This window comes from Megalops cyprinoides, chromosome 12 (genome assembly GCF_013368585.1).
Source record: "Megalops cyprinoides isolate fMegCyp1 chromosome 12, fMegCyp1.pri, whole genome shotgun sequence".
NCBI lineage: Eukaryota > Metazoa > Chordata > Actinopteri > Elopiformes > Megalopidae > Megalops > Megalops cyprinoides.
In genome coordinates, this window is record NC_050594.1 from 15,511,119 (window position 1) to 15,612,372 (window position 101,254).

The 101,254-nt window shown below is 42.2% G+C and overlaps 5 protein-coding genes across 6 annotated transcripts; 2 read left to right on the forward strand and 3 right to left on the reverse strand.

Annotated features, from left to right (window-relative positions):
• The first annotated feature begins 24,557 nt into the window (after positions 1-24,557).
• On the forward strand, positions 24,558-27,681 carry LOC118787095 (MARCKS-related protein 1-B-like). The gene is made up of 2 exons (XM_036542523.1): positions 24,558-24,852; positions 26,304-27,681. Exons 1-2 carry the CDS (start codon positions 24,766-24,768, stop codon positions 26,865-26,867), a joined length of 651 nt encoding a protein of 216 aa, XP_036398416.1. The 5' UTR covers positions 24,558-24,765; the 3' UTR covers positions 26,868-27,681.
• An 8,177-nt stretch (positions 27,682-35,858) lies between these two features.
• On the reverse strand, positions 35,859-47,768 carry LOC118787236 (probable histone deacetylase 1-B). Of its 2 annotated transcripts, none has more exons than XM_036542724.1 (14): positions 47,696-47,768; positions 45,731-45,843; positions 43,594-43,711; positions 42,610-42,684; positions 42,363-42,501; positions 41,639-41,780; positions 41,229-41,321; positions 40,616-40,724; positions 40,096-40,236; positions 39,589-39,697; positions 38,845-38,975; positions 38,094-38,240; positions 37,835-37,886; positions 35,859-37,469 (listed from the first exon to the last, which is right to left on the reverse strand). In XM_036542724.1, the coding sequence occupies exons 1-14, from the start codon at positions 47,745-47,747 to the stop codon at positions 37,442-37,444; spliced, it is 1,449 nt and encodes a 482-aa protein (XP_036398617.1). In that variant the 5' UTR covers positions 47,748-47,768; the 3' UTR covers positions 35,859-37,441. The 2 variants fall into 2 exon arrangements, with proteins under 2 accessions (XP_036398617.1, XP_036398616.1); XM_036542723.1 differs by having other exon boundaries at positions 37,835-37,889.
• A 3,163-nt stretch (positions 47,769-50,931) lies between these two features.
• On the reverse strand, positions 50,932-75,848 carry lck (LCK proto-oncogene, Src family tyrosine kinase). The gene is made up of 13 exons (XM_036541632.1): positions 75,664-75,848; positions 69,734-69,846; positions 67,171-67,231; positions 66,569-66,659; positions 66,214-66,315; positions 65,887-65,990; positions 65,249-65,398; positions 63,941-64,093; positions 61,797-61,976; positions 58,939-59,015; positions 55,252-55,405; positions 51,980-52,111; positions 50,932-51,534 (listed from the first exon to the last, which is right to left on the reverse strand). Exons 2-13 carry the CDS (start codon positions 69,839-69,841, stop codon positions 51,329-51,331), a joined length of 1,518 nt encoding a protein of 505 aa, XP_036397525.1. The 5' UTR covers positions 69,842-69,846; positions 75,664-75,848; the 3' UTR covers positions 50,932-51,328.
• Positions 75,849-83,322: 7,474 nt separating this feature from the next.
• On the reverse strand, positions 83,323-87,815 carry fam167b (family with sequence similarity 167 member B). The gene is made up of 2 exons (XM_036542503.1): positions 87,385-87,815; positions 83,323-85,130 (listed from the first exon to the last, which is right to left on the reverse strand). The coding sequence occupies exons 1-2, from the start codon at positions 87,709-87,711 to the stop codon at positions 84,867-84,869; spliced, it is 591 nt and encodes a 196-aa protein (XP_036398396.1). The 5' UTR covers positions 87,712-87,815; the 3' UTR covers positions 83,323-84,866.
• Positions 87,816-89,426: 1,611 nt separating this feature from the next.
• On the forward strand, positions 89,427-100,472 carry zgc:154055 (uncharacterized protein LOC556036 homolog). Its single transcript, XM_036542768.1, has 11 exons — positions 89,427-89,888; positions 91,135-91,194; positions 91,881-91,989; positions 92,321-92,446; positions 95,084-95,257; positions 96,883-97,100; positions 97,665-97,826; positions 98,462-98,603; positions 98,949-99,169; positions 99,718-99,869; positions 100,262-100,472. Exons 1-11 carry the CDS (start codon positions 89,704-89,706, stop codon positions 100,420-100,422), a joined length of 1,710 nt encoding a protein of 569 aa, XP_036398661.1. The 5' UTR covers positions 89,427-89,703; the 3' UTR covers positions 100,423-100,472.
• The last annotated feature ends 782 nt before the right edge of the window (positions 100,473-101,254 follow it).

Below are 101,254 nucleotides of genomic sequence, written 5' to 3' on the forward strand. Positions count from 1 at the left end.
AAGGGTTCCTGGTCACTATCATCCCTGAACTTCCCAGTGGTATTAGTTGCAGCTGTGATGGTAGTATTTACTGCTGGCAGTACATTTTTAGAGAGGCTCTACTAGGATTGCTAGAATGTTGAGGGTTTGTTGTTGTAAACTTAAATCAATGCCATCTGGACTTTGGGCAATCTTTTTTTTTTCTTCCTCTTCCTTGTGTTAATCCATAACCACAAGACAGATTTTTTTTATGATCACTTTTTTTGTGTGGGATAAAGGGCAATGCATTACCTTGTTATTAGATACCGTCCACCGTAAAAAGTGGAGTGTCTTGCTGCTCACCACTCAAACTAGTCATAAAGGTTCCTTTGTTCAGAGATACTGTTGTATATGGAGCAGGGGTGTGTCAGCGCTTTGTCACCGTCCCATTGATTTTGTGTGAGCACTGCTAAAACGGCAACCGATAAACCGTTCAAATTAGCATGGGTTTCTCGTCCAGAGCGTCTCTCGTTTGAGAGAGCATACTTGTAAAAAAAACTTTGTGACTTCCTTAGCAACTGCTTTGACGACCACACTTCTGTTCTACTGACTGCCTCTGGGTTTCTCCTTTCATTTCCTCTGTATACTGCTTAATATAATATATATTATAGAGAAAGCACACGACACAGCAGTGGCAGAGGAAGTTAAAGTGTGCTGGTGTAACAGGTTCAGGTGTTAAAGCCTTATCTACACTGAAGAAGAGGACCTGCTCATGGCCTTCAGATCCTCATCCTAGATCCCCTCTCTTCTTAACTGTTTGCATGTCCAACAGGCAGCCCCTCTGGGCCTTACATGACCTTTTAGCTGTCCATCATGTCCTGTACCTGACAGATGAATGCTGCATGATACTTGAGCAAGTGAGAATTAGACTACAGGACCTGCATTGCAGGGACGCTACAGAATTTTTATAGCTCATCTGGAATTCCTCAGTCATTTTCAGATGTGAGGGACAAATGGGGTACCAGCGTTGTGCATATTTGGTACCATTCAAATTTAAGCCTGAAACTTCCAAACCAGAACAGAGCTGTTGTTAGTCCTGCAAGCAAGGTCTTCTTCAGGTCCTTTGACTCTGGTTTGTGAATTTGGTTTGTGAAAAAGACCTTTGGATAAACAATAAGGAAGAGTAATAAAGAACAACAAGGAAGAGTCATTGGACTTAGCAGGAAATGAACACAGACAACACACGTAGAAGTAAATGCCCCACAAATCATTTACAGCAATATGTCTGAGAGGAATGGCTCAAAGCCAGGCCCAGTGTTATGGGGGTGCTTAGGGGACAGACCTCAGTGCACCCCCAGTTGTCTCCATATATTCCGATGTCTACGTAGTATTTATGACTTTTTGTTCGCCCCCCATGGATTGCAGTTGCACCCCTCAGTGGGCCTGGTGAAATCTCACCTCTGGCCTCAGTGTGTGGGCAGAGGCCTGGCCTGGCCTGCTGTAATTGCTGCCTGCTGGTTTCCCGTCTAAACTACCTGGAGGGGATTCCCCCTTATCTCTGTCTGGTTCCTTAGAACCAGCTGCCATGGTCACCATTTGTGATACAAAAAAATAAATGAATAAATGTAGACCAAAAGAGTAATTAAAAATTGACTAATGCTAGTAGTGTTTTTTTCAGAGGAGCTTGCATCAGAAAGGTTTATCTTATAGGTTCAGGGCTGTAAAAGAGACGATTAGCGCTACTGTAACCATGGTGGCAACAAAATAGACAACAGCTTCTGAGGTTTCGTTACTTATGCATTTTCCGACTGACAACCACAGGGGGGCTGCTTGCTGCTCATTTGTCGCTCAGATAAGAGCTGGAATCAGATGGCTAAAATTACATTTCAAAGAGCCCAAGGTTGTCATCATGGTTAGTCATTGAAAATAAAAAAGGCGCACTATGAACTGGCAGGGGCAGATAATGACAGAGTCAACAACAAGGGCCAGGAGAGAGAGATAGAGAGCAGGCAGCAATGTGAGAAGGCCACGCTCTGCTCCGAACGCAGTCAACAGCTGGTCTGAATCTGGTCTTCATGGGGTTGCGTGCCAACCAACAACTGACGTTCTCTCAACGTAACGGCAATGATGCAGAAGCGTAGTACACCAGCTTGCACGAGTAGCTAGCAGCATATAGGATACAGGGAGACCAAGTGAGCAGTTGAATTGGTTGGTAATGAAATAACCATAGCAACCAAGGTTTCCTTTAAAGTAGTAACCTGCTGTGTTTGGGATGTTTTATTTATTAATTTATTTTTTGTAAAGCTGCCTGTCTATTGGGTGGATAGAGAGATGTAGAAGATGAGCTTTTGGCTAATGCCTTCAGGATGTGATTATAGGGTAAAGGCTGCTGCAAAGAAAGTTGTATTTCTCCATTACACTGCCAGGGCAGAGCAATTGGGCTACAGTCAGTTAGGTTAAAATAACAAGCAGTCATAGACCATGGAAAAGCTCCAGCCAATGGACCAGCAGAGTGTTTTAACAGATGGTGATTGTGGAAAAAATGATAATTTCTCTGGATGTGCGCCAGCCAAACAGGTTATATGTGATAATCATTGTGTCAAATCAAACTCGCCTACAAAATTTGTTCCACCTTTTGGTTAAACCTACAGTTAACAAGTAATTTGTGTCTGGATTGCAGCTCTGTCACTGTTATTGAAGACATTCCACTGCAAATGCTCTAGGATGAATACTTCCATGTCAATCAACTAAGCAAGCAAATGAACAATTTTAATAATGCCACAACCTCTGGATCTCTCTTGTTCAGTTTCATTATAATCACTTAGATGTATATATGTTTGTAGGACAGGCCATCATTTGCTGGTTTGTGGAGGGGCCCATTACTGCAGTTATGGCAACCAACTATGCTGTCTCTTACCTCTTCCAGTGCCGCTATGGTCTGTTTCCTGTCAAAAAGATAACAATAAACATACTTTCTGTGCAATGATAAATATATACCCTGAGGAAATGGAAATCTCACACAGGTTACAAGTTCACAACTTTCCGGCCTTGACCACTGTCCTCTGCTCTATCACCTGGAAGAAAGATAGAGCATCATGTATGTAGTATGCTACTTACATAGTAAGTGTGTCAGTTGTGTGTGTTCTTGTTGTTCATGTGAGTTATGTTTAACTTACCATTTCAGATCTTGTACCGTAAGTGGCTCTGAACAAGAGTGTCTTATAAATAAATAAATATCAATATCAATAATTTCTCTGACATTGCAGCTTTGAGGTAGATTTCCATTTCCGCCACATTCACACCAAATCATTAGAACATGAGAGTTGTTACATAATTTGGACTATGATGAGAGTAAATAAAACACTTTTTTTTGACACGCCAATTGTCTGATTACCATGGTACATGTGTATGCTTTGTATCTTCACAAGGAGGTTAAAATGTGTATCATATTTGCTGTAGTGTCAGAGGAAAAAGATACGTGTTTTGATATATTTTTGAGATACAGGTTGTACACATGCATTCTTTGTCCTATTGTGGTATTCTAAGACTTTTCTAAAGCAATTTGTAGAGCAATTACTCATCTGTCTGTGATCTCTCAAATACCATAATTGTGGTGTGGTCAAGATTTACTACTACTGCCTATTTCTGACAGTATTGCTGCAGTACCTGCATTGTGAAGGATAGGAGGACCAGGGCCCATATGCGTCTCAGAGGTACTGAGTACTGAGACTGACATTATTTTGGTCTACATAGAAATGGTCTTACTCCCAGCTGAGAATAAGGGTAGGAAGATTCATAAATAACTCCCATCGTCTTTCCTGAGGTGGGACTTTCTTTTACTCCTAAAACTACTTTTAGCTGGACTCTTCAGATGTGACTCTTTCAGATGCGTGATGACTAGGAGTCCAAATGTATGTCCTTCTCTCCCATCCTTTCTCCCACTTTTCGTCCTTCCTCTACCCTTCTCTTCCTCTGTCCCTCCCTGCATCTTAACATCAAATTCAGATTATGCTTCATTAGCATCACATTATAAATTATTGCGATGCCCAAACAGACATACAAGTGGGAAATGTGTGATAGAGTAATATCTGCAACAACAAGAGCTCCCTTGGCAGTGGTCCTATGAGTCAGAAAAACAAATCATTTCATTCATCTTGTTCTCATATTGTTATGTATTTTGGATTCTGTGTTCTACTGTACTTGGCTTCCGTTGGCCAGTCAGGTTGTACAAGTTAACTTGTGGTAGGGCTTGAATGGTGTGATGCTCACACTCACTGGTCTGTGAGTGGTGTTAGCCTGGTCTGACACTGTTGCTCATCTAAATTGAATGGATACACTTATGTTCTATTGCAATGGAAGTTGCTCTGGATAAGAGTGTCTGCTAAATGCATGTAATGTAATCTTCAAGCAATCCTTTCACCAGGATTAAGCCAAATCCGCTGATGACTTTTGCAGTTATCCTATTCACATTTGTGTGTGAGATTGACCCCAGCCACTCCTCCAGGGCAGAGTTCTAGGTTTGCGAAAGAGAGGTCAGAGCAGTGGGCCTCAGACTGCAGATTTTAAGTTGAAACTCAGGGAGGACACTGCTGTCCTGTTTTACAGACTAGATGTTGAATAAGAAATGTAGCCAATGCATGTCTGTTTAATAAAAGTTTTCTGCTCTTAATAGCACATTCTGCTTTTGAATGAATAACTGGTTCACTTTCTGCAGGCTTCAGCTTACAGATGTGAGTCTTCTGTGTCTGCAGGTGTGTGTGTGAGTGCCTCTGTGTGTGTTTGTATTCTTGTGTGTATTTCTGAATGCGTGCACACATGTTTGTGTGTTCATGTGTGTTGTTGTGTACGAGTGTATGTATGCATGCACTTTTGTGTGTGCATATGTGTGTGTTTGCGCATGAATGTTTGTATGTGCACGTTTTCATGTATGTGTGCAAGAATGTCTGTGTTTTTGTATGTGCTACCTTTACCCAGCAGGCAGTTGGTCTGTTCTGTGGTAGCATATAATAACAGACAGGCAGTTGCACTGCAGGCAAATTCACAGATCTGGTTCTGCAGCTCTTGCTATACAGCAATAGCACTGCCATGGGCTATGGTTCGAGAAGGCACCACATGGCCCATTCTAACCACGCGAAATGCTCAAAAACAAGTAGCGCTGCAACCTGTAGCACCTCAGCCCTCCCTGCTTGCTCAGAAATGATTCTATTACATCCCCACCTTCGGCAAAGAGAGTGTGGTTCTATCACTCTCATTGCAGGGTGTTAAACCACAAACCAGTTGAGCTGTACATCTGTATGCAAACACAGGCGGACTGAGGAAAATTGGCCTAGAACATTAACATCAACCATTAACATTACCATCCCCAGTGGCAAAAATGCTTTCACAATTATTTAGAGATATGTGAGTGTAGTCATTTCCATCAATCATGGCCCTTAACAAGTTTCAAGGATGAATCATGATGAGCCAATCATGCATATTTGTGTGTGTGCGCATATATATATATATATACATATGCACACACACACAATCTTTTTTTTTCCATCTTAGAAATGATTGAAGTCTGATTGATTGAAGTCATAATAATTAATTGAAGTCATAGGCCACCAGCAGTATTATTTACCTGCAAATTTTATTTCTTCATCAATGATATCACTGTAACCTTTCAATTTGTAAACATGAACATTAGTCAGTCATTATTTGCTTATATAGAGAAAAATCTGTTCTCTTTTCTATATAAAAAAAATTACTGAAGTAGAGGGGGAGATAGAGAACATCTCCTGACCCAGGAGTAGGAGAAGTTTTTTTTTTCTCCAGATTGCCATATGGCTGAATATTTTCACTCTCTCCTGCTCTATATTTAGTGGCCCTGGGATTCCCCGTCTGTTGTGGCTGTGTGTCTGTTCAACTGTGACAGCCAGCATCCTTTCATCTTTTACTACCATCCGTCTCTTTCAGACTGTAGCCAATACAGCTTACTGTTCAGGCGTTCACTTTCTCTCTCTCTCTCTCTCTCTCTCTCTCGCTCTCAGTCCCTCTCTGTCCCTCTCTCTTTCTGTCTATGATGAAAGGAAAATATTTAAAGATTTCATCCTCTGCAACCACACGCCTATTTCTGACAATAGCCAGTACAGCTCACAGTACAGGCTGCCTTCTTTAACACACACACAAGGAAGTCATTGAAAAGCAGATGGCAATTAAGCTGTGTAAATTAGATAAAGAAATAAATCAAGCGCATCCATCTGAGTGCAGAAAAGGAAAGGTTTAAATGTGAAGGATTTAAGCAGTTCCATTAAGCCTCAGAGTTGTAATGCCATTTGCAGAGATTGGCGCACAATTAAACCACGCATAGCGGCTTCCTGTCCTTGCTCCTCTCCCTCATTTGTCTTCAGAAGGCCCCAGTGACCAGTACTGACAACATACTGCAACCCCCATGATTTGAGATCATCATACTTGCACCCTTTCTTATTAACTCCACCAAAAAGCGCAGAACAGAGGTGGGAAACACAGATAGACATTAGTCCCTCTAATATCTGCAGAGCTGGCTGGTGGTGTTTGGGAGAATGCAGCTAAAGAGAGAGTAGTACTTTTTTAGTAGTTTCTTTTCAATTGTGTGCATGGCTGATGCATAACTGCTTATCTGACCATTTATTTATTTCAGTGGATATTATTTATGATAATATAGTTGGTTTTTATTAAAAGATTGGAATGCATATGTAAATTTAGGATCACTAATAACAGGTGTGGAAGAAGGAGTTTTTTTGCCTAAACTCTGCATTCATCATGATTTTAAGTAAGTAGTACTTCTGCCGTACCTTGTCAAATTTTGATGTGCAGTTGCCATTTAATCATGTGGTATATACATTCTGGTGTAGACAATTGCTTCTCATGGTAAAACCAGGGTAAAAACCAGCTTGTTTATTAGTTACTGTCCTAAGTTAATTGCTGCTGAAAATTTCCAGAGAGGAGGTACACACATTTTTAAGGTAAAATGAATGAATGAATAAATGAGTGAGTGAATTAAAGAATGAGCATCTGTGAAAGGGTGTCCTTTGCTGGCCAGGGTTCAGGCCATTTTTTTTGTTTTTATTTGCAAATTTTGACCTGAATACTGCTCTTAGATGGCTTCTAGATCAAAAACCTGCCATTCAAATTTGTCTCTGATTTGATCCAAATTGATTGATTAGAAATTATTTACTGTTTAAAAAATATAGACAGAATGTTCACTCGCTTATAAAGAAGAGCACAGCATTGTCAGGCATTTCTGCTCTCTGCAGAAGTCATCTGAAATAGATGCATCAAAAAGTGTTACACGGTCTAGCTGGTTCTCTGCAGGAATGCGTATGTGTCTGTGTGTGTGTGTGTGTGTGTGTGTGGGAGAGGGGCAGTACAGTAGAACAGAGCATGCCCACTGGCAGAACAGCTGCGGCATTAGTGGGTCAGTGTACCATCGTTCCATTCATCAGCACAGCCATGCTTCTCCTCTCTCTCCTTCTGTCAAGCACATGCTCCATCATCCCTCTCTCCCACACATGCTCCACCATAGCTTGCCCAAAAACACAACGCCGACTGCCTCCTTCACTGGCAGTGAAAGAGGGAGAGAGTTATTATTATTGTTGGTAGTACATTGTCATTCATTCGTTTGTTTCTTTACCCTCGATACTAAATGGGCTGCTTTCATTATTTATGTGCTTTGGCAATACAGTGTCTTGCATTTTGCATTCCAGTGCAGCTAACTTCAATTTGAATTTGAACTTAAAAGGGAGATGGTGAAAGAAAAAGAAAGAATGGGAGAGAGAAAGAGGTATGACATAGCATTGCTTTTCTTTTAAAATTTCCTCCTTGATGATCGCTAAGTGTCTTACTCTGAACAATTCAGCAAATCAAAAAGGGTGTTTTGGCCTAGAACTCCAAAAGCCTCATCCTTTCTCATTCTCTCCCTTTCTCTCCCTTTCTCTGGTCCTGCTTTTCTATTGTTGAGCAGAGCAGTAGAGACACAGTGTAAATGGATTCTGACATGTGGCGGCACCACTGACCTCATTATGATGACAACAGATGGAAATGAGAGGGAATAATTCCGATTTCCATACAGTGTCCCTCACCCTGATATACGGAAAGCGGCTGTTCTTTAAGCTGGAGGAGAGGCAAAGAGAGAACCAAGGACAGCCTATCTGGTACAGGAATGCACAGTGTGAGTAAACACGATATGAAGAGGAAGTAAGTGTATGTGTATGTGTGTGTGTGTGTGTGTGTGTATATATATGTGTGTGCATGTGTGTCCTCACCACAGAGACATAACAGTCTAAATGACACAGTAGTACTAATGATAAGGTCATGCAGTGAGTCTGCATAGTGCCTCTCTGTTGCTCTCCAATGATATCTGTACAGGTGGAGAGCAGGGAAACAGCTCAAACCTCTCCCACTCTACATCCTTGCTCCTCCATGCTTCCCTTTCAGACAGAAAAAGGAAGGGACAGAGAGGGAGAGGGAAAGAGAGAGAGAGAGAGAGAGAAAGAGAGAGAGACCTGATGAGTGAAGAAAAAGGAGAACTTTGGGGGGAGATGGCACCCTGCGGAGGATCTCACTTCCTCTCCAGTCACATGACATTGTGAGTGGGCACATTGATTGGTCACATTAAGAGAAGGGCCTGCCCACACATGGAGTAAAAATAACCTTTTTTCTCCATTCGCACAGACAGCAGCACCCTTTGTGCCACCATCCTTTCTCACAACAGAATGTAGGTGGGGGTGACAGACAACTGAAATATGCCCCCACATGCCCATCAGATACAGTGATGAGCATCTGTCATGTGGCATCCATTAACCCCAGCGTATCAATGCTGTCATAAAAGAAACAGCTTTTATAGCTCTACAAATAAAACACTCGCCTCACCTGTTATATTATTCATGTGTCACCCAGGCCCTGCACATGCTGCCTTTTTATATCAATGGCAAAGAGACACATTAGTGTGTATCACCAGGTAGCTGCAAGGCTGACAATACATATTTATTTGATTATTTGGGTACATATTCATCACACTTACCCAGGTGAGCCAGGGTCTATAATTTCTGAAAATTGATTTATATATGAATAAGAGCAGAAGCTGTGTCTTTATACATACACACATATATAGCTGCTTCTGCTCATAAAGTAGCATGTCCTCTTCAGTCCGTGATTGCAAGTTGTGGAATACATGACATTATGCTCTATTTACCGTGCATGCAAAGGCCAGCAGAAGTTTAGAGGTTTCTTTTTTATTTCCGAATGATCTCACCTGCTCCAATAAGAATGTCTGTTCCTTGTTTCATCAGAATAACTTGTGAATTGCCAGACAGGACATGTTCTTTTTTTACAACAGCATGGGGAAAGGGTCACATCTCATCACATGCTCTCATTCATATATTAAACCCCTCATTGTGGCAATATGGTAGGTTCAATGCATCCAGCTCTCATTTTGTATTCTGCACCATTTCTTTTAATTATTTCAGATTTTTCAGGACAGAACAAAAAAACAGGAGGAAATGTGTCATGAAACAAAGGCTATTCAACGTTGTGATAATGTAATGTTATTAAACTAAGGAGGTTAGTTCTCATTAAAAAAAATAAACAGGATTATTTTGTAGAGAAGATTAGCTCCCAAAACATTAGATCATTTCATTATTCCAGGGAAACACATGACCACTCTGGACTTCTTCTTTTTGCATTTACTATATGTATGTATTTCTATTTGCATTTGTCTGAGTGTAAGAATGTGTGTGTGTGTTTGTATGTGTGTCTGTCTAAGCTACAGTCTGCTTAACATAGTCTTGATTACCCCCGTAACCCCCAGGATTTTTCAGCCAGTAACCACGGAGAGAGACTGCCGTTGCCGCAGCAACTGGAATGCCACAGAGCAGGCAAAGAAGAGGGTTCAGCAGAGTCTCTCCTCTTCAGTCCAGTCATGTCTCCATGGCAGCCCCGCTCCAGGCTCCCTCTTCCCAGCATAACCGTACCCCGACTATGAGTGCGTGTGTGGAGTGAATTTCAGTCCCAGTCAAACAGTACTATGCCCTGACTATGCATGTGTTGTTGCATGCATGTGTGTGTGTGTGTGTGTGTGTGTGCGTGTGCGTGCGTGTGTGGGCTCTGACAGATAGTTCTGCTTATTCTATCCAATCCTTTAAATATTTTCCGCCTTTCTGTCCTTCTGTCCTTCTTTCTCACTTTCTTATTGGACTTCAAATGAAGCCTGTGGACAGCCATTTCTGCACCATTACAGCACAGCTTGCTGTCCTTTTCACCTGTCTCTGTGGAGGTTCCGTCACCACAGGGCATCCGCAGAGCTGCACGAAGCGCCCAGCCCTAAAGAAACATTTCCATGTAATAAAAATAGACATTCCTTATCCTTATTGGTTTATACACAGCCCAGTTTTAAACTGATGACCCTGACATTCCACGCTCTGAAACACCACTGGCTGTGACGGGAAATGGGGCGGTTGACGGCCAGGGGAATCGGTTAGCGACGGATACAAGGGCCCTTTTGTTGGGCCAATACTGGAGGTTGCAAAACGACGGGTCAGGACCAAAGGTCTCGTCAGAATGAGGAGAATGGATGGAATCTTAAGTGCATCAGCTGATATAATCAAATTCATACTGTTGATTTCCTCACAGTAAACAGGGCCATTTTACTGTTCGCGCAATAATCGAATGGTTGTTGCTGATGACAGGGGATTGAGATCACAGCCTGCCTGCAGTGATCATGTGGAAAAGGCAGGGGGGTTGTTGAGGGAGGTCAGGTGGGTCTACTGGACTCTGGACCTCAGGGAATTCAGATGCTTGAACATATAGGAGAATGAGCTTTACCTGAAGCGCCCTGGCAGAAACACAATGCACTATAGATGAGTATTTAAATCTCATGTCAAATCTGAATCCCGCTATGTGAGAGGAATCGTTTGTCAAACAAAACCTAAAATCAGAGATGGCCCTCACTTCCCTGCCCTCATACAGCCCGTGGACAGCCAGACGGGTTCCATGGAATTCCTCTTTACGTTTGTGTTTGAGGTTAATATCCAGCCCCACAGAGAAAAAAGCACAATCCTTCCTCTCACAATAAAACACACAGAGAAGGAGGAGACGAAAACACAAACCTACAAATATCGTTTTTTTTCCCCTCCGTATTGTTTCTTTCAAGTTCAACAACCCTTTTTTCTCTTGTAATGGGCCTTCAGATAGATGCAGCAGCTGTCTCCATGGCAACCAACAGCAGCGCATCTGTCTTTGACAGGAGGGGTGGAAGGGTGAATCATGGAAGTAAAAGATTTTGCATAGAGAGAGAGACAAGATGACCTAGCTGGTTTACTGTTTTTTCACAGTTGTACCCTGGGGGTACCTTGAGCAGGTGAAATTTTGTGTACCAACAAAATGGGGTGGGACTGCCAGGTGCTCAGTGTTATTGGATCAAAGTCTTAAATCACCAACATGATAGTTCTTCCCCTGTAATCAAGACAGAGACCATTAATCACGGAAACCGTGCACTTAACGTTCTGTCCTGGTTTGGCTGAGGAGTTATGGTCTCCATCGCAGTTGTTGGGGAATTATGGATTTCTGATGCAGAAGAGCTCCAGATGGAATTAATATTAGAATATATAAACGTATACAGAGATTGATGTCTTTACACCACAGAGAAACTTTGCCATCACTAGGTCTTAATGTTCAGATTCTCTGCGCCATTCAGTGAGTCATTATTGTTTTTTCACCTTCCTCCTTTATACAAAAACTTGTATCTCTGCAAGCTATGAAGTTCAACTCAGTCTGTTTCAGTGTGCCTCCAAATTAGGGAAGCGAAAACCTTTTGTCAATTCCCAGTCTGTTTATTCGTCAGAACAAACAGCATTATGACAGGGAGCTGCTGTGCATTGCCTGTGACACTTCATGGTATATTGTAACATGGATGACTTAATAAGAGCATAACTGTTTTCTCATCAGATGAATGGGAATTTTGCACATAAATGAATCAGATGGTAATAAAAAGCAGCTGGTAAAAGCATATAGAGTCTTGTTTCTCTCTTGCTGTGGTCTCAATGTCCACTTCAAATGGGGACAATATCCCTCACCTCTCATCCAAGCTGGTAACATTTGAGAAGCTTTGCTCATTATCCTTGATCACATTGGCCAAGGCTCATAATCCGAAACCACACAGATCTGAACGCCTGTGCAGCATGGGTAGGTAAAAAGAGGTCAAACTGGTGACAAAAACAGCACAAAAACCAAACCGGAAAATGTCAAAATCCATCAGTCAGGCTGGCCTCCTTTGCATATTGAAGAGAGACCTTTTCACACCCTCGCTTGTTTGGCATGTGATCTGAGATTCAGTCGCAGAAGGCCAGCCATGTTGTTGTTTTTGTTTTCGTGTGAATGGCTGGCTGACCATATGTACAACCCTGAGACAAATTCCACATTCATTTGACAGCTATGCTGTAGCAATCCTTTCAAGGTGATATTATTCATCCTCTGTGCTTCTCCCCTAGGTTTTCCTCCATGGAGAGAGCTAGCTACCCCCATTTTTATTCACTATTACGACAGAAGGGAGCTGCAGCTGAATCACTCAGAACGTTAGCATTGTGGTCTCCTTGGCAACCGCGCCAGTCAGCACCAGTACGGGCCATTATGCATTTATGGTGATTGTGATCTCATTGGCTCTCTGTCTTCGTTGGGTGTCTTTGGTGTTCCAGAACATGTCACGTTGTGACGACTGCGGAAATATTAAAGTCCTTGTGCAGTCAAATAAACGATTTCACACTGTTCTGCAATGAGGGATGTACAGATCACAATACATAATTTGCTTAGCAGATGCATCCAGGACAACTTGCAAAGTTTACATATTTTTATATTTCATCTATTTATACAGCCGGTTACCTACTGAATAATTTCATGTCATGAGCTCAAGAAAACTGGAACAGTGCCATACTCTATCAGACAGCGACCTTCTAGTCCCAAGTTCACACCCCTACCCATTGTACTCCACTCCTGCACACAACCATGTTATCTTTCCAGTTAAATATATAAACACCTGTCAAACGCATGTTTGAAAAACCACTGGAAAAAATGTGTAAGGTGTCAGACATGTAGGATGTGCGCACCCCTCCATGACTGGGGCTTGATTTGAGCTCGTTTCAAACACTGTTGCGGCACTGTGCCCAGATGCCCAAATGTGTAATGTCATTTCCACCACCTTTAGCTGGCTGATTAGCTTTAACTAAAATTTTGTGTATAGCTGTAACAACAACACGCCGCAGTGGTGTTCAAACTTGTAGTGGCAGCATTATCCTTTAGTGTCAATTACTTTCCATTCTGTGAGTGGTAGTTGACCCCTAACGTTGCTGAAAGTGATCCAGAATTAGGTGTACCTGTGGATATTAAACAAAAAAAAACAGAAATAAGCGTTCTGAATGGCTGCAAGCGGTCTCAGCATGGGCCAAGTGCACTTGACTGTGGCTAGTGAGAGCACAGCGTTAGAGCACGATGTTACTATGATAAAGATAAAACATGCAAGTGCAACTGCAGTTCTCACAAAACCCTGCTTACTTCAACCAGAAGACATGTTTTTATCACTGAATAAATCAAACATTTTCAGACTGGCTTAATGTCAGTTTATATTTCAACATTTTCTATTACTTTTTATTAAATGATATATTTTTCAGTGTCATTATATGTATTTTTGTTATGTACTGACAAAGGCTGCAAGACCAGAATGTTGGGGATTTATAAATAAAACGATACTTTGCAAGAAGCAGGGTGTGGAAGTTGTTTGATCAGTGACATTACTTCAATATGTTAAAAAAACTACTTAATCAGATATGCAAATATTTTATGCATCCAAGGTATGAATTGATCAGTAAAAATGATACAGATGGGTTAGTTCAAGCTGAAACAACAACACAACACACTCCCCCATTAGCTCGCCAGTGCACACATTAAGTACAACACTCATTGATGGGCGTGTGATTGATCCTAAACAATCAAAGTACTCTTTTTATCTGCTTCATACCTAAATTCCTTTTATTTACTCTGTCTGGTTCTGTGTCCAATGTAGCGATCAGCTTGAATGGTTAAGTTTGGATGCAATGTTTTCTGAATTTAACAGTGTGATGTAAATGATGTTTTTTTTAGTCTCTTCTTCTCCTTATTTTTGTGTGCCCAAAAAGAGGGTCATGAACTGAGGGTGTCTGTGGGATCATGTAAAGGTTTATGTCCTTGTATTTGCATTTTACACTAGTGATAGCTCTATCTGCCCTGCTATACAAACCTCATACTGGTCATAGATTTAGTAGTGGTGCATGAAGTTTGATCGCTTACAGATCTGTCAGGATGGGTTTAACCAAACAAAAGTTATAAAAAAAAAGGTCTGCAAGATGTCTTTTTTATGGTATGGTCATTTTGTTGTATGTTTACTTCACTGTTGGTATTTCATGTTGACAGCTGCAATTTATCTTGCCAACCTTATTCCCAGTCAGAGACAGTCTATGAAAAACAACCCAAATTTTAATTAATGATCAAATTATGGTTTACACATACTAATAATCTGTCTCTTCGTTTATGTTTTCCCTGGTTTAGACAGGTGTTGGAGAAGAAGAGGAAGTCATTTAGGAATGGTATCTGGTATCGCTCAACTGTTATGAAAACATCATGTCCCTGCAGTGAGAGAAGTGTCCCTTGTTTAGTCTGTATGTAGATGTACATATTGAGAGAAAATTCGGAATGATGCATTTATGTCTTGTGCTAAGATCCTTGTTTTTCTCTTAGCTTAATGTCAGTGCATCATGGATGCAAGTTCCACATGGAGGTATGGCTTGCCATTTTAGTCAATCCAGTGAAAAAAAAATCTGTTTCATTCAAAGAATAAAATCAGTGATAGCCTTTGTTGGAAAAATGACTGACACATAAAAAGTTTTTGATTTGATCCCTTGAAGAACTATTCACTTATAGCTCCATCCCTCAGCCTTTGACAACACAATGGTATTTACCTAGTCCCTGTTCTTACAGCCATGTTCACCCAGGTTTTCTGCACGGTATAAAAGCCCGCCAGGGATGCCAAACATTGATAAGGTTGGGTAAAAAAGGAGCGCTTGCGTGACGGTGGCTGTCAGCTCACACGATGTGTCTCCTTCAGCAGCAGTCATTACATTAAAGGGGTCTGACAGAAGATGGGAACCGGGCGGTCAAAACTCCTCCGGAAATCCCAGGAAAGTTTCTGCCCTGGAATTCACCCTCTTTCAGATTTGTTTGTTCTTTCACTTTCATTTCTTTCTCTTCTGCCCCCCCCCCCCCCCCACACACACACACACACACACACACAGAAGCTCTCCTGGCCACAGCAGTGTTAGTCTATTAGGGAATTTCCAATGAAAAATGGAAGGAAAATGCTAGCTTTTCAGAAAGAGATGGTGGCCTGCGCCTTTCTGTGGGTGATGAATGCTGCACGTGTGTGTTCATAGCACTCACTCACCCTCTGTATGGTACACGGCACTTACTCATCTTCTGTGCAGCACATAGGACTGTAGCTCCTCTTCTTTTCCTAATGAAGTCCCAGACCCAAACAGCCATGTCTCTCAGCATGAGAGGAGAGGAAGGAGTCCCGATGTGTGCAGTGACTGTGTCCTCGACCTGCCATACTCAACATGTGTGTGCTTTTGTGTATGTGTGTCTGTGCGTGTGTGTGTGTGTGTATGTGTGTGTGTGTGTGTGGCTGCCATTTATGGGTACATTTGGGCACTGCAGCTACCTTTTGAGGCTATGTGTATATCATGAAAGCAGTGGGTCTGCCATTTGAGGGTGCGTGTGTTTGAGGCAGACAGTGCAACTGCAATTTGAGGATGTATGTGTTGTAGGGACAGTGCTGACTGTTAACTAAGGTATTCATACAGGCCTGACTTCAGTGTGATCAATTGTTATGTCATCCATGTGACCCCCATGCACAAATTAATCTACCCACTACGGAATGGTGGGAATACGGAATACGTTAAGTGGCGAATTTAATCAAATATTACAGCTTTTTGATCATTCTTACAAGGAATTGAGTTCGTTTCAGTGATGGCCAAACACATGATGATGAAATGTAATGAAAGAGAGGACAGGAAAATAAAAGACAAGATATGAAAGGCTTGTTTATTCATTAGGGGCAAGTTCCTGTTTAGAATTACACACATTAAAAGAATTCCCTTCTCACTTTGGATTTGTGGGATGTGTCCAAAAAGGAACCTGGGAAAAAATTTTTTAATACTAAGGAATTTTTTTTTAAAAATGTATTAGCTGCTGATCGCAATAGACTGAATCCTTGACTAAATGTATTCTTCAAGCTGACGTTTAAAAGGCTGAGAAGTGAATGAGCATCTTCTGGTGCAGTAGCAGGGGGCAGCTCAGAATGCTGACTTAAAGCCTTTCATGCACTGGTTTATTCAGACTGCAGTATGTGATGGGAGCCATGTATGAATTTGAAGTATTAAAAAGCTTCATTCAAATAGTGTGTGAAGCAAAATGATGTAAGTATATGATGGTTTTATTTTGCCAGTCATCCTACTTTTTCCTGTCTCTCATTTTTCTCTGATAAATTCAAATGAATTTTTATTAGTTTTCAAAAAAAAATAAACTAATAAATGAAATGCATTTTGACAGAGACTGTTGACACAAAAAATCTAATTGAATTTAATACAAGTGGATGAATGAGAAGCTGATACAGAGCTAAAAATTTAGAACCAAGACAAGAGGAAAAAATGTAAAAATGCACTAAGAACTCTCTATCCCCACCTCTGTCTTGCCCCGTCTCTCTCCTTTTCTCTCTCGGTCTCTCTCTCTCTCACGGCTTGTGATGCTCATTAGTTGGCTGGCTGAAAAGAGAACAATGAAGCCTTTTTCAGGGCAGAAATCTCATCCTGTGTTGAGGCATGAAATCTGGGCAGCCAAACAAAAAGAGCCATTGACTCCACGCAGAAAAAAACCAGGAAGAATAGAGGAAGGCCCATGTTGAACGCCACCGAAGTGAGTCTGCCGGTCACGGCCAGAGGGAGTTTAAAACGCCCTGGCAGCATGAGCGTTTCTCACATACCCGACCCAGGCCCTCATCCAGGGACCCCCCCCCCCCCCCGGCACCTGTCCATTCGCAACAGTCTCCGATGCAACAGTCTCACAATGCTGCAGCAACATTGTAGCAATGCAAAAGCTATACTGTCAGCCGCTGCAAGGACAAGATGGAAAATGTTGCACAGCGGTTAAGGAGCAGGACTTGTAACTGAAAGGTTGCCAGTTTGATTCCACACTGGGGAACTGCTACTGTACCCATGGGCAAGGTATTTAATGCACAATTGCCTCAGTAAATATCCAGCTGTATAAATGGAAAACTGTAAAAGATGTAAGTCACTCTGGATAAGAGCATCTGCTAAATTCCAATAATGTAATGTAATATACATTTCTGCACACCGTAGCAGTGCTTTGAGAACATGTTTCACCCCTTCTGAAGTTCACTGTGTATTATGGCAAAGGATTGTAGTGGTGCTCATGGTGATTTTGGGTCTGTAGAGGACATCAATTTCACTTTTCCCTCTCTGTGTTTCACTGTGTGTGAAAAAAGACAGCAAAAACTAAATGGAGACACTTGGACAGACAGTGCTCTGTAGGGCAGGTCTCCAATGAGACCACTGGATTCTTGGGTTTCCAATTGCACATGACTGTATATACCTCCTGTTAGGAGCCACCCTTACACAGTCAATGGAGCAGCCATCTTTATTTTCATACAAGGACAACAACACACTTTTTAGATCTGGTGGAAAAGAATAGAATCGTCCTTATTTATTATGAGTAGGGTAATAAAATTCAAGTTAATGTTGCTTTTAAAGATCAGTGTGGAAGAATAATACAATAACAATGTCTCTGAGTACTGGCACAGGACCAGGAAAAACTGGCGGTTGAGGGTTCACATTTTAATAGTAGTTTGGAGTGCACACAGAAGTCCAGCTAGCAGTTTGAATTGTTCTGTTGCAGCATGGGATGCCATTCAAATTTCACATGGTTTTTCTCTGCCAAGACACTACCACAGACCACAGCAGAAAAGTCCTGCTTCATTATAAATGTGTAGCACATACTTCCATTCCAAGGTATTTTACATTGAGTGTGGTATCTGCTAAGCACATCAGTGTGATGTAAAATACAGTGCTTAAACATATGCTGAGTAGTACTCTTTCAAGCTACACAACTCCTGTAACATCCATCTGCTTCTGTGAACTTTTTTTTTAAATGTCTAACAATGAATCAGTTTAGCATCACGTTACCACATTCTGGCAAGACCTCTGCATTTCTGGAATAGCAATGAATCATCTTTTGACTTAATTTACTTTTATTTCCTCTTCAGGATTTTGATCTGATTCCCAATATGCGTCCTGGAATGCTGCTGCATCTCCTCCAGTAAACTAGAAAATCGCCCCCATCCCCATCCCCATCCCCCCTCCACCACAACTCACAGCTCCACCCCTATCACTGTGGTCCAGATGGTTGAAGGGGTTGGGGGTGGGGGGGGGTCCTTGGGGGATGCGCTGATGTTTGATAGCAAGCCATCACCACCCCACTCCTTAAATCACCATCCCATTAGCACATCCATGCACACTCAAATCACACCAGCACCCCATTCCATCCTTATCTGTTTCCAGATACCCTCTGTCTTTGTTGTCCCTGTCAGACAGAAACAACGTATTCAGGATACTTTAAAATGAATGGAAATGTGACTTTTTTTCTTGAGGGGGGGGGGGGGGGGGGTCAGGGGGGGAGGTGATGGTGGGGTGATATATGTGGTGTGGGATTCCACATCGAGCGATCATCCCCATAACAAAGACAGCCTGTCTTTACCTTTGATCTGTGAGGCTTGGTGAGAATGCATTACATTCTAGCAAGAAGCTTCGTTACAAATGAACCACATCAGAAAAGTACAGAAGAATTCCACAGGGGAGGGTGCTGTGTGTGTGCATATAAATTGTGTGTGTGTGTGTGTGTGTGTGTGTGGGGTGGAGTGGGGGTGTTGGGGGGGGGGGGGGGGGGGGGGTGTGACAGAAGACGACCAAGGCCATTTCTGCCCCTCTTTTAGGCTCCCTTCTCTTTCTTGAAGGCCTGGATTCTTTAACCCCCAGGGCTACTCTACTCTGTGAAAGTCAACCCACACAAATGGGGGGAATAATTCTTTGGTAGCGTATGCATGCCTCACATTCCTCAGCAGACACTGGAGACTATATGATCAGCCAGGCTGGAGGGAAACCAAGCCAGATTTATGGGCTGCATAAAAACCGCTTCTTCTAACCAGGGGCCTCAGCAGACCGGATGTTTAAACCAGTGGATTTTGGGAATAAAAAATTCCCATTAATGAAGTCCCGCAAGCAGACAGGGAGTATGAAAGAGGTCCGCGCCTTTGAGGAGAGGGGCTCTATTGTCACAAATTCACACAGAGGTCATTTCAATAAGCAATAAAGGTGCAGGGGTCACAGGTCATGGGGGGTCATGTGAGAAGTTTGGAGGGGGGCTGGGGTTAAACTTCTTCCAGCAAGACCCTGAACTAGACTTGGAGGACTTACTTTTTAAAGAAGCCACTTTGTGACATTCTGGGAACAAGATGGGGGTGTCAGTTTTCCAACCACACCCCTCCCCAGGCCGGTCACAGAAGTGGGAGAGAGAAGAGAGAGCAGATGCTTCACATTCAGACAGGCCCACCTTATTCTCGAGGGTGATTGAGGAGTTTAATAGAGATGTAAAATCCATACACAGAACTATGTTGACACATATGCACGTCACACACATATGACATGTATACACAGGCACACAGAGACATGTACATGTGCATACCACAAACACGTACTACACGCACCTAAATACACACACTTCAGACACAGGAGGGAAGGCCTGTTTTCCCACTAAACTTGGTATCAGGTGCATCATGTGCATTCAAATGCAAACATTCTACTGGTCATCCTGAATCAGACACATAGTACAGAACTATGTGGCTGGGCAGGAGCAGAGTAAATAGAGCAAGCATATTTTGGCTGTCAGACTGTCCCATGATCCTCAGTGGAGACACTACCTAATCCATTTTAGCCTAATGACTGTGACCCCTGACCCTCTACAGCTACACGAGGAATTAGCAGCAGCCCTACGCTGAACGCTTTCACTGTTCTTTGGCCAGATGATTAGCGTTACACATGATAGCAGAGCAGCTGATGGGCTCATCAGCATAGGTTAGGCCATACAACAGCTGCCCAGTTCTGTTTTTCTGCATCTCTGTGGATCATGTCCCCGTAGTTGGGATGCCTTCCAACGCTTTAGACTGCACCGGAATCTAGCTCCAGACTAACATCACCATGGCAACATTAAGAGCGCAACTCACGTCAGTGTCCGCCAGCAGAGCATTGTGTCACATCCCCCTTGTTGCTTTTGGGACTCGATTTTGTGACTGTGCCACGCTGGCTGTTCCCGGCGTGTACCAGCTCTGTGAGGCACTTTGGGGTTTAAAACTATGTCTCCTGAGGCTTGCAAACCAGAGTTTGCCTGTGATAACTGATTTTGCCACATTTTGTGTCCATATCAGGATCATGCCAATCAAAAGGATTTTGTGTGGGATTGGCAGGTTTGCCCATGAGCTCTGGTGGATTCAAGTCTGACAAAAATTCACAGGTGGGACCGATCGTATTTCTCTGTCATAAAGGACCACACCTACACCTCATAATGATATTCCTTGGTGTGTATTTTAGTGCTATAGCACTCATTTGTAAGAAAATTCATGATGGTCCATTTACATCTTAGAATGCAATCTTCCTGTCTGCATGAACTAAAGTTTTTCAACGCTGATCCTGAGGGCTGTATGTATATAAAAGTATCAACAGCAGACACGTCTTAACCCATTTGGCACAAGTGACACACTTGTGAACATTGAGCTCAAATGCAAGTTTATTAGAAATTCTCTACCTGGCACTGGAGCGTGGTGTTGAACCCAGAGCAGCAGTCAATTAAGAATTTTAAAGATAAGATGGAACATAAACCACAATACGGTGGACCCGATGGACCAGATTCATGAGTTAGTTGCTGGTTTAAATCACAGCTTTGGATCAGATTCAGATCTGAAAAAAAAAGCAATGAAGTAAAAATACTGTATTGTCCATTGGTCAATGTAAACACCTGTCTGATGTGTTGCCTCCTGTAGCATTATTGCTGATGGAGCTGAACTGGAGCTGAAGAAAGATTTTCAACTGTTACTATAACTGTTCAAATCAATTATTCAAAAACAACAGTTCAGCAGTTGAAATCCTACAATTGGAACAGTAAACATAAATAAAAAATGCAAATGGATACATTCATTTCAGATACAATGTACAAAGTCCTTTATCATACATTTTGGTAATAGATCCTGGTTATCCTAGACCACTTATAATGTGAGATCAACAACAACATACATTTTATACCATTGATTCCTGTCTCTTGTTGCCTAGTCACCACACTGTAATTTCTTTAACAAAGGACAAATTTACAATATCAACATTGTGGCTAACTTGCCTGACTACCTAAAGCATGCTTTGTTTCAGCTTGCTTGCTATGTGGGATATGATCACTTTCTCCATAAATACGTAGCACTCTGTCTCTGCAGCAGTGTACAGTGTAGTTTTTTTTTTTTTTTTTGGCAAGATATTACTGCATTGAATCTTGGGTACATTATTATGTTATGTCTTTAAAACTACTAACTGGTGGCTTCCGTCAGACTACACTGTTGTTGTTACACTAAAATCTCACTCTATCATAAACTCTGCAAACTCTGACATGTAACAAAAATTAAGAAAAGGGAATGCATATACTGTGGGACCATACAGTGTGTATGCACACACATGCAACCACACCTGTGCAGACCGGCTCTTGTTTGCTGTCCTCCTCACAGTGCCCTGTTGAGCACCATATTTCTGCAAATTGGGACTTCCCTTTTAGAGCTCATAGCAGCTTTGTTCCTAGTTTGTAGAAATCCCCACTGTTATGTCACCTCTGTCTTCACTGAAGCAACTTTAGCTTTGCCTGGTTTTATTCTGGATTTTCCTTATGCGTCAAATACAGGAAAAGACATAGCTTTTGCTTCACTGAGTTTACTGTAAAGGCTCATTACAGCTGAGGACATTCAGGAATACCTGGCAATTTGGAAAAAAAAAACGAAAATGCAACAAAGAACATGAGCTTTCATTATGACTGTGTCTGAAGATAATGCCATGTAGCATAGTGGCAAGGAGCAGGGCTTGTAACTGAAAGGTTAAATTTCCCACTGGGGCACTGCTGCTGTACCTTTGGGCAAGGTACTTAACCCACAATGGCCTCAGAAGATATTCAGCTGTATAAATGGACACAATTGTAAGAAACTCTGCATAATACTACTGCTATGTGACAATAATGTATGAAGAAAATGCAAATACAACAACAGTTTTTCAACTTAGTGTAAGCTTCAGAGTTAAAAGTAAAAATTTTCAGCTGTCACAGGTGTATGACTCCACCAGAGATGTCAGCCATTCCAGCCGAAGTAACTCCGATGCAACATGGTCAAACAGGGGCAGAACACAATTGTATGGTTTAAGATAGTGGTTGTACAAGTGTTTTTAGGAATTAAAGCAGCACCAAACCCTATAATTCCAAGGTATACCTTCAGGGAGAGCAAATACAACAAGCAATTCCACATCATCTCCAAGACAGAACACATGCACAGCACATACAGATCTTGCTACACCTACACATATAAATAAGTAATGTCCAATTTCCTTTCTGTAATAATTCACTCAAAAGCCTGGCCTTACGATGACAGCTTAATTCATAAGGTGAGTAACTGGGAAGCAGACAGGGAAAATAGTTATTATATAAGAGATTCACAGACTGATTGCATTAGCTGTTTTATGGTGGCAGCCTGCACCTCACTGTTAAATTTCTGAAACATTTTGAATAATAAAGTGATATCAGATTTTTAAATGTTCTTTTATTGACTATTGCTTGATAATTGGTTGTCTTTTGCTCTGAGCTTCATCAGTGTGCATATCCTGAGGTTTGATTCAAGCATGTCCAATTTTATTCAACAGAAATCCCCTTCTAATGCGACTGTAAATCATACAAATTTAATTGCTTTCATCAAAATGTGGTTTTCTGCAATTTAACCCAGGCTGAAGTCAGTTCTTCGCTCAAGGGTATAGCAACAGTGTCCCGTTCAGCACTCGCCCTCCATTCATTAAACTTATGATGAGGTCAATGAGGTGAACCACACATCCACGATGTCCTTGTCCAAAATCCAGATTACCGACGACGCTTGCAGTTTGTAGTCGTTAAGTCTTGTCAGTGTTTGAGTCAATGAATGCTATTTTGCGGTGGCTCCGCGGCCCAAGCCGCACGGCGGTTACGTAACTTCAGCGCCAATATTCCGAGGTGAACGCGGACTAGAGTTAGTCTGCATTAAGAAGGCATTCAGCTACTCCTTACAAGAATGTCCCTTCAAAAACTGTATTGAGCAATGGAATTTATTCACAACGGCTCTGCCTTAGAAATATATTATGCCAGCCGTAGCAAAATTAAAGATATTAAAATTAACTGGATAATTAAACGATCCTAACAAATTAAAGGGCACTTTTGGTTAATGGACTGTTAAATGTTAACTTCTTCTACATATAAACTGTGGGCAAAATAGGTATGTGTTACAATGGCCTTTACAAAGTGAGTTGTATTTACGATAGGCTGAACAGTGATTCAGGGCATAAAGTGTACATAACATGATGCAGCATTAATTTAACCAGAGCGAAGCCCAGGCACGTGTGTGACGTGCGTGTGAATTTCTAGCAACGTAATGGGGAAGTTGAACGGTGACTAAGATATTTACCCAAGTAATGCTGCAGAAAAAAATCTGTAAACTTCAAGAATTGTGATCATGCGAATGATCAACAACATACAGAGGAACGCCGGATCTTTTTTTTCCAGTTGAGTATTTCAGCTAGGTCGTTTGCTAGGCAGTCTGTTGACTGACATCGTTGCCGTTTCGGAAAGCATAGGCTACCTTCATCGCGATACACAAAGTTTTTGTGAAGAGAACATTTCATCGGTGATGTACGTGGTGAAGTAGCAATTAATCAAGTTTATCTGTATGTTGGAAACATTTCAAAATCATCAGGACCGCAGACGATGAGTACTGCTTGCTAACTAATACTAGCCACTGGTTCCACCTAATTTGTTAGGCAGGGGTAAATCCCGTAACTTTTACCAGACAGAAGACCCCATATGACACTATGAAGACCATGCTGTTAATATTCGCCTTTTCTAAGAGTAACGTCCGTAAATGACGTCCCAACTTGCCTCTTTCGAGATGGCTGGCTAGCTGGCTAGTTTCTTTACCTCCAGTTCTATGCAACTTGCTAGTACAACCCTAATACTCGTCGAGATGAGAATCTCTCTTTGCTAGAGACAGCAGAAGGGTGGGTCGAAGCCCCAGCCCACCGATCCAGATTGGGTATTACACTGTTGTCACGCCTATTGGGTGGAGTTTTGAATTATTTTTGAGGGTCGGTACCTCTACGCGCACTTGTAGACATCGCTGAGCGGTCGACTTGTGAATACTGGGACTGCGGGGAGCTTTTGAAGAAACTTTTCCTATCAAAGAAAAAAAAAAATACTAAGGATTTTTCTCCTTCAACATCTGTCTGGCAGTTACTCCCAGGCCTGGATTTCAAATCTAAAACAGCGCCAAGGTTTTGCTTTAAAATTTTTTTCTTTTGGTTCGTCATATAGCTAGTCACAGAAAGGAAGATGGGGTCGCACTCGTCCAAGGGTGGAGTGGTCGTGGATGGAAAAGCCGTTGTTGCTGACGCGGCTGCCGCTAAAACTAATGGCCAGGTAATACTCGCGCGCGTTGCCACCATTGGCATGCCACGCACACCCCCCTACTACAGCTAGCCTAGTTGACTGTGTATGCAACGTGCTTTGTCTGACGACTGACTGGAAAGATAGCTGTCCTTGCATCTGGATGGAAATTGGAATTGATGTTCCATATCTGACACAGTTTCATTGACGGGAACATCAGGACCGAGTTTATTAGTGTGTATATTTTAGTCTGTTGATTAACCGACGATGGTTAGCGAGACAGCTAGTATTGTTGGTTGCATCCCAGGAAAAAAGCCGTTATGCACATGGGCAAGCTCTTTAAACGAAAAAAAATCAATTAAATGTTAGTTGTCTCCATATTGTCAGCTGGCTGTACATGCGTTCTTTGACAGAAAAGTACTCTGCTTGTACTGATAGCCCAATTTTGCTTGATGAATCTGCCTCTACTCCATTTGCCCATTCTGGCTGTGTGCTTTGTGTGAAGCGCAAAAAGCGATCGATAGGCTGGGTGAGCGAACAAAAGACGACGCACCAGCCGGCTGCTACCATGGTATGCAAATGAAAAAGGCTACAGCCGCATTTAGCAGGTTTAAACAATGCACACAGAAGCTATCTCATTTGTGTGGAGCAATGCGAGTGTGTCTGGATGAGTGCAGAGTCTGCAAGCAAGCTGAAGCTGCTCACTTTGCACACGTTGTAGTTGCTGTCTAGCGATCCAGTTATCTCAGCGTGGTTAGAGGATGGTGAAGACAGCAAGTTTACTAGACTACAGAATTCTTAGAGAAATTTTAAAGCCAGTCATAACTGATGCGTGGAAGCGGAGACTAATTGCAATATAGCTCACCGTAAAATAACTAGTCACCGGAATTTACTGTTGATGGAAAGCACATATTGCATTATGCTGCGTGTAACGTTACCGTTACACTTAAGTATGAAGTAGGTGCTCCAGAAAGACACTGGAGCGGCTTTACTGTTTATCTTAAAGTGTGGTTAGCAAGTGGGATTTCTCTCACAGAAGCCACGTCTTTGAATCTGCGAGTTTCGAATGGTGCTTACACGTACGATTCGATGAGCATTCTTTTGTTGTACTCGCATACGCCCCAGTGGAGCAAGATTGCCCTCTTGTGTCGTGGTCTGGTACTGCAAGGCGTGACCTCAAATTACAATCCGAGCTCGTACAATGTGTCACGACGTCTAAACGGACGAGTTAGTGTTAAGACGGGCAGTTCATTCGGTTTGGAGCCCATTCAGTGACCGATTAGTCCAATGTTGTGCGTATATGAGCGGACACGTTTTTAGTTTTTTTTTTCGAGATTTATCCTCTTTTCATTATACATATTTCAGAAGTCAGTATTTCAGACAGTAAACGTATGATTTCTGTAACCTAATTTACCCAACATTTTATACGTTGGATTTCATGTGTAGCAGAATTAGCTCATGTATTCTGTACTTGCCTACCACAGGAGAATGGCCATGTCAAGACCAATGGCGACGTCTCTGCCAAGCCCGATGGAGATGCAGCTGCTTCCAATGGCAACGGATCAGCGGAAGGGGCGAAGGAGGCCGAGGCCGGCGCAGGAGACGCGATTGAGCCGGCGCCTGCGGCCGAAGGCGAGGCCGCCAAGTCTGAGGGCGAGGCCGCCAAGGAGACGACCAAGAAGAAGAAGAAGTTTTCCCTGAAGAACTCCTTCAAGTTCAAGGGGATCTCGCTGAAGAAGACCAAGAAGGCAAGCGGGGAGGCTAAGGAGGAGGCGGCGGCAGCCTCACCCACAGCCGAGGAGAAGCCGGAGGAGAACGGGCCAGCCGCTGAGGCCGCGGAGGAGAAGAAGGAGGAGGCAGCGGCGGAGCCAGCAGTGACAGAGGAGGCCAAGGCGGAGCCGGCGGCCGCTGCTCCCGAGGAGCCCAAAGCAGAGGAACCCGCCAAGGCTGAGGAGGCCCCCGCCAAGACAGAGGAGCAGGCCACTGAGGAGCCAGCCGCACCCGCCGAGGAAACGACGCCTGCACCCTCCGAACCCAAGGAGGAGTGAATGTACGCACAGAGAACTCTGGGAACTTTTTTCAAGATTAAAAAAAAAATATATATAAATATATATGAAAAGACTTCTTGTGCCACGTACTTAAAATGTAAAATATTATTAAAAAATTTTAAAAAATATCACATAGCCGATTCATCCACCAGTTCACTGCCTTGGGTAACCTCTGCTGACAGACCCCTACAGCGCCATTCCCCAAGAGTTCCTGTTGATGACATGAGGGTGGGGGGGTATGGATTGGACGTCAGTGGAAGGAATGAAGATATTGACTTTTTCAGTACATGGTAAAAATGCTACATGTCTTTTGAATGGTGTGGCAGCCCCTCCTCTATGTTACCAATCACCTCCTAGGATCTGAATCTACGACAGCAGCAGTTTTGGAGGAGAGCAAATGTTCAACACCTAAAGTGACTGTTCTATGGACATAAACCTTTCAAAAATATCATTAACTTAGAATTTTACATTCCTATGTTTTACTGCTCCCCCCTCCCCGCCCCAGTTTTAAGTCTTTTGTGCTGTATAGAGAAAACATTTTAACGATGGGGGAAAAGCTTATAGTCTTTGTTTGTTTACAGTGTATTTTAATTCTTTTGGCTAAAAACACATTTGAGCTTTTCGGAGTCTGCCGTGTTCACATTTCAAGTTTGTAATAGGAGACGGAGAGGTGCGTAAAATGTGAGCCTTTCATCCGCTTTTCTCTCTGTAAATACGTTTTTGGCCATTTTTTTCTTTCTTTATTTTGCTAACGTTTAAAGATGTTAATGGTTTTATTGTAACGTTAATAAGGGTGAATAAATGTTGGGCCCCTACAGGCTACTGTGTAAGGTCTGCATCACTTGTTTCCCTGAGGGGGGTGGGGGGGAGGGCTGGGAGGCGGGATAGGTGCTGGGTCGGTGTGAAACAGAAAATGTGACCGTGCATCACTGGTGTTATCAATTCACTGATTCAACATTAGTGCTGACTGCAGAGCACATTTATTTCTACCTGTCACATGGAGGTTGATCCCCAAGTTCTTTCGGACTGGGCAGGCTGTCCTGTCTTAATCTAAGCACTGCAATTTATTTTTTGTACCCTTTGGGAGGGGGTGGGATAGGTGGGAACTGGATGGAGTGATCCTGGCATTGGATACTGGGTTTGGTGACACCCCCCCACTGCAGAGTTCCAGAGAGGAAATGAGTTTCACTTTTTGGACCACATATTTTCTCTTTTCTGTACATTAACTGCTCTCCAGCCTTGTTGCATGACCCCAAAGACAGGATTCCATTGTCTCCTGAGAGATGGTGTACATTGACAGTTGCTTACACCTGTCTAAGAGTTACATTACATGCAGTAATGTAAATACACACGTAAAATTGTGTATTTTTCAGCTTCTGTTCAGAAGTAGTTTGAGTACTTCTGTGCACATGTGGAAACTAGCAATTGTGCTAACATATGCAAAGAAAGCTCACAGTTTAAGCTTATAGCATGTCAGTTTTTTGAAGTTGTTGACACAAAAAAGAGAAAAACGGCTACTTACAACTTATTGGGGAAAAGCAACGACCATAGTATCAGTAACTATTTACCTTTGGACAAACCATGTTGGTGGCAAGTTTGTGCCAAACGAAAGGTCCTGTGTGGGGGGGGGGGGGGGGTAGTTTCTATGAAATGATTTTAATAGATTATTTTTGTAGGGAGCTATAGTTGACGCATCTGTGGTAATCTCATCATGCCACAGTAGCATCTCCTTATCTCGTATCCTGCTGTAGTCTGAAAAGCTGTGCTTAATAGTAAATTATTTTATTGTGTAGTTAAAATAAGTCACAATGTCTCCAGCTGTATTACAGAGTAGCAGAAGGCATGTTTCAGAATTAATTCTGATCAAAGACCAAATATCACCCTGTTCCATGGTGGTTTGTTCCAGAGCAAAGTCTGTGGGATCAATGCTGTAGGAAAGACAGATTTTATCTTTTTAAAGTGTCACTTTCATTCGCCTTTCGGTCTGATTAGTACAGAACTGCATGCAACAGTGAGTGTCCAAGTGGGATTAAGTTCTTACTTAGATATAAACATGGTTTTGCTGATACTGTGATTCAAAGGCAGCAGCAACTGAAGAACACACAATTGAAGTCGGAATGTTTTGGAATCCACTTTATGAGTTGATTTGGCAGTAAAGTGACAGCTGGTTGACACAGAAGGAACAGTTGAGAACCTGACACAATGACATTATTATGTAGGGAGTTACAAAACGACAACAAAGACATTCGATGACTTGATAGAGGCGTGGTAGCAAGAGCTCATCTAAATGAATGTGATGTTCTGAAAAGGAAGTTTTTCATGAGCAGTTTCACAACAGTTGATACATTTTCTATAAAACAGCCAGCCAGTGTTATCATCTCAACTAGCAAACTATTCTAACTGGGCCTCAGGTCTTTGCATTACAGCTCAACTAGGAGTTATTTGGTGAAGGTCGTCCTGTAACATGAATATTTTTGATTATGAATACTAAGGATTGTGGCCCACAGGTGTTGGGATCAGTATACCAGATGCCTGAATTTCAGTGTTTATTTTTTCTCTTTAAATGAAATGGATGGGAATTCAGGATGGGGGGATGGGGATTCAGCCAGAGGCAGTTCAGATAAAACTGATGCACACAAAGCTCTGTGAGGAAACCAATGCCCCTACATGTGATCTCACAATCTAACACATGTCCAACTGAAGCCCCATTCCCATTCTGTTGGCAGCCCTAATTTCCCCCTCTTCTGGTGAACTGCTGACAAGTGCATAGCAACGGGCCAGTATTAAATGGCAGCATGTGATGTCCACCAAAACACCTACTATGAGCCATTGTCACACTGTTCAGTGGACACTCTTATACAAAGAATCCTGTGCTTCACCTGCAAGATTTCATTTCACCTTGAGCTCCACACCAGTGATTTACTTCACTCTTTCCTAAAAATGGCAGTGGTGGTGCACATCCTTCCCCTCTCTCCCAACCTGACCACCATATATCAAGGAAACACACTAGAAACAGGAAACTGGTTTTGAGCCTAAAAGACTGCATCATCATAACACTCACCACATTGTAAACAAATAAGAAATGATGGCTGCGCTTGTGTGCAGAAATAATATGAGGGGATAAATTCCCCTTCCCCCAAGAGTTACCTTTAAAGAACACGACATAAATGTGAAAACAAACCACTGGAAAGAACAACACCAATTGTCACTTTTTGAATTTGCTAGTCTAATGGCCATATATGCTGCATAATGCAGAGAAACATGAGTATGCCTCCTTGCCTTGCAATTCTGTGTGCATATGTGAGTAAACCTTAATGTTACAAACATCATCTTCTGTGGTGTGCAGAGGTGAATTAATAATTACTAGTTTCACTTGCAACTGCTAATGAGGATACTAGTATAAATGAATTTATTGTGTCTTTAATTAAAACAAGTTCTGTTTTCCACCGGGCAGTCACCAGAGAAGTGCAGAAGGGGATGTTTACATAGAGACTGGTTTGTCGTTCCGCTGGTTTATGTGTTAACAACGCAGCGTGTGGTTGCCTGGGCAACCATTTCAAGACTAACACAAGAATCACAGATAATATGTACGTGCAATGAAAGTGAGGACCAGACATGAAACCCATCTGGTTCCTGTTGCTACTGAGGGTTTTAAATCACCATGTCCTCACCCGTCATCTACCCCTACCCCTGACATACAAAGCCACGTTGACACTGTTGTTGTCTGAGGCAGCTTTCCCAACCACAAAATTATAGTTGCTGTCATAGGTGCATATCAAACTACACCATCTAGGTGCTAAATTGTGAGTATCAAAAGCACAGGGAAGATATTATTGACAAGCTATTATTGACAAGTCTGCATGGGTTTTATAATGAACTAATAGAACTATTGCACACAGATGAACAAAAAAAAATTACAGGTATTTTAGCCCATGTTTTGTCAGGGACATATATATCTTTGCAGATTTGCAGTCCACTCCTTTGTAGTTTTGCACTATGAGTATCAGCCAAATGGAGTACATGGGTGTAATGGCAGGGGACCGACTGACAGAGAAAGGTCTAACTCTGAGAGAAAAACACAACCAGACGGGTTGCCTCTACTGGAGATTCTAGCTGCACAAGTGCACAGCTTGTGTGAAAAGTGGCATTTTAACTTCCTGCCAGCAAACCCAATGTGTCACTTCCCTTTGTTGGCGTGTGTGTATATGTGTGCACATAGCTTTGCAGTTTGAAACCGGACAAGACAGAGAGGAACTGCCTCAAGCTATTAGAATATTTTGCTGCCTGAACACAGAGCCGACACCAGTAACAACACTCTCACACTACTGCGGAGCTATTCAAATCCAAATCAACTAGATAACTGCAAAACAGCACACTTAAAACATAGAAGAGGCAGCCCTGTAGCAAGGAAATGTACTAACAGGCACACTTCTTGTCAGTTATCAGATGATCATGGGCTAAATGCAGAAAGTGTTTTTCTAAACTGGAAAATGTTGTGACAATCCTGACTGATGACACGGAGGAAACCGTTAAATGAAATCCTGCTACTCAGATAGCATCACAAATGAGGTCATGTCTTTGCAAGGGGTATTTAACACCGGTCCAGCTGATTGAATTTTGAAAACATGACCTTAAATAGGAGTTGAGCCTTTGTGCACAGCTCGTGGTCTTTCCCTGTGCGTAATATTTTCATCTGTTCCCGGATACCGTCCTACGTGGTTCGTAAGTAAACCTTTTTTCAGTCACTTCGTGGGAGTGCTTCTCCGTGGTCTAACGCGTTTTGCCCTCCAATTAGTTTTTCATCACCTGCCCACGAACTCTCGTTTTGGCTGTGTTTGCACGTGTCACACCATGACGACAGGAAACACACACAACCCCAGTGTAACCTTGGCCCAGTTCACAGGTGCCTCTGTAAGAGCTAAACGCGAGAACCGTTTCTTTTTCTTTTTATGCGGTAGTTATGTTCCCATACCCCAGCAGAGGCAGATGGTGTATTGCAAGTTACACCACTGCAGAGAGCAATTACAGTTAACCACAGACTCATGCTATGGTATCAAGAATATCACTTTCTCGCTACAGCTGAAATGCTAGGACGCTCATTTGCAAGCCTTTACACGAGGTAACTACGTGGTACCAAGTCTGACATTTTTGGGGACATACCCGCGCCGAAAATCTTTACATTGGTATTCGGGATAGAAAAAAAAAAACTTTGAATGGCAAACAGAAAATCTCAAATAATTCTGAGACATGGCCAAAACACACAACATTGCAGCAATAACACCGTTCCCTCTTAGGTAGGAATAAAAATATGTTAATAACCGGAACATTGATTTCCTAATCCTTGTTTGCCACCCAGTGTTAGATTGTCGTATTGCAATTTATAGAGGATACAGTATACGCATATATACTCATAGCGTATGTAGCCTTCATAATACACCTTCATTCATGAGTATAATTTAATGCGGGGCTGCAAAACTCTCGCACGAGCGCGCGCACACACACACACACACACACAGTGTGGTAAGCATCATTACTAACACTGGTGGTTGTTCATTTGATTTGCTTGTGGTATCTCATGATTGAATTAGTTTTTTTTTTTTTTTTTTTTTTTCCAGTGTTTGAAATAATTTCTTGGTACAAGATCTTGTGTTGTCAGCACTATCATCACAATGCCCATACAAGTTTGTTGGCTCAGGGAAACATCAAAACTCCAGTGCAAAATGAAACGCTGGCTTCAAAACCATGTTAACACTCCTTCAAATCAAATATTTGCATCAAAGCAATACACACACCATAATATGAATAGCTGTCACTAACCACCAATTTCACGATGCAGCGATAAATAGAAAATGCTACTATCAGGTTTTACATGTATTTTTGGCCTGATCATGCCATATAATGAATGAGCTTATGTTTTCAATTGTAAAATGAACACAATAACTAGTGTAGCATATTATGAAAATATTACATTTTTCAAATTTTTGGACGCAGGAAAGTCTCAACCCAAAATCAAAAACAAAACAGAATGTTTCATCCTCATCCCCTTCCTCTTCAGGGTGCATTTACTGGTACAGATTTTAACATGATACGTAATGAGGAAGGTTTCATTGTCCTCTATGGTTCATTCTGAGTATCTCTCAGTATAGTGCCACCGTTTGTCAACACCATGTCCACTATTGCAGACTCTTGCTGAAATTTCTGCTTAAACTCACAGAGAAATGACTAATGTCAAAACTTCACAGGATCAGAGAGCCACGAGCAATGCTCTAACCTAACACTCAACATAATATGTTATTAGATCCTGTTGAAAAAAAAAGATAAAAAGACTTGAAATGACACACACATGACTTCTCTTGGCCAGGGAAGTGTTATACATGGGCATGGTCAATGGCCATATGTGCTTACACCAATAGTAGTTTTTGGACTGGTGCTTGGGGCCCACTGTGTAATAGTTCTCCAGCTGAGCCAAAGCAGTAAGGTTTAACTGAATACTGATCTAGATCTAACATCCACTTAAAATTCACTGTAAAATAAATTTAGTTTTGATGTGTAAAAATTTGCAAACTACTCTTACATTAACATGTATAAAATATCTTTCACATTACAAGAGCAAAAATCAAAGTTTTGGACACGAGCACCTTTCAAAGATTCAAAATAATTTGAGTTGCGTAAAAAGACAAAATGTATTTTCATTAGCTTTATCAACTTTAACAAGCTTTTGTTAATTTATGCCACCAACACTCTTGAAAAATAGGTTAAAATTTAATAATAATAATTAAAAAATTATCATCATCATCATCATCAAATAATTGACACAACATAACACACTAATCATCTTTAAAATAACCCCCCCAGATTTAAGGACCAGATGTCAACAAATGTTAAGAAATGCATCCATGTTTATATTCGTATAAATTTTTTTGATTAGGCACATTCCTACTAAGGTCCATGTTTTCAAAACAGTTAACACAGCTGTCAAAACAGAATTTCTATTTTGCAAAACAGCCAAATTCATTGAATTCTTTCATTGAATCTTGTGTGCATTATGAAAATTTAAATCTTTACATAAACCATCTCATTTGATTACAATTTTGAAAATGGAGAAATATGAAATAATTTTTCAGTTTTTTTTCCTTGCACAGGTTGGCTTTGTGTACAATACGTGGTGTTTTTTGACCATACATTAAGAGAATGAACATAGATTGATGATTCACCGATGATATCACAATTTTATTCTAAAAAGACAACCACAAAACATAGTGAACAATTACTTCACATATAATGATGATGACGCATGATTTGTCAATTTGTGCTTTCTAAGCTGACCACTTTGCTGACATCAACATGATGGAAACTGAGCTTATGACATCACCATGTGACTTCAGGCAAAACTGACTTGAATTTTGAATTGAAATGTAGTTTTGTTTAGGTTCAAAATTTAAGTCAGTTTAGTTTCCCACTTTGTGTGAAAGCAATGAAAATGTACTATTAGTTTTGTAAAAGGAATCAAGAGTTTAGGTAGTTGTGTTGATTGTTTTGAGCACATGGACTTCACTTTCCTGAAATGTACTTAATCAACTAAGAAAAAGTAGCAAAAACATCCAAAATTTCCTCTTGAGAAAAATAATCAGATGTCTGAAGGAAAAGAAGTACTCTCTTGCCTCTAGAGGGCAGCAATGGAGTATTTTTGATCACGCTTCCAACTCAGTGCTAACCACAAAAGCAGATCTGTGATGGTCTGTAACTTACGGTTTGTTGCATTTGGTTCCATACAGCCTGTCAAATGTATAAACAAAAGTAAAGACTACCGTGGACAAATGAAGCAGCTGTGGTCTCTCACCTTCCTTTCCTGCTGTACATCAAATCACATACCTTATCTTTTGTTCAGCCAGAGCCAGGTAACTGTCACTTGCATCATTGTCTGAATGCTTTCTTTCATCTTGAAGGACATGGCACATGAAGGAACCATCATATCATTGTACATCAGCTTCAGAAGTAATAGGATATGTCAAAACAGCTGCATTAGACATATCACAGGCAACATTACAGTCTGTGCAAATTTGCCAAGAAAAGACTTCCGAGTGGTTAACTGTCATTTTAACTGGGTTTATGAACATCTTTTAGTCAGCAAAATATTGAAGATTTATGTTGAATGGGGCATTCTGTATGCATCAACAAAGGATTTGGACTAGTTAAGATATGGTAAAGGACCAGATTCAGGTCCTTCACAGAAGTTATAGTAGGTTACACTTAAAGTCATTTTTTTATTTCACTTCATTTTCTATAAGTCGAAAACATTTGTCAAAGAAAATGTCTGTTAGAAGCAATCAGGTTTTCTTTGAGAAGAATCCCTTCAGAAAGGAGTCTCCTAAAAACATTTTGGTTCAAAATTAGTTGAATTTTAACATACCTATTTTAAGACTTTCACAGTATGCCTACCTGTCTGATGTAAGGAAATACTTCAACTCAACAAAAGCTCAGAGCCACAATTCACACGATTTGGAAATGTACCAGTTTTTTGACTTAAGAATAGTGGGTTCTTTTTAAAAAAAAAAAAAAAATTTCATTCATGATGGATTGAATGATATTATGGATAAATTAACAAATAAGGATCAGTCCTTGGTGGCAGTTCATCTGTAGGCCAGACTAGCTGACTGTCTGATACCTATTAACTTCACCCTTTCTAACACTCAAGAGCCTACCTTCCAATGTCCATTTAGCAAAGGCACAAATTAGGTGGTGAGGTGTAATACCTGCTCACAGATTTGAAATGAATGCATAAATAAACATTCTGAATCTGACAAAAGTAAAATTAGTTAGAAAAAAATGAATAGCGCAAAAGCACAATATTTAAATCACATACTTTATTTAAAATACAGACCCAAACATTACTTGATAGAAATGTTTGTGTCATTAATACAAACATTTAAAAATTATGTATAATAAGCATTAAAAAAAACACAAAAACAAAAGTTACATATCCCTCTAAATAACAGCACACATGAGCCAGGTCACAGAAGAGCAAATGACAGCCATCTCTAGGGAACGCTTCTCTGTTGCGGTCTAATTCCAACAGTATGGTGCCTGGAAATATTCTTGCTCCAGTTGTAAATGGAAAAGGAAAAAAAGCTCAACAAAATGACAACAAAGCCAACATAACTTTTCTCTTGAAGCTAATAAAAAAATTTATACTTACATTGACATGAACAGATACGCCCATGTACACTCCACAGTTGGGTCAGCAGAGATAAATCCACACTCAGCACTCTCTAACAGGGCTGGATGGGGGGTGTCAGTATGGGACTTTTTAGGACGTTTAACCTCGTTACATGCTCAGAATGGGAAGAGAAATGTGTACGAGAAAGGTGCGGGGTGTATTTTACCCTTTAAATCTTCACCAACAGAGCACCAAAAGATCAGTGTGCACTTGCCACATTGTATGAATCCAATAGCGCGCGCACGCACACACACACACACACACACACACACACACACACACGCACACACACGCACACACACGCGCACACACAGACAGACAGACAAACAGAGCCTGGCATGGCACACTGCTGGTCCTTTTAAAGGGGGACAGGTGAATGAGAGGTTTCTCCTGCTACAGATTCACTCCTGACTGACTGACCCTGAAACAGTTTACTTAATCTCATTTCTATCCCTGATGAGTGAAAAGGGGGGAAATAAACGGATTCTAAATCGAAGGCCAGAATTCATTAATTGCCAGAGAAGGAGGGACTCCAAACATAACCAAGGACAAAACCATCTTGAGTTTTTATTAATCTTTTCTTCACCAAATTGGTTATAAACTGGCATTTCACAACCACTGAACTTCCAAACTCCAAACTACAATGAGGTGGCACTGTCCTAGATTTCTCAAGGTATTTGCATACAAAATTGAAACGGAACGCCACTGAATCTGGTCAAAACCAAACAAACAGTTTGAAGTTTATTCAACCCTGTGAGTCAAGGTCCCACATCAGGGGTGTGATTAAACTCTAAGACGATGTACCATAATATAAAAAGAACATTTTAAAAGTAAAAATGGAGCTGAAAGTTTGGAATCCCCAGCTTCAAAGCAGGAGAGACAGAGAAGAAGACATTGTGACCATAAATGCCAAAACATCCATGATTTAAATAACTTAAATCCAACAGAAATCCAAAGAAATACAACTTACAAAAAGACAAAACAAACAGGACCCATTTTCTGCTCCAGCCCTGGGAGTTTGAAGCAGTTTGCTAAAACCTGTTCTTGTGATACTACAAAACGTTCTTGTGACTTTAAACGTCCACATTTTAAAGGAAGGAAAAAAATATATAGTACACATGGAGGGGACTAAGGAATTAAAAATGAGGGGAAAAAAAAGTAACTGCAACAAGTTTAATTCATATTCATCAATGCAAAAACACTAATTGTAGTACTTTTAGAGGGCCGAGAGTTAAAATGTGCTTTAGAAAAGAACTGCGTCATCTTGGGGAGCTGCTCCTGGGTGCAGCATTCCGTTGGGAGGATTGTGATACTAATGTAAAATCATGCAACTGTATCCAGAGGGCATTCAGGTGGCTCATGGTGTTTTCAATTCTTCTTTTGCCCTGATGGGGAAAAAATAAGAAGTAAAGCAAAAATATTCAGGACTCTTGTCCCAAGCCTGTATTTTAATAGTATGACATAATAATTGATTTATTTGGTTGCTGGATGCTTTAATCAAGAGATTTATTCTGGAAAAAAATCCACAAAAGGCGAACGGATTCATTGGCCAGTGTCTGTCCCAACCCAAACAGTTGGTAACTATACATCAGGTGGTAGCAATCCACCGCTAGCTGAAATCAAAAAGCTCACACATTCTTCACTTGTACAGGTCAAACATTCTCAGAGATTATTGCTTTTGTATACAATGAGCCTCGCTGCTTAACTAAAGCTTACTTCACAACTGCAGCAGATGGACTGCTACACTCACCCCTTTGTGTCCATTTTCTCCTCCGCAGGTGCTTTCTCTTCTTCTTTTACTTCTGCTAAGAAAAACACATCCCCTTTCATACCTTCCGATTTGATTAATCACTAATCAAAGCAGGCAATGAGAAAGACCCAATGGACGTAAAAGAATATCACAATATAACAGCAACAAAATGATTGATTGCCATTGGTGCCATTCTTGGGTTTTGGGCTGTGACTGTTTGTATATGGAATGGTTCTCTCTGGTCGACGCGAGCACTCACCTTTCTTCTCCTCACCATCCTTCTCCTCCTCTGTCTTTGCTCGTTTGGGCTTCTTGTAGTTGGCCGTGTTCCTGCGCCCGCCCTGGCCCTCGTCCTCAGAGTCTGAGAATTCCTCATCACAGGCTATCCTCTTGTCGTGGGCGCGGACTGCGGGCGACAAATACGCACAGAGTCAGTGATTCCACGGACGCTGCCGCCCCGAGCAGCTCCCACGCGGCATGTGCCACTTGCACAGGGAAAGGGGCTGAGTTACAGAGCACACTGACGAGAACCAGACTGCGTATTTCCCACGTGATTCACAAAGAAATGGCACAAAACTTTCTGTGCACCCGAACTGGCTGCTGTCAGCAAATACTGTAACACTTCTGCTAAAATGTGCGTTCTTAGATAAAACTTTACCAACTCAAAAAGGGGGTGGGTAAAAAGCACCATTTAAATGGTTACGTGGAAAAAGGGCAACAGAGTAAGGGGTACTATGGAGCAAGAAGCATTACAGAAGAGGAGGAGGCAGAGAGACAGTTAAGAGACATAATAAAGAGAGCGAGAAAGTGTGTGTGTGTGTGTGTGTGTGTGTGGGGGGGGGGGGGGGGGGTCAAGACAGCAATGGAAAGAGGATATTGACAGACAGGCTGTGATAACATGGAAATACAGACAGAAACAACAGTGAGAAGCCCAGAGTAGCAGGGAGCGAAAGAGGAGGAGGTGGGCCAGGCCCCTTTTTGAGTGTGGAGAGACGGGGACAGAGACTCACTGGAGATGCGCTTGTCTGGGTCCTCCTCCTCCTCGTCCCCGCTGTCGTCCTGCACCGCGTCCTCTGGGATGGCCTGCATTTGGACGCCCGGGGCATGGGGCAGCATGCGCAGGTTCTCAAAGAGGCGCTGTCTGCAAGGGGATGAGATTTAGATACAACAGGCCTCACACAAGTTCTCAAAGACATGCTGTTTAAAGGCTGATTGGGGGGGGTGACATTTAGCTACAACAGGCAATAAAAATGATAGATCCAGGAACTCAAGAGAATAACAATCCAAAACAGCCTAGAAGCCTTTCTAGATTCCAACAAGAAACTGGTTTGTTTTTTTGCTACCGTTACAACTGCAAAACTTCCTAGACAATTTTTTCCCCATGACAAATGAGAAAACATTAACTCCTACAGCTGCATTTGTCCCTTGGCAGGGTTCCTACTCAACTAAGATTTCCCATGACTTTCAATTACATTTCACAGATAAATGTAAAATTCAAGGATTATTTTTGTTGACTTTTGGCAGTGGATTCAAAGCACAAGCAACAGAGCAACAAAGCTAACTGATCTTTTAGCATTATCAGTACACAAACATTGCTAGGACAGTAGGATATTTGATCCTTTTCCAAGGCTTAATAGGATGAAAATATTCTCAGGGATTTTCAACTACGATGACATGACAATAAGCTCCACCTCTGCCCCCTGGTGGTACAACCCCAAACCTGAGTGATGGCCAGACTACAGCAGTGCACTCACTTGATCTTCTCCAGGTAGTCATTTGTGTTCTGATTGGTCATGTTGGAAGGGCTGATGTGCAGTTTGAAGTCTGGGCCAAAGTACTCGAAGTAGTCGTTGTAGGGGAGCTCTAAGGGACGGGAGATGAATGCAGTGAGCAGAAGGGCAGGAAGTCTTCCTGTGCTACACTACATAAACACTGAAATTATATCACAGCAAGCCTTCTTGTGTCTCACTTTCTAGCCGAGGATAGATGTCAACAATATAAAACTCCTGAAGAGTAATTAATAAATAATCCAAGCTTCAAGACCAAGACTTTGGATAAAAGAACACACTCTTTCTAACCCTGAAAACTTTACCTGAATCCACTCAGAAAACCTACAAGTTACAGAAAAAAAGATTCAAATTCAGGACATCTGGATGCAGACTTCTGATGTTCTCACGTGGTTGTTGGCATATACAAGATACATAATTATGGATTCATCATACTGGCTTGTACTCTGGGATACATATAGTGTGCACACGCACCATTGGGGATGGAGCTGTCCAGGGCGACTGCGGTCTCATAGGTCCAGCAGCGTGCCACATTACGGATGGTGTACCCTCCCCCACCCAGCATCAGCAGTGGCAGGTTAAAGCTCTTCATGTACTCCACACATTTAGCATGTCCTGAAACACACACACACACACACACACACACACAATAAGAACACCTTAAAACACAATATGCGTCTCACTCACCTAGAGTCAAACTGAAATGCCTCCAGCCGGTCCCAGCCACTACAAAGCCCTTCCCATTCTATCAGACCCAATGCAGATAATCAAACATGGATGGCCAAAGTATCATTCAAGAGAGCAATCCTTTAAAAAAATGGAAAGCTACTGGTACCACCATGTCATGAGCAGTGTCCTTACATTTATGAGTCCTCCTTCATGAACTCTACTGCTATTTACAGACTAACAAATATACACTACAACATTTACAAGTCCAGTGCTGTGAGATACACATATAATGGGGTACACAGTGAGGGCGGGATCGTGGCCAAACCTTTGATGGTAAGGTTGAAGCAGCCGAGCCGGTCTCCTGACAGGGAGTCTGCTCCACACTGCAGGACCACAGCGCTCGGCTGGTACATCTCCATCACTTTGGCCATGATCTGCAACACACCCACGCGCGCAACCATCACACTTTCTCGCCTTTCTGCATGTGCAGCAAGGCAGAGGCCCTGGAGGGATTCCCAAAGCAGGAGCCCACAGCAGGCGCAGAGCACCCTCACAGCAGCTCCACACAGCAAATTATCATCACACTGCCAATCACACACTAAATGAGTTGCACAACACATTCCCTTTATATAATTAAACTAGAACAGGGCTGGAAGAGAGAAAGCCAGAGGGAAGTGTACAAAGCAGGATGTGAATTTGTATCTACAGACACAGACTCAAACGTTTATTACATTTTTTAATTACAACACACAGCTTGTTTCCTTATTTCACACCTAAGCTGTAAGCTTCATATCCAGCACCTCTGACGTTCCACTGTATACACATGGCACCACCTTACAGTCAGAGGGAAAACAGCTTTCTCTTACCACAGAGAAACAAAGGTTTTTTCTTAATTATGTCCCCTTGTGTTTTGTTTGTGAATTGTGAGGAGGACTCACAGGTTTGAATATGGCTTCGTAAGATTCGTCATCTATTCCGTCCCGGAGAGGGTAGTTCACAGCGTAGTACTTGCCCTTCCCCGCGCCAATATCCTGTGAGACGCAGAGAGGTGTCAGAATCAGTACAGTGAACACAGGCATCATTCACAAGTCCATTCAAGACTAGACCCACATGCAGACACAGAGCAGAATATTTGATTATCCTTCTTAGGGTCCTAAATATTTAAATCTACGTTTTTCCTAATAAATACAGGAAAAGGAAGATGCACTAAGTTACAACTCTGCTGGACAAACCATGCTTCAGTAAATAATTTGAATACTAAACACTCAGCATGATTCTGTCATACAGATGGAACTGAACAGTACAATTTTGTGTCGCTTGTCCCTCAGTGATGACATCACAGACTCACCCTGAGGTCTCCAGTGCCGGGGAAGTATTCTCCATACTTGTGGAAGGACACGGTCATGACACGGTCTGTGGTGTAGAAAGCCTCCTCCACTCCGTCCCCGTGGTGGATGTCAATGTCGATATACAGCACTCTTTGGTGGTATCTGACGGGAGGGGATACAGGCATTACAGCTGTTCCTCAACTAGCCAGGTATTCAGGATAGGCCAGACCACTGCTTGTCAAGGCTTATTCAATATTAACATTTCATTGGATATTAACAATGGCCATTTCAAGCACTCATAATGTGCAGGTACTCCATGTTAAATTTTCAAGCATGCAAAAAAATTGTCAAAGTTCTAAAATATTTCTACATCAACAAGCTCTGGTAAGTGTTAAATGTAATAACTTTGTAAATTAGAATATATCTTGTAGAATCTCACTTCATTCGTTCATTATTGTATTAAATGCATGCCACTCAGTTATCTTTATTGAGGGCTGCAAAAATAATTTTAGCTATTCAAATGAATGCATCAACAAAATTTTATTAAACAGAATTCTACAACTGACGAGAATGCCAAAAACATCCACTGCGATCTCCACCTAAGCGTCTCTCTGAAACTACTAAATCACGTGGTAGCTAGACAATCTGAAATAAGGCCATCTTTGTTGCGGCCGATCCCGGGTTGCTGTGAAACAGACCCTGTGTGTGTAAGATCTGTGCACTGACAGAGGCCACATAACCTACTTCAGGAGTTCCAGGATGGCCAGGACAATGTCGTTCACATAGCAGAACCCCGAGGCCTCGGACTTCTTAGCATGATGGAGTCCTCCAGCCCAGTTGATGGCAATGTCTGTCTGCTGCTTGTTCAGCTTCACAGCTCCGGCTGGAGTGAGACAAAAGGAACCAGGTATTATGAGATGTCACAACTGGTGGTGCAATAATCTCTTGTTAGCAACCAATCAGTGTCTTGTTATGTGTTTGACAGACTTACCTACAGAGCCTCCTGTTGAAAGCTGGCAGAACTCAAATAAGCCATCGAACACAGGACAATCTTCACCCACATTAACTGTACAACAAAAATAGAAGAACAAAGCAAAAACCAAAAAACAGAAGCTTATTCAAGAGTTTGTACTCAAATGTTTAGGCCTATCCAGCTATACCTTCAACTATAAAAGCTGAGATCACTACTACAAATGCAGTCTGCTTAAAATGCTCTTCGCCCCAATCATGTTGTGTAAATTGTGTAAATATATCTACAGACTTGTGCATACAACGTGACACTAAAAATACCAAAGCCAAAAAGTACCAAAGCACAAAGTATCAGCACTACTGGCTCAGATAAAAATACATTCTTTGGCTACACATTGCCTACAAAGTGCATGTTCTCCACCTGCCTCACAAACCCTTCAGCAAAGGTAATAAATATTATGCAAATGTTTCTCATGGGAGATGTAAATATGCATTACATGTAGCCAGAGAGCTACATGATGTAGCCAGCAGAGAGGTGAATTCCCTGAGCTGTATCCAAAGCTCCCTTATTATCATTCCATTTTCTTTGATTGTAACATAAAACACACATGAGCTTTGTGGTACAAAGCATCTCTGAACTTTGTAGAGATAAAGGAATAATTGGTAAGTCTGATGAACGCTCTCTCAATATTGCCATCCTATTGACAATCTTCTTCACCAAAACTTAAATACAACTGAAAAAACAGCTGTGTCCATGAGGGGTTTTATATCCCCTATGAGAAAAATGAACTATTCAATCTGCAGTGTGAAGTATCTGACTATTATACCAACTCAATATTATCTTATTAGGACTCAACAACACTGTTCTCTGGGAAATGGGCAATGAGATTTTAGTATAAGAGGCAGGCATTATTTCATTACCTCAGAAACCTGATGCACTTTAATTGAGAGCTTTGGCATGTACACACTTGCACTTGCACTACAAAGCACGCAACCAAGAACTCACATCTCTGCATCTGTTTGCTGTACTCTGACATGTTGTCCGGGCGGATGGAACGCAGGAATTTGATGTAGTCATCACTGTGGTATTTGGTCATCTCTTCTGCGTTTGCCTTGTGGGGGCGCTGAGGGTTGGGAGGGTGATTATTGTGATTGACCAATGACTGAATCCCAGCATCTCCCCAACTGCCCGGCCAAAACAAACTACACAGGCGAGCCTGAGTCCAGGTTTATTCAAACTGCATGATGGTCACTAGTAGTTAATGCACCAACTTGCTCATCCCAAACAATGTTTTCTAGAACAGTGCTGCAACGTATCAAAAACATTAACAACAAAATTAAAGTGCCGTATTCAGATGACTGATATGTGGACGCTAGCCAGTCAGAGCTCATTAAACACGAGTGTCCACTGCTACCTTTAACAACTATGGCATTCAGTGCCATTCAAAAACCAACCTGACAAACAGGAGAAATTATTTTGAAAGGTGCAAAAAGGCAGCATGAGAGAATAATGTGACATGGATTCACTTGCTGAGAATGAATGAATGAATCCCAATCTGAAGATGAAACAATGCAGACATACAGCTTCTTCAAATGACCGTGTTCATCCTACTCATAAGCAAGATTCGACCTGGTTAGCTAGTTTCCCATTTGTGTGAGGAGACAGCAAGCTAGCTAACTAAATATTGGTTTGGGAAGACAACAACATTTCTGAAATAAGTCACTTGTTTATTAAATACTTTTAAATCCAAATGGTTTGTGTTGTGGCTCCCTAAAAGTGAATTAAGGACACATTACTAAACAGACTAAAACAGCCTAGAGAGTAACCACAGTAACCACCCTGTATCGTACCCTACACTTCTGTTCAGGCCATTATGGTGTAAAGTGGGCATTACTTTTTTTGCAAAACGATCTGTAGAAATTCCATCCACACCTGTACCTCCTGGTAATGTGACCATTTTTAATTTGCCTTAGAAGTAGCTGCAAAATTTTCATTCCTGCATCTTGGTAATTTAAGAACAACCATGGGGGGGGGGAATCTTTAGAATGTAGCAATGCATAAATTACTTGCAAATGAGCATGCCACACCACAGCTTGTAAAGCCCCTCCCAAACCAACATTCATCAACCACACATCAGACACAACTTACACATTGTGTTTCATTACCAGAATCCACTGATATAGTGGCAAGAAGTTTTTCTGCATGGTTTAAGTTATCAATGAGTAATCCCATAGCCATCATCTGAACATGATGCAATACATGCAAGAAATACAGCAATTTTGTATTTCTTCATTCACTCTCATGAAAATATCTGCATGGTAGCAAGACTGGCTTATATGCCATATGATTATATATGATTCTCTTACTTGTGTTGTGATGAACAGCTGCTGAAACATTGTATTTTTGGATCAATGCTACACAGATGCATTGATCTGTGAATCATCTCAATGGCTCCAATGATGCACAGGTCTCTGAATTATCTCAATGGCTCATCTTGTGGTACAAATCAGTTACCCCGATCCCTCCACAATAAAAATACAAATGTGCACCAAGCAACAGTATGCACTGATGCAATTGATGTTTTTAAAATATGCACACAAAAGTGCATTTGATTTTGCTTTCCATTCCAAAGTTTGTGTCGCTAAGAAGGACGTTATGAATTAAATTCATTATATTCTGTTTAATATTGTACAAAAATGACTGGAACTGACTATTACATTACCAGCTTTTTTGCATTTTAAAAAAGTATCCATGGACATTTGAGGCACTTCTGTTGTTATTGTAGTTTGAAGAACAGCTTAATCTGAAGACAGAACCAAATATCCACTTTGCAAAACAAAGTTTTTGCATTAACAAAAACACTGAGTATTTCTGCTCAATCTCCAGGAGGAGAGCTTGTTATATGACACAGTTCAGAATGTGCAATCATGGATGCAAGTACTTGATATCCATAACACTGCCCTTTAAAGAGGTTCTACCTGTTAACAATATACTATACTGTAGATCTATGCCAGCCTCTTCTAAGGTATGCCAGTGCAAAACTCAACATACCTCTCCTTATGAATACTCTAAAGTCAAAAAGATAACACATACTCTGGCCTGAGACAGAATGTGTTCACTGTGCGAGAGACACAATACGTACATATATTTCCATTTTCCTATAGAGCCCATAGTTGAGGAGGAGGTTGTGGGTCATGCGAATTCGATGGGGCTTCATGGGGTGGCCCTGCCCATAGTAGTAATTGCCGACATCACCTTGGAATAGAAAATGGAGAGTACAGATTAGAACAGGTTAGTGCTAAACCCAAAAAAGTAAAAGATGTAAACCTCAGACAATGCTCATCAATACAAACCAACATCAACAGAGCATATACTACCATGCCTCAGAGATGTGAGCTGACAGCTCAGCCATCTAGCAAATATTGACAAGCCTGAATATTCAACTTATTTTAAGATATCTGACCACGAAAGGAATATTGAATTATTTGGATTCAAATCCTGTAACAAAACGTGAGTCAAGTTTTATCATCATATCATTTCTTATAAAAGGGGGGGGGGGGGGGGGTAAAGGAAGGGTAAAGCCTGATTCTTCCAACAACCCACCACCACACACACATTTCAGCATTTTCACACATCTGCAAAACCTTTATGCACACATTTGCTAAATACTGCTGAGGTGTACATGCTGCAAACCATTAAACTATTAACAAAAAACAGCATGTGCAAACTAAGCAACCAACATTGAGCAGCTGACATAATTACTTATGAATTCACACGAAATACACAATACTAATGGCTAAACAAAAATGTACAGTTCCACTCATCTGGAAATGAGGGATAGAGAGCAATAATTGCGACGCGTTAAATTACTGCTGGTATACCCTGAAATGCAATGTTAGACATGGTGCAAACATATGTCCAACGATAATGCATCTAAGCAGTGGCACTGTACACGATGTATCGCAATCCGACTAGCAGCTACCCCATGCTAGTGCGCACGACTCCAACAATTCCTGCATCTTTCTAGCTGTCTAGACGAAACGCCAACGTTAACTGAAGCGTCAATTAACCAAAGCTAGGATTCATTAAACGCTGAATTACAATTCCGTGATTTTGTCCTACGGCTTGCAAGTTAACGTTATACATGCCGCTCATGTGAGGCGTATATCCTCTCATGTGCCGTGCCAAAGTGACTACAGCCAGCCGCAATTCGCAGGTGATGATAGCGGGGCCTAACTTGACAGAGCCTAGACCAGACACACAGAAACCAACCACCTCATTGGAGTGGTGATGCCTCTCTGCAAGCCAGAGGTTTATCGCTAACTAAGCTAAGTTAACTAATTACCGGTAGCGGCAAAAAAATAAATAAAAAACAGAAACTAGATAGCCTAGCAGCCAAATAGCCAACAACGTTGGTCGTAAGCGTAGTAAGTTGGCTACTTCAGTTTTGGCGTCGTTGGCGAACTCTCCGTGTAAATGACGCCATTTGTTTGATCGATTTGCATGAGTGAGCTAGGTAGCTGTTTGCAACTATTTGTTCAATGTTAGCTAACCGGCAACGACGGCTAGCTGGCTAGTACTGAAGGTGACGTCGCTTATTTCCATGCAGTCAGAGAAACAAACGAAGTACACTCTGCAAAGAGAGGATATATTGTGCTTGACAACTACCTAGCTTCCCAGCCTAACAATGCATACTGTCTAGTCGACAAGTTAGCTAGGTAGCTAATAACTTAGCTAACTAGCTAACGACCCAAGCTAACTTAGCAATTAAATCTGGGGGAAAACAGAATTATATTCAATTCCTGGATAATAAAGAACATCGAAAGAGTTTATCGATCTATCGTGGCAACTTATTTTGCTTGTCTTTGTTATAACTTGTCGGATTTCAAAATTTAACAAGCTAGCTATCTGTTCACCACCCCGGCTTGGGAGACAGAGGATGCTGCATGGTTTGGTAATGCTAGCCAGCTAGTTGTCTGGCTACATCTTGCTCGGCGGATTAAAATAATCTTCATGATGCGTTAGACCGTTTCCCCCAGAAACACATTTTATCATACAATCTGCATGCGCAAGTTTAAAATAACAATTATCTCTGCTCCAATCTTACCATCATAATAATAGCAAACTTTCTTCTTTGTTCCTTGAGTAGTGAGCGCCATTTTACCTCCAAATACAGTCACGGACTCTACCGGACTCCAGGCAGTGTAACTACAATCGGATTGGATTGACGTCATTTTTGCCAATGAAAGTGTAGCTTTCGCCACGGAGGGCGTTGCAAATGGATATTTCCACCTATCTTCTGCTGATGATATGCGGAATTTCGTGCGCCAATCTTGGAGGCAAGAGAACATGGAAACTGGTGGCTGTGGCTCAATATACTCGGCATATTGGCTCAGTAATAGAATAGCGATGTGCTTATGCTTCATTCACCATTATGAGAACATTTAATAACGTTTAAGCACACCATATACTTACCAGTCACTTTTATATGCACGTAGTGTGTGCACGTTAGACAGCTAGATACAGTTCTCACTTTTGTAGTTGGGTGCTGGCTAGCTATAACCATTTTACAATATAAATTTACTCCTGTGCGGAGCCAATGGAAATGCTAGATCTGAATACGATCGATCTTTTTATTTGTTTTGGTGATTTATTATTTGAGAAATAAAGGTGGTTATTATTTGCGTAAGAGCAGATGTTCACATTGTGTCTGTGATGTCCCTTAGCGGCAGCATTTATAGAAAGAATACAACTGGGTGTAAAACTGAACCCAAAGAAGCACAGCATTTAAAGTTTGACAATTCAAAAGATTCATCATTTCATATTAGAAAAATGGCATCGACCTTACAGCTATAAACTTAACAAGCCGAGAAGCAGGAAATTCGGCTATTCTCTGAGCTGGGTTATTACAATATCAAGTCAGCTGCACTGTATGAAACATTTTGCACAGGTATTGTGGAAGAGATTTGGATGTAGCTCTTACTTCCAGTTTAGCAAACTACTCAGTGTTCATCTGTAGCCGCGTTGCGCAGCAAGTTAAATGCAAAGTTAGACTTTATGTTTACTATAAACACATCGTGCTATAAATTTTGCAGTTATGTCGATGGCTATAACCACTGCACAACACCGTTTACTATATCCTTCTTTTATGCGTCACTGAGTCTGAACAGTAGGTAGAACTTGAAAACTAAATCAGATGAAAAGACAGGCCATATATAGGAAAGCATATTTCCTCTTAAAGTAATGATTGAAGTAACCACACTGGGAAAAGATATAGTGAGAATAGCATTAGCTATCTCATGAAGTATTTGTATTTATATGTGCAGGAACAAGCACTACACGCAGAGAGAGATAATACATAGGGTCAGAATGTACACACATGAGGTACAGCATCCTGTTAAATAGTGTTGGTGAACTAGAAAAATATATATATTAAGGGAACAAATAAGGGAATACTTAGGGCGGTTTTGTGCATCTTACATAAAGTGTGGGTAATTGTAAGGTGAAATTTAAGATGTTTTGTGTCACCTGGCACCGAGTCTCAGCAGAAAAGAAAACACAAAGCTGGATGGCTAATCCCATTTAGAGTCACTAAAGAGCAGATAAAGAGGAATAGAAAGAAATATTCCAAAAAGTCTTAAATAATTTTCCCAAGAATAACTTTTTTTGTGTGTTTCAATCTCTTTTTTCATGAGGAGCACTCGCAAATATTATCATCTCAAAGTTATACTGAGAATCTGTTGAAATCTGTGTGCCTGATGACGTAATTCATCTCACATGAATACATTTCTTTTGCACATTTCTTTTTCTTTTTTACTTTTCAGTTTTTTTTTATTTTAAAAGACATAGCATTCAAATACAATGCTTTCACAGGCAACCTCTGATACCCCATCTTAGTTGATGACAAAAGCAGAAGGCAGCTGTATATATATATTTTTTCTCTACAGTATGTATGGGTATAGAGTCAAATGCAGATGTCCATTAGGAAAAGGTAGATTTAAGAAGCAAAGGCAGGCCTGATGGAGGAAAAATTACAGCACAAGTATGGCTCATGCAGCAACTGTCAGGGATTGGTTCAGATCTTCCAGCTGACAACACATCTCCTGGACTTGCCACACCCACTATTGCCGCACCTTCTCTTTACCTGTGTGTATCAAAGCTCAAGAGTGTGAGAAAGCATAAAGCATATGGGAGTCCGATACATAAAGTGATGTCACCCCCTAGACACAGGAGTGTGATTATGAGGAGGTGGTGTGGCCCATGTATCAGCAGCCAAAGCGGAGCTGCCTCTGCTACAAGGTTGTCCTCTCCTGCCCTTGTTGCACCTGTGAACTGGGGCTCATCCAGCATTGTGGGCCTGATGCAAAAAGTGAAAGATGCCTCATACTCTGTGTATACACGTTACTACTCTGCAGTCATACTGGGTTCTCGGTCCCAACTAGACTTTCAGAGAAAAGATGAACATTAATTAACACCAATGTGTTAATGTGAAGCAAGTTTGCTTCCTCCTGTCTTTTTGGCCACTTTAAATTTAGCTGAAGATGTGTTTGAAGAAGTATTACTAAGTTATACTAAGTGCTGAAATATATTCTTCATTTTCAATATTAAGGGCTAATTTTGATATCTTCAAGAATGCATTTGAACTTTTAATAGTAAAAGGTTTTTGTTTACAGTTCATGTTTTAACAATAATGTTTTAATGTCACCTGCAGTGTTGTAATCAATGTTGCAATCAATGCTTGCGATGTTGTAATGACTGAAATTACGAATTTACATCACAAATTAATTAAACGTCTCCTGAAAATACAAGACATCATGTTTGTACAGTATATGGGCATAATATCAAAATAAATGAGCACTAGTGTGACAGATATATGCTGTGATTCTTACTAAGTTCTGTGAACTAATATGTAGTGATATTAAAAATGTACTGATATGGACAGACACAGTAAGTAAGCTTTTGACATTTATCTTAAATGGATGGAAATCCATTGTAAAAGACTACAAATGAGAATGGGATGGGACTGACTATAGATCTACTGTTAAAACACCTTCAGGAATGGTGCACATATGACTCAAATGGTCTTCCTGTGGGCACACACAATCAGGTTATATGACTTTTCTTTATTTTCATACTCAGCATATACAAAGGTAAGGCAAAAAAGTGAATAAAAAACACAAAATGTAAGAATGAAACAGAACCTAAACTGTGGTTGATATCTGATGCAAAGAAAGACCAAAATAGTAACACACATTTGTTACAATCCTAGCTAGCACAAACTATATACTCTAAATGCATTAAAACATAAAAAATCATACTTGACATGATAACATAAATTGGGGAATAAGATGATCAAGGATGTCATGGTGTATGTCAAAGAGCTTGTTAATTCTTCATAAACATAAACGTTACTTTTTGCCAGAGGAGAGAGTGCCAAGTTCTTGTCAGTAAGTTGGATGAAGTCCATTTAAGAGGAAACTGAAAAAAGAAATGCAGTGAGTTGCCCTTATTGTTATGCTTCTAACACCATATGTGTTTGTGTGAAGGAGTGCATGCTCGTTGTGTGTGGGATTCTGTAAATCAGTGCATTCACGCTTTTCTCTGCAAATCAGTGCATCCACATGATTTTGTCTGTAAATCAGTGCATCTGTGAGTTTTGTCTGTAAATTGCCAGGTCTATGCTTGTGCTGTCTTTGTGTCTGTGAGAGTTTCTGCCCGCATGTCTCTTCATCCATGTGTCTCAGCAGGGCTGGGTCTGGTACTGTTGCTCTGTAGCGGTGAAGAAGTCCTCCAGTACGCTCCTCAGATACTCAAAGGTGGGCCTGTTTTCTGGGTTCTCCTGCCAGCATATATTCATGATGTTGTACAGTGCCTCAGGGCAGTTGTCAGGCCTGGGCATGCGGTACCCTCGCTCGAGATTCTGGATCACCTCCGGGTTGGTCATCCCTGATGGCAAGAGGGGGGGACACAGGGTGTTGGAGGCTGTTTTATTTGTGCTAGAAGTTTGGATGCAATTAGTAGATACAGGCCACTATTACTGTGCTGCCAGCCAAAGGGCACAGCTAGCACTCTCCTACAGAAGATTGACATTCATGCTGTGTTGTGAAATAAATCAAACTGGCTTTGCTTAAACAGAACATTTCATATGTGAATTGAATGTGAACAAAGGCTTTATGGAGGATGTAGGCTAGAGAACATCTGAAAAGAAAGAGTATGAATCCAAAGAATGGAAATGCACAAACTCAACTGCATGTAACTGTATAAGAGAGAGTGTGTGTTTGTGTGTGACACTTGTGTTTGTGTACCTGTAAGACACCAGGTGTGTGTGGCACCTGTGTGGGGTATGTATATTGAATACATCGGGTTTGTGTATTCAAAGCATGTGGGGTACCTGGGTAAGGGATACGGCCATATGTCACTATCTCAGTCAGCAGGATCCCAAAAGACCACACGTCGGATTTGATAGAGAAAGTGCCAAAGTTTATGGCCTCTGGGGCTGTCCATTTAATGGGAAACTTGGCACCTAAAAGAGAACAAGGGAAAGAAAATAAGAAAGGAGTAAAAAGGGGGGAAATTCCAATGTCATAGTAAGTAATGATGATGATGGACTGTTTTGACCTCACATCTCTGATGCAGTGGAACTGGTAGTGCTAAAAGGATCAAGCAAAATGAGAATGGTGTCTCAATCTGGGCAAGGTGTTCTGATTTATAGCTTCTCAGACTGTGATCTGTCACTGACAGACTGTCTTTGGCTGTAACGCCTTGCCATGTGTTGAATTAGATTCAACACATGGCAAGACCCTGACCCTCGCCTTCTCTGCAGTCAACAGGACAGCCCCTGCCTACCCCCTGCCTACCTCCAAGAACTCATCCAGCCCTACACACCAGCCCGACCCCTACGCTCAGCAGCAACTGGGCGCCTTGCTCCCTGCATGGTCAAGGCAGGAGGTGCTCGTTCTGCCAGACATCGGCGTTTCGCCTACATCGCTCCCCAGTGGTGGAACGAACTCCCGGTCTCGCTACGGACAGCTCCTTCACCCCAGTCCTTCAGACGGGGCCTGAAGACGCACCTCTTCAGACTCTACCTGGACTGACCCAGCACACAATTGCTGCCCCCCCCCCCCCCCCCCCCGCCCATCAGTGCTGTCGTAAATTGCTGTGCTTTTTAAATTGTGCTTTTAAATTTTGTCTCTTGTTGCCGCCTTAACCCTGACGCTCATTGTGCCGTTTGAAGTTGTCGAAGTTTGCCGTTCGAAAGTATATCGTACTAGTTGCCCTTTAGGCTGTAATTGTAAAAATCTGATAGTACTGCGTCCTCAAACAGACCTTGCTCTCAGCTGAGAACTGTCTCATTGTGGAACTGTAAACATCCTGTCCCCGTACTGTCGCTGTACCTACTGTATGCACTTTTGTAAGTCGCTTTGGATAAAAGCGTCTGCTAAATAAATAAATGTAAATGTAAATGTAAATGTAAATTTGACAAAAATGTATGATGACGGCAGATCTAAAGCAAACACTAGATGGAGCTGGAGGAGAACATGAAATCCAAAAAGTAATGTCTTACAGAAACCCTCAGTACATACAATCCATCAAAAATCTTTTGTTACCTGCATAGATATAGAATGACTAGAGAAGTCATACCATGAGTACCAAAGTGAGAGATCTGAGCATGTACACTGGATAGCATTATATACAATAATCATGTGACTTGTGCTGAGCCGTGTCCCACCATAGTACAGCCTGCTTTCAGTATCCAAGCTCTGAAATTGAATAAAATGTGTTTTTTTTTCCTTTTTCACTTTGATCCCTGTGACTCTAGTTTGATATCTTGCTGATGGACTCACTTTAGGACTTAAGGCTACACTTACATATGGAGTTCCATTCATTGAAGATTCAAAGTGCAAAGCAATTGAAAAGTTTAATGTGCTTTCTTAGTGTAGGTATGCGTGTGCGTGTTTGTGGATGTGTGTTGTGGTGTGTATGTGTGGGTGGGTCTATGTGTGTGTCTACTTGTAAGCACATGCTTTTGTCAGTGTGTTTGTGGACCTGTTTGTGGGTGTGGGTGTGAGTGTGCGTGTGTGTGTGTGCGTGTGTGTGTGTGTGTGTGTGTGTGTGTGTGTGTGTGTGTGTGTATCTAAGTGGGACTCTGTGTGTGTCTGTGTGTTGGTGAGTGGGGGAGCAGTGCACTGCAGAGAGAAGCTTTGCAGAAACAGCTTCCTGTGGGTTCAGACCACCTGGGCGCTGCAGTGTACACAGTCTCTCTGTGCTCAAACTCTGAGACGCTCCTTGCGTGTAGCATTACATATAACTCACGAATTAGGGTTGGAAATGGGTCAATCGGCTGTGCATTGGGGGAACCGCAACGACCTCACTTCCTGTTTCCCCTCCCGGGGGACTCTGGGCTAACTCGTGCTTAAGAAGAGTGACCCAGTGTATGTGTTTCAAACAGTCATGTTACTGATCTGGAGCGATTTCTCTTGGGGGGGAGGGTCACATTGCATTCCCTCTAACTGAGGCACACAGTCTTTTGTCACCATCACAAGAAAATGTTTGTCTTCAAGCAACCCAACACCTTTTCCCACTTCCTTGCGTGTTGACAAAGACTTGGCTTCATGAAAAGCCATTCTAAAAATATTTTCTCTTCGATCGGCCCTCTTTGTCCTGTACCTGCATGTGCCTGCGCCCCTTTCATACCCTCCAATCAGTCATACTTCACTACAAATGGCAGAACATTCAAAGAAGCATGACAGTAATGACAGTAAACACAGCATTGTTTTGCACTGTGTGAATACCCTGGATAGTTGATTAAAGGCATCAAGGAAAATTATACATGTATGAACAGCTATAGAACTGTCTTGGTTTGAATGAAGTCAAAACTTTGTGACTCTCACGCATTAGAAATGCTGGCACTGAGAGCAGCATTCCAATTGGTCAGAGCTGGTACTAAAACCTACTGTCTGACTGGTCAAAGTCTTGGCAGTTTGAACCAAAAAGAGTATGTATAGTTTGTGATTAGCACATGACGCCCTGCAGACTTCACAGTATTCACTATTTCAATCCACTTGTGTCCCTTCAATAAAAGCTCTGTTCCTTTCCTCCATAAATTCCACCCTCCTTGACACTGAATTGTGATCATTAATAAGTACACAAAGTTCCTTTCAGTAAAAGCTATAATCAGGATTACTTTCTCGTGGCAAAAGTCAAATTCCTATGAAATTGGACCACTTTAAAGATGGAATTGTGGAGGAAAGTAAAATTTGATGCGTATTACTTTCAAAACATTTTGTTGCTGTGACACACCATTAGAAGGAAATACCAGTCACCAGACTTTTGTTAATAAGCTTAATGAGCAAGTCAACACTGTGTTTGAATTATTACCACTCTGATACCTCTACACTTGAGAGTATATTACATCAGCCTCGCAAGTTCACAACAGTAAAAGAAAAAGTAACAAAAAACATCTGGGCAATTTTCCAGGAGTTTTCAAGAACAGTGGGTATATTTGGCTACTCTCCATTACCCTCCAGGGTGGAAATATTTCAGGATGTTGGAGGGCCGTGGGAACCCTTTGCGTTATACCAAGACCCTTTTGCGCTTAAAGGAAGCGGCTGTAATGGTTGTAAGAAGGTTGCGCTGTATTGCTGTCTTAAAGTATCTTGATACCTTCTCTGGCTGTGTACTCGTTATCCTCAATGAGGCGGGCGAGACCGAAGTCTGCAATTTTGCAGACGAGGTCTTCGGCAACCAGGATGTTGGCTGCGCGCAGGTCCCGGTGGATGTAGTTCTTCTGCTCAATGAATGCCATTCCCTCAGCCACCTGTAGGAGGAGAGACAGCACAGGGGGTGAGTGAGAGCGAAGGATTGCGAAACAGAGGCACGGAGGGGTGGCGAGGGTTCGTGCAAGAGAAAGAGAGAGAGTGATTCAGAGATGTTTGAGAGCCGGAACTGGCTCGGGAGGGACCCACTTCCAGAGGTCACCTCTCTGCTCTCTCCAGTCACACCGCCCAGGTTTTCATGAGCTCGTTCTGAAACGTACGCTCCTTGATTTATGACCAGGGTCAGCCTCCTGTCCAACACCTCTACTGTGCAGCTGTGCTGCTCCTGACTCAAAGACTCGTTTCAGCATTGTTCTGGGGGACCTCTGGCACTAAACTGGAACCAAACAGTGCTGGCAGCAATACCTTTTGCTTAAATTCAAAATCTGTGAAGCAGCTGTTTGTTTTGAAGGTCTGCCTCTTAAAATATTTTGTTATATTTTTTATGTACTTGCGTTTGCGGTGACATGCTGATGATCGTTGGTTTTGTAAGCTCATTGGCATCTTAATGGACGCATTAGTAAGAGAGATTGGAAATGTCCACAACCCGCTGTTTCCTCCACCAAGATAAAAAATGAGTGATACCTGCTTAAAGTCTAGGTCACTTCAGTGGCAGTTCTAGGTTTCATGACCCTTTCTCTCATGGAAAGGACAATGAAGGCCATGCATGGATTCAGTATAATGTCCTGAGTGGGCATATTTTTTGAGTGAGCTTAGTTTTTTTATGAGTGAGTGTATTACAAAGGGCAACTTTTTTAATGAGCGAGTGTAATTTAGTGAGTGAGGGTATGAATGAGTGTAATTTATTGGGTAAGAATATTTTAGTGAACGCAAATTTTAATGAGTGCATTTTAATTAATGAGTAGAAATGAAGGGAGCATAATATTTTGGGTAAGAGTATTTATTGAGTGAGCGTATTTTTTAATTGGTGATCGTATTTTAATTAGCGAGTATATTTTAACTGAGGTGGCAGCAGTGATGCATTATTCTCAAACATCCATGCTGGAGAATCTCACACTCAGATGGCAGGATAGCCTGAGACCGACAGCCAAGAATGGAGCAGTGGCGGGAGGGTGGGCTGGATATGAGAGCAGCGTGCCCAAACATGTCTTCATCAGAAGAAGTCCATTCAGACTGAGTGATTCAGCTCCAGGCAGACGGTCTCCCCATTGTAAACAGCTTTCCCTCACAGCGAGTGAGTCGGTAAGTGCAATAAACCATCTTTGAAGACAGTTCCACGTAACCGTGTTCAACCGTGTTCTTTTCTGCTTCTGGAATCGGCCCACCAGCTGGGGCTTTAGACAGCAGTGGGTGGGGATCACGTGATTAATACTATCTGTGAGCCTGCTCGCTGGGTATCTCCACTGACAGTCGAGGCACTGAATGGCATGAACATAATAAACTAAACCACACTCAGGCATTCCCCGCTGTAATAATGCCAGTTGTAGGGTTTGAAGCATAATGACACATGTTATCGGGGCTCACAGGTTAACCACCTGCCTCCCCCAGTGTCATTTTTTTGTCACCATTACACTCCTTCTTCATAACCGTCCCTGGCAAAGGGCAGCTGATATTATAAGGATTTTACAATGTCGGCTTAGACTCAGTGTAAATTTCCCTCCCCCTTGTGTTAAATGCACATGCGAGCTTCTTATTTTTCGGCAGCAGTTGGAGGAAGCAGGCTACTGTCTCACCCTCTCTCTCCCACATTTAGCAGCTCCTACTGTAATGGAAGTAGATGAGCAGCGGGCGCTACTGAGTGAGAAAGCCACAGACGTAGTCACGGCCTGTTTAGTTCTTGTTTTCACATGCATTACATTAAGAGCTTTTTGCATGCATACATGTACAATGGGGGGGGGGTCTGCCTCCACAGCAGATGTGGTAGATTGAGGAGATACCTTCCTTTCCCCCCCGTTGTGCAAATGTTTGAAGCGTTGCCAAACGCACAGAGTGCCTCCACACTATCACTTCGATCTCAAGCCCCTCCCCCCTCCCCCAACACCGAAAACGGCACTGTCCCACTACAATGCTGACAGTGACATTCACAATTCACACACATACATACAGTTCATATGCGTGCGCACACACACACACACACACACACATTCTCTTTCGCTCTCTCTCTGTCTGTCACCTGAGCAGTAGTTACCCAAGGGAACTCTGACCAGGCATTAAAGTACTCTCTGTACTGAATGTATCAGGACAGAATGCTCACTAACCCCCCAAAACCCTCGACAACCCCAAAAATGCTTGACGTTCTTTTTGATTGTCTTGAGTCAAGTGCCTATGAGGTGTTGTTAAAGAGCTGAGTTTGAGGATAAATGCACGCTCTTTACATTCAGAGAGCAGACGTGTGGAGGCGAAGCCTATGAGAGACGGGCACGCCCCCTGTGGGCTCCGCGTTTCATTTCCCGTTACCGTGCGCACCACTACAGCGAAAAGAGCCCGCCTGCGGCATCCTTACCACTTTTCCACAAAAACACCAGCAGGCATGAGATTGCGCCGGCTTGTTTTTCAGAGCATCGCAGCAGCATGAGAAGGACAATGCAGTCCATACGCTTTAGTTTGACACAGACTTGTAAAGGGCCATTTGTATATCCTCTCTAATTAAACAGCATCAGAGCTGATTTGCCACGGTGCTGCTGTCTGATCGCTCCCTGCGGGCAGGGTGCTGATGGCTGTTAGAAGATGAGGCTGGGGTCGCTTGCGGTGACTTTGTACGCGTCACTTATCGACACCCCATAATACACCCCGATCAGTACTCAGCCAAAGTGCATATCAGCAGTCAGGTATTCCTCTTTCAAAGCTTTGATGCAATCTCACTGCAATGTATGTACTCACCTGCATCTTTACCCCAAGGAGGGCATATAGCCAAATATCCTACATGAAAAGTATATATGGTGCAAGTCCGTCTTGTATGGATTTCACATGCAGGACATCTAATTCCTCATCGAGCCCACTGAGTCCTCATCAAGATGTTGTTAGTCATGCCTTCACAGTTTTTTTTAACAAAAGCACCTTTAAAACATGGACCATATAAGCTGTAAAGGTTCACTATTGGATACCTCATGCCCTGTTCGGTTGCCATGCGGATGTGTTTCCACAGTGCCGTGTCTGTGTTTGTTTTTGGTCTTTACACGTCTAGACGTCTTTGTTCTAGACCCCCCCCCCCCACCCCCAACAAAATACTTTCTCCCTCCCTCTCTCTCTCCCTATCTCTCTCTCTTTCTCTCTCTCTCTCTCTCCCCATTTCTCTTTCTTCCCCTCTGTCACTCCTTCACAGACAGTTCTCCATTGTTATTACAGTGTCTGAGATCAGACTGCAAGCCCCATTACGTCTAGAATTACTGCATTGTTCACCCCAGCTGTGGGGGCTTCCTGTCGGTGAGCAATGCTTCTGTCCTCGCTCAGAGGAGCCTAACATGGATGAGTCACGACAACCCTGCAACCACCAGTGCTCTCGGATGGGGGCCGAGAGAGACAGACAGAGACAGACAAACTCAAAGAATGAAACAAAGCAGAACTACGGACTTACCTGAGATGCCATGTCTATGAGGGTGTGTATGGGTAGGCTGGCTCCAGTGGTCGTCTTGAGAAAATCCACCAAACTCCCTGGAACGAAGAACAAAGAGAGCCTTTAGCAATTGCTCTTTGAGTGTTCTTGCCAGGGCTACACTCCTTCCACAGATAAACTATGGAGCCAAGAAGCAAAAGGACAACGTACAAATCAGGCCCACAGATTTATTTTTTGTGTGCTGAGCCCTTTCCAAAATTATGCCAGACATCTGAGGGAATTTTTAATTTCGGCAGCTATGTACCTAACTAATTATTCGCTTCATACATTCATATAATGTATGTGTGCACAGAGGCTACAGCTTTGGGGTATATTGTATTTTTATATTATTTTATGAGTATATACAAGTTAGGCATCTAGTTTCCTAGTTACCTGTGTTAAACGAAAACCAACACTAATTTACGGTTATATGATTGCAATGAGTATTTTTCCAGCCAGGTATTTAACTAAGAAAAGTAAATGAAGCCTGTTATTAAAAACTGACTTGAATAATTTTCCCATCAGTCATTGGTGATTTGCTATATTGTCCTCTGTTCTAGTTTGATTTAGGTTGTCAGGGTGAGAACACAGCGTAGCGTAGGATTGTCAGAGGGTGAGACAATTCATTCCAGCTCAGCCAACACTGGAAGCAAGGGCCCCTGCACCAACCCAGAGGAGTCTATACGGAGGGAGCAGTGGCCTCCAGTATTCTCCCTTCACTTCCAAGAGAGGATGTGAAATAACATTAAGTCTGGGCTTTGCCTGGAATCAGCATGACCCATTGAGGAAAAAAAAAAAACAAAATAAATTGGAAGAAGATAGAGAGCTCAGCTTCCCCAACACGACCACCTCCCTTTGATAAGCATGATTTACAGCTTTTTAGAGCATGCCCTCCCTTGTTTGGTCGCTCCGCCATGGTCTATATTTAGATGGCGGGACCCTCCTTCGCGTGTACTACACCTTGGCACTATAGTGAGGAACAAACAAGGCTCAGAGGAAGCGCCTGAAGAAAAACTGAGCGACACGTCCAGGAAAAGAGCCGGAGCCATCGCCGCTTTCATCCCCGGCAAGACGCTCTCTGCGTCTCTGTCTCAGGAACCGCTGGGCGAACAATCTGCGGGGTCAAGGTCAGGAGTCAAGCTTGCGTGCTGCTCATGTTATTTGCAGTCACATTGTCCCCCTGTGATAAAAGGGAGAACCAAGGGGGCGAGGGAGGACTTTTAGCTTTTCTTTCCATGAGCAAAAAGGAGGCCATTTGTGTTCGCGCACACGTGAATCACCAACAAAGCATTTAAACTGTGCTCGGCGAGGGCTCCTCTTACAACGCGAACAAAAGGCCCCTATTCATGTGTAGCTACCTCTTTAATTCCAATGCTCTTACAAATTACAGAAGTGAGAGTGCTTCTGAGTGCACGGCAGTGCAGGTTCTTTCACTGTAAATCTTTAAGGGAGAGAAGGTAACAAATTCAACAATGCATATTGAATTACGCGCTAAGCTGAAAGCAGGACTGTAAGTGCTCATAACAAGGGCGGCATATTACTAGAAGCATGAATAGAACTGTCAAACCCTCAACGCAGTGGTTGATGGGAGTTTAAGAAACGAGAAAGACAACATCAAATGCGTCAATCATTCCATTTCCTCTGAGTAAGAACACTTCGATACGAACACCCTGTGAGACACTGTTGAACGGCAGCAGCCATTTTAGTTCGTCTGCTCTGAGTTTAATGAGTTTTTACAGACGTCTGTTAGGTTCCTTTGTTGTGCGAGACAAACGCAGCAGCCCTACGACTCGCCACCCCACTCCACCCCAATCTGTGATGCGTCCTTGTGAGGAACCTGGAAGCGAGCCATTTGGGCCGTCTGAGGGGAGGACTGGCCTTCTCTGTAAACAATGAGACAGTGAATAACACGGTCTGCTTTTACACCTTCCTGGCGGGTGAAACTTCCCCTTGGTGGAGACATGGGAAGCTACTGGGGAAATGCAAGCCAGAGTTGGTGGAATTGGCATAGCTGTTCCAGCATGCATCACGATCAAAGGATGTTTGAAAATAACTTTTTTTTCCAGTGGAGGTTGTCTATACACTGTGCAAAAGAAGTTTGCGTAAATAGAGACAATGCGTTCTGGTCTTGATGTTCCCATGCACGGTAAGAAAAAGGCATTCACAAACAGACGCACTGTATGATATTTGCTCTTATTTTGCAGGAGCTACTATTGGAATGTGTTTTTGAAAAAAAAAATATATGATTGTTCACTCAGATAGCCTTAGTAGCTTTTATCTGCATTTCTCAAACCGAACCTTACAACCGCAACTTTGTTTTCAGCCCTTAACACTAAATTCACAGGCTCAGACTTGAAAATAGGCAATGATCTCATGATCAAAGCACACTGTCTCTTCCTCAGATTCAGCTCCAGGTGTCTCTTTAGAGATGCACTCGATGACTCAGACCAGACCTTTGCGGTCTATAGTCAGTCTTCAGGCACAGCAATAGAGACTGTATGGCCATCAGTTGTAAAGTGGCTAACTTGGCCACTTATGAAGTGGCTAATCTGAGGCTGCTGTGCTCTGGTCGGTTAATCTCAAATCTTAGACCCATTGAGGTGTGGCGGTAAATCCATCCTTTAAGAGCTAGGAAGTGATGTGACTTGTGTTTAAAGTGTGCACAGGTAAGAACATGAGGGTTTTTTTCTGGGCCTCATCTTCGATCCTCCAACATCAGGCCCAAAGGTCAGCGCTGACATCACCAGATACATTGAGTGGCTCACACCGATCCAGCCAGTGGCAACGCAAGGTGTGCCGTGACATCACCCGCCGCGCTCGGGAATGCAGGTGAGGCTCACCGTTCTCCATGAACTCCGTGATGATGTAGATGGGCTCCTGGGTCACCACGGCGTACAGGCGCACCAGGCGGGGGTGCTGCAGGTTCTTCATCAGGTTGGCTTCTTCCAGGAAGGCACTGGTGGACATGGTGCCCGCTTTCAGGTTCTTGATGGCCACCTTTGTGTGGTTGTTGTACAGACCTGACAAACCATGTGTGGGAGAACAATTAGTAACAGCAGCTGGTCGATATATATATATATATCACACTAACTTTCAGTTCACAGGCATCGGTAGCTTGTGTGTGGCAGTCTGAGCCCAGTGGTTTAGACTCAAGATCAGAGGCACACAAGTATGCTGGTTGTGCTAATGTGCTAATGTGCTAGTGGACATGGCACTCAATCCATCTGTTCCTCATGAGCAATTAAATGAGTAACAGTAACATAGCATGTATAGGACAAAGGTTTCAGCATCCACTTCTCCAAATATTGCTTTTTATTAGGCATTCATATCGGTTAAGAGCACATTATTGCCTTCCCTGAAAATGCTGCAGAAATTATTCAGATATTATACGGCCAACGGAAAAGGGCATTGTATTTTCATCTGACAAACAGCATGCCTTAAAAAAGAATACTAATCATTTTCTCCACTCGTGTACACAGCCGAAAAGAAAACACAAGATTGGACAGATACACACAGCCTGGTGAAGAAAGTTTTCCATCTCTCATTCGTGGGAAAACATAAGAAGCCAAACAATCAGGCAGATGACAGCTATGATGTGGGGGGATATTCAAAGGCTGCTGTTTGGACGAGGGTAATTGGAGAGAGAGGCAAATGGGTTGCCAGGATTGGGAGCAAAAGGAAGCAGTAAATACAAAACAGGCATTGACATGGTGGCAAGCCCGTCTTATCTCCTGGCGGGGCCAATGGTTATTTTTAGTCCCGATACAGGCTTGCATTGTGTTCAGAGAGGAGATGGACAATGAACATAACACAAGCCACAGAGGCAGGATTATGTTTGACCTTTGACTTTGCATGGTGGGCACCAGATATCATCAGCAAATATTTTAACTATCAGTGCTAATACTGAAGGCAATTGAAAAAGTGTGCAACAGTGATGGCCATGGCATACTTTGTCCTTAGACTCAGAATCACATAACAGGAATCAGGTACCTGGCTAATTTAGCATTCTGCCAATGCTGCTGTGCAATATGACAGTGCTAGTGTGTTATGAAAGAATTATGTGTAAAGTATGAATACCTTGCACAATAATTGTATATCACACATTTGCATCACAGCATTTGCATCTGATGAACTCCAAACTCTTAATCCCACATGGAACAGGGATTTTTATTTTTAAGTAACAGCAGCCCAGTGAAGCAAGCAGCCCAAGCGTTTAAGGCGGAGCAGCAAAAAAAAAAAAATCCCAGCTCCTTTGGTTTGTCAGTGTGGGATTAGACCACGTTGAAAGACTGCATTGTGCTTTTGCCCATTAAATATCTGACATCAGCACCGTATCGACAAACACTCCGCCTGAACAAGCCCTGCGCTCATGGTGGTGCTTGGAAAACCTTACGCAAGCGAGCTTAACAAAGGCCATCTGGCAGGGGGGGACAGGGAGGTCAATGGGGTCAACAGGCTGCTCTCTGAAGTGTGCATATCTGTAAACAGGTGCGGTGTGCGTTTTTTGTTTTTGGAAACTGGAAGTACACTCTCCGGTGAAAATGTCCACAGCTTTAGCGCAGAGCATCTTATTGTTCACTTGCCCCCCACCCCCTTTAAGCAGTCTGTGTGTAGGACAGGTAGAGCCAACGGACAGGAAATGTCTGTGTGGGGTTTCAAGGCAGGAATACAGAATCTCACTGCTGCAACTAAAGGGACAAATGCATCCCAGGGAAAGAGTGAACAGATAGACTGGAGTTATGCTGAGGAAAACAGAGGGCGATCCTTGCATCTCTACATCTTGTCTCTTTCCCTGTCTCTTTTTCCTTTGTTCCCTCACCATATCTTTTTTTCTAGTGTAATTCTGTCCACCCTGCAAGGAATGATAGTCTTCATGTACTGTCCCACTCACAAAGCCATCCAAACTCCTAACAAGTTGTGTTCCCCCTCGCACCCAATCATCAACACCCATGCCTCCAGACTGGCCCCACCCCCTCGGACTCACCCATCCAAACTTCCCCGAACTGCCCTGCCCCCAGCCTGCGCTCCAGCTTCAGGGACTCCCTGGGAATCTCCCATTCGTCCGTCCACCAGGGTTTCTGGGGCATTCGTGTCTGGCATGGTTTATTGAGGCGGGTGCACAGGCCATCTGCCTCCCCTGCAGGAGTAACCAGGACACTGACCATGAGAACCAACCAGGTGTTAGAACAACCAATAGACAGAGATCAAGGACGAATCAGGGGACAGAAGAAAAGGGAGACAGAAGGTAAGGGTCAGCCAAGAGTCAGAACATTTAGGATTCAGACTAACCAGGCAAGGAAAGCAGGCAAGGAAGAACTTGGACAGAAAAAAAAACAGAAAGCTTCAGGAGGCAATCAGGAGGCAAAACAAGCATGGCTGAGAAGATGAGAAATAAGGAACACACAAGCTTTTATACTTTTTTCTCTTGTGCCACAACCATCTCCCACATCCTCTGAATGCGAAGAACTGAAGAACATGCCACACATACTTATCAAAACCAACAAAAGAATGTAGCTTTGTACTTTACAGGTTTCATGGCGTCTCGTTTGACTGCTTGGAAACGTAAAGTTTTGTTACCAAGCCACCACACATTTAAAAAAAGCATAAAAGGCTCCATCTGGTGAAGCTTCTTTCCTCTATATGTAATGGTAGCATTGCCTGCATTGAAAGAACAGGCTTGAGAAATACTACAGCAACACAGGAAACATCACCATCTCACATTAATTCTTGCTAGCCAAAAATAAAAGTGTTTTCCTTCAACCAGGTTCAAGACCTGTCAAGCTTGTTTTATTTGTATGTCCACAAACATGTCTGAATGATATTTTAAGCAAATGATATTACACACTCTGCTTGCATTTACTTATGTCAGCTTGTATATACTGAGACCAATAATAAGCAATATTTTATTCAGTGAATGTAAGTCCTAGAAGTCCTTTTCTACCCTTGTTATCACATGCATAGAGCAGTATTTTATTAGACAGTTGAACTATCTAAGAGTGCTTCAATGTAAAGAACAGTAGAGTGCTTTCTTTGGTGCGGTTTGGCATAAGCGTGCTCAGCAATGGCCATCCACCCTGTGCACCACTGTGCACCCTGGCACGGGAAGAGGATGTGGCTGTGGGTTAAAGAATTGCCAAAATGGATGTAAAAGCCCCTCTGGTGTTCTGTGGGGCAAGTGGGTACTAGACAGGGCAGAGAAGGGGAGGATACAGGATGAGGATGGGCCAGGATTTATCAGAGACAGGGCAGGATTTAGCTGGGGATGGGGCATGATCAGGAGCCGAGGACTCACGGGAATAATGCTGCACCAGCTCCGGCAGAGTACTGAAGGAGATCCGGGGGCTGATGTAGAACCCCCCCTTGTCCAGATTGCGGATCTTGTAGTGCTTGACAGTGTCGCCGGAGGTGGGGTCCAGGTCCCTCACAGACAGGGAGTAAGAGCCTGTAGTAACACAGCAATAGAGGCACTAAGGCTTGCAGGCGTGACCAGTGTTAACGCACTGACCAGTTAACCTATCATCTCTCAGTTAACTTACCAGCTAACGAATCACCAGGTTCCTTGCTGCACAGACACAAGGCAAACTTGGAAATTGATTGGCAATCTTAACCTGTGTTGCTCGCCGCTGATGCAAATAACAATCACTGTACCTCTACACTGCATCCTACCAGAACTGTGTTTTTTATCTGAAGTTCCCTAAGCAGTGATGGAGTGTGATTAGAGCCTACTTTGTGGAAGTGATGGAGTGTTATTTGAGCCTACTTTGTGGAAGACTTTTGATACAGTAAGCAGGGTGCTTTAGAGAATGTGGGTCCTACCATTCTCAACCCTTAACCACCATCAGTGATGCAAAAATAAATGGACAGGAATCAAAAACATCTCAGAGGAATGGGCGGGAAACCAGAACAGCATCCATACGTGGGAAGGCATACCTTTGGTGGTTTCGCTTTCTCGTATCAGGAATGAGCCTTGGGTATTTCCAGGAGCCAGGAGCTGCCGCATGGCGTCATTTCGGGTGAGGTTCTTGAAAAACCACCTGCGGCACAGACAGATATCAACAGACCTCAGACGGAACCAGTAACCTCCTCACGGCACTACCTGCCCATCAGCTCAACAGCAGCACACACACGGTCTCAGTATGGTCTGTGCCAGTCCTGAAATCTGGACAGGTTGTACTTGTGATGCAGTGTGGGGGGAAAGATGGAGTGGGTTTAACTCCTGCTGAAGTTGTCTGCTCATGGGATCCTTGCGTGACTTACGGCTCTGTCTCCATGGAGTCCATGCTGCCCACGAAGTTGTAAGGGATAAACCCTCTCTGGCCCGTAGCCAGTGACTCTGCCTGGTACCACTCAGGGTCATCTCTGTGGGAGAGGCCAGCAGCAGCAGAATAGCTGAGGTTATTTTTGACAGATATGTTTCACATTTATACACATGCACGTACTCACACACGCACATTTACACACAAGCCTCACTAGTTTATTGCAACTTGCCTTGGATCAGGTGCATTGGTCTTAAATAAGAATAATAAATAATAATAATATAGTATTTTGCGGTTGTTGCTATGTGTAGAGCGGTTTGGATGAGCCACAGGGTTTGTGTTTGGAATGCGCTTACGTGTTGATGATTTTCAGTTTTTCTCCCTTCTCAAAGCCCAGGTCATCGCTGTGGACGGGGGTGTAGCTGTATATAGCTATGACCAGGTTATCTGTGGAAGAGGAAAGACAGCATAAATAAAGCTCACAAAGAGAGCACACTAGCGCAGCTGGAACGTATTTCCATTCAGAGATGATCGTTCGGCAAAGGTTAGTTATGTGTTTGGATTGTATAATAAATTTTTCTGGATGACTGTTTACACCTGTAGGTGCCCATTACTGGACTCAGATGCACATATTCCACAGACCTTCTTAGACTCTCTAAATTACTGAAGCTCAGAATGGGGCAACATTGTTAAATTTAAGGTCAAGACAGCAAAGAGCAGAGTTTCCTGTGGTGTACTGTAGACCCTGTTGCTACAGACCAAGTTGCAAAGGAGTGCTGAATTTCACACAGATACACACGCGCACATACGCGCACGCATGCACGCACACACACACACACACACACACACACACACATTCAGATACAGATATACACAGACACAAACACACGCAAGCATACACATACATACTATAAATGCATGCAATCACACACATGCACACACACATTCAGGGACTTACCAGGCAGTTGGGAGGAGGGAGGAGTTTGTTGTGAGGGGTGCGGACCCAAGCTCTCTGTGTACTGAAACAGGCAGATTGTTAACATTAGTATGAGGGCAGAGGTCACTTTTATAAAAAAAAATAATAATAATAAATAAAAAAAAGAACACAACAGTTTATATTCAAGCAAGATCTTTGTCTGTTTTGCTTTTGGTTCGCAAGTGATCGGCCAAGATCATTCTCTCACATGTGTTGTTCTCCTCTGAAAACACTTTAAATGGGTGTTTAATTAATGGGAGGAAGTACAGGGAACATTGTGTGAGCAGTTGCCCTCCAACCTAATTTCACACACAAAAGCTAACTTCCCCCAAACGGCAAACATTCAGGTGAAGAAACGGTTTACATCACAGCGCAAAGCTGTTGAAGAGTACTCACGATAACCAACCCTTTCTTGTTCACCTCATTTTGATGTAACACATACGAGAACGACAGTTTTCAGATGGAGTGGAAAAGATGACAATCCACACCCTTCGTGGGATACATCCCAAACAAACCATCATTTTGAAAAAAACAGAGCTTCATATGGGAAGCTCAGCTATTACACCCCTTTTTTGTGTACATGCACTAACATTTAGTTTATTAAGTAAGTTTTAGGCTTTTTTCTGTTATTGAATCACACTTCCCTTTGCTTTGACTTTCCATGTTACTGGCTTTATTCACAACATTCCAGTTCTCTGCACTCATAGCACAATAGGTGCATATCCTGTGTGCAGTGTTGTTAGATTTCACCTGAAGAGGCATTAATTGTTCACAGTATCATTTCACATTTCACATGCGTGCTTCCTGGAGCTGTTTTAGCCAGCTGTTGCAGCAGATAGAAGATAAAATGCACCCGTTGCTTTTTTCTTGGAAGTTGCACAACAACCTGTCAAGACTGTACTACGCAGTAGGGTCGGCATCCCAGGCGTATCGGTCATTTCCCCTCTCCAGCCATCCCCCGGACAAATGGGTATTTTTAACATTGACGGAAACCCCACTCCTACAGTGCAGCTGTATGTTTATGTCATTTAGAGTGGAAAAAAAAGAGGTGGTTTACAGTCTTAATCCTCTGCACTTCATGAGCATGTGTCTGTATTGTATTGTTGTGTGTTGTATCTCACACTCCTCTCTGCTCTGCGCTCAAGAGGGAAAGTGGTGAGAGGGAGCTCAGGAGTTGAACCGAAAAGAAATAGTTGAAAATGAATGAAAAGATACACAGGTATGAATGCAATCTGCATTAGGTTGTTGGTTTGGTGTATTTCCCTTGCAAGAGGTTTCCAAGGCAACCCTGATGACAAGATTTTGATGGGGTGCCGGAAAAATTCTCATTCTTTTTTTTTTTTTTTTTTTTTTTACACTTTCAAATATTCAGAATGATATATGAGAAAATATACTGAAGGGGCCATGCTCTACCTCCTCTACAGCTCTCTGGACCAGTAGTAGCATGTGCTGATGGGATCTTTTATGTGAAAGAACACAGGGAGCTAGGCTACCCCCCTAGTTCCTCTCAAGGTCTGTAGGGGGAACCTGCATTAGACTGAATGTGGGTGTTTTTGGTAATGTCACTAGTTCCTATATGATCGCGCAGCAGTTCTCGAAACCCAGATGAGATCTTTTAAAGAAAATCTCAATTTCAATGGCTTTGATGACAGGAAGATATTTAAGAAAATTCTAATGACTAATTTCGTAGGTGTGATGGAGGAGATTGTTTTGAACAACCAAAAATTGGTAGCTTTAGCTGCAAAATGATATCTGACGTCAGAGCAGGAGGGTTTGACGGAGTGATTTGGACGGCTAGAATTTAAACCTGACTTTAGCAGACCCTCCTTGCTCTTCTCCTTCTCTGAAAAAGTTTTTATTACCGTACACCATACTTATTATCCAGTCTCTCACAATCTGACAAAGGGTACATTTACATTTATTCATTTAGCAGACGCTTTTATGCAAAGCGACGTACATAGGTTACAGTTGTTTTACAATGTTATCCATTTATACAGCTGGATATGTACTGAGGCAATTGTGGGTTAAGTACCTTGCCCAAAGGTACAGTAGCAGTGTCCCAGCGGGGATCGAACCGGCAACCTTTCGGTTACGAGTCCTGCTCCTTAACCACTTTGCTACACTGCCGCCAACAAATGCAATACCTGTAACAGCCGTGATGAGAATACAGTGCACACCCAGCTGCACAACACAACAGGGAAGACATGCACAAACTTCCTTTAGACATGAAGACACAAATCACTGCAGGGAGACATGTCTGGTGAATCAGCTCTTCCCAACTCCCGACCCCAAAATTTCATCATGTTGGTGCCATCTGGATTCACCACACTCTTCACATTCTTCTAAGCCAAAAGTGCGACATGCCTGCCCTCCTCTCCCGTGTCACTAAAGCGATAGTGCAGTTGTGTACAACACTGGCTCTAAATTCTCTTCCGTAGAGCTTGACTGCGGTTTCGGAACCGTGCTCTTGCACCTTGCTCACGGGACCAACAGGAAATTTTCCGTTTTTATTTGACCTCTCCTCAGCACCTGTGCACCGCCTCACCTGGTTGTCATTCTGAGGGGGCAGTGGGCAGTTGCAGTGCTCGCAGATCTCATCCAGGTTCTCCATCCACTCTTCATCGTTGTAATCCGAACTGCAGTTACACCCCATCCTCCCTGCGTGGAAACAGAGGCAGCTGATGGTGTTAAAAATAGGCCACAATGCAATCGAAACAATGCACTCCGTCTACAACTTGCTGCACAGACTTCAAGCCTATTTGATGCATTTTTGATTTCAACTTCTGTACCTTTTTTTCTGTCTATATCATTAACCTCAAAAAGTTGCTGAAGAAGCAAAAAGTTATGCTTGAAAAAATGCCATTTTACAAATTGCATCGCTGAATAAATCGCTGATTTTGAGACTGAGCAAATGCTTTGACGTGAAATGTTTTTGGAGAACCTAAGCAATATTATTTAAGTAATAACCATTGTACTAAGATAGCTCCATGAATGAGATTACTAAGAGAACAATGAACATACAAAGACGGTTGTGCAGAAAGCAACCATGCCCTCATTCTCACATACAGATTACCGTAAGTTCCTGTAACACAGCTGCAAAGACAAACAAGTTAAACTTTCGCCACGACTGATGCCCTGAGATGTAAGTAGCAATTCAAATCAGTTTCCTATTTGGGTAGACATAGGTATATATGTCTAACATTTACAGTGTCACAACATTTAAATGAAGTCACTGAAATGAAAATAATTAAAATGAACATTAGCTTGTAATATCAGAATGAGTTATTTGTGATACCTTGATATTTTCACTGCCTTCACTGTGAAAGTTTTAAATTATATTTAATATTATATGATGTGGAGATAACGCATCGTTAAGGCTACCAAATTATACATTTTTTTAAATGATCACATGATTGTTTATTTTAGCCTTCTTTGAACAGATGAATGATAGATAACATGTAGAAACATCATAATAGATTTAAACTGCTTAAACAAATTGAGCTACAGAATACAGCACACATTTTCGAAATCCTTCTCCTGGAATGGTATGAACAGACGGTTTGGAGAATGCTATTTACAACTTCTGTTTTCAATGACATTAAAAAAAGAGTTAAATAAATCTGTTGCTCTCATTGAGGAATTGAGGTACAATGCATGATAGACTTGAATTAGAAAATTTAATAAAACCTCCAAATGAACAACGAAAAAGTTTCATTTCAAATATAATGTGAAAAGATATTCCAAGATCATTCTTTTCAGACCCAGTCTCACCTCTTTCTCTGACTCACTGTAATGACATAATTAAAATAACAATTAAAAGCAGGAGATTTTAGCCACTTGTCTAAAACAAAGAGGGGATTAATTGAGTGGATTATGTTCTAATCTGTCGAAATCTTTAATTCATGCCAAGCACATATTTCCCAGATAGCCGTCTGAAATTAGCACACAGCTAAGACATGTTGAGTAAGCAAGGAAGTTTTGGGCCACATGAAACAAACAGCTCAGTTATCAGAGAACCAATTATTGTGGAAAAACAGTGAGCCCAAAGGAGAGGCTGCCCAAACACATCCCTCACTGAGCACAGGGCCTCAGCGGCCTGGAGCACACGACCACACCGCACCATCTTATCAAGGGTGTGGAAACAGGACTGGAGGGATAATTAAAAAATCACAGCGAGATTGATGCAGTAAATAAACATACATATGCCTCTATGTCGCACTGAAAGGACAATGCGGTGAAAAGGATCTACAACAGTGCTTATAATGTATCCATAGCATATTAAAAAATGGTAATAGTATGTTGTATAAAATAAAATCAGAATTAGATCTATGGCCTTTGTAGCAGTGTTTCTGTACGAATGTGTTATCTTATATTGGTTTTCCATTTTATCCCATCATGTTCCTCACTGATATATTATCCTACATCAGCCCTATCATGTACTCCTTGGTCTCAAACAGTATGTGGAAATTACACCTTTATTATGTAACTTAATTATTTTAGTCTGACTGTAACAGCCTTAATCCAGCAGAGGTCTTGGCCTTCCAAATGATTACTACAATTTCTAGGATTTTCAGATCACCAATTTGAGTTTGTGTCACCATCCTGGCATGCCTGTATCTTGGCCTTCTACAAATGAATTCATCCAGTCATACTGGTTGCAAGGTCTCCTGTTTTTCTTTGTTTTCTTTGACCACTGTTACCATTTTACGGACATGGAATAAAATTAGTGTAAAGGTTTATCCTCATGCTAAACCGTTATCTTATTGTTAGCGTTGAGTAGAAAGGTATACTTACTTTTCTGCTTTACCCAGACATTTTACATGAAAAGTAGTTACTCTAAAAATAACACACCGTTCCTCATCTGTGTACCATTAAAGCGAAGCATTAAAAGGTATTGCCATAGTTTATCTTAAAAATATCTGGTTTTAATGAGAGGGTGAAGAGCGAAGACCAATTGATCATCTGTTGCATATAAACGTTTTGCTTTTATTTATTTATTTTGCATATTATATTATGTATTTACTGATTTTCAAGAACACTGGTTGTTCTGAGTAAACAGTGCTGATTATAAACAACGATCCCACAGCCGTGTATTTTCAAGCTAATAGCTAACATTACCATTGGCAGAGCACAAAGCACGCAGTGTCGCTTCCTCACCGAACATCGTGCATTCTGGTGTTCGCTGGCCGTTGTTCCTTCATTTATTGCGGACTATGTCGTTTAAATACTCAGTTTAAATTGAATGAATTACTGAGACCACCGCTGATCTTGCCATGTTGGGCATTTTTCTATTACTGATGAGATTAATGCATCACTCAGTTTTTTTTTTTTTTTTTTTAATGATGAAAAATAATATATAGTTACCACTGACATTAATCAACCCTGCACATTATTTTCATGCGCCACATTGTGCTGTAAATCTCTCTCTTCTGAAATGTACCTACGTGCAAGTTGGTCAGTTTGGGAAATACATGGGTACTATTATGTAATACATGCAGACCTCAATGTGACCCACTAAACGGAAGTACCTGGTAATGACACTCAGATGGGCTACTCAATAAAATCCAGACCATTCTCTCATGCAGGGGTGACAGCAGCAAAGAAACCCATAATAAAGGCTGTATGACACTACTGAACTGTTTTTATATGATATGACTGGGCTCCGTATTCCATATTATTCCTCTGGAAATATCTACACAGTTTCTTCAGTTCTCCAATAGAACTCTCACTGCATGGCATGTGATTATTGACAAAGCACCACTACTACCCCCAAAACAACAGGTGGAGATGTGTTCGTCTTTCATTAAATTCAATCTGCTGGCAAAGATCCTTTAACAGTCAGTTAACATGTATTAAGCAATTGTCATTGCGTTTATGCAATCTGTCATGTATTAGTATCCTACAGTCTCCTTCACTGCTTAAGGGGAGGGGTGTATGATTGCAAATTAAAACTGCCAAACAGCAGAACCTCTGTGGGTTTGCTGTCTGATTTAACTGGTTCTGCTTGCACTCACTTTCTGCCGCTGTTCTGAGTCCTGTGGACATTAGTGTATCTCCCTAAAGCCCTGGCCAGTGCCTGATTCCAGACCTGTGAGATCACCTGGGTGTGGGTTTCAGGTGAGGGGAATTTCAGAGGAATATCCCTGTTTTAGGCTGGGGTTCCCTGAATTTTCAGCCCATTTTAACGCCTTGGTGACGAGCAGGGGTGGCTGATTTGAGAAAATATTGCTGTGTTTATCGCACTATTCTTGGTATGAGATGCAAGGATGCCCGACAAAAATCTGGAAATGCTAATGAGTGAAGCCGAGGAGCTGGAAAAAGTGAATGATTGCCACCTCGTTTTAATGGAACCGATTGCTCATTGATTACCTTGCCCGTTTAATCTCTGACATTTTGAGTCAGAGACACCCAGAGCCCTGTTTTTGTTGTGCTATAGAAAAAAATAGACCCAGTACTCTTCATTCATAGTTTTTAATTCTGCCTAAAAAGAATCTCATAAACATTTGTCACTGATTTGAATTATCCTAGCATTATTGAGATATGCAGAAATATGTTTGTAATGTAAACATTGTAGTGCATATACGTAGTATTCTGACTTTACAAATGATTCATTTTGTTGGCTGGTAGATTGTAATATCGTTTTCTCTTACTCTTGCTGTTGGGCCTGTCTCAGCAGGTCTGGAGCGAGGCCGTGCATGAGTGTATGTTTTCTTCACTTTTTTTTTCGTGGCAGGGATCACGTAATGGGGTCAGTGGGCTAATCACAGAGAGAGGCAGACGCTCCACCAGAGTCATGAGAAAATCTGCAGGGTCAGGGAGGAGACTCCGGCCTCCCTCTCTCTGGCTGCAGACTGAGGAACCGGACACAGCGCGTGGGGGGAACATCAGTCATATCTGTATCCCCAAACTCCCCAAAGAAAAATACCCATCCGACGTCATTTGCACTGAGCAGACCTCAGTGTAAGCATTTAGGGGATACATGCATATAGCTCGCCTGTGCAACATCTACAGGAGCACATTCTTTAATGGTTCATGGAGATTTTTCCAGAGACTTTGATCATGGGTCGGTTTTACCCTCTCTTAAAGAGTGCTTCTCTCTGTGGGTCAGATAACGTTCATGTGCCACCCCATTGAGATGCTACCATAAGTGGTTAAGGAACCTCCTCCAAAGTAGATGTTCAGCTCATGTGTAAGCATTCAGACAAAGGTCACAAGAAATGGTTCAGACCTTATCAGCTACATATCTTTCAGACAATTATTTGTGTATAAATGTGTGAGTCTCTCCAGCACTGCCACAATTTGTTTAGAGAAGATACCATATGAATTACAGCTATGGTGGATAGACTGGCTTGTCAAAATCGAAAAAGTTTTGCCATCTATAAAAAAAATCTTCATCTTCATAAACTTCATAAATTACAGGAATGTTAACAAAGGAAGAACAGAAAAATATAGATATACATTTCCTCACATCCGGCCTATTAATGTAAGCATTTATGTATTTGAACACTGTATGGGTGTATCCTGTGAGTTTTCTTTTGTCTTTTTTTCAGTCACAGAAATGTGTCCTATTTTATTAAATAAACGTTATCTTGTACATGTACACTGTAGTGTAGAATTGTGGTGAGCAAGTCTTCTCTCAAGAAGGCAAACGTTGTGTTTTTGGTTTTTTCATGAAAAATAATAAAACACTGGCAAAGAGTCTGTCAACATTTTAAGTACAATATCTGCTGGATTTACTATACCCAACCAAGCATTTGCCTCATTTCAATTGTGAAATATGCACATGCATTTCATAGATCATTTCACTTTAATTTCAGACTCTGTTTGCTAATACAATGATAGTAGTAAGCAGATCAACTTTGTTCGAAGGATTTATCAGAGAACAATAGGAACTATTTGATCAAAAATAAAATTGATTGTAATATGCAATATTATTTTAAATTTGTGGGACTCAAGCACAACAGAATCTGGTTGACAGGAAAAGCAAGTTTAGCGCAAAAAAGACACATATTTTTGAAAAGTAATCGCAAATAAAAAGCGCCTGTTTTGTCTTGTTCTTAGTATGACAGCGGCAGCATGGAGACACCATTAAGCACATTTCTCTTGAGTATCACGATACATGATATTGCTCTCATCATCGGACTGCAAATACATTCATAAATTGATATTTGCATAGAGTTTGGCATTACATTATTATATGTAGAGTGAAGTTATGTTTGTGTATCTTTTTATCTTATAAAGGTTGTCAGTGTCATACTGTTTTTGTATAGAGTGTCTAGCAGACAGAATCATTTCTATTTGCCCATCAGACAGCCATATCTATGGCCATATATACATCTTTAATGTCACTTCACTGAGGAATTTTTTTAACAGTTTAAGAGCCTTTCCCAATATCTATCTCATAATTGTCCAGCCTAGGGTTTAAACCCAATCACTGACCTTAAATGGACCCAAGGAAACATTGTCGCAACATACCTGACGTAACGTGAGTCTGTCCAGTAGGTTATCGGAGATTCTAGTGACCCGCAACTGTTAGATACTCATCCATGACCACGGTTACTTGAGTTCTTTTTCTAAAACAACTAAAAACAAATGACAGCAATAAAAGTCAGGAGTCCTTTTTTTCAGAGAAGCAACAATAGCGTGGCTCTTGGGCCTTGGGTTTGTGAGCCAAGATTTCCTGGCCAAATGAAACGAACGCGCCTCAACCCCTCCTACTCCTGATTGTGTATGGCTGAGAGTGACATACACACAAACGCTGACACCACAACAACAGAGCGTTTCCTGTCGTTGGAGAGAGCTCATCATTGCCTGCCCATATCGTGCATACTCACACAGGTGCTACCTGCACAGCTGTGTGAAAGAGAACGTTACATGCCTTCACAACTGGGACACAGCATCGTCTTTTTTATTTTAGTTTTTTTTTTACCTTTTTTTAGTATGCATGCCCACGCAGCGTCTCCTAACAAGCTCTTGACCCCCTTCAAGAACCCATAAGGAGGATGTGTACATGTGTTGTCCAATACATATCCTTAGAGCATTGCTGTGGTACTGCAGCAATGCGCTTGGGTTGTTGCACAGTGGCTATGTAACCTGGCTTGAAATTAGTTTGTTGAAACCCCACACAGTGCACTGCCTGCGACAGGGTGCCCCTCACTGAGGTTTGTCAAGATACTTAATTTAAATTGATTCAGTAAACATCAAGTGATTAAAACTGATATTATGAGAAATTAAGAGACTGTATGTGGCCCTAGGTAAGGCCTCATTACAATACATTACATTATTTAGCAGACACTCTTACCCAGAGCGACTTGCATAGGTTACGGTTCTTTACAATGTTATCCATTTATACAGTTGGATATTTATTGAGGCAATTGTGGGTTAAGTACCTTGCCCAAGGGTACAGCAGCAGTGTCCCAGCGGGGATCGAACCGGCAACTTTTCAGTTGCAAGTCCTGCTGTTATCCCACTAGTTACCCTCAACTATGCAGGTACTGTGTAACACTGTGACAGATGTTGAAGGGGACATGTGAGGCAGGGGAAGCCAGGTGTAAGATACAGAAGGGAAACAGTCAAATGTTCCATATACAATAGGCTCATTTCTAGGACAGAAAAACAGTATAGACTTTTTGGATATTTTGTTTTGTTCTTTTAGAAGCTGAAACAAAAATAAAAATATTTCAGGCTCAAGGAAGTTTGCATGGTTGCCCTTACACCTTATGCACATGCTTTCAGAATAGGAGCCCCTGTGTTAATTCTCAGTCATGGTCCAGAGCAAATTTAAATGACGTTTTGAAATTCCACTGGTAAGAAACAACAACAACAAAAAATAAAGAAATAAGACAGCTCTAGGAGCTGAGGTGGCTATGAAGCAAGCAAAAATGAAATAATAATAAATAATAAATAATAAATTGTACTTCTTTCTTTTTTGGGATGTTGCTTGATGTTTCATCCTTGCATGTAAAAAAGGACCACGCCAAAAAGTGGGCCGTTATCTGTCATTCCAACGGTTTCTTAATTAAACACTGACATACACTGCCACTTTACGGATGTCTCTCTGTGCTTTTTTATGTCTTAATGCCCATTTAAGCCAGCCACTGGAATTGCATGTCTTCCTAATCTTCCTCAGGCCGCCATTACTGTGGAGGTAGCGAGGGCTCCATAGTTAACAAAGACTGTCACACCATGTACCACAGAAAAAAAAAACAGTCTCCATTCCCTCAGTTTCTGACTGTTTGAATGCACCAGCACATGCCATATGAACCAACTAGACAGGGATTGTTTTCCTTTTTTCCACTAGATTTGCAGAGTGAAGTATATGCTGTAGATCAAAATGGTGGACAATAACTTTGCAACTAATTGACCTCAGCCTTAAGAAAGGCTACAACATACAAAAGCCTAATAGCCTGACTGCCTTGAATGTTTATAGTTGAGATGGTGCAACATAAACTATAAGAATCAGCCAGGGAGATGTTTGGCTTGTTGTTAACGGATGTAAGTGTTGAAAATAAAGCCTTTGGGGGGGGGGGGGGGGGGTGACGACATCCTATTTTGGCACAGCATACAGGAAACAGCAAGCATTTTTGGGTGGGGAACAGAGGGTGCTTGCCACTTGGAACTGCTAGGTGAGTGAGATAGTGAAGGATTGTGGGTATCTCACCTGGGTTTGGGTAGACCTCTGAAATAAAGGCCTTTGTTGAATTATTCCTGTGACAGTATACCCACAAACAATAATATAGATTCACTCTGTGTCTGTCTCTGGTTTTCTCTGAGAGGGCAAACTGGTACAACAGGGGACCACAGATTGTATTTCTTTGATGAAATAGATGATTATTTCCGGGGTGAAACTGTTGTATATGTTCTACAAGGTAGGCAACAATCTACTAGTTCTGCAATAAGTAGGCTCTAAATGGGGTACTATGCAAAGTAAATGAATGTCATTACATAGAACTCTCGTACTAAGGTTAAATGCCAACCCTTTGTATTTTTGTTATGGGGTAGGTCAAAATGTCTCTCTCATGCTGTCTCAGTCTATTTCTCTTTGTTTTCTTATCCTTTCATTTCCTTACAAGATGGGTTTTCCTTGCCTGTGCCAGTGCTAAGACATTACCACAGAGGGCCTGATGACACCCTTTTAAAATTTTGATCAGCAACCCACCTTCTCTGACTTATTCAATAGAATGGTTGAGGAAGTCAACCACTAATTGTGCAACCTGGTGTCATTCTTAAATGGGAGGACACCTTGCCTGTAAAGTGAAACTAATCCTAATTTGACAAAGGCAGCATTTTATACTGTTCTCTTCTCTTTGGTCTTTTCTTTAGTGCAGGCAGTGATCTCATTGTTGCGGACCACAGCCACTCTGTTGCGGTGGTAGAGAGCGGCTGTTGAAGGCGTAGACAGGAAGTGAGCCCAAGCTCACACAGGAAGTGTGCATATATAGGCAACAGAGGAGTACATCTTAAGGAAGATGAGGCACCATCTCAGTTTTTTCTACAAAAAAACACTTTCCTCTTTTTAAAATCTGATTTCAAAAGGAAATGTGTTGTACAATGTATGTCATATAGAGAGGCATGTAAAAATATGGTTTTGAATTAGTAGAATGTGTTGAATGTGTGCAGCTTTTAATAACAGATAAAGAAAATGAAAGAGAGTGAAAACATGAAAGATCATGCAACAGTCACCCTGAGAGTCTACAAAACTGTATGTTTCTTTTTACTCAAGAATTTTAGTCATACCCCATGTAGGGGTTTGGCTTTTTGCTCATCCTGCACGAAATATGAAGTTTTTTTTGTGTTCTGAAAAGCATTTGTTTAGCTGGGAGGAAGTGAGCCTGCTGAACTTTCAGAGGCTTGAGGTTTTGGTGGAAAGACAATGCTCTGGAAAGCTCCATGAGCACAAGCATGCCCTTACTCTTGCCACAAAAAGGGCAAACTTCACATCATTAAGCTTTGAACAAGAACAACAACCAAAAAAAGTTTATTATGAGCGCCAAGTTGCCTTCTTCTGTGACATGTAGAACCAGAATTTCCAATACCTGGCTAGATGATTGTTGCCAGACACTGGTTGCCAGGTCCCTGAAAGGTGAGTACTTATTATTTCCTCCCTGTGGCACGCGAGGTGTTTGGTTCCCCTTCATTGTCCCTGTCAGTTTGATGCACTAACACACAGGGTGGGGGGTATTTGATGTTACGCCCAATGACAACACAGAAATCTGGCAGAGCAAGTGCTGGTGCACCATGGCATTGTTGACATGTTTGTGGTAACTGTAGATGTAGGATGACTAGATTGGATTGACACAGAAGCAAAGTATTGAATTGAGCAACCCGTTTGATACAGCTACCTCACACTCAAATCACAGCTACAGCTGCTATAAATAATTGCACATGAAGTTTGATAAAGCTTCTGATTAAATTCCAAAAAGAAGGGGGCCCACTTTCAGCCGTTTGCTTTGAATTAGAAAAAGCATTCTAGTAATTCTGTATCTATGAACGTAACTTTGCCTCTTGGGTGAAACGTATCACAGGACATGTCTCAGTAAACAGTATAGTTTCATTGCCAAAGGACATAAGTATTACACATGAGCTCTAAGTAGATAGTTAGCTGTGTTTCTGCATGAAAGCACAGAACATTCAGTTATTTGGCCTATGACTGAAGATCATTAGATGAACATAGATAATATATGCTGTTACGTATGATTGGAACTCAAAGTACAGCATTATAACTTTTTACATAACATTTTGATGCACATCAAATTGCAAACACGATGAGTTTCATTCCTAATTTTGAACTCTGTGGCATTTTGTTTCGAACTTTAATGTAGAACATTACATTACATTGCATTACGCCATTTAGCAGACACTCTTACCCAGAGCGACTTCCAAATAGAACAAACACAAGCTTCATCTTGAGTCATTTTGAGATTTTGGTAAATGATACATTTGATGCAAAATGATAATGACTATAATAATGACTAAACCAGTGGACCAGCAAACCACAATAGGTTCAAGCCCAAGGTGAACAAAGTTATTTGTTGTATTTGTGTTATTGAACAAAGTTCTCCTTCCACTACAGACTGAAAACACTTCTGCTCAGACTGCATCTTAATCCAACTAACCCCAAAGTTTAAACCTGTATGTTATATCACATGGTACGTACGAATTGTTTCTGTTCTCACCCTAGCCTTCTTGCATGTACTTCTTTAAGTCAATCTGGGTAAGAGTGTCTGCTATAAGTGAATAAGGGGAAATGTAGATGTATTAAAATTCATAACCAATATGGCTGCAGTAAAGGCTAGTTTTTACTAGAGTAGGTTGCATGTTGATGTCTTTCATACTTTTTTTCTGTTTCTGTAATACTGTTTTGGAATCACAAATTGAACATCAGGCATGTTACCCCAGGACAACCTCTGCTCTCACACACACAGAAGCCCTGAAGCAACGCGAAAGCAATCCTCTGACACAATCACATGCAGCTAATGACTATTTGTACTGCAAGTCACACGGTGCACCACAGTGAGGTGGACCCTTTTTCACACAGAATAAGGTGTGTGTGAAAAAGACATATGTAGCCTTCCTCCTCAGTCTGACCAGGATCTCCTGTGTCAGATGGGTTCTCAAAATACAGGCATGAAGTCATCGCTGTATGAACATGTTTCCACCATGGTCCAAATGCAGCTTTATCTCACACTGTAAAGTATATGGCTTTACAATGCTTGGTTGTGCCTGTGTGTCACACTGTGTCTTTATTTAGCTCCCACCAGCTCTGTTACAATCTGGTGATTCTTCACAGGGGTGTTTTATGAATGAGACACTTAGAGCAATACACTGATGTCATGTAAGACGATGTAAGATGACTCTGAGAAATGTAGGTGTCAAACGTGTAAGCTGCCATGGTCGGCTGTTCATCTTGCGCTAATGATTTTTTTTGTACATTTTTGCCTTTTTCCCACATTCTCTACATTGTAAATGATACTCAAGAAATAGCCTCAGTTACAGTACTGACAGCCAACCAATCAGGTTTCCCCAAATCTATTTTGCCTTGTTATGTTACAGAAGACACAACTAGACACCATGTTACTACCTGCTATAGCTAGGAGGTCCTTGTCACTAATAAACTCATTGAACCTTTTAGTAGTTCAAGTCATGCACTTACACCTGAATGATGCAAGGACAACCTGCAACTTTCAATGCAAAGTATCAAGAAGGAGACATCTTAGTTATGACAGATACAGTACTGTATGTTGAATATTGCTGTATAATGATGGAAATCATCTGTGGAGCTATAGAGAGGGTCAGGGCAGTAAAATACAGGACTCACTTTGATTTGGCCGTCCAAAATGTTTTGACTTTTATAAGAAATATATGATCAGGTTCAAGTATCAACTTAGACTGAACATGAGTAAATAATGCTATAGAGTATAAATATATTCAGTACTGTATGGTGATTTAGAAAGCTTTATTTTAATTATTACTCAGAAACTATGGAACTATGCTATATCTACAACACACTACTGGAGCTTTGCTTAGCTGCTCCATGTGAGTACTGCGTTGGCCAAAGTTGACCAAAAGTTGACGAAGTTGACTAAACAACGCCTCAGTTAGGAACCGAACCCACAACCCTCTGTCTCTAAAGCCATCATGTGCTCCACATTTCGGCCCAAGCTGGCCTTTGGGAAGGGGATGGGGGGCAGGAGTTGTAACAGAACTTACCTCAGGAGTTAAGAATGTCCTGCTGCCATGACTGAGAGGGTTCACCTATGCTAAATAGTGTTTACCTGTCTGCTGCTGTTTGTTTAGCTGTCACCACATCTGTCAGCAATACACACACACAGCCAGAGCCCTTTTCACCGGGAACAACAGACTCCCTGTGAGTAAGAATCTCTATGACCAAGTGCACTGATATCCCACATTGTGTGTGTGAGACAGTATGCTCCCACTGACGGAACTGCTGACAGCGGCAGCAAAAAGAGAAGGAGGTGGGAGGCAGGAAACACCCAAGTCGGCACTGTTGTTTGTGTTATTCATGTTTATCATCACTTTAGAGAAACACTGACATTGATTTGGGGACAAAAAAATAAACCTATAAAATTTTCCATCTAAAGCTTTCAGTGTGATACTAATCATAGGTGGTAAACCGGGTACTACTAGAGCCCATTTGTTTTCTGATCAGAGGAGCGTTAGTGCATCCACACACTAAAACATTTGGCATTGGGGCTTCTACGTTCATTTGGCATGTAGTACCAGTTAGGCATTGCCATAAATGTCCCGCACTTAACTACACTAATACTGGAGAAGTTGTGCTGAAAAAAACACCAGTGTGAAACAACTCAGAATCAAACATTCTGTTTTTATCCTTAGTGCTATCACATTGATACAACATCAGGCCCTGTTGTGATAATGCAACAAGCTCACCTGACCTCCTGTCAATGAGGGTATTATAGACCACCATTATAGACCACATACAGGAGAATAAGCCGATGTTGGCTGTTCAAATCAAAGTAAAATCTTTCACCAGTGTGAAAAAAGTGAATCACAGAATCACAGATCAAACAGATATTGAACTGTAATATTTTAATAAAATATTTATTCTTCTTACATTTACAGGTTGTAATTATTTTTAAAAAATGCATGTATTTAACAAAGGGAGAGCAAGAGTTTTCAACAGTAACACCCACAGTGTCATTGTCTTTCCCATCTCCCCTCTACATTCATAATAATGAGGATATCATGACTCAAGCTGTGGTGCAAGTCTAGAAACAGGCATCTACTGTTTCCAGTACTCTCCCTGAGCTCTGACCTAGAATCATACATATGCAAGCATTGCCCACATACACACGTACAGACACACACAGGTACAAACAAAACGCACACAAACACACACATATGTTAAATCAAGCGCCCACTAAAACCCAAAAACACTAACATACACAGAGCTTGACTAGAATAAACAATTTTGTGACTCCAGGTCACCTTCAGCAAAGCTGGATTAACAATGGAGAAGCAAAATGCCATACATCTTATTTTAGAATATTCATCTGAACTCTTACAGATGCAAATAGAGGTACACTTTATTACAAAAAAATAGATTTTTTGGCAAATTTATTGTCTAATAAAAATTAATCAATTTTTCCAGTGTGTCACCATAATGTGTTATTATCCGTTATTGTCAATGAGCTTGAAATAGAGGGGAGAAAACATATCCCCCTTTACACATCCAACCTTTCGTCAAATCATCTGTAGATATGTCCAAATGATGCACCATTTCTTGAAGAATGCTGTTGCTACAAGCAGCTCAGCTAATTAACTGCTTGATTGTTAATCAAGGAAAACTAATGAAAGCAGGATGACTAATACTACCCATTTAAAGGTGAATATATTCCTGCCTCCTTTAGTTTGAGCTCATCAACCATCACAGGTTATTACAGTATTTGCATGCAGTGCAGTGCCACCTGTGAGGGACTGCACTTTGGCATAGTTACTGCAGCTGTCCGTTGTCATTCAGTAGCTCACACTTATATGTACAGATCACTCCTCCCCCACCCCACCTTTATCAAACCTCTCTACTCAGATATGTTATGTACAGATGTCCATTTTTTTTACTTTCAGTCACATACATATGCCTTTCTTTCACTCTTGCCTTCCACACTTGTTTCACTCTCTTGTACACTCATCCTGAGCAATCCCATCCTGAGCACAGCTAATCCTCTACCCTGTAAAAGAACTTTGGTCCTCTTGCATAAAGGACAATACAAGATAAGGAAATGGAAAAAAAAAAACTATTGCCAATTAAATCAAGAACATACTGAACTGAGGACCCAAGGCACAGGTCACTATTAGTCTACTTCTCTTTCCTGAGTCTTTGAGAACTCTGGCTATTTCTAGTCTCGGAAAAAAAATAAACTGGTGTTAGAACGACTCCCACTTCCCATGTCTTCAGCAGGACAATGAAAGGGCACTGGGCAGAGGAAAGTGGGTTGAAGCTCGGAGCAGCTGAGGTTAATGGCCTCTTCTCTCTCAGACTCAGCCACTGAGAACCTGTCATCATGGAACCCCGTGAACCGGGGCGTGGCAGTTTGCGGGTGCTAAGGCGGAAAGAGGAGACTGATTGGCTCCCCTTTATTTATCTTATACAGTTTCATATTTCATATTTCCCCCTTTAAATTACCAGGAAAGCCAACCAAGAACTCACTTATCTTTTATAGTGATGATTTCGGGAAACAGAGAGGGCAGGAATGGCATAGCCAATCAGCTACAGAGGAATCAGTGGCCAGACACAGAAAGTCCCTTGTGGGGCCTTTACTGTCTGTTTGGTCACCTTCTGTCCACGTGCACCAGACACACCATACAAAATCCTCTGTATGTGTTTGCTCCATCGTGCTACAAGATGAGCTCAAGCACTGAGGCCGAGCCCCATGTGGTACACCCATCCAACGAACCAACCCCTGCCACCTACAGGAGACGCAGTGGCACTGCATCTGGGAGAAAAGATCTGTGTTGTTTCACGGGAGAGCACCATGGAGTTTGAATAGGCTTTTTTGTTTGCCCCCCTTCCACTCTATAAAGACAATTGTGGGTGTGTGTCTTTAAAAAAGAACATTCAGAAAAAAAAGATCACAGATGTCAGTGTTTGCAGTGGGATCATCAGCGTGGTGAGGGGGAACCTGAGGGATGGGCGGAGCTTAACAGAGAGAGAAGCGGCGTGAGTTGATGTTCATCTTAGTGAGGCCCAAGTGCTTGAGAGGGGTGGAGAGGGCAAAGGCGGCCTTCATCGGGATGTCGCACAGCAAGTCCGACTCCTCCCCACACTCCTCCAGCTCGTAGGTGGCATCGTCCAGCATCTCCTTGTGACGGTGGCACACTTGCTCGACCTTCAGGCGGTGGATCTCTGCCCGCAGGCGAATTAGCTGCCGGGCCAGACGGTTGTCCTGCAGCTGCATCTCCCTCTGGAGAAGAATGGAGAGACAGGGAGGCAGGTGTCAGAGTCCAAAAAATCTACGGCATGAGTTGCACCTATGCGTTACACACCCAGAGCCCCAAAATACCACATTACATTACATTCATCACACAATACAAAACACACACAAAACATGAGAAATGTACGGGTGTTCTTCTTCCTTTATGTTTGTGATACCTTTCCCGAATTATTCTCTACAAATCACTGCATGACCAACCAACTTCTTTTTCCCATCATGCCCCTCTGCTTCCTTTCTACTGACAGTGAAAAGGGCCACCTTTTACACCACATGACATCATCTTATCTGATACAGTTTATCTTGCTCCACATCTGAGATTTTCACAGTCGCAATCCATGTTGGCTCTTCTGCTCACACAGCGGCTCATTATGAGATTCAATCCTATGATGCACCGAGTCCAGCGCTCTCAGCACTGTTGCACACTGCGGCCCTTCTCTCCATTCTAATCTGCGGCCGTAACACTGAGGGGGTCAAGCATGCATGTGATAAAGGGATAATCTCAAGTGTTTGTTTTGCAACAGATAATCCCATTGTGTATGTGAAAAGTACTTCCAGTTGACACTGACCGTAATCTGTATCGCCGTCACATACAGATTATCATTATCATAATGAATTTTTTTTTTCAGAGATCACAGCAGATGATACACACAGAAAAAAAGGCCAAAAAGATCAAAGATTTTTTTTCTCATAGATATTTATTCATTTCTGCTTCCCACTGCACAGCCACAAGGAATGTGCAAACAGAAGTTCTGCTATCATCTCACCATTCCTCACTCATATGGCTATGCTCCTGTGTTGTGTTAGAGAACCACCTCCACCGCTATGGAAAGTACAAGTGTTTATTCTCTTTCCATCCATCTTCATAGCTGAGTGATTAGATAGACTTGGCCTGGGTGGTTATCAAGACAACACCAAAACAAAGACCACTGAGCCACAGTGAGATTTCACACATGCCAAATGCACCAGCATATCTACAGAGAGATGGGATTCTCTCTTGTGAAAGTCCAATGAAATTTGTGAGGACAAAAATACTATTTAACATTTAGCCATTTAGCAGACATTCTTAGAGCTACTTACATAAAATACAAAATGTATCAAATAAAGCTGCAGGAACAACGGAACAATCTAAGCAAAACTGATCACATGTACCAGTCTCTGAAACAGTGCTGTGATAACTAGTGTTACTGTAACTACAATGTGCAACTGTAAAAATAGTAAGTGCAATACATAAGTGCTTACATTCAACCATGCAGTGCAACATACCTTCTGGTAATATAAAGACTACTCAAATAAAGGAGAGATGAGATGTAATTGGGTGGGTAAGCAAAGATGCAGTTTTCACTCTGCAATAAATATCTGGGCAACACTTTCCATGAAGATATCACTGCTCAGTGGACTACTTATCAAATGTCTTTTCAGTGCTTGTAGAACATTTTTAGACGTATTCTGCATTAATTGACATGTTTTGCAGTGCGTACCCTGAAGTCATTTGGAGATGTTTATATGTTTAGAACAATCACTTACATAATCGCTGATGTTGGTTTGATAAATGCTGAGGTTTACTGCTATAATATGTAGCCAATATTTCACGCGCTAGGCATCCGTATATTATCATCATTCGTCATAAATTACCAGGGATTTGGGTACCTGTGTAGTTTGTTTTCGCTCTGCACGTTCGATATTATGCGGTTGTGCATTGAAACATTAGCATATGATTCTCTCTTTGGAGCGTGATTTCAGTTCTTATGCACCATGCAAATGCAGGGAGAGGAATCAACAGTTCACAGTGCAGGTGCTCTGCCAAAAATAGAACCCATGACATTTAAAAACCATCACACGTATAAAGGCATACAATCTCACTGTCAAATGCAACAGGTGAGACAAGGGGTATGATTGTTTTAGCACAGACTAGACGTCAGCCTTCCAATATGCGGCAAACAAATTGGTTTGCAGTTGGTTCACAAAACCACATCAGACCACGCAAATGTATAGTATTTGAACAAAAGACAAAGTATATTTTATTTCGCACAAACATTAAATACGTTCTGTTTGTATAAAAACCTCACAAAGGCGTTCTTCCGTTACTTCCAGTTACTCACTATCGATTTATTCCATGTCTTATTGTTATTGGCACACTTTGGTATGTACTTTAGCCGTGCAATTGACAACAGCACGCGCAATATGTGCAAAATGGGACATACTGCTGTACTATTGCTGTACTCACCAGTTCCTTCCTTAACCAGTCCAATGCATCGTCCAGGGTGTCAAAGCCACAGATGTTCCGTACTTCCCGGTCTGAATCCCCGTCCCCTAAAACTTGGAGCGGGTTCGCATCGTTCTCTGCCGTTTCAGTCGGGCTGCTCTGGGTCGTCGCCTCCTCTTTCCACGGTCGGCTTTGCAACCTCTCCTTCCACTCCAGGTACGACGGCCGACGGGTCTGCAGCTTCAGCTTTTCGGTTAGCGCCTTGACGCTGTCCAAATCTTCGGTCTCCCCGTCAGAGTCTTCCTCGCCCCCTAATTCTTTAAACTCCATTGCCGGAGCGGTCAACATATCGCAGCTCTTGCGTGCGGTTGGTTTCGGTGGAATGTCAGCTGAAAATCCCCGGTTACCGCAGTATCTCTTCCACAGTGCGCGAAGATCCTAAACGCTGCGCCTGGTGCTCTGCGACAGCGTGCAAGGAGATTCCCATTATTTTATAGTGTTGATACCGAACAGAAGTGACCGCCCCTATTTCTGTTTCGAACACGAGAGAGGGAGTGGAGTTAACGTTGCTACATAAGTATTGTTAAGTGTCAACTCTCCACTTAGTGGCCATTCCAGCTAATAACCACGTGTCCGCTGTAAACACCGTGGCACGCTATTCAGAAAGCTTACAATCAACATTTAATTGGTTACTGTTGTGATTTCCCTCGCGAGTAAATGTTTAATAAAAATAGTTTAAACAACTGCGGTTTAATATAGTGACATAGTTCCACCCCATGAAGTAGATTTTATAATGTTTGGAGTGTTCAGTAAGATGTCTTTTTTGCTTGGTATTGAATTGGTTTACCCGCGTAATATTTCTTAGATAAGATATAATCTCTTCATAAACAAGTTGAGTTGGCGCTGTGTCGGCACTACATGCGTGTAGTAGGCTAAATGGTTCGAGGGTAGATGGTAAAGGTAACACTTTGGTATGACTTTTAGCTTTAGTTTGCTATAGTCTTCAAAAGTCAGTGCCCTGTTCTCTGTGGAAAATGCTGTTTCTTTCAATCGTCTCATAAATGTCATAATGTCCCCCGTAATCGACACCAAAGTAGCTCGGGTCCCTTTCTGACAGTCAAAGAGCATGGTGTGAGAAAATGATTTGTTGTATAAGAGCTATTAATATTTATCGGTAGAATCAGTTCATGTATCGTGTAAGCTGTTATATATTAATAGGCACTTTGCACATTACATTTACCTTCATAAGTTACACCTGTAATGTCTTAGTTTTGTGGACGCCAAGCCGGTGACAGGCCCACAGTCGTATGTATGAGATTGAAACATGTGTGGGTACAGTGTGGTGATCGAGGCTTCACGGCCACAGGGAATGCGCAGTTAAACTTCACTTTGAAAGACTGCAGCTGCTATGTATTTATCGCGTGTGCTTGGCCCCACCTGCTGGTGTTCTTGAATGCATATTTATTTCATTTTACTGTATTATAGCGACTACTTATCAAATGGCTAAAACATGCTAGTACAATATATGACGGCGGTAATAAATAGGCTACTTCTGAATTCATGGTTTTATACGAGTAAGAATAAATACATTCTTTTTCTCATTCAGAATTGTACGGCCTTTTTGTTGATTCAATTTAGATACCCAGGGAAATTAAAGGATGATTATAGGCCTACATTGTGCATCTAAAATGCATTTTAATATATGCATAATAAAAACAAACAAAAAAGTAAAACTGCAAAAATCACCGTTAATCACTGGATGAAGTAGTGTATGAGTGAATGCAATCCCGTTCAAATATCCTGTAATTTAACAACTGTACATGTGTCATTTCATCTTTGCTTCCAAGAAAAGTTTGACTTCCTTCTGTTCTGTCATTCAGCTCTTTTGTGTGCATTGTTATTAGGGGTTGGATAGAAAGGAAAAATTTGCAGCCGCTCAGTATTTCTGTGAAACGACAGTTTCCGACTTCCTTTTGTAAAATCATAAGAAAACGAAAGCAAGAATGACTTGCCCCCCCCCCTCCAGACCTTCGCAGCTGCATGCTTTCTCCGCTACAGCTTGTGAACAGCCCGGACTAATTACTGGAACGTTTACAAGGCTTGCGACGTGTACTGTGCTTTTAGAAGTGATTGTAGGCCTATTTAGATTTAATTACGTTTCGCTACTTCAAAATATGTAGACCGGTCCATTTATTGTCGTGTTTTTAAGCTGTGTCTTGTGAAAGTAGCGGAGGGCTTGTGTGCCAGTGATTTGTCCACCACGCACCACTAGCTCGGACAAACTACCATCGCGTTCCTCTATGCTTCGCTTGACTTGTTCCGTCGCTTCGCGCAGAAGTGATGGAGTTTTCGGAGCACATAAAGACTGCTAATGTAGAAGACGTGATCCTTACACAGCCCTTCCACCCGCCGGTGAAAGGGACGCTGTGTGTGACCGGCCACCACCTCCTGTTCTCTGGCAGGGATGGGGACAGTTCCGCACAACTTCTTCTGCTTCTGAGAAACATCGATGCCATTGAGAAAAGGCAAGTAGAGCCACGGTCAGAGGAGGGGGTGGTCCAAGTTTTGATCTTAAGTTGCAAAGTTGTTATTAACAGCCGTTTTTAAAATACAGTGTGTTTCGTGCTTTCTGAACGTCTGCTACCACTAATAACCTAGTTGATTTATATACCCTTCCTCTCTATTATTGATATAGTCTTCGATAGCTAATGAAGGCAGTGTTGTTATGCACAGCATATGCTTATTTTTTGGTTTCATATTATTTAAACGTATTAGATCATATCCCTACATTGAAAACACTTCACGTATGTAAAACAAATAGCAGAATTATACCACAAACATTGCACATATTTCAAAGTCATAGATTGTAGGCTACCAGATACACGTACACCTTGCTGAACGTTGTATATCTGATATATCTGCCCTTGGCAAACAAGGAAGTTACACGTAAGACGTGAATTATAGAATATAGTATTCTGGTCGAAGTGCTCAGAATGTCCTGTCTTGATTGTTGTAATGCGTGTGTGATCGTTTTATGGAAAAATACATAACGTTAGACAACCTTTAATAGAGCGCTTAAAATAACGTGGTTCCACATAATGCACACATTCATTTGTATTATTAAAGCATGAGGCTTAAATATTTGATATCTTGTGCATGGACATGGACCCTAGTAAACCACTGCACTATTGACTATTGAAATTACTGCTGTTAGGGTTTTGCTATCGGTGCAGGTGCTGGGTTCGTATTCTGATAGAGTAACTTTGTAGGGTCGAGTCTGACAGAGTTTATCGGAAAGAAATGTTCGCAGACCCTGACCTGTCAAGCGCTGTGCCAGAATATACGTGGCCACCTGCCCTCTCCAGATAATAGAGGGCTGAACCAGAAACTTCAGAAACAGGATTCATCCGTGCAGTGTTTCCTGTTAGGGATTACTCTCGTGCGGGATGCCACTGTGACCGACTTGGCGTGCGCACTGATAGTTTATAAACGCCAGTGGAGTAAAGCGAAGATATCTTTGCGTTTAGATAAAACCTTCACATCTTAGCACATCATCAACTTTTTTATGTTTTACATTTTTACACACATTTATTTTAATTATTTACATTTTCCAGTGTTTGTAACGCACAAGGAAGAATCTAAGGTGTCATTACGTCAGTGTCGCCCTAACTGTCAACTCCCTAACTGTCACTCCGCTTGTGAAAGATGAGGTGAATGTGCGTTTCTCTAACTCGGAGATACTAACCCTGTCTTTGCCCTCCTCATTATCAGCGTTGAAAACCTGGTGGGATGTTCAGGCCTCGGCTCTAGGAGTTCAGGCCAGAGTGAAAGGTTTGATATGAAAAGTGTGAGCTCTGTGCTGCTTTGCCCATCCACCTCCAGGCTGGCAACAGCCATGCTTTGACAGCAAGCCCACTGCGCATTGCCACCTGCTCATTGGTACTGCTTGCGCTTATGATAGCAATGAGGCACAAATGTGTAAGCATACAAACATTTAAACACACGTGTGATGTGGAAAACCATAACGTGGACTAAAACAGCCAAAACTTTCATCTGTATCTATTGTTTCTGCTGTGTCAAAGAGTCCATTTCCTGCTCCCTACCCCCACCCCCTCGGGCAGTACATACCAGTACCTACTCTAAACATGATTTTTTTTTTCTTGTGTAAGAGATACTGCGTTTGTTTTCACTGAAGGGGGTGGGATGTATTATTTTTTCCAGTTCTCTGTCCCCCCCCCCCCCCCCCCCCCCCCCCCCCAGGAGTAGAATAGCAGGTCTCGCTGTTGATAGCAGAAAAGGGCATGCTCACCCTGCGATTGTATATCACATTAACGCACAGGAATTTGGCCCACATGTCTGGCTGCATTGGCCTCTTCCCTTTTGTTTTTCCTGCTGTACTGCTTGTTTCACTTGTACCAGGAATCCCCTGCACGCGAAGTGGAAACCTTACGATGCATTGTGTTGCGTGAAAGGGCAGGCATGGTGGTTACCTGAGCATGTGTATGCTTTATATGTAGGTCCACCGGTTCTTCTGGGACGATTACCATCAAGTGCAAGGATCTGCACATCCTGCAGCTGGATGTCCCAGGCATGGAAGAGTGCCTGAACATCGCCAGCTCCATTGAGGTATGAGGGTTAGGCGTTTCGCTTTCCCTTGCAGTGCAGTGTTGCGATAAGTGCGAGTGGCTTGTAAACAGACCGTTATGGGATCAAAACCCTGAGGGGATGTACTTATGAGGATAGATGCTTTTAAGAGTAGTGTGACAGGTGTAGTATATGATGCCTCCTTACAGCTATTTTAGGCATCCTAAAGGAGGATGCAATCTGTTGATATAATGTGTTGAACCAACAGGCATAACAAAGAACACTGTAACTTAATATTCTCCATCTCCTCTTCATTCTCCCTCTCTCCCCCCCATCTCCCTCCTCCTTCATCTCTCCATCCCTCTCTGTGCAGGCGCTGTCCTCCCTGGAGACTGTGACAGAGATGTATCCATTTTTCTACAGGCCTTCATTTCTCAGTCTGCAGGGCCAATGGGGGCTATCACCAGCGGAGCAGGACTTCGCACAGATAAAGGCTCTTGTAAGCTCACAGACACACAGATCACAGATAACGGCTTTTGCAGTTTTTTCCTACTGGGTTGTGAAATGCTTGTAATCCTTCCTTTGCAAGTTCTAAGAATGATTGCAATCAGATGCCACCCCACCAGAGTAAAAGTGATGTGAAAATAAAAGTTTGTCCAATCCACAGCTAGTGCTAACAAACAAATTGATTATGCTCTATGAAATCTAATTCTCCACATGTAGCCTGAGAGTCCCTGTCACAACTTGTAGCCCAGGCTTATGTGGAAAACCCATCAGGAAGTTCTCTGTGTGAGAAGAGGAAGTGCAGGGAGATTCTGCAGGGGAGAAGAAAATGAAGGGGTGGGCACACAAGCTGTTATGAATGATGGTTCATCCACAAGACAATGTGAGGAGGAAGGTGTAGGAAACACAGCAACAGCAACAACAACAGCAATGGAGGAAAGCATCACCTAGATGACAGCATCAGGATACAGATGGTTAAACATAGCCCTGTTGAGCTGCAACAAGCATTGCTTAAATAGTTCAGTGTAGTCTTACAAGCTGTCTGCTTTCCTGAGATCTGGAGCCAGTGGATTATTTGCTCAATATACAGTAGTGGAGACAAATTAGACCACTACAGCTACCGAGGCATCTGTGTGAACCATTGTCCCCAGTCAGGGGAAGGGTTTCTGCAGTATTATTAATGCCTGAACACTGGCCTTCCTTACTCCTTACTCAGTATCTTGAGTAATGGACAAATGCGTTTTCTTCCAAATCACCACACTACTGGCCATATTTACACCCTGTACACCCAAATTAATCAACACATCCACCGAAAAAACAAACGAAAATGATTAGCATCCTTTATTGATTTTAAGAAAGTATTCAATCTGTCAAGAGAATTTACACTATAAGCTCCTTCAAATTGGTATAAATGGTAAAGTCTATGACCTAATGAAATTGATATGTGTCAACAATAAATGTGGAGTAAATGAACTGATCTCTCCACACTATTAATGTAAATGGGCTAGCAATATTACTGGAACAATCTTCAGCCTCTGACCTCACCCTAAAAAACAAGTTATTTTTTTTCTCTGTGCAGATGACCTGGTGCTGCTGTTACCTACTGAACACAGGCTACAGCAGCATCTGGACCTGCTGGAGCAATACTGTGGGAACTGGGCCTTGACAGTAAATGTTAAAGAGTAAAAAATAATGATCTTCCAAAAAGAAGCCTGGATCTCAGGACAGCAGACACATCCGTGCTCTATGAAACACCACACTAGAGCTCAGAAACCATTGATCTGGCAGTGAATACACTTAAAGAAAGGCCCAGAGATCTTTCTATAAAATATTTTAAAAAATCACCAAGTCAATTTATCAGTTAGAATCTGGTCTAAAATGATTGACAGTGCCCATTGTTTTATATAGAATTGAAGCACAACTACTTTAGATGCGACAAACTTTACTTAACATGAAAAAAAGATGCCAACAAATGTGTGCAGGGCAGAATTAGGCAGATTTCCACTGATTATAAGTGTTAGCTAAGGGCTGCAATTTCAGGTACTTAAAACCCAAGAACTGAAGCCTAAAGATGAGCCCCTCAATCAGTCGGTACTGAGACTTATTAACCATGTAACATTAACCAGTCTCAGACCAACACTGCTTTGCAGATTAAAATAAACCAAATTGTAAAACAAGCTAAAATACTGGCAACACTGGAATAAACAAACCAGAACAAAAAATAAATTTAAATTGTTATATGGTCCTAAAAAGAGCTTACAGATTGTCTTAACACTTTGCCACTGTTCAGGATATGAAAGCAGAGACTTATGAAGTGCAGGGTTAGTGACCATATCCTAGCCATTCAGTCTAGCTGGCAGGCACAAAAAAATCATGGTTAACAAAAGAGGAAAGATTATGTGGTCACCGTATAACAGGTGAGGTTGAAACAGGGATGCACTTTCTCCTTAAATGTAAAAAATTCAAAGATATAAGGACAAGATCTACTAGAATCATTCCTAATTTTAAAGAATTCAATGGCACAGAAAAGTTAACCGTCATTCTAGGAAAGGAACGGACAGCAACACTTGCAGCATGATTTGTGTCAACATGCCATAATTGGAGGGACAGTGGCTGGCCAATATCCATACTGTTTGATTTATTTTCTTTTTATCTCCTTCACTGCTAATCTGTTTATTCATGTTACACACCTGATTGTAAGAATGATTTCTTTGGCAATAGTGTCATCATTGCTGCTGAGTATAGCTGCTCCGCAGCTCCTTATGCAGAGTTTTTGTGAGTCACGTCAGTGTAAATGTGAATTTTTTGTAAACACAACACCACTACTGACCCTACATGGGCCTGCCTGGTGTGTGTATTCAGGCATTCTGGTGTTTCGGCTTTGCAATCATTCCTCTCTCTGTGGGACTGTAGCCCTTGGTAATGTCACTGGAAAATTCCACTATAAATCTTTTTAGGATGTTCCAGAAAGGCCATGTCCCTTCTCTTCAGTGCACAGTATCAGGCACTATTACAGGTCTGTAGCAGATGTTTAGAGAGTGGGTTACAGTTGCCGGGGTAGGGCTGAATGCAGATTGCTGTGGTTGTACAGTTGCTCTGACCTTTCTCTCCCTCTTGCATCCCCATTGTGCAGAGTGATAGGTGGAGACTGAGTGAAGTGAACAGGGACTACTTCGTGTGTCCTTCCTACCCCCCCGCCGTCATTGTCCCACGGTCCATTGATGATGAGACTCTGGCCAAATCTGCCAAGTTCCGACAGGGCGGCCGCTTCCCTGTTCTTTGCTACTACCACAGGGAGAATGGCAAGGTGAGAAATCTCACACACACATTTATACACGCTCGCACGTATACACGCTCACACAGATGTTACAGTCTGGTCTGACGTGCGGTTTGGCATCAGATTTTCTGAATTCTAGTTTTATGTTTGTGTTTCATCTTTGTATAACATTGTCGTTCATTTGAAATGTGTTCAAGCCCAGAAAAGGTCTCATTCAAACCAAATCACCATTCCTTAAATGTGAAACACAAAGGCAAGTCAGGTTTTGCTTGTGATCAGTTTCCTGGCCATGGTATAGGTCTCAGGGTGTAACTGGACTTCTGGGTATGACATTAGAACCTACAGTTCTCTCTCCAGCCCTGCCCTGCCCAAAGCTTGCATTGTTTCACCTGGCCCTACATAGTGAAAAGATTCTCCTCATTCCCTTTGTAACAAGGTGGGTGGGGCCAGAACAATATCCACAACATCATCATGCGGGAACGCTCTTATGAAACAGATAAGGAAATTCCCCAGAATCTTAAGGCTTACACAAAGAAGATGTACTGCTGTTGGATAAAGGGTAGCCATCCCTCCTCCTCCACTCTCTAACAGTAAATCACCCTTTCACACATCGTCAGAAGCACTCCTCACAATCCCATGAGAGAACCATTGTTAACCTCTTCTCTGGACACTGTAGACAAAGTAAAGCAACTGTGCTTCATACATTATCAAAGTATAGAACTACAGACCAGCCTGCACTGTAGATCTCATAGTGGATGTGTGTTTAACCTTTTCTGCAATTTCAGGTGATACTACCGGCTGTATTGAGCTTGCTTTTTTCTGTTTGTAGTCTGGACTTGTATTTACTAATACAAAGTAAAGTAAAGTAACTACAGATATGGGTGTCTGCCAAGTAAACAAAATAAATAATTAGCCGTATGCACAGAGCAGCAAGACAGATGTATTGACCAGCAACGATCTACAGGTCTGAAAAATTCATAGTCTAAGAACATAGAGATCTAGAGACCAGAGGCAAGGTGCTTCCCTTAGGAGAGCAGCAGACCACTGCTTTGGCTTTGAGTCTGTGACCTGTACTAACCTTATCTGCAACTCCATCTGTCACATCACAGAGATTGTGATTCTGGCCAGTTCCACTCCCTCCACATCTCTGAAACAACAGAGGCTGATTGCCCGTAAGGCTTAACAGGCCATCTCCCCTGGCGTTTGGCTTATTGACTCAGCATTCTGTGTGGATTTATGTGGAATTCCTTGGATTCTCAGTGGATATTGCTCTTTGAATGGTGATATTCTCCCCAATAAGAAGATAATGAGTTCCTTGTGGCACTGCAGAATCAGTGACACAATGGCAGAATCACTCACAGACTAACAGACTAACCTTGTTTAATGATCCCATTGAAAATTTGCATTGAGAGTGTGCTGTTGTTGTTGTGACTGATATATGCATGTGCATTTACAGATGGTAGCAGGTCAAGTGCTTTTTGTGTTAGCTTATGTAGTAGGATATGCGTCAGGTTAATTGAATGTGTCCGATATTCAATCAATTACTGAAGGATACTGGACCAAAATCCCACCACTTCTCCTACACACACACACACACACACCACCCTCTCCTGAGTGTTCTCTTACACTCTGTGGCTGTATGTCCTGTCTCCTAGGTGATCATGCGCAGCAGCCAGCCTTTGCCAGGAGCCAATAGGAAGCGATGTAAGGAGGATGAGCTCCTCCTACAGGCAGTGATTGATGGCTCAGAGCTTGGTTACATCATTGACACACGCTCTGCTCAGCTGGCCCAACAGGCCCGGATGACAGGGGGAGGGTTTGAGTCCAAATCAAACTACACCTCCTGGAAGAGGCTGCACCGTAACTTGGAGAGGTGTGTGTGTGTGTGTAGGTGTATGTGTGTAGGGGTTGTCTGTTGCCTGTTGGAGTTGTTGTTGTTTTCAAGACAGTCCTGTAAAGCGTCATTTCTCAGTCTGCTCGGTATGCTCTCAAACCTGTTCTACCGCACTTTGATTAGTGTTAGTCAGATGCCTAAAATGTAACAAAGTTCTCTAGACATTTATTTGATTGCTAGAACACACATACAGTTGCAGCAAATAGGCACCAGAAATTTCAGTTGTTCACATTTCCCAATAGGTCCAATAGAACTCACTGCCTGAAAGGGTGCAGATCTCTGTGTGACTTCAAGGCTAACTGTGCAGTCTGTTTTACTCTGCCTCTGTCTGGGCTGAGCCTGCATCTAGATACACCTGACCAGGCTTGTCTGAGCCTAAATTGATTGGTGTGTGTGTGTGTGTGTGTGTGTATGGGGGGGGGGGGGTTGCTGACAGGTGGTGACAGCTAAGCAAACAGAAGGGCACAGGTAAACACTAGTAAACACAGGTAAAACCTCTCAGTTGTGCCAGTGGGACATTGTTCACTCTTTTACTTCCGCTAGGGGGAAGGTGTTGCAGGAGAGTCTGATTAAACTGACGGAGGCCTGCAGTGACCAGTCCCACAACATGGACCGCTGGCTCAGCAAACTAGAGAATTCCAAGTGGCTGTCTCATGTCAACAGCGTTCTGGCTACAGCGGGGCTGCTGGCAGAATGTGTGGAGAGGTGAGGAAGGGTCCCAGTGCTGCACACCCCCTAAACACAGTTCTGGTTCATCCAACAGAATTACCATACAGCCCGGAATACAAGTTTAAGATGGTTATGGCCTCGGGCTGAGTGATTGTGTCACTGATCCTGCCTCCCTAACTTTACCTATGCAGTAGAAACATCACCCATACTATTTTTATAGTAAAATACAGAGTGGTACACATACATCATATTTAGTCCTTTGGTTTACACTCTTATCCAGAATGATTTAGAAAGTTAAGGTAGAAAAATGCAAGGCCACAAGACCAACAGTACATCCGGAGAGGAGCAGAGCACATGTGAATATGTGACAGTTCACCAAACAGTGCTATAAAAACCTTCAGATATTTTACAAATGTATAGGAATAATGTGAATGAATTTGATGTGTCAAGCTGGGATGTGCATTGAGATATGTGGAGCACTGCTGGAGACTAGGGGGTGTAGTGTGGTATTTTAAATATGAATGGTGCTTTAAACTTAAAATGTATTTTGTTCTTCTTTTTTGTCTTGCGCATTGTGCTGTATTCTGTGTGCTGTCGTGTTGTTCTGTGTCTTGTTGTGCCGTGTGTTGCTGTGTTGCGTGCACTGTGTTGTATTGCTGCTGTGCACCCAGAGAGGGATGCTCAGTACTAGTCCATGGCTCCGATGGCACGGACACCACCCTGCTGCTCACCACTCTGGCCCAACTCATCCTGGACCCCCAATGCCGAACACTGCGGGGCTTCCTGGCATTGCTGGAGAGGGAGTGGGTACAGGTGAGCAACCTAAACACCTACCTGCACACTCATACCTCACCCCTGCTCTCTAAGATTCTGTGGGCTGTACTTTAAATCTCATATATACCTGACTATTTAATCACCTCCCATGTCTCTCCAATAACCTATTTATCCTATACCTTTACGTACCTGGCGGTGTTTTTCACTGATAAGTTGGTATTGTTGAGAAATTTCTTTTTGCAAGTAGGTTTTTTCGGTAACTATATACAGTGTATTGTTTAATGTTATTTATGCTACACACATTGTAATGGCCTAGTAAAAAAAAAAAGTGTCGTGATAAACCAAATTGATATGAAGGCAGTCTCTGTGTCCTCTCTCGCCCAGGCGGGTCACCCATTCCAGCAACGCTGTGCCCACTCAGCACATTCACATGCCCGTCTGAAGCAGGAGTCACCCATCTTCCTGCTGCTCCTCGACTGCGTTTGGCAGCTGGAGAGACAGTTCCCCCTGGCACTGGAGTTTGGGGAGCCCCTCCTGCTGCAGCTGGCCCAGGATGCCTATGCCTCAGACTTTGGCACTTTCCTCTGCAACAGTGACAAGGAGAGGTGAGAGGAGGGAGACTCTCCCTGCACTTTACGGCTTTTGGGGACTACTCCAGCTGATCTGGGCTATCCTCAGTACCCTGCACCATTATTCTGCCATTATGGTGCAAAATGATTGCCTGTGTGGTGCTGTCGTCACCTGTGTCCATGCGCACGGTTATTGGCCGCAGCAGCTTTTGGGTAAGATTCACAGCTGTTTACCAGGTATTGAGGTGCTGTGAGTAAAACAGCAGGTTGCGTCTGATCCTGCTCCCCCCTGACCCAGAGCTGTCAAAGGTCGGAGTCTCTGCGCCTACAAAAAATGTAACCCTTCTTTTCTTGTTGACTCTCCCTTGATTCTGTTGCGATTTGCAATATGCAGTTCTCCTTTTTGTCACAGGATGTCAGCAGAGAGTAAGACCATGTACTCTCTCGCCTTCACCTTCTATCACTCTTTCTACCCCTCCCCTGTTTTCTGTTCCTCCCTTTTCTCCCCCACGTGCATCCCTTCGCCCTCTCCTGCTCCTCCTCTTTCTCTCTTTCTCTCTCTCTCTGTATCTGTCTCGTTTAAGGTGTGCTCTGGGGGTGAAAGAGAAGACCCACTGCCTGTTCCAGTTCCTCTGCAGGCCCAGTGAGAGAGACAGATTCATTAACCCCTTGTACCAGCCCACAGAGCTAGCCATCTGGCCTTCTGTCCAGCCTCCGTCCCTTCAGCTATGGCAAGGTAGGTGGGCGACCAGATGACAACCAGTAACATCCCTTGAGTCTTGAGTCACTTGAGTCATCCTTTTACTTGTAGGTCACTTTCATCATCACAGCTAGTTTGAGATATGACATTAGTAGCATCTCTTGGGAGATTCAAGTTTCAGCGATGTGTGAGAAGTTGAATGATGTCAGAATCATTTGCCTGCTTGGATTTATCCAGAGATTGCCTTTAATCACTTGATTATGTTAGAACTTCACACACATTCTCACCAGAGCATTCTGTGAAGCCCTTGTTTTGGGGTACAGGGACATGAAAGTCGAGTATCCCTATTTCACACAGTCAGCTGGCTGAGACTCGTGTGTGTGTGTCTGTGTCTGTGTGTGTGCGTGCGCGCATGTGTGTGTTTTCAGGGCTGTTTTTCAGGTGGACACAGAGCGGCCAGTACCTTCAGGAAGCGAGAGAGGAGATCCGTAACCTGGTGATGCAGTGCTGCAGACGGGGCTGTGGGCAGAGTGCGGTGCAGCTGGAGGCTGACAGCTCCATCCCCTCCTCTGGGGTGGTGGACTGCTGAGTCAAAACTCTCACTGCCGTCCCCAACAGAGACTCCTGCCGAACTGTAGGGTGGGTAGGGGGTCAGGGTTCCTCACGTCACACATAATTCAAGCTTCAGTGTGGTGTGATTACATTGTGTGTAGCAGGATTTCCAATGAATCGGAGAGAGTAGACTTGCTTTATTTGATCAATGTTCATGCCAGTGTGTTTGAGGAATGGCAGCATTCATTAGATCAATAAAAAGGATTGCTGTTCCGATATTTAACTTAAAATCAGTATTAATGGAGAAAGGTGTACAGTGCTTTTGTCCATTAACTGTCAAATATGGTGTGTGAACTTACAGTGGCAAAATGGCATGTGCATTTAATATCATTGTTTTGTATATTTTATTGAAATGATTGAAGTGGCTCTCTGTTTGCTTGTATCATAAATATTTGCTTTTGTGTATTACCTTGTTGCTTGGGTTGAATTTTAAAATATGAGTGTAATTTTGTTACGATGTTATCTTTTACCCTAAAATACTTCTCATTCTGTTCATAATGTGGCATACTTTATTTTCATCATTGGTTATGAATAGTGTGATTAAAAAGTTGTCAAGTTATTCCGCAGCACTTTTGTGTCGCATTCTGGCAGAGTTTCATAATAAAGAACGTTACTTGAAATCTGAGTGACTGACTGATTGACTAATTGATGTAACGACAAATATTAAAGAGATTTAGGCGAAAATGATGAACAAGAAAATGTATTTAGTCTGCAGCAAGTTAAAAGCGATGCAAATCAACAGAATGCACGAATGCAGAATGGGCACGACCTCCAGTGTTAAAGGTACCCACTTTGCGTGTAGGTTTTCA

Bases quoted from the DNA above. Each gene is read 5' to 3' on its own strand.
- LOC118787095 (XM_036542523.1), top strand. From the start codon at position 24,766: ATGGGGTCGCACTCGTCCAAGGGTGGAGTGGTCGTGGATGGAAAAGCC. The intron at 24,853-26,303 runs GTAATACTCGCG...TGCCTACCACAG, and splicing joins CCGCTAAAACTAATGGCCAG to GAGAATGGCCATGTCAAGAC.
- LOC118787236 (XM_036542723.1), bottom strand. From the start codon at position 47,747: ATGGCGCTCACTACTCAAGGAACAAAGAAGAAAGTTTGCTATTATTAT. The intron at 42,502-42,609 runs GTAAGTCTGTCA...GTCTCACTCCAG, and splicing joins TTCAACAGGAGGCTCTGTAG to CCGGAGCTGTGAAGCTGAAC. The intron at 40,237-40,615 runs GTTTGGCCACGA...TGTGTGTTTCAG, and splicing joins CTTCAACCTTACCATCAAAG to GACATGCTAAATGTGTGGAG.
- lck (XM_036541632.1), bottom strand. From the start codon at position 69,841: ATGGGGTGTAACTGCAGTTCGGATTACAACGATGAAGAGTGGATGGAG. The intron at 55,406-58,938 runs GTAAGTCCGTAG...CTCCTCCTACAG, and splicing joins TCATAGACATGGCATCTCAG to GTGGCTGAGGGAATGGCATT. The intron at 51,535-51,979 runs GTACCCCACATG...TCTTGCCATCAG, and splicing joins TGGCCGTATCCCTTACCCAG to GGATGACCAACCCGGAGGTG.
- fam167b (XM_036542503.1), bottom strand. From the start codon at position 87,711: ATGTTGACCGCTCCGGCAATGGAGTTTAAAGAATTAGGGGGCGAGGAA. The intron at 85,131-87,384 runs GTGAGTACAGCA...ATTCTTCTCCAG, and splicing joins ACTGGTTAAGGAAGGAACTG to AGGGAGATGCAGCTGCAGGA.
- zgc:154055 (XM_036542768.1), top strand. From the start codon at position 89,704: ATGGAGTTTTCGGAGCACATAAAGACTGCTAATGTAGAAGACGTGATC. The intron at 97,101-97,664 runs GTGTGTGTGTGT...TACTTCCGCTAG, and splicing joins CTGCACCGTAACTTGGAGAG to GGGGAAGGTGTTGCAGGAGA. The intron at 99,170-99,717 runs GTGAGAGGAGGG...GTCTCGTTTAAG, and splicing joins TGCAACAGTGACAAGGAGAG to GTGTGCTCTGGGGGTGAAAG.